The sequence below is a fragment of the Triticum aestivum genome, chromosome 1A, assembly GCF_018294505.1.
Source record: "Triticum aestivum cultivar Chinese Spring chromosome 1A, IWGSC CS RefSeq v2.1, whole genome shotgun sequence".
In the NCBI taxonomy this organism is placed as follows: Eukaryota; Viridiplantae; Streptophyta; class Magnoliopsida; order Poales; family Poaceae; genus Triticum; species Triticum aestivum.
The window spans coordinates 184,187,143-184,331,321 of NC_057794.1; the positions used below are offsets into that span (position 1 = coordinate 184,187,143).

The 144,179-nt window shown below is 46.5% G+C and overlaps 1 protein-coding gene and 2 non-coding genes across 3 annotated transcripts; 2 read left to right on the forward strand and 1 right to left on the reverse strand.

The window, feature by feature from the left end:
* Positions 1-3,731: 3,731 nt before the first annotated feature.
* On the reverse strand, positions 3,732-111,666 carry LOC123042769 (probable metal-nicotianamine transporter YSL3). The gene is made up of 6 exons (XM_044465159.1): positions 111,217-111,666; positions 79,460-79,626; positions 46,498-46,595; positions 46,281-46,415; positions 6,820-7,006; positions 3,732-5,280 (listed from the first exon to the last, which is right to left on the reverse strand). Exons 1-6 carry the CDS (start codon positions 111,551-111,553, stop codon positions 4,150-4,152), a joined length of 2,055 nt encoding a protein of 684 aa, XP_044321094.1. The 5' UTR covers positions 111,554-111,666; the 3' UTR covers positions 3,732-4,149.
* TRNAC-GCA (transfer RNA cysteine (anticodon GCA)) lies at positions 65,153-65,223 on the forward strand. Its single transcript has one exon. It is a non-coding gene; the product is annotated as a tRNA-Cys (tRNA).
* Positions 72,813-72,883, forward strand: TRNAC-GCA (transfer RNA cysteine (anticodon GCA)). The gene has a single exon. It is a non-coding gene; the product is annotated as a tRNA-Cys (tRNA).
* Positions 111,667-144,179: the final 32,513 nt, after the last annotated feature.

Genomic DNA, 144,179 nt, shown 5'->3' on the forward strand with positions numbered 1-144,179 from the left:
GTGCGAGATATATAATAAAAATATTTTGAGTTTTTTCTGTCGTTACTTTCATGTTGCAATTAAAAAAAGGAAATAAATAAAAAGAAAGGAAATAAATGAAAAAGATCATATGCTAATCTTATGGTAGGTGATGACACCACATAAGGAAAAGTATAAGTAGAAAATTTTATTAGAGATTGACAAACATAGCATTAGTCAATGATGCAACTCATGAAAGAATTAATAAGGGAAGAGAAGATTCACATATAAATATACTATCCTAGAAATCTTTTGTGAATATGATCCCTCATGAAAATATTATATGCCAAAATTGTTGACCTTGGACAAGGAAGACAACCTAATGGTTTATGTTTGTTTATATTCACCTAGAAGTCATATTGTCATAGATCCTTTAACATGTGGTGCTTGCCCCCTACCTTTGCTATCCAAAAATTCCGCACTAAGTAGAGATACTACTTGTCTATCCAAAAACCCTTAAACCCAAATCTTATTTTCAAGATTCCACCATACCTACCTAGGGATTGAGAAAGGTCCCTCAAGTAAGTTGTCATCAGTGCAAAAAGGCAATAAAAATTGCGTCTAAAAGTGGGAGATCATTTAGTGTAAGAGAAAATTGACCATTGCACGAACTTGTGATGGTGAAGAATAAAAGCGACAGACTGCATAATAAAGGTTGCTATCACAAGGGGCAATGCCACGTGACGTTCTTTTGCATTAAGGGGTTGAGCATACAAACAAATAAGCGCATGGCAACCTCTGCTTCTCTACGAAGGGCCTATTTTTACTTTTATTTATTTACTTTTATGCATAGAGTCAAAGTTTTCCCTCTATTCCTTTTTATTTATCTCCTTTGGCAAGCATCATGTGGTGAGGAAAAGATCTAGGCATATATCTCCAGCTGAATATAAATAGCATGAGCTATTATTGTTGACATCACCCTTGAGGTGAATACGTTGGGAGGCAAAACTACAAGCCCCTATCTTTCTATGTGTCTGGTTGAAACGTTTTGCTCATGTGTACGCGGTGAGTGTTAGCAATCATGGAAGACTATATGATGTTTGAGTATGTGGATTTGCCTAAAGGATCCAACATGTGACTCTTCCTAAAAAGATGATGAATTGTAGTTGCAAAGTCGACTTCGAACATAGATTGTTGGTTTCTAATAGAGTTTCTACTTTATACTTCAATAATGTGATGATTTATCACTTATTCATGAGAAGTATATGATAAAAGTTCTTTGATAAAAGTCTTATGTTTAAGTTTGTTGCTGTTATAATAATGAACATGATGCTTCTATGTCGTATTTTGTTTTTATCCACACCTCTTTCTCTAAGCATGTGGACATGTTTTTCGATTTTGGTTTTCGCTTGCGGACAAGTGAGGTCTATGCTTTGGGGAGTTGATACGTCCATTTTGCATCATGTTTTCCTACTGTTATTTATGATATTTTTATCCATAATAATGCTTTTTGGAGTAATTCTAATGCCTTTTCTCTCATAATATGCAAGGTATACACAAAGAGGGAGAATTCTGGCAGCTGGAAATCTAGACCTAGAAAAGCTAAGTCAAGCTACCTATTCTGCACAACTCCAAACAAGATGAAACTTCATGGAGAATTTTTATGGAATATATGAAGAATATTGGAGCAAATAAGTACCAGAGGAGGCCCAACACATGGGCACAACCCACCTGGGAGTGCCAGGGAGCCCAGGCGCGCCCTAGTGGGTTGTGCTCACCCAGGCCCACCTCCGGTGCCCATCTGCTGGTATATAAGTCATTTTGACCTATAGAAAGAATAAGGAGAGGACTTTCGGGACAGAGCGCCGCCGTCTAAAGGCGGAACTTGGGCAGGAGCACTTTTGCCCTCTGGCAGAGCGATTCCGCCGGGGGAACATCCCTCCCGAAGGTGGAAACCATCGTCAGCATCATCACCAATAACTCTCCCATCTTGGGGAGGAAATCTCCATCAACATCTTCAACATCACCATCTCATCTCAAACCCTTGTTCATCTCTTGTGTTCAATCTTGTTACCGGAACTATAGATTGGTTCTTGTGGGTGACTAGTAGTGTTGATTACATCTTGTAGTTGATTACTGTATGGTTTATTTGGTGGAATATTATATGTTCAGATCCAATATGCTATTTAATACCCCTCTGATCTTGAGCATGATTATCATTTGTGAGCAGTTACTTTTGTTCTTGAGGTCACGGGAGAAATCATGTTGCAAGTAATCATGTGAACTTGATATGTGTTCGATATTTTGATTGTATGTATGTTGTGATTCCGTTAGTGGTGTCATGTGAACGTGGACTACATGACACTTCACCATATTTGGGACTAAGGGAATGCATTGTGGAGTAGAAATTAGATGATGGGTTGCGAGAGTGACAAAAGCATAAACCCCATTTTATGCGCTATTTCGTAAGGGACCGATTTGATCTAAATGTTTAATGCTATGGTTAGAATTTATTCTTAATACTTTTCTCGTAGTTGCGGATGCTTGCGGGAGGGTTAATCATAAGTAGGAGGTTTTCTTCAAGTAAGAATAACACCTAAGCACCGGCCCACCCACATATCAAATTATCAAAGTACCGAGCACAAATCAAATCAACATGGTGAAAGTGACTATATGAAAATCAAGTGTACCCTCAAGAACGCTTTGCTTATCATAAGAAACCATTTTGGTATGCCATTTGCCTCAAAAGTATTGGGCTACCTTGCTACACTTCTGCTACTATTATCGTTACTCGCTCGTTACAAATTATCTTGCTATCAAACTACTCTGCTACTTACAATTTCAGCACTTGCAGACATTACCTTGCTGAAAACCACTTGTCATTTCCTTCTGCTCCTCGTTGGGTTCGACACTCTTACTTATAGAAAAGAGCTACAATTGATTCCCTATACTTGTGGGTCATCACACACACAAGCAAGGCAAAAAATTTAAACTCTATCGCGGAAAGGGGGTAAAAAACGTTTGTATAGGACGTCTCTGCATTAGTGTATACATGGCAGGTACAAACACAATACGAACATCACAACTTTCAGATAATTCACGAGAAACGTCCTTTGAATAATTTAGCTAAATTGTTGTTCAGATGGTCTCTGTGGCGATGTTTTCTGTTGGTCTCTGTGCCAATAGTGCAATGAGTCATCTATCAAAAGTCATGGCAAAAGAAATCACTGGGCAATGGTCACCGTCAAGGCAAATAAGAATGCAGTATTACGTAAAAAATAATTTAGTATGAGAGTAATCATTTGTTGGTAGTTGAGGAAGACATCCTTTAAAAAATAGTTCACTTAACTTCCGGCCTATAGTTGGTCTCTGCGCTAATTGGTGTCCATTCACAAGAAACGTTCTTCGAATCGTTCATGTATTTTTTGTTTTATTCGTTGCTTTCTTCTTGGGTGAAGTTGGTCTTTCCACCCATGCACATAGTTGGTATCTTCAAATGTGTTCAAATAGTTCATTTAACTTCCATTTTATCTTTCACATAATTCCCTTAACTTCTGGGCTGCAGTTAGTCTCTGCGCCAATTGGCACAATGGGTCATCTAGTATACATAGTTCCCAAAAAGTAGGGATAAAGGCATCTAGAGTCGTTGATATTTAGGACAAACTGTAGTGACCAATGTGCACTATATGTTAGATGTTTCCACATTTCAACAAATAATTGACAATCATATGCATGACACATGTATTTACATAGAGTCAAAAATCAGTTAAGTGTAAACACCTACCCATTGAATAACAATACATTGAGGAATTTGTGCCTACATAGGTTACCACTATGTTTTGACATTATGAAACTACAAAGAGAGTGTAATAGTGTGGGTGTACTTACACACTCTTAGTAAGTAAATAATTATAACATGATATAGAGAAGTACATTAATGTGCATTAAGAGAATGCACCCACTCTTACATTAAAGCTGAATTCCTGGGATCATCACTTTTTGTATAGTTTCTGCAATGCCTACTATTTCAATGCCACAATGTTGATATAGTGTTTGCAGTACATTAATGTTTGCAGTACTATTTGTAATCCTTGATCGACTTGTTGATAGCTACAAAGTATTGCTTGATCCACCCTCAGAGACATATGTCCAAACAAATATTTAGTTACTTTTACCTGTGAAATGCATTCCTCATGGCTTTGTAGGCGCGGAGATAGTTTTTATGAAGGAATCTGCCAAGTCAAGTTGTTTTCCGCTCTGAATGAACTTCATGCACATGGGTGGCTCCACACTGAAAAGGGTGAGCATTGATGATGGTAGTGCAAATAGCCCGTCTCCACACATCAAGCCTGCTGCAACTGCTGATGATAGTAAAATGGCACTTTGGCTATTAATTTTAGTCCATACAAACATCACTATAGTGCCTATGCACATATCAATGGGGCCAGATGATCCAATGAAGAATGGCAATGCAAACACGGTGACATTGGGAATGTAGTTCATTATTTTCCAGCCTTTCCTCTGAGACACAATTGAGAGTGTGTTGACTGCAATGGCAAAGCAAGCTGCAGCAAAGCAAAACTTTAGACAATGGTCAGGGAGCTCCTTGACACCTCCTATGCCAACCACCGCGATGGAACGATAAACCCCAGCGTATGGACATGGGTATTCTGAGTCTGGTGCTCCAATGGGAATGTGTGCCTTGGCCGTGTTTTGGAAGGCACGGAAGATGCATGGGGTAAGAATTGAACCAGTGATTATACCCAAAATTTGCATGATGACCAGGGCTCGTTGTGAGGTTAGTGTCATGTAACCTGTCTTCACGTCTTGTGTTGCTTGCGAGGAAACATGAAGTGCTGACACCACTAGCCCACATGCTACAAGGCTAGCGATAATTGCACCAGGTTTGGCAACCCATGCTGAGACGATGAAGATTGTGAACTTGGCGTAAGTATATGCAACATTCCAGTCCGTGAGCCCAGTTGCATAGGTATTGGTGAGCGCAAGTATCGGTATAATAATGTAAATTGTAAGGACATTAAAGAAAGTTATCTGGTAGAACATCCTTGGGATAATAATTCCACAGATTATTGCACACACCACGTATGCAGTCACTGGTATGGAAAAAGGTATTCTATTTTCAAGGAATACCTCAATCCTTCTACGATCATCATAATTAAGACTCGGGTGTTTTCTCAAGTAGTTCCCCACCACTGAATCTGTTTCTTGTTGTTTTTGTTTGAAGTCAATGAAGGCAGTGACAAGTAGTATAATGAAGTTATAAATACCATCAACAACGATAAGTGTAACTGTAATAAAGACCTGTTAAATAACTTTGAAGAGTTAGACCACATAAAATGCTAAAGGAAAATAAAGAAAAAGTAACTTACTAACATATTTATTAGATTTTATTTATGTTTCAACATCTGCTATTTCCTTGTGCGTCTTTCCTAGCTTTAGTTTTATAAGTGACTTGACCCCCATAGTTTTGAGACGAGGAACCAAATAGTTAGCATTTGTGGTTGTAAGTTTGATTGGAAGTTTGCTTATTTTGCAGACTATTCCATACTTCAAAATTTTAATATTTCAAAGGATCAAGTGAAAATTTGACTGAAACTTCGCCTAATTGTTGGAGACTATTTTGTCCTTCAAAAGTTAACAATTCAAAGAATCAAAAGAAAAGTTGTAAATAGACATGCCAATAAATCCAACAAACAATGAGTTAACACACTATGACTTTGAGTATTATTGTGGAGAAGAACTACATTATGGTTATGAGTGAAACGGTTACTAAAGTGGGAATTCTATTCGTCCAAGTTATTTAGCCAAAATGAAAAAGGTATGAAATATTCTTAGACTACCACAATAAAAAGGTCGGGTATAATCAAATTGTGTTGTTGTCAATGAATATTTTACTTGTATTTTTCACTTTTAGATGTTCCCTAAAAAGGCTAGATTTTGGTAACAATTGACAACTAGAGACAGGGCTTGAATGCTATCGTATATAACACTTGTGGGAAGTATCACGTAGCGCGTATTTTTGTTTATTTTATTTTCGTGAAAACAACTTGCACTCAACTTTTGACTCTACAAAAATAATCTTCCGCCCTTCATGGTAAATGATAATAGATAAGGTAGAGTTGGCCTATAAGGAGGACTACGAAGTGAAATAGATTAATAATTAATATGCTAAGTAAGGTCAGCTAAAGATTGTTATCCGATATCTCAACGCGTAAAATCAGTAATTAATTGTAGGTTTAAACAAATCATTTTATTTTACCCGTTCTTGCAGATGTCTCGCAAAAGAGGGAGAACTTTTCTAATATTTGGGACTACTTGCTAAGAGAAGTTACTTCCAAAATTTAATGTGCCAAGCCGAGTTCATAAAAAATGGTTAGGACAACATTAATAGATTTGTCTTGTATTTTTTATAAAAAAAACTTTAGTAATGTACATGAGTCTATAAAAGGGTGTGGGAGGAAAATAAAACTATCCTAGACAGTTCAGCGAGCTATAACAGTTGTTTGTAAAGTTGAAACTAAGAGATTGCGAGGATATATTTGTCCACACTAGCTCCACCGCCATGTATTTTGGGGATAACCATGATAAATCGATGCTCTTTCATTAAAGATCAAACAAAGTATATTTAGATATTCTACAATAATTGCATCGAATTTTGTGTGATCGGACAGGGAAATGTGATTATAGCCCGCAATATAGAGGTAGTAATGAGACTCCATAGATACAAATAAACTTAGATAGTATTTTATAAAGTGCAATTTTTTTCGTATAGAAGTAGTATCTTGGTAAAAATTAAATTAGATGAAATTCCAACCAACAAGTAAATTCTTTAGTACATACCTTGTATCCATTTGATCCAACTAAACTTGTTGGATTACTAGTGTGATACCATTGCCCACTTTTTGTTTCGAGAAAAGGGAACAAAAAACCCCATGATGTGATGCCTCCGACTAGCAATGTAATATTTACCATAGGTGGGCAAATCATTCCCACACCAATAAATGTTGTAGAAAAGTCAAAGAAGAACCTGTAGGCACATGATTATATCTATCATTATCCCAAGTAGCTCACTTGTGTTTTCTATAAGGGATATACATGGCTATATACAATTGTTGTTTCTTTGAAATTTTTTATTGAGTTTGTATAATATATTTAACCTATTTGAAGTTCCAAATTTACATCTAGTTGTAATCAGAATAAATATGCTTATAGGGTGAATGATTACTGTTATAAGAGTCATACTCGTGCATCTAAAAATGTCACAAAAATCCATCAATATCCAACGTATTAGAACATCTGTAAAGGCAAAAAACATTGGGAAAATGCACAAAGGACTACATCATGGTATTGGAAAACATCAATAATCATGCATGTGTAATTCATATTTTTTCACAATATAAATCATGTGAATGTACATTGATGTATACAATTAGGGAGGGTAACTCTACACATAGTGGGGAGTATTAGGGCATGCTTATTAACATGATTTCATAGGTAAAATTCTCATGTGGCACTATATGTAATAAGAAAAGAGAGACCAATTTTATCTTAATCTAAATAGTTATCTTAGAACCTAATGCAAGACATCTTTTAACTTGTCTCTCACCAAAAGCATTAAGTAATGGTTGTTTGGATACAATACTGAGATATAGTTCACTAGAACTGCTATAGCTAAACATATATTAAAGGAGATTATATACAACTTAAGATATAGTGTGCGGGGACTACCCTCATGCTGCATGCCTTATTTATTCTGTGATATATATAATCATTGTTGCATAGTATCAGAAGTTAATATTTCAGATCGTCTCATTTATTATTTTTCATGAAACACAGTATATCATCATTTATCGTGATACATTATCATTATATGATACATAATCCTCTTTTCTTCATTTAACAGCATGCCACTTGAGCCAAGTTGCCTGGTTTTTTTGTAGATGAGCCAATTGTGCTAGTTGGTACACATGACACCTACTAATACATCCATGGGAAGTATCGTGAAATATGTATTAACAAATGAAATATCAAGATATTGTAAATGGGAAGTTCGTTGTTGAATATAATTAGAGTAATTGTGAATAAATAGGACAATTAGCGCGTGATTCAATTTGAGCTACAATGTTTTCAACTTAGATTATTATTCCTTTGAACAATTCTTGTTCCACGGTGAACTTATATTATCATCCATTGTATCAATTATTTTCCATTTTCACGATCAACTGGATCAAATAGAACTTGGATTTCTTAAACTAGCATGGATGTACAACGTATTAAACATAAGAGCTATCAATCTAGCAGAAGCATAATGTTCATTTAACCTCTATGGGGTGCAGTCAGTTATGTAACTCGCTGTGTGACGAAGCAAAATAGAACTACCAGTGAATAAGACAATATTGTAGAACGTTACATATTGAAATGTTTTCAAATACATTCTCCTTTTGCCACAACAAAAAAAAATCTTGGGACCATCAAAGTGAAATTTATTTACGAAATAAAGCATAAAAATATAATAGCTCAACAATCACCACAATTTTAATGATGTCAAACAATTTGTGAGTCTAGAATATGACATCTCACAAATAAGTCTGTATCTTTCGATAATAAATCTTCCAAGTAACTAATAACATTTAGAGAAGGAGTGCATATTTTTCATTTTGTGTATTAACACCTTTTTCAATCGTAAATCCCCATTCTTTATAGGTATGTTGGAAAACTTGGGCCTCCGGAGGAGCAGCCCACTAGCCCATTGTGGACCCATCAATCATTATAAGTGCAGTCAAAAATCATTAATAAAGAGAACTCTGCCCCTATTCACTTTGTCAATTTTACTTTCTATACAATGGAGTTGATTGACTAATTCATCTACATCTACTTGACTCTTGCTCTGCAACCCTTGGACCAGACTCAGTGGAAGAGGTTGTGGAACATGTTATCAGTACAACATCTCCACCAACTCATCATCAGGCCTACATCCAGCAGTCTTTCATCTATCCCACAGAGATATTAATTCAAATTTGTTTCTCAAAAATGAATCCGCATGTCATTATAACTTTTTCCATGATCCCATAACTTTTTGGATTATTTTACGGAAATGTTAACGCCCACACGTGTGGGCATTAGCCAACTCACCCACACGTCTCCATCACCGTCCAGTAACTTCTGCACGAATCTTGGCACGAATTAGCTGATTTTGTATGCCACGTAGGACAACTCGTGTGTGTGGTGTGTGAGAGAGGTCGCCCACACATCCGTTTTACCATACGGAGTGGCCGGTGTGTGGGCGTTCAGCAGTTCGCGCCACACGCCACTTTGCACGCGCACACAAGGGCTAGTGTGTGGGCATTTGCCATCTCGCCCACACGTCCGTCTCCTCTCCCACACCCAAGCTACTAGTTGCCATGTGTTTTCGCAGCGCACATGGCAACTGCCCCTAGTGTGCTTTATAAGCAGGTGGCAACTCTCTTTTTTACCCGAGTTGCCATGGGTTTTTGCAGGGTACACGGCAACTGCCTAGTGTGCACGTAAGCAGATGGCAACTTTCTTTTACCGAGTTGCCATGTGTTTTTGCATGCTACATGGCAACTGCCCCAACGTGCACGTACATGGCAACTGCCATAACGTGCACGTAAGCAGATGGCAACTCTTCCTTTTTACATGGCAACTGCCCTAGCATGCTTGTGAGCACATGACAACTCTCTCAACTGCCTAGTGTTAGTATGTGGCAACTCCTAAAATTATGAAATCATGGCAACTACATTAGATCAGACCATACATGGCAACTGCAGTTGAGCAACCATGGCAACTGCAGTTGTCCGACATGGCAACCGTAGTTCAGCGACATGGCAACTGCAGTTAAACGAACATGGACGAGGGTCTGGACCATGTCAACTGCGGGCGCACGATGGGCGTCACGCGTGGCGTGCGGGACCAGGAGGGTACGAGGCCTGACATACGGGCGTGTGGGCGTTATCAACTTCGCCCACACACAGGCATGTGAGAGGGTTCGGGAGGGGAAAAAAGAGGTGTGTGGGCCTTAGTTGTTTTGCCCACACGTAGATGTGTGGGGTGGTTGCTGTCCATGCCACACGAGGCGTGTGGCACAACTACCCGATACACCACACGTGTGGCAGTTATCGGGACCCTTATTTTATGTATCACGTAGATTTATGAAGTTACCCGGAGGTATCCATGTTCCAAACCAAGATAGAGGAAATAAGGGTGTATGTAGTGTTCAACTAAAAAGTCACTGTATCAACTTAAACATTCCTATGGAATATGGTATAATCACTGCAGGTATTTCATTCAACAGAAGGGATATACGTATGCATCAGCACCGATCAAACTCATGGCAACTACGGTCGTAATGAATCATGGCGCTGCATGTCCTCTGCGGATGAAGGTGTCCCGGTCTTCCCTCTTTAATGATATAAGACGTGGGACGAGTAGATGATCTCGAGCAAGACCCAGACTCTCGACAACATTGGCCGGTCATGCATGCATGCACTAATATGCTAGGATTGAACGTTAGGACCATCAATTAAGAACAATTAGGAGCCGGCCTGCCAGTGTAGTTGATGGGCGGAAGTACGCCGTAGAGACCGCAGGCTGTATACATGGCGCCAACTATCTTGCTAGAACAACAGTGCCTGTTAGCACTAATCTTGACATGTGTGGTTCCGTCAGCAGCCGAGTCCCGCGGCTGTTACGAGCGGGGCGTCCGGTAGAGTTGCCGAGTCCTGGAGTGCATGGATAAGGTAGTTATCTAGTTGCATGCATGTAGCTAGTGGGTTAGTGGCCCGGTCATGTGGTAGTGGCCGGTGTGGTGCATGCGTGCTGTAGTTAGTGCATGGGGTTAGTGGCCGATCTGGGCGGCTGGGCTGGGCGTAAGTCTGTGTATTAAAAGGGCCCCGGTGCTGCTGTGTAGAGGAGCCACAGAGAGATGATGTAGCCTCTGGGTGTGTATGTGCGCTCACGGTGGGGTGGTGTGTGTGGCAGAGTTCGAGCTCGCCGGAAATACAAGGGGCTGTTCGTGCGGCCGGAGGCGTTTGTGCGCCGGGAAATCTCGTGTCCTCTCTCTCTTGTTTTTTCCTTGTCTCCGGTGATCGCCGTGGTTCAGTGAGTAGGCTAGACAACAACAATTGGTATCAGAGCTTAGTGTCTTGGGCGTGCTTGCCATGCCGGAGGCGTGGGAGCGATGGCGGCGCTCGCAGGAGGCTGCGCGTTGGAGCTCCGGGTTGTGTGTCGGCCTATGGAGGTGGGCGGCGCTGTGGCTGCCATGGCGCGTGGCGGAGGCGGCGGGCGGTGACGTCGTACGTGCGGCGACCGCGGAGGCCGCCGAGGCGCTGCATGGTGGTACGGCGGCGCAGCACGACATGGCGGCATGGAGGCCGCGGCGGTGCAGGGCAATAAGACGCGGCGGCGAGCCGGGCGCGACCGGTGCGTGTTATGGGTGCGCACTGGACGCGTCGGGCGCGTCGGGACCGTAGCAATGGACCACGTCGAGGTGCTGGACCTGGTTGCGCAGATCGCGTACGTGCGCGGCGGGAGCGCGGGCCGGGAGCGCTGGGACGTGGGGAGTGCGCGCGAAGGGCACGGCGGTCGCGGAGACGAGGAGGTCGCGAAGGACCTGCGTGGTGGCGCAGAGGTCGCGACGGCTCGGGGCGACAACCGTGGAAGGTGCGTGACGCGTAGGCGCGGCGTGGTGGCTGCCACGGCGGACGCGGAGGAGGCACGCGGTGAGCGTCTGGTGCTGTCGGGCTCGTCGGGCGTGTCTGATGCGCGAGGGACGTGCGGGATGCACTGGTGCGGTCGGGCTCGCCGGGCGCGCCAGGTGCGCGCGGGATGTGCAGGGCGCAGAGGGACGCCAGGCGTGTTTCGCCGGCGGAGAAGGAGCTCGGCACGTGTCGCCGGAGTCGCGACGGAGCACGGTGCGACCGGCGTCAGTGCACCGGGTCGGGTCCGCGGGCTGGGTCACGGCCGTGACAACGACAACGACGCGAGCTGCATCAACTCCGGTGACAGGCGGGCACACGGCACGTTGCAGCGGGTGCGGAGGCGCGTGATGACGTCAAGCTCAGGCGTTCAAGATGATGGTCGACGGCAAGGCGTGTCAAGATTAAGGGGGGGAATGTTAGCACTAATCTTGACATGTGTGGTTCCGTCAGCAGCCGAGTCCCGCGGCTGTTACGAGCGGGGCGTCCGGTAGAGTTGCCGAGTCCTAGAGTGCATGGATAAGGTAGTTATCTAGTTGCATGCATGTAGCTAGTGGGTTAGTGGCCCGGTCATGTGGCAGTGGCCGGTGTGGTGCATGCGTGCTGTAGTTAGTGCATGGGGTTAGTGGCCGATCTGGGCGGCTGGGCTGGGCGTAAGTCTGTGTATTAAAAGGGCCCCGGTGCTGCTGTGTAGAGGAGCCACAGAGAGATAATGTAGCCTCTGGGAGTGTATGTGCGCTCACGGTGGGGTGGTGTGTGTGTGGCAGAATTCGAGCTCGCCGGAAATACAAGGGGCTGTTCGTGCGGCCGGAGGCGTTTGTGCGCCGGGAAATCTCGTGTCCTCTTTCTCTTGTTTTTTCCTTGTCTCCCGTGATCGCCGTGGTTCAGTGAGTAGGCTAGACAACAACAGTGCCCTGTGTTTTGAAAATTGGCCAAAAAAACGGATTTCGGCCGAATTTCGGCCATCTGGGCCTGGGGCGAAATCTATCTTTCGCCGAAATTGATCAAACTTGGCAATTTTTTTTGTCAAATTTCAGACAAATTTTTTGAAAATGGCCGAAATTCGGCCATCTCAGCCAGGGGCGAAAAAAATCTCAAACCGAAAATCAAAACGCCAGCGGCTCCTCTGCTCGCTGTCCATCTTCCACTGCGACAGTGTTCCACTTCCATCACAGTCTATGTCGACCTGATTACTTCCATGCTCCGCGCCAATATCGTGCGTGCGTGTGCTAATATGCTGGGTGGAAGTATGCTGCAGGGACCGCAGAGCACCTAGACGGCAGTCGCCGCCTTGCCAGTGCAGCAGCGGCTACTCTTCTTGCCGTTCATCTTAGACAGCGACCGTGCTTTCCCATGGTCTATGTCTACCTCCTTATGGTCTGACCGCTCAGCATGAGAAACACTCAGGTATATGTGTGTTTGCACACTCATATGTTATATATGTTCATTCCATTGCCTAAATATTGGGTGCCTACCGGACTGCTACAATTTTCAACCTGCCTGCACGTTGCGTTTTGTTCTTTATTCATTAACTAGATGCACAATTTTGTAGCAGACTGGATTCTTTGGCTAGCAGCAATTTTGAAGAGGTGAGGGAGAGGAGAAAGGGTTTTAGCTGAGGGCGAGGTTTTTTATTGGATGTCCCCGAAGGGCCAGAGCTAGGTTTTTTGGTGGCTAAGAGTGAGGTGTGCGTGCGAGAGAACATGTGTTACACCTCTGCATGAGCGCGTTGGCATAAATCCCAGCTAATTATTCCTACAGAAAAACTTCTTTTCAGAAATAAAAGAGTCATTTGGATTAAAAAATAAGTAAATAAATAATGAGCTATGGTTATGACGTGTGTTTAGCCAAAATTATATGATTTTTCCTTTCTATATGATTATATGGAAAAAGAAACCAATTGTTATTTGGACTGGAATTTGCTGCATATGTTCACCACAAAACAACTGATATATTATGGAAGTGGAAAATATGGACCTAATGAAATTTTGAATAATTGCAAATTTCAGGTGGCATTTGGTGGTATGAAATATCCTGAATGATATATACGGAATCTTCTGGGACAAATAGTGGGTGATTCAGGTATAACATATGATGTCTATCTGAATATCCAATGAGAAAATATAAGAAATCTAAAACAAAACTATATTGGCAACATGCACTAATTTGAAAATGCTAACATATTAGTTTTCATTTTTTTGCATAAACCAAATTACAGTGTTCACATAATAAAAGAAAAAGGTGTTCCCTATGTAACTTTGTGAAGTTCTTGCCCGTGCAAGCTCTCTCTTTCCTCCCGCTCCTCCGCCACTGGTTCAAGCATCAATCTGTTACTACAAATTAGTTTTTAAAGTTTTAAACATTTTTTACAGCGCTGTTCAGTGAGAGGTGTGTCAAGTTCATCGTCTTGGAATTGAACACATTCTGACGTGTTTCGATCAATTAGCTAGATAGCAAGGCAACCATCAGTGAGAATGGGAAGAAGGATAAGCGGCAATATGGGTGGAGTGTCATGTTAAAATAGAGGACATGGACATACTTGAATCTGGCTTATTGGGTTAGGTACATGTGTTTTTCTTTTACCCATTGCAACACACAAACATGTTTGCTAGTTACTATATAATATTGTAATATCAAGTTGTATTCCAAATTATAAGCTCAAATAATGAGGCACTTGTGATTTCACCTTCAAACCTCAAACATTCCCTTTCAAATCTACGATTTCTTCACTTGGAGATGCTCCAGTTACTAAACAATGCACATCCCAACTTTATCGAAACTTTTTAACACAGCCTTTTGAGGTCATATGATCACACCATTCCAAGTCTCATATTTTTCATATTTCATTTATAGTTTTTTCAATAAAATACAAATAACCTCCAACTAAATATTTCTGTTTTCATGCCTTAATGTTTGATGTTCACAAGCGTTTCAGAGATAAGACCTACAAAGCTACTCAATAAATGAAATATGAAAGTTCTATCAGATTTTAGGCATTCTCCTATACTTGTTGTTCTAAATTGAGTTATATCCATTAATAACCAAGAAATCCATTTAATGGTTTAAAATAGCAAGTGCACCATAATAAAATATGGTGCAATATTTTATTTTCAATATACAAAATTGTTGGAGCCTCTTCATTAATAGTTAAAATGCACTTCATATGCTTCCTTAAGTAGCTACCTCAAAAATCCAAATTATTACATAAAAGAGATGGAAATTAAGGTATATTACTGCTCCATCAGTTCCATAATGTAGGTCACATGGATTTTTTGAAAAATCAAACTTCAAAAGCTTTGACCAAGTTTGTGAAGAAAAACATTCACATCTAGAATGACAAATATATATCATCAGATTCACCATAAGATGTAGTTTCATATTTCTATATAAACTTGGTCAAGTTTGTAAAGTTTCATTTTTTAAAGCAATTATATGCACTACATTATGAAATGTAGGGAGTATATAATAGTGAAATATAAGTTTTGGTAAAAATCTAGAGCTCCCTAACCCTAATTATTTTATCCTTTTGCTCAATTTACATCATACGTACTAGTGATGAGCGTGAACACCTACTTGTTACTGGAAGCTACACTTAAATGTGGCAAATTGTGATAACTGGGAAAAATTCACCAAGTACTTAGCTCTCATGGTGCCTCCCTCGACCACTCTCTCGAAAACCATCAGCATTACCTTACACCACTCTATCCCTTCCTCCCACTCCATCACTAGTCGACCAATATGGTGAGATTTGAGTTTAGTGCATGGCCTCGATTTTGACCAATGGTAGTTGAGAAGGACCGAATAATGAATGCTTCACAAAGGGACTAAGGGAGACTACCATGAGATAAATTAACTTCTTTCAAAATAGGTTCGGTTCAGGCGACAAAAAAAGATCAGGACAAGATAGACTGAGCCGATTCGGTGACTTCCATAGTCGCCCTCACTAAACTGACTTGGGTCTGAACTACGATTCAGATCAAGTCTTATCGAAATAGGATTTCCTTTTTGTCTCATATGTCACTTGGACTTTACTTTTTTATGTTTTTACCCTTGCAATGGTCAGGTGTGGTTGTCATAATTCATATCTCCTCTAGCTGCAGCTTCAAACGGCAGCGTTGGTGGGCCCACATGGTGCTTTGGAGTGTCCTACCTCACATAGATCTAATGCGGGGGCGTGCTTGGCCACAACATGATGCAAGGCATTGCCATCGTGCTTGGTGGCATCTTCTGCTAGAGTAGCATCTGCATCAGCCAATGCCAGAACCTGCTCTGGAAATTGTGGGAATCAACTTCCTAGAGTCTAGCCAAAGCATCTATAAGGTAGCTTACTAAATGCAATAGCTTGCGTAGTTGTTTGTTATTTGGTGGATCTAGATTCATATGTTTGATGTTGCTATATGTGTTGAATTTTAGTAATGTTAGTCTTAGTAATGTGAAACCGAAATGCATCTTGTGGTAATTAATGTTAATATATGTTATATACGTTGTGAATGCATACGGTAGTGCATGTTGTTATTGTTGGCACAGATCCCCTATACGTTGCTCGTAGACGAGTGCTTTCCGTCTAGAGCACACTTGTAGTCGTCAGACCGGCTGAGTTACTTTTGCAGAACGCACGTTGACTACGTAGACGTACAAGTAAGCAAGCAAGCAAGCAGCTGGATTGATTCCGGCTAGAACGCACCAGCACAACTCGGCGTAACAGGCACACGAGCACACAGTCGATATGATGGCTAACAGGGCCGTGTCGGTCCTGCGATTTGTATTGCTTTGATCGGGTACATAGGTATTTAAAGAAGCTAAACTAGCCTATCTAAATCCTACTTGGATGATTGCACCAAGTCCATACCGGACTGGACTACCTAGCCGTGGTTGACTCCAACAATCACCCCCCAACCATGATGTCCTCACTTCACAGCTTGGACGCGGATCCTTCCCCACATCTCTATGAACTTCTGTCGCCCCAAAGACTTGGGTCAGAATATCTGCAAGCTGGTCATTGGTGCAAATGTAGTTGACTTCAATCTTGCCTTCTTCCACGCAATCCCATATGTAGTGATACCTTATATCAATGTGCTTACTTCTATCATGATGCATTGGATTCTTACATAGAGCAATCGTGGACTTGTTGTCAACGTAGAGCACCACTCCTTCCGGTTCCTTGTCAGTGAGGTCATCGAGTAGCCTTTCTAGCCACACACCTTGTCCTGCCGCGGTTGCAGCTGCAATATACTCCGCTTCACAGGATGATAATGCGACCACCTTCTACTTTTGTGATAGCCAACTCACTATGCTTCTTCCCAAGAAATATGCCACGCCTGAGGTATTTTTACGGTCGTCAATATCTCCTGCCAAATCGCTATCACTGTTGCCAAGTTGCTCCACCATCTCATTCCGCTTCTCTCTCAAATAGACACAACCGAAGTTAGTTGTCCCTTTGATGTACCTGAGTATTTGTTTCACAGCTGCCCAATGTTCTTTCATGGGTGCTTCCATGAAGCGACTCACTACGCCAACGGAATAGGCCAAGTCCGGTCATGTATTCACAAGATACCTTAGGCTTCTGACCACACTTCTATACTCCGTTGCATCAACCGCGGGTTCTTGGCTCGTCTTGCTAAGTTTAAGTCGAGGCTCCATTGGAACATGACTTGGATTGCAGTCCTCCATGCTACAACTTTCAAGAATCTTCTTTGCATATGCCTCCTGGCATAGTGTGATTCCCTCCGGCTTTTTATGTACCTTGATCCCGAGATAATAAGTCAAGAGCCCTAGATCACTCATCTTGAAAAGCTCCTTCATTTGTAGCTTGAATCTAGCAATCTCCTCCTCATCTGCTCCAGTTATCGAGAGATCATCAACATAGATGCCCACTAGCAGACGATCCTTGCCTTTACCTCGCTTGTACATAGCATGCTCCAGTGGACGTTTCTCAAAACCAAGAGAAACTAGTGTACGATCAAGCTTGATGTTCCACGCGCGAGGAGCTCGGCATAGCCCGTACAATGCCTTGTGTAGTTTCAACACCTTGTGCTCCTCTCCTTTTTTGATGTAACCCAGTGGTTGTATATTAGTTGTAGCTCGGCAGGAGCGCTAGAAAGCAACAACGCTCGGCTAGAGGGAGGCGTCTCAGAAACCACGCAAGCAAGGCCAGCAGTTCTAGCTGCCACGGCTCAAGGAAGCAGCAAAGATTCTGTGACAGCCTAGGTTTTGCCCTTTCTTATTTGCTTGATTTTTCATCTGATTTTTTTTAAACTTGGAGTTTTTCAATCTTTTCATATGGACTTAAACACTTGGGCATCCTTGGCTTTCACCCAAGTGCTTCACTTCCCTCCTAAATCATCATTTCACTTCTGACCAATCCAAAAATAATCTTTGGAATATTTTTCTTAAAAGAAAAATATTCATTTTCTTTCAAAAACCCTAAGCCAGATCAGTTTGCTTCAAAGCAACCCCAATTTTTATGGCTCAGAAAAATCTGAGAAAATTCACAAATATTCTGTGAACCCTAGTGCACCTTCCTGAGCAAAAATATTTGAGCACTTTTTGGAATATTTTTGGTACAGAAAATCTTTTCTGTTCTGGACAGAAATGGTGGTTTCTACAGCAACTACCATTTTACTTGCTCCACTTGACCTGAACTTTCTTATGCATCTTTACCTTAGTAACTTATCACTAGCCTCCAAAGCACAACTTCAAACTCCAAGGCATTTGACCACAGTAACATCACAAAGTTACTGACCAGAAACTTACTTGGTGTGTGAAAACTTCTCTACTGCACCTGGATCCAAACCAAATCGTGGTAACACCCAAAACTACCACGAACAACATGCCAGACATTGAGTTCATGCTTAGATCGACCTGATGTCATAGTTCACGTGGTGACCGTGTTCGTCCAGGCGTGCTGGCATGCAGCCGACGCGCTCTACGACGCGCCCGAGCCTCTGTTGCTCGCTTCCCCGCCTACCCAACCATGCCAAACCTCGCCACCATCATCGTCTCAATATTCTTAACTCCTCCCTGGCGCTCGCCGACACCGGTGCTCGCCGCAGCGAGCACGGGCAAGGTCCGGCCAGCCCAATAGTGCCGAGCGCACTGTACTCGTCGCCATCCTCTTGATCCTGTGCTCGTCTCCGCCCGCCCACAGTGGCCGCGTGACCTCCATCGCCTTCTCCCCGTCTCAGTAACGCCGCTCGTCGCCGGGCGCTGTGGACAGGTGTCCACCGGCGGAGCCCGAAGGACCCTCGCCGCTCGCCTATATATAGAGCCCTCCCCAGCCTCCTCGAGCACCATCCAGCACTCACACACACCCCACGATCGAGTAGGAAGCCGGAGCCTGGCCTGGCAGGCCTCGGGCCGCCGTCCCCGAGCTCGAGTTCGCCGGCGGTCCCCTCTGGTCGCTGCAGTAGCTCCAGCCCCTCCCAGGCCTGGGCGACCCCTCCAGGGCCTCCGCCTCTCTCCGGTGAAGCCGTCTTGCCCGCTTGGAGCCCTTGGAGTGCCTTTGCTCACCATCTTCCTCAACTCCGGCGACCTCCACGTTCTGCCTCCGCTTGCGAGGTTGATTCCGACGCCGTCCGACCGCCCCTAGCTACGCTACGGGTACGGGCAGGTGCGCCTCAACCCCCTCTTGCCATCCCTCCCACTCGTTTGGGCCAAGGAGCCCTCGTCGCCAGCGAGAGCTCCGGCGAAGCCGCGACCCCCTCTGTTTCCTTCTCCCTCTTCCCCCACCTGACTAGCGAGGCCCGCTAGTCAGCCACTCTGTACGCGTGCCAAGCGGTACGAGTGGTGGCGCCCCTGGGCTTTACGCCTTCGACGTCACCCCCCAGTGTATTTCTTTTATTCAAATTCATTTGAATTTACAGAACACTTCAAACAGCTATAACTCTTCAACCATAAGTCCAAATGAATTGATTCTTTTTGCATTGTGTTCTTTCATAAGAAATCTAGCATCTCACCAAAGATGATATTTTTCTGAGCTGTCTAGAATTTCTGGTGATTTTCATAAGTGTTCTTGATATTTTCTTTTTGTGTTTAAAATTATTTTCAGAAGGTGAGGCTTGTCTTAAGGATCACCAGGAGGCTTGTGAACCTCATCTGCACTAAGGCAAGCCACAACAATATTTTCATGATGCCATTTCAATATTTGTGATTTTCTTACTTGAATGAAATGATTAATCCATGCATTTAAATAATTATTGGGTTATTTATATTCTATTAAATATTGGTTAGTTGTTATGCTTGATTTACAGAATGGTTGAAACTAGTTTAGTGGATAAAGCAAGTTAAGATTTATTTGAGGTGATGTTAGAAATAATTTTGTTATGCATATTAACAATTATTTAAAGCTATGTTTTTGCCCTCTTAGATTGATAAAAAATTGTTAGAAAATGTTCTGTTAAATACTTGTTTAATCATATTACTTGTCTTGCAGAATGTTTGAACCCAACTTAGTGATAAAGAAAGTAAGAGTTGTTGATAGTGAAATCTTTTTGACAAGCATACGAGAAATTTATCGGAGTTACTTTCTTGCGTAAGAAATCAATAAAACTTGTTGCAAAATATTTTGGTTAAGTTGTGAGTCATTTGAGCAAGTAGAGTATTTGAGTTGTTGACGTTATGCTTGGTGTGTATAAGGATGACATCGGTCATTTTTATCATTATATGATGCATGTGTTGTTTTGCATTCCATGGCATGCTATGACACCGGTCATTTTTAGTTTAAAGTTAAACCTGAATATAACTCAACTTGAATATACCGTTGACTAGGTCATGGTGCCGCTGAATCGAGTTTCTTTCCAGTGCAACCACATTTGCCTTTATGGGAAGGCCTTGATTCGGTCCATTGACACGACCTCTGGTCGGTGCCTCCATCTAGGGAAGGTTAGGTCATGCTTGCCCTGGCCCGGTAAGCAGACATGATCTTGTGTGCTCATTGATGAGATTATGGTACCGAGTCCCCGAGTGGGAGTGTTTTGACCATGACGGTGGTCGGGGAGTCTTTGGTAGACACGGGGCCACCCAGGACCAGCCCATTGGGGATTTGGGTCGGAGTGACCGGGAGAGTGCTGTGGCAATGGAGGGGTTTTGTCGGAATGCCGTTGGTTCACCCGAATGGGAGTACGAGGCCATGGGTTCCGTGGTGTGGGTATAGTGTGCTACCTGTACAGAGTGTGTAATCTGTCGATAGCCGAGTCCACGGTCACGGACACCTCGTAGTAGGTCCCACCATGAGTCAATGTTTATTAAAAATTGCACACTAAGCTATGAACTTTGCATTGTTGATGTATGGCAGAAAGGCCATCGAGGCATTTGGGACCAAATGATGGTCGTGATTGTGATCGTCGTAAGGATCACGAGTTGTTGTTGAGAAAGACCACTTTGGTGGTGTGTTTGTGATCTAGAGATGATCAAAGTTGGTAAGCTGTCCCGAGGGACGTTCGAGCATGATCACATCATGTTGACATATAGTGTTGCGTTATTAATAATTGGTTAAATATCATGATATTGTTTGACATTATGATTGTGCCTGTTGTGAGCTTGCAAGTACATTCAATGTACTGACCTAGCGTGTCATGCCAGATTTCAGGAAAGTACCGTTGGAAAGGAGCGCGGTTCGAGTCTAGATCGTGTCCACATCGGTGTCCCTGTGATATGGAGCTTCCGCCACAATGTTATTCCGCTACCACGTAGTTGTTTGGATCGAGGCCCCTTTATGTTCACTAAATAATGTATATATTGTTCAGCCACACCGAGTGTGCCGCTTGGCCTCGACAGCTGTTGTAATGTGACTCTGTTCCGCTAGCGTTAATAAAGCGGTTGTTTTTCTGTACCAAAGATGTTGTGTGTTGCCAGAAGACATGGTCTCTGGGCTGGCAATGCATGGTAAATCGGTCGCTCTAAGCCGGGGTGCCACAGATTCACATGTTGCATGGTCATGTGCTACCACCCATGGGCCAGAAGAATGGATTACAGCACCACGTTGTGGTCCAGCAAGGAGAGAAATGGTGCAATGCGCACGTGATGGGCTAGAAAAGAGCCCAGCCAAAGGAGGCAGTTTTGGAGCGTTAGAATCATTAGAAACAAAAACTTTGGCAAGTTCAGAAGCAAGTGTTTCTTCTTCAATAGCGTACGGACGATGCGTGTTGAATCTCTCTCCAAAGGAAGCGCTTCAAATGAACTCGATGAAGTTGAAGAGTAAAGGGCAACAATGTTTGCACATCGAGGAACCGGAAATTTTTGAAGACGCAAATACGGAGGAGTGTTGGCGTCATGCTATGGAAGAGGAGTTGGAATTGATCCATGACAACAATGCATGGGAGCCTGTGGATCTTCCCAACAATGAAAAAGCTATAAAACTCAAGTGGGAATTTAAGGTCAAGAAAGATGTTGAAGGGTGCATGAAGCACAAAGCAAGGTTTGTGGCCAAAGAGTATGTGCAAGGGGAAAGTATGGACTTCGGAGAAGTATTCATTTCCATTGCAAAGATGGAGTCAGTGAGATTACTCATCGCTCTCGCGGCTCAGAAATCATGGAAAGTGCATCACATGGATGTAAAACCTGCATTTTTGAACGGTGAGTTAGAAAGAGATGTGTATGTGAATCAGTCACCGGGCTTCATCAAAGAGGGAGAAGAGCACAAGGTACTGAAGTTGTACAAAATCTTGTATTGGCTATGGCAAGGACCTCGGGAATGGAACATTAAACATGATCGGACATTGATTTCTCTTAGATTTGAGAAAGCCCCACTAGAGCATGCAACGTACAAGAGAGGTGAAGGAATGGATCGTCTACTAGTTGGCGTCTATGTCGATGACCTATTAAATACGGGAACAGATGAAGAGGTGATTGCAAAGTTCAAGGTACAGATGAAAGAGCTTTTCAAGATGGACGATCTCGGTCTTTTGAGCTACTACCCCGGGATAGAGGTACATCAAAAGCCAGAAAGGTTCACACCATTCCAGAATGCATACACAAGGAAGATACTTGAAAGTTGTGGCATGAAATATTGCAAGCTAATTGACGCTCCAATGAAACCTCATCTTGAGCTAAGCAGGAATAGTAAAGCACCTGCAGTTGATGCAATAGAGTATATTGCAGTGGCCATTGCAGCATGTCAAGGTGTGTGGCTAGGAAGGCTACACGGTGATCTCATGGGTCGAGATCCAGAAAAAGTGGTGCTCAATGTTGATAGCAAGTCTGAAAGTTTTATACGCGAGGATCCAGTGCTGCGTGATAGGGGCAAGCACATTGATACGGTGTATGACTACATAAAAAACTGCGTGGAAGAAGGTAAGATAAAGGTCAACGACGTTTGCACCGGCGATCAGATGGCAAACATCCTAACTAAGGCTTTGGATCGAGAAAAGTTCTTGGAGATACGGAGAAGGATCGGTGTCGATGTAGTGACGTGACGACGTCTTGTTTAGGGGGGTGAATGTTAGAGTTAAACACGGCTAGCAGTACTAGTCCGAGTAGGCTTAGAATTTATGGCCGTATCCTACTTAGTTTGGTGCTAGCAGCGTCTATAAATATACATGTACCCCTAGGCTTTGTAACCGAACCACGGAGATCAATACAAAGCAACCAGGCATGTTATGTGCCTGTGGCAATCAATCTAATGTGTGTGCGTGCTTCTGTTATTGTTTCCGGCCGGATCGATCGGATCCTGGTTGTTGTGTACGTGCGTATTGAGAGGCCAGCTTTGTACCTGTGGATCGAGCCGCTTGGGGCAGGAACCAAGACAGCTAGTGTCGCGTCGTTCGTCGTCGGTTATCGCCTGCCGTCGGAAAGTACTTGGTGTCGGAACTGAGCCAACAGTTATGTGATAAATATTGTTATATGTTTGGGATGTTCTATATATTTACTAATTAAAATAAGCAATGCACTAACCAATATCTTGTTATTAGTACAATGTGAAATGTTACACTTAGATACTACTCCCTCCATCCCATAATATAGGAGCGTTTTACACTAGTGTATAATGAGAAATGCTCTTATATTATGGGACGGCGGGAGTATTAACCAATGGAATATGTGTTGGATGTTTCTATATGGTACAATTTTAGGATCCAATATTGTATGTTTCATTTTTATGTTCGCTATCATCTAAGAAGTCAAGATCAATAATTTGTCCCTCTTACCTTTTCGCCTCTCACGTCCATTTATATTACTATTAGTGGATAATTTATACATAATGGTGGAAGTTGGAGAAGTCTTATTTTTTAAGTTAAAATCATATTAGTAACCTATAAGATTAAACCTGAACTAATTGTTTTACTATTCTATTGTAAATAGGGAGATTAGAGAGGAACATGTACCACATGTGATCACTATTATGATGTTTTGGTGTGCCGTCTAAAATATTAAGAAATGCTCTGTATAGCATCAACAAAATGTGACAAGCCTGACAATATTATAATTTTGTAATACTGAACAAAAAAGTGTCGACAGTTTAGGTGTTAAAAGTTCTAAGTTTGATATGGAGATAGATGTTGATGTCCGATTGTCTAGATCAAGGATTAGGGAGATCCTGCTTTTAGTTGTTTAGTCAGAGGCTAAAACAATCATTGATTTTCGAGCTTCCTAAGAACTAAGGTCATCTCCAACCATGACCCACAAACTAGAAACTGCATTTGTCCGCGAACTAGGGCCCAGTCCGTAGACATTGCGAGAGTTGGCCATCAAAAGTTATATGCATACATTTCAAGCCAGGTTTTAACTAACCAGACGGATTACATGCAAACTAGATGATTTTCATATAAATGGACGACAACATTTACTTTTAGGACATATTTTAACTAAACTATACGAACTAGGCTACATCTAGTCCAATGCCGGCCATGGCAGATCTGGATTGCCACCCCACGTCTTCCCTATGTCCAGTATCCCGCTCATTAGATTGCTGTTAGCCCTGGATGGATATGATTTAGCATGAGGGGAACAGTATCCTCCCACCACTACCACAAAGGACAGATGAGTGTTGGTTTTTGGGATGGGGAACATGGTCATCATGGCTTACGCCTCCGCAAAATGGGCATGTCTCTAATTATGCAAACCGGCGAGCCGGTGGAGGTGGCCTTCAGGGGACCCAAGTGGCGGCCTCCTCCCATGTTCTACTTTTCTTCGTTATCAGCGGTGGCCGCTGACATGCCACCTTCATCATCATGGCTCCAGGGCATGGCCGATGCATTGTTAGCGATGTCGTTGTCACTGCCACAGTCAAATCTATTCACCGTTGCATCAACGTCTATGAATATGGCTTCTTTCTCCGCCTTTCAGACACGTTGTCGTCATTGCTCGTGGTAGTTTTCCGAGAGATGGTGTTAGCCAGGCTGGACGGGCAAGGGTGGACTGACGATGCTGGTCGTTGTGAAACCTGCTCCGGAGGGCTTGCTGGCAAGCCAGCTTGTATCTGACTAGCTTGCTAGGCAACCAAGGCAGCTGCAATATCAGAGAGCTCCTTCTGCTCGCTGGAGAGACTATCCCAGAAGACTTTGGAGTTGGAAGCGATGACGGGTGTGGTACAAGGAGTAGATGGAGAGCGGAGGTGTGGTGTTGTTCTTTACCAATGGATGGCCATGTTTAAGTAGCGGGTGGATGTGGGATGCTAAACGGAGAGGTGTTTAATGCCGGACAACACATGGAAGGACACAAACAATTACCTAGGTTCAGCCCACGTGTAGGTGTAATACCCTACTCATGCTTTATGTGTGTTTCATGGGTGATGGAATAATGATCTACAATATCAAGTTTAGTGCTTGCAGCCAACTTGGGCGATGTTTAGGTCGGTTACTAGCTAACCCAAGCACCCTTCTCACCTTTTGCTCTGTAGTTATTTTCTAAGGGTTTTATCGATTGCTTCTTGGTTCCACTCTTCTAATGGCCATGGTCCTCCCCTTATACGCAGTCAGGGGGCTTTCCACATCTGTCTATTATGTAAAATATAAAAGCTACTTTGATCTTCGTATCCCATGTGCCTGACTCAGGATCGCTAGGAGAGGCAGTCAAATGATCATTGCCTGAATTGTAAGAACCTCTAGGAGGGATGCTCTTGTCATGATAGTCTTACCGTCCCCACATGGAAGCCTTTGGTAGTTTGTGGAAGCTGTAGGGCTTTCAGGACGTTAGTGAAAAAGTGGCCATGTGTAGCCTGATCATCTTGATACGCTATCCCCCTTATCGCATGGTCAGTTGCATTATGGCCCTTCAAAAACGTCATCATTAATTACATAACATGCGGTGGGCTGCCAGAGATAACCTGGTTAGCATTTAATGACCAGAGGGCCATGCTCCAGTGCCACATTAAATGCTTTGTGAGAAGGTTTGTCATGCCCGACAAGGTCGCTTGTTCGTGAGAAACCATGCCTAGAGTTTTCACTTTGCGTGGGATCCTGGTGGTGCTCGCAAGTGCACCAACATGCAACTACTCCATGGCTGCATGAAGTGTTGTTCTCGGAGCATGAGCCCTCCTGGTGCATGGGAACCAACTACCTTATGATGTTTCTATGTCATGGATGATTATGATTTGCTTGATTGGCTCGTAGTAATATTGAATGATACTGAGCTTCTTCAACATAGGCTACAACTTATGCTTTTCAATTGTGTAAAAAAATATTTCTGGAGGCCCATTCGAGTGTGCTCGACAGTAACTTGGTTTCGATTGTACCAAGATAGGCAAACCTTCCTCCACACAGGAAGAGAGATGGAAGGGTCAGGATATCCTACATTTATTGAATGCAAGTCCTCCTCGCATGCACTTGACAACTTCTTGAAGAAGATGCAGCTACTGGAGGTTACCATTCAAACACTTCTCATTGAGGTTAATATAGCTAGAAACTACTCTTGGAAATGGTTTAGAATATATGAATATATTAGTGGATGTTGTTGGACATGGAAGAAACATTTATCGTTGGAATCTAAAAAGGTAACTACACTAGTGAATGTTTTTGAACATTAAAGAAACAGCGACCAGTCGACAGCTGCATAGGACTACACTGGTAGATGGTGTTGGACATACAAGACACAATGATCATCATTTAGATGCATCTCCTTGAGGTTAATGAGATGCACATGCATTGTGATATGACTGGAATGTGTATGTGTATATATAATGGATTTGATAAATGACTATAGTGAGTACTATGTTGAACTCAATTGCAATTCAACTTATGTAAAGTTGTGTTGGGTTTCATGTAGTGCTTAATTGAGTTCTGTAATGTTGGTAGTATGAAGTGTATTTTAATTCCTAAAAAGATAATGCCATGATCAAAACAAAGTGTGTATCAATGTTACATGAAATACCAATACCAATTGAAGTAGGCTACTCGTTCAATGATGATCAATACATGTTCTCACCAGTGGTAGTCGCACACCACTAATGAGCACATGCGGCTCATCACTGGTGACCACGTACCAGTTGCATGAAATGATGTTCGCCTCGCTCATCAGCGAAGTAGAAGAGCACCTCGTTGCTAGTAAACCTTCCTACAATAGTGTTTGTTTTTCCTCGTCACCATAGCCACTACTAATACCACGCTGCATTAGCCTATTCTTCATCTCCTTTCTGCACTAGCCTCCTGAACCCCCTAGACACGTTATCGTGTCCCAATTTTGCCGATGAACCTTGCTAGAAAGAAATAGGAGAATCACCTTCATGGCCAAGCTTCTAGAGATGATGGCCTCCCCATCGACCTCACCCCTTCCATCGGACCATAGAAGCTACATCACTGTGGAGGCCGGAAGATAATGTAGGGTTAGAACACAGTCAATGTGCCTCGAATATCTAGAGCCACCTCTGCCTCAGGGCAGTGCACACACGGGACATGCCGCCTCAACCTAGCAAGTGTCCCCTGCGCATTTGCATTTCTCTTGTCCTTTGCCTAGAGAAAACCTCGGTCCGGTAGTGTCCTAAGACAATGAAGGCATACACATTCCCTTGCCAATTCCATATCAATATTTTTCATTTATTTTCAATTCAAGGTGGTGTTATCAAGACTTTTTTTGTATTCCCATGTACTAAGGAATATTTCCTCAAGTGTGCTTCTGACACCACCCAGATTCTAGTTGTAATGTTGTATTACAGGCGCTTGTTGGTTAGGGCGAGAATTGAAGCCCCCCTTTCACTTTGAAATTGAAAGGAATGAACATACATAACTTGAACTATATTCTGATCCACTGTAACCACTTCCTTAGTTTTTCCAAATTATAAATTTGCCACTTATTTTATTTTTTCATATTTACACTTTTTCGAAGAAGGGATATTCTGATGATTCCTATTTGTGAGAGAATAACACCTTTTCCCAAGACCATTCCATCTAAATAGGCCAACTAACAAGTGTTTATCGATTTTCTTGAATGTTCGTGGCTTGGCTATGTTATTTTGTGCTATTTATGCATGTGATTGTGTTTGTGGTTTGTGTGTACTATGGGTGCTACGTGCAGAGTCCTAAGATTCAACTAACCTAATGATAGAACTTGTGAACAAATAAACATGCTAAAGTAAGAACTGCAATGAATGAAAGAAAAGTCCAAGTGACCCTAAACACATGATTTAGTTTACATCACTTTTACATTTATTTACTCCCTGCACCCCTTCTTCGTCCAACACAATGTATTGTTGTTTCTCTCCCCTACCCTCTGACGTCTTGCATAGAATATGGTTCCCCATAGTTGATGACTTTTCTACCACAATTTTATAGGGTAGATATACTTTATTAAAACACCTTTGTTGGTTGGCTACATTAATTTGTGCCCCAAACCAACGGGGTTTGATTTTAACACCCGGGTTTGTATGGACCGATTCCTTTACCATTGAGCCCCATAAATGTAACCTAAGCCTTTGGTAGTTATTTAACTCCTAGGTTGGAATCCTACTTCTTTTACTTTCTTGTAATGCAGCTAAGCCCGACAACCGGTGTATATCTTCACCGTTTTATACACCCCACCTTTTATTTTATTGAATATACTAGAATTATTATCCTCGTTATGCACTTATGACAGTTATGTTATGCTAAGATGGACTTTGGATACTATTCCATTACCTTGATGAACCTTTTATCTTAAATTATTAACGTGAGAATATGTTGGATCAAATATCATTTGGTACAATGATAACGAATGCAGGTTAAACATAGTAACCTCATTCATTAGCTAGATCAAATCATATTGCCATCAAACATAACTAGATAACGTGCAACCACACTTTGTCTTAATGGGGAGGTCATAACTCAGTAAATTAATATGCCTGATATTGTAATCATCTCCATGGGTGAGACAAGTAGATTGTGCTATCTCGGTTAGGTCGACGGAGTCTAACTTGTGAGGGTATGGATATTTGGCTTATTGACGTAAAAGTACGAATCCTGATGAGGATAAGTGGAGTTATAGAGCCAGCAGGATCCAGTATCTCTCTTCCAATGCATTGCCCAGGACTATCAGTGGTGTAATGAAGGTGACATATTGGCAGAAAATATATTTTGGAGTAACTATGGTCCACCCATGATTGGCAATGTGCCAAGAAAAGGGAAGAAGGGAATGCTCCATAATGTGTGTAAAGTATGCAGTGTTTGTAGAGTCCAAACCTATTCAAATAGCCATGTCATCCGTCATGGAAAAAATCTGTTCTATGTCACGCTATTTGGCCGATGTGGATTCAGGATGCATAAAACTCCCTAATAATACTGCTGATAGTTAAACTTGGAAAGATTACATTTGTCATGTTTTCATCATGAAATAGGATATTGTGTGAAGTTATGAACTTCGGATCCTAGCCAGGAAGTGGCCACGAGAGTGTTGGTTTTTGAAGACCATGAAAACCTGTAGATGAACCTGATTTTTTCATGAGAATGAATAGAAAATGATATATATTTATATGCTTTATCTTCGGCATAGCATAGTTAATCTAGTAAGCTATCTTTCTACATATATTTTTATATGCCATGATTTATAGACTTGCTTGGATAGTTGTTGTGTTATTATATGATTTTCGTAGGTTTTGATTGCATCTCTAGGGATATGTGTTCATTAGTTATGTTGTGTTTACATTCAAATTATTCACCAAAAATTTTCATGACACATCCAATAGAGGATTTGTCCTCCACTAGCGTGAAGTAGAAGTGTCTGTGTGCTTGGTGAGTAACCCAGGCTTAGCCATGTGGTGCGGAGCTCCTAATCCATGCTACCCCTAGTAACTATTTTCCCATTGCCCCTACCACATAGGGCACTTTTCCAATGTTATCATGGACCCTTCCTCCTTCTTATGTGTCTCTCCCATTCTCTCTATAATCCTATGCACACAGCCCTAGCCTGACCTTGTTGAGCCTTGCCTCCATCAAGTCATTTGGTTAGATGGATTACTCCACCTCCATCCAGGAACCTCCACTAGTCATCTCTAGAAGCAGTCGCTTGGCCCTTTCTCTCAATAGGTCAACTTTGTTGGCCATAGGTCGATGTCAGGGTACACAACAACTAGTTTTCCACCGCATGCATGAGTCATAGATATCACAATAGTGTGTGGGTATACAACATGGTGCCACATAAACCGTGCAACTAGAAATGGTTCACAAAGCCATTTGTGGCTTTATTAGTATCGTAACTTTTTGTTTAGTTTGGAAGTCAAATGAGAAAATAATTTTACATATTACATTATTTATATTGTGTTTTTGGGTGGTCATAAAAAACACATTATGTAACATTACGAACCTAAAAATATAGTATAAAATAACGTAATATGCAATTTTTGTGGTCTTAAGACACAAGTTTTGGTTTTCTTATGCGAGATATTGCATAGTGAATTAATGTGAATTTCACTATTTCTATAAGAAACATACATTCTTAGCGAAATGGCGTAAGAAAACCTCGGGTGCAAAAAACCTTATTCTGCACACTGACTGATGAATATCATTACTATATGTCGTCTCTTCTATAAACAAGTTCTGAACCTTCGTCAGGGAGATATAGAACTTCCATGTCAACAGAAAAATTGTATACATTTTTTGTGGTTTTATCATATAGAACACTGTTTGAAATTCCTTAGTCTGAGAGTGTTTTGAAAATGGTACGGTACCTATCAGGTGGCATACACAGCATTTTTTGCAAAAAATTTGAAATTATTTGTTGCAACAATGCGGATGATATGCTGTAGGAAAGATATTGACAAGGCCAATTTTTTCGTGTAAAACAATCTTCCTAATTCCCTACCGATTAAGATCAATTTTGAAATACGAAAATGCCGACAAGGTATTTTGCCGGAATTGAAAATAGACAAGTGGAGTGCATTCAATAGGCAACCAAACTGCAATGTCAAAAGAGAGAACTAAATGAAGTTTTTTGATAAAATTTTGCCAACAATTTACGAACTATAAATTGGACGAGGCGTTTGATGTACCATTGGAAAGTTATGGTTTGAGTGAACTTTATTGTGTGGAACACTTTTCAACTTTATTACAGTTTTAAAGTATTTTCTAAAATAGCATGACACCCATCGAGTAGCATAGAGCGTTCTTTCATCAAAATTTTGAAACTGCTGGTTGGAATGAGTCAAAATGATAGTTCACCGTAAAGATATTGTCAAAGCGAAACTTTGCATATCGAGTTGAATTTCCCAATAAAAAAATGCTAGACCCAATAAGCAGAACAACATCAGATGACCTATTACGAGGTGAGAGTTGTTCACATGGGGGTGAACTCCAAAAAAATTGAAGTGAATGGCATAGTTGTTTTGATCTTTGGTTGCCAAAGGATCATTAATCAGACAGAGGTGCAAAGGTGATAACAGTAAATTACAAGTATTGTTTTCCAAGTGAACTACATCAGCAAAAAACAAAGTGAACATCTTAATTACCTTTTTTGTAGTTCTCTACCACACAGTTTTAGAAGCACATCAACAAGAGTGTATAATGCAACACAAATGTCGTGTATTGCTTGAATTTACCTCCGGGTTTTCCTAAAAACGTAAGTAACATACCACGAGGCCTATTACAAATGAACTACATCATTTTTCATAATTTACAAATGAAGTCCCTAACAATTGCAAAATAACCCTCAACGAAAAATGTTAACGGATCCATTTTCTTCACACAGTGAACCACAAACAATATATTTAGTGACGATAATGGTGTCATAATCATTGAACAGTTGGACTACGTCATGCAGGAACAGAGGATTGTAGACAACGATGATGTACCAGACCCAAATATGTACCGCACTTCACTGGACATTTGTCATCAAAAATCAATGAACATCGAGGAACAGACAAACATTTAGTAGACATCATGGTCAGCAACATGCATCGTAAAGAGGCCCCGAGTTGCACACCAAGCTATATTCAGGTGGCGATGAGGACTGCACTACATGGAGAGTAGGAAGAAAGGTAGTTTGCTTGGTCTTGGGGGATACAACAGCTTGGTGTTGCTACTCTTTTTTTGGGCTAGGTAGCTGCTGTCGCGGGAGTCCGGTCTTCGCCCATGTTGGAGCAGCGTAGCCGTCACGTATGCCCACGGGTGCCGTGAGCTCTAAAGAGCGTCATATACTTGTGATGGCGATCGATCTTGACGGAAGAGGGTGCTAAAGGAAGGACGACGATGATGGACCCGGACCTCGTGGGGGGGAGAAAATCGAGGATGGGCAAGGCCAATCTAGGTCGGAGGGGAGCACTCCGCATTTGGCCACTGTAGGGGGTGTGTCTCACAAGGATGGCACCACGTCTGGTGTGTATGTCTATGGAGGCGTAAGATAGTGTGCCCCCTGGTTTATCGATTGCTAGATGAGGGACAGGGGTGGCGTGAATGGAGAGTTGTCACCTTAGTCCTTGCTACTGGCAGCACCTTGCGCCATGCTCGATCTACTGGGTGGACAATGAGCTCAAGTAGAGGGACGCCTCCATGGTGTTTGGAGGCATGCTATTATGCCGTCACACCTCAGGAATTTGTTGAAGATCCTTACTCCGGGGGCAGGGGAAGCTGACATGGGGTGTTGAAACATGAAATACCGAGAGGAAGCGAGGTGGGTGTGGAGGTGTAGTAGTGTCGAAGATAGATGGTGGCGAGGAGGGACCCGTGCGCTGGCTTCAGAAAAGGTCGAGAAAAGCGGTTTAGGGTATTTGCATTGTGTGGGGATTGGGGTGAGTCATGCGTTTTGGGGTGGGTGCAGTTGTGCGGTGTAGATGCAAGTGGATGGGTGGGGGAAGGGTATGTTTTCAAAGTTTGGTGGAGTTCAGTTCGGTTTGGGATGGATATGCGGCGCTGTTGATATATAGAATAAAAGATTTGACGTATAGAATAAGGTCGTAACGGCGCTTGTGGAGATGGGTCAGTTCCACTAACAACTTTAAGACCTTATTCTATTAACAAACCACCTAATTTTACTAAGACGATGAAGCAGAAAAACCAAAAACCAAAATAGAAATAAAAAACACACCTCTACCCTGCAACCCACCACTCCCCCGTCAGCTCCACGCCACCACAAGCATCCCTCCTTATGCGGCTACGGCGCCCCATACCACTACCAGCAGCCCCACCCCCACTGTCCACCACCACCAGCCCGGCAGCCGGCGACCACAAGACAACCGCGACCACAGTAGCACTTCACACCATCACCTCCTCTCACTCTCGACCGGCGCACCTCCCTCCACCACCCCACGATGTCGCGCTGCCACTACCCCACCCAAGCTTAATGGCCACCATGCCTTCTCTTACTCGCAGCCAACATGCCTCCCCTCCCCAGCCGCATCGTATGGCCACTCCCCCACCCCACCTAAATTTCCACCTCATGGCACACGATCTCCCTGGATAGTCGGAATGGGCCACCCAGGGACCTTGACCCTGCACCTATTGAATCTAGCCCCCACATGCCCATGGGCACAGGAGACCATGGCATCAAGGTCGACGAGTATGGATCATGTCGCATCTAAGCACCCCTTCCATGGATCCCATGTTGGCAGTGGTTTTGCAAACAGACACGATGGTGGTTCCCTGCTCCTCTGCCACCCTTCCTCGCATACCTAATGGCGTGCACACGCACGCCCCATCCGGCGACTCCAAAAAATACTCATCCAAATAGGCTAGGATTCCGCCCTTCCCCCCTCTGCACGCCTACTACCCAGACTCCACCATGTGTGCTGCAGTGACGTAGCGGGCGAGCTGCCTCCTCCCCGGCGTGGTCACGCTCCATGGTAGGGCCAATATCTTTGTGCAAGTTAACCTACCACCACCTTGACTCTATCAGCCTCCTCTACTAGCAAAGCTCATGGGCATGGCTCCCATGCAGTTCAGCAAGCACTCCAATGCATTTCAATTATTCAACCACCTGTCTCTTGTGGGTCACTTGTGAGCACAGAGAAGGAGGACGGAAACAAGCACTTTAGTGGGAGAAACAGGGGATTCTTATTGGAGCTTCTCCCTTTGGATGTCGCAATCATGAAGTTTGGCTACGCCCCTATTGCAGTTTCTTATTACTTTTCTTGTAGATAGGTGCTTCACTGTAGTGATGGAGTCAAATCCAGGGGATCTTGAGTAGGGGGTCAACTCTTGTTAGCCTTGGTGCAGTGGTAACTGAGACACAACTTTTACCCAGGTTCGGGCTCTCTCGAAGAGATATTACCCTATGGCCCACTTTGATTGTATTGATCGAGGGGGTATAGAGTACAGGTTGATCTACCACGAGATCATGTGTGTATGAGAGTTGTCGTCTATGGTCTAACCCCTCGTCTTATATAGAAAATGGGGAACCTAGGGTTTAACTAGGTCGGTTACATCTAGGGATAAGCATTCTAAGATGACCTCTAATTCTTGGAGTATGTGAAGTCTTCGAGATATATCCACCTTGGCGCTCCTTGGCCCTTCAAGGCTCACTAGTTAATTAACTCAGCGTGTCCTCAGCGCGGCTCATATGGCCGAAAGCTAGTGTGGCAAGCACCCCCTAGTCTAGGACACCATAAGTAGCCGCTAAACCAATCTAAAAGTAATGGATGTTCCTCGGTCCTTGCAAGCTAGTTCAACTAGTCTTCACCTTTTACCAACAAGTTTTCATACCACCGGCATCCGAGATGCCCCTTAATATGATCTTGTTTGCTTCCTATAGAAAGATTATTAACACATCATTGGAGGATGTCAAACCCATGGTCCCTTTCCCACATAAGGCTTTCTTGATGACGCAACTTTCACACACTCCGCGTTTGGGTGATGACTCAGTCCTCCTCTGATAGCCTTAACTGACCTTAATTTCACCATGCACTGCAAAGTCGTGTTGTCACTTCATATCCATGATAATGTGCTAGCGTGGCTTGAGGCCACTACTATAGGTACATCTAATGAATAAAGAGATTGTGCTTTGGATTTGTAGTGGCCTCATTAACAGACCCCTCAATCTACGCGTGCTCTTGACGCACGTCGTATGGCGAACTCACAAAATAACTGCCAAGCAGTGCATTCAATCTGCATTTTCACTTGCCCGTAAAAGGCTAAAGGCAAGATGAATAAAGCTTTATGTTCCTAATGCCAATCTTGCCTTTGTCATCCTCGAGCTCCATCGCCTAGAAAAAAGTTTCATCTCCTACCCTTCACCTTTGAGAGATGTCCATGGAGGGTTCCCACATGGTAGTGAGGCCCTCAAAGGGCAGGCAAAAGGCCACCGCGAGAGAGTGTGAAGGCGGCCGGAGAAAGCCAGAAGTCCGTGAGTACCAGGGGCCATGGCACCCCTCCATCGTCACCAAAGATGACATAGTTGCATGCTGGGACACTCGATACATCCCATCGTTTGAGGTCGCCCAAAGCCGTCTCCACTTGTCAAATGGCCGACGGGTCACTCTTCCATAAGGTCCCCGAGCCCCCCGGCCAGCGAGGGCGTCATATTCATCTCCCTTATCCTCCAAGGTTTGGGATTTCCTATCCATCCCTTCCTCCGAGGACCTCTTTAGTTTTATGGTCTTCGGTTCCACCACCTCGTCCCCAACTCCATCCTCCATATCACATGTTATGTCACTTTCTATGAGTCAATCGTCTACATCGAGCCCATTTTGGACTATGGCTGAAGCTTTTCTGCATCAAGATGCACCCGAGCGACAACAAACCCAGAGAGTGCATGGTGAGGATGATCATTAAGATCCCGAGCACCAAGTAGTTGCTGGGAAAATTCATCGAAACAGTGAAGAATTGGTAGGGCAAATGGTTTTATATGACCGAGATGCCAATGGGGAACCAAGAAAGTATCACCTCCGCCTTCTTGGTCTCCAAACTGGAGAGGATCTTCTCTTGGAACCCCAGGGAAATCACTTGGTGGGAGGATGAGGTACAGACAAGGCTCATGGGGAGGGTGGATTATTTCATCCAGAAGGCGTCACTTCAAACAACGTCATGCTCCCTGGTGGTATCATGCCCCTCCGAGCCAAGCCCACCTTATGTCAAAGTCCATCAAGGAGAACGATGAGACCTGGACCATCTGGGGTTTCTACACAGGGAAAACTATTGTAGGGATGCATGCCCTCCATTTGACCACCAAGGACCAAACCTATAGGGTCGAGGGGCCGATGTCAGCTACTAGGAAAAACTCCATCCCAACAAGGTCTGACGCCCTGTCCATCCCCATCATGAGGTGATTTTAATTTGTGATGTGATGTGGAGCATCCTACGGACATCACCATGTACACCTTCATAGCACATCAAGCTCCAAGTGGACCTACCGGACTTAAGGTGAACCCGCTCCTCTTCAAGATTTACATGAATCCATAGGACTTGGTTGCTACCTCACCGTGGATCGGTGTGCATCATTAGGTATGAGGGTGACCGCCACCAAGCAGCTAGGAAGCTTCCCAAAGGCCAAGGACAAGGACCCCAAGCCCAAATGGAGGAAGGAGGAACCCAACAGGAGCTGGACATGAAGTCCCAGGCGACCCCGTGCGCACGGGCCCCCGAGACCCTGTGTCCACGGGCTACACAGGGAGCTGGTGCTGGAGCACCCCGTGCGCATGGGCTTGTATCGTGCCCACGGGAGCCCCGTGCGCACGGGCCCATCAGGATGGATGGCTATGAGCTGCTGTTGGGCCTCCTCTTCGTCCCCTCCATCCACCTACCTATATATTCCGTACCTAGACCATTTGTTTGGGATAGCAAAGTATATGAGATGATTATGTGAGCCCCCCTTGTACCGACTCCTCTAGGAGATCATGTCCTCCTAAGGGAGAAGATCCACTTATGGATACCAAGAGCCCATCTAGGGAAGGATCCCCATCATAGGATCATCAATACCTCTCTCCTCATAGGATTGGGATGAACTAGTATCGTGTATCTTTCCTTTGCTATTCTTGAATCATTGCGATCTCTTGTATGATTGGATCTAGCATATGTGTGATTGGATCTAGTCAATTGAGTGTTTCCTCTTGTTTCCTCTCTTGTGTTCTTCTTGTTCTGGGGGATTCCCCCTCCAATTCGTGAAAGATCTCCACTTAGGGTTCCGCCCTACAACATCTTGGTAGTAGAGCCATGCTTTCTGACGAAATTGGAGCCCCCTTCTTAGTTTTTAGCCTAATTTTGCTTGTTCTTGCCCAATTTCGAAAATCCCCACAAAAAGAGCCATACAATTTTTTTTGTGATTTGAGTCTCCTAAGGTGTTTTGGCTACTTAGGGATGGTTACATCTTCATTCACCACCAGACAATTGTATCAGTCCATCGACTACATCCACCACGAGCTTCCACATCGACGACCACCATCCATCCCCAAAATCTCTCAAATTTTGCCCAAGAAATCTCCAATTTCCGCCACAAAATCGTGAAATTTCCACCTACCCCGTGCCCACGGGCCCCCGCGCAGTCCCAGGTGACCCCGTGCCCTCGGTACGTGTACCGTGCGCACGGGGCCCGTGTCCACGGGCCTTGGACCCCGTGCGCACGGCCCTCCCAGTATCAGCCACGTCCACTTTACGTTTTCACCCATAACTTCCACTCCCGAACTCTGATTTGGGTGTTCTTTGGCTCGTTGAAAATCTAGCAACGTGCCCGATCTGCTCATCTTGGTTTTACCACCATTTGACTCCATCAAATTTTGTCCATTTTGGCATCTTTGCCTAGGCCCTCCACCATATCATCCGCAAAACCACCATAGCCTTCCGCAACCTAACCCTTTTTGCTCCATATAACATTTGTGGTTGTTTGAGTGGTGACTTGAGTCTCCTAAGGTGTTTCGGCTACTTAGGGACGGTTTCTTCTTCATCAACCACCACCACCATTTCCGCATTGCCATCTCCACTTCCACCATTTGAAATTTTCCGTATGATATTTTGAGTTTGCTGTTTTTACCGTTTCCTAAGGTGTTTCGGCTACTTAGGGACGGGTCTACATCATCTTGGTATCTACATCAAGAACACCACCACTCATCATCGCCTCAAGGTCGTCATCGACATTGACCTCTTCACCATTTTGACACCCTAACCGTAAGCAAGAACGGTAACCTCTATATCATCTTGGTATCGTGGTATCCCATCATTTTACATTCTTGCCATTACATTGTTAACCCCTTAGCCCATTTTGCATAACTTGCCTATCGAGACTAGCCATTTGAGTATTGTCGGCATCGTTACTTGTGCACATTAGTGATCTGTACCTTCCATTGCATAAATACCATATCATATTGGTATCGTCTTGGTATCATATCATCTCTTGTGTCACAAGATTGTTCCTGCATATACAAAATCGCTATCTTGGTTTGTGCATTTCGCATTTGAGCTAGCACACTGCCTTCAAGATAAGTGTAATTAAATCTGGAGGTGGACATAGTCAACATGCCTGGAGGGATCTCGGTAGGCATGGGTAATACTGCAGGCCATTATCCGAAGTAGGAGCTCGATCCACTTGTCCTTTTGACAACAATGGAAAGGAAGTCTAGCCCGATGTCTTCTTCGAGAAGGTGATGCCAGCTGCCCAAATATCCTAGAAAGATTGTAAACTCAAGGCATCCTAGAAAACCTATGAAGGGCACTTTTTATCCTTGGTATGCTAAGCCACGTTTATATAAATATTATGAAGTTCGACAAGCTACTTGTTTAATATTGCTTTTTTGTACAGGAGAATTTAAATTTTCCCATCCTATGTGTCATACTTTATTTTGGCTTGATCTTAACATTATAATGCGCAGTTGGCCCATCTTCGGCTTCTCCCTCTAAGTTAATTTATTAGAAACACCAGGCAACCTGACCTATAGGGCTTAAACATACACTTGTTAGACAACATGTATGTAATGGAAAGTAAATAGGCCCTGGTTCGATCCATGTACTTGGAACTGTCGATCACAGATTTAGCCATTTCAACTTTTTTAAGAAAAGCTAGCGCTTTACAAAAACAAACCTTGTGTTTGTAAATTTACTACTTCTCCCACTTGAGGTACTTTACCGGTTCAACCAGAAGTAACAATCATAGACGTGCTCCCAGTATGCCCTTAGCCAAGCAAGCGGAAATGTAAGGGTTAAATATAGTAACTAGGCAACCCAGCTATATACCCAAGACACAAGTCAAAATCAATGCATATAATGGCAAAGGTCTGAGGAAGTCATCGATGGCTTCACAGGGCACCTCGATGTGTTGAAGATTGGGTTGTCTTTTGCAGCCCCCACGAACCTGTTGTGGCGCCTGATGGCGTCCAATAAAGTAATCAACCCGAGTGTAGTGAAGTAAAGGCATTGATCAAAATTGAATGAGACCAAGAGTGTATTCGTAACCCAAACATTGGGTCTCTCTTTATTCAATATCAGAACAAGGGTGAGCCTAATGATTGACCTAAGCATGAAATAAAGATACATGCTAAACATATTAAAGGTTGTTGGGGCAAAGGTAGCGTTCCAAGATATGAGCTTGTGGCATCATGTCCAATGGCATTGTGTCATTCTGCATGACCATTTTTTCCCATCCCTTGTCCAGGAAAGGGTGGCAATGTCTGATTTTCATCAGCATAGGACTGCCCTTTATTCCCCACCTAAACTGAGGAGTGCTCCTTGTATCAACTTTAAAGATTTTCGTTGTGCTTAGTGTACCACCTGGAACTATGCCGATATGATGCAGGTCATAGGAAACCAAGCTTCGAGCCAACCCCTGATTTCACACCTCATCTGACGAATCTTCACCTTGGTATTGTGCCACTGCTTCATGCATAGCTTTTAAGGATATGGTCCTTGTTATCTTACCTGACATTGGGCGTATTGCCTTGTATCATCATGCTGCACCAGCCTCCACATAATTTTTACTAGAAATTTGTGATCCTCAGGAGTGCACTGGGGTAGATAGAGCGTGTATCCCTATTTATGATCTTGTTCGGCAGGCTCCGAGGTGGCATTCATCTAGTCCTTGGGTGGTGTCTAATTTATGCCGGAGTCATCATCGGATGCACCATGAGTTGACCATTAACATTTAGTGGGATGAGGGCTACCTAATCTAGCCTTTGCCCATGATGCCTCTTTGCTTCTTGCACCTCGGGTGCAAAATTCGCAATCTGCTCTTCAGTTCCAAGTGATCACTCTATGTTGCCATTTACCGTGATGACACCTTTGGGTCCCAGCATAGGCTTTAGATAAGTGTAGTGCGGGATGGCGTAGAAGAGGGAGAAGCTAGTTCTACCTAGGATTGTAGGATACCCACTGATAAAGGGAACAATATCGAAGATCAAGTCTTCGAGGCAGTAGTTGCTGGGTGTGCCGAACACTACATCCAGGGTTACCCTGCGAGAGCATTGTGACTATATGCCTAGTAGTATACCCTTGAACTTGGTAGTACTAGGTTGGATCTGTGCTGGGTTGATATGCATCTTCTTAATGGTGTCAACATATATATGGTTCAGGCTACTACCTACATCCCTAAGGACTCGAGCAAAATGAAAGCCATCAATAATGGGATCGAGGACCATGACTACTGTTCCTCCATGGCAGACACTGGTCGGGTGGTCACACTAATCGAATGTTATTGGTAATTCCGACCACTAGTTATACTTGGGTTTTGCGGGCTCTACATCATACATACCATGGAGCGCACGGTTCCTCTCCGTTTTGGTGACTTGCATAGCATACATCATGTTAACGTATGTTGCCTCTAGAGGGAAATGTTCTGGCCAGTATTGCTCGGCTGGGGTTGGTCTCTATCCCCGTTGTGGTTGTTGCCGCAGGGTTGGCTCTTAGCCTGGTTCTTGATCGTGACCTTCCTAGCTTGCTTCATAAACCAGCAATTCCAATTAGTGTGGGTGGCCAGCATCTTGGGTTTTCTATGGATGGCGCATGGTTGATCTGAGATCCTACCGAAGTGTGAGCCACCCCCTCCATGGAAAGATTTCCTTTTGCCATCATTTTCGTGCTGGTTGCTGAATCCGGCGTTAACTTCACCGTCCTTGGCACTACTATCACTTCTACTGCGACGGTTGTTCAATGAGGTTTGCTATTCCTGTCACGTACCACGGATGTGTCAGGACCGTCATTCCGATGTTGCTTTATAGCAAGCCAGTCCTTGCTAGTGCAAAATTAAGTCATCAGCCGGGTGATGTCTGCCATAGTCCTTGGTTTGACATGCCCAAGTTCTCTAGCTAGCCATTAATTGGTGATATTATGCTAGAAGGATGCGATGGCCTCTACGTCGGGACAGTCCATGATGTGGTTCATCTTTGTTAAGAATCGATTTCGGAACATTCACACTGAATCACTAGGCTTCCATACAATATTGGCCAAGTCATCGGCATTAGGCGACTTCACATAGGTGCCCTCAAATTTGGACTGAAAATCATATTCGATGTCATCCCATTCATCATTCGAGTCTAGTAGGATAGTACTCAACTTTAATGGCAAGTATTTAAGAGCATGGACATTGTGTCCACCCGTGATTTGGACAGCGAGGAGGAAATCCTCATTCCATACCAAGGGATTTGTGGTACCATTGTTGTGATCAATTTTTATGAGTTCAAACCCGTTCGAGAACTGATGCTCCATGACCTCACCCATGATACATTGGGAGCGAGCAGCTCCTCAGACACGTGAAGTGGCATGATGCACGTATGACATGGATAGAATTTGGTTTTTAGTGTAATCATGTACATCAGTATGTTTGGCCAGCCAGGCTAGGTAGCATGTGTGTCCAGTAGCTGGGCATTGCTTGGATTGGTAAATAGACGGAGGTGGGTTCACGGGCCTTAATGGACTTTTGCCCCTAGAATCCAGCCTGTAATCATCACGTTCAGGATTCTGATCTATGCGCCCTATAGCATCGGGAGCATGCTTATCAGTGCCGTCTTGACATTCCGTGACGTGTGGGTCGATTTTTAGTAGCCAATTGGGATCATCGGCCAACTTCTGCCTTGATATGATGCCGTCATTGGCTGCTGCATCCCTGTAATCCATGAGGTTCCTCCATTGGTATAAAGGCTGAATGTTGGATTCTATCCGTGCTAGCCAGGTTTTAAGCACGTCTTTGGCTTGGAAGAGATTGTTTCACTGATCGTTAAGGTGGTCCTCTAAGTCTCAAAGAAGTCAAGATTTCTTCTTTATTCTCTTGGCTATACTCACTTGTCTTATGTGCAATGTGTCATAGTTGGTATTGCCCAGAGATTCTTTGAGGATGTCTTCATCCTTAGAGCCGATGCTTCTTTCGAGGTCTTCATTGGGATTTTAATCCACCTCCTCTTTGGGATTGTAGCCTCCATCATCATTGTCGCCTCCTTGCCCCATATCGCTGTCTTTACATCGTTATTGTTGATGTCCCCTCCCTTACGAGGAACGACATTTCCCTTTCCACCATCATTCTTTTAAAGGTTGTCTCCTCATTCTTGGGGGTGTCTACCATGTAGACGTTGTAGTGGTTGTTGCACTCCACTAGCCTTTGTCCTGATGACCAATGGAGAATTGCCCGAGGACTCTCCTACGCCATCATCCATGTGGGTTGCCTCGTCGGATGCGCTTGCAAGGATGTTGGCTAAATCTTCAACGTTGGTGATTACATGGGTGGTGGGTGGGTCGAAAATTCTGACCTCCCCCAGTTTCTCGCCAGATCCGATTGTAAATCTAGTTTTCAACGTCCTAGATCACAAGCCGCTGAAGCAAATCTAATATCTCATTCAGAAGTGCCTTTGTTTCATTCATGGCCCGATCAAGCATCGGGACAAGAGAGAGCTTCTCCGAGGTCCAATCTGACATGGACCTAGGTTCTTCACTAGGAACCAAGCTAGATGCCTAGGCATTAGGGGTGGTGCTCTTCCGGCACCTGGATTGACTCCAAGGTTTGGGTCGGTGAGTTGTCATGCTTCTTGATGTGGTGTGACACCCAGTTGAAGAAAGCCAGCTCACTGTGATAGTCCATGACATACTCTAGGTTGCCAAATATAATGGTCTGAGCTGCAGCAAAGTTCTCGACCTAGCCTAGGTGGCCGGTCGGATCTGTGAAGAGGGTGACGCTACCGAAGACAAAGATCTGCCTTGGTAGAAAGTCATACTGCTACTGACTTGACCGTTGAACTAGAGCCGTGCTATCGAACTGCTTCGACTACTCAGAGGGACCAGCATGGGCCACCAATGATGGAGTCAAATCCAACAGATCTTGTGGAGGGTGTCTAGAGCGAGTAGCCTTGGTTCGATGGTAACAGAGACACATATATTGATCTACCATGAGATTGCATGTGTACAAAACTTGTCGTCTTTGGTCTAACCTCTCGGCTTATATAGATACCGGGGTAGATAGGGTCTACATAGGTCAGTAGCATTGAAGGATAAATGTGTCGAAGACGACCTCTAAGTCTTGGAGTATGCGCCAAGTCTTCGGGAGATATCCACCTTGGCGCTCCTAGGCCCTTCAAGTGTGGCCCACCGGTTATTTTTCACAGGTGGTCCTCACCCCGACACATATGGCTGGGAGCTAATGTGGCAAGCATCCCCTAGTCCAGGACACAGTCATGCAGTTGGCCTCGATCGACTACATAGTTCGGCTGGTTTGTATATGCTCGTTTGGGTGTATCTTGTGTGTACTACTTGTGTTAAAGAATAATATGTGTAAATTTGAAAGGACATGTTTTCTGAAAAAATACTATTACCCCATATGTAGTTCATTGTAAAATCCTCTATTGCTCATTTGGTAAACCAATAAAAATAAAAAAATCATGAGAAGTTCACTTCTTTTAAAATGTAGTTTGCCTAGTCTATGCCATGATTTTATACACAAAAAAAGTTATCTTAGAAATAATAATTTTAGTTCACGCACCTCATTCTCTCACTCCAGACTCATTAAAAATGTTGATAAAAGACCAAACTTTTCATGTAGTTCAACTCAATTCACACCAACTACAATTTTCCCTGTGGATTTTTTTTGTAGTTCGGTGTTCATTCAAAGAAAGTTCTTTGTCGGTTTAGTGAACTGCGTTTAGCTGAATACTATTAGCGGCCACAGTTCAGTTATCCATTAGATGTCACTCACTATTGATGGGGTTTGTCAAAGAAATGACATCCGCTTTTCACTATTTTAAAATTGCATCTAAGCCATAATGAACTAGAAAGAATGTTCAACATGAAAAGGTTGTGTCTTGTCGATATCTTCTCAAGGTGTGTCATTTGCATCATTTCTACCAACCAGTCAAACATTTCATGTAAATACGTCCACCTCCACTCAAGGGCGCCACACCATATTCAAAATTCATTTAAAACCCTACGGGAACTAAAACAGTGTCTGGCATGAAAAAGTTTTGCCTATTCTATAGCTTTCCAACGCCGTATCACATGCCTCGTTTTGATGAATGATTAAAAACTCGTAACAAAAAATAGAACTGAAAAATGGGATCATGTTATGGCTTATAGATTGACTATTCATCACCCAGGGTGCGGAATAATATATTCTTCACCTGAGGTAATCTTATGATCGTTTCATAAATAAATAGATTAGGAATACAAATAGTTATATTTATATTGATACACTACAGAAAATTTGGCATAGGAAAACAAATATATAGATCATAAGACCAGAAGATTTGAATTTTATGTATATTTTTACATTATGTTTTTGCATTTGTAACTTTTTGTAACATTAAAAAAATACGGTGATTTTTTTGCGGTATCTTTTTATGTCTGAATAAGACAAAATTTATGGAACATAAAATTACAAGAATTGATGTTAAAATAGAGGGGGCGAAGAATAACTATTCCTCCCCCAGTGTGACGAATAGTCAATCCCTATATTGGGGGCAGTTGATGGGCTGGGTTGGGCTTTGTGGTGTTTTTTCTAAATATCCTCTAGAAAGGCTTTGCACTTGTAGAGTGTTAATACCCATCATTTGGCCAATGTAGATGGTTTTCTAAGAAGTTGTCTAGGATGTTGATTTCATTGAAGATCGCCTAGGACACTTATATTTTTAACCTTGTTATCTAATATTTGGGTTATGTGCTTTACATGTGTATGCTATTTCAAAATTTTGTATAGAGAAATAAGGGAATATTCATTTATAAATTCTGAAGACATGTTGAATTTAAAGCTGATACACCCTTTGGAGTAAAAGTATAACTACTAAAATCAACAATATGTGTTATCATATTTTGGGAAATATCATTATTTATGTATTTATGATACTATTCTCTAAATGGTTGTCATTTACATTTCTATCTATAATATGAAATATGAAGTTGGACAAGACCTAACATGCTCACTAAAGAAGGATCTGGAAATTCACTTGCATCATTATCATTTTGAGGCCTGGTGATTGTGCTAGTCATGGTTTCGTCCCTGTTGTTGGGGTGCAAATTTGGGCATGGACATGGAAGTGACTCAATGGCGATGGAGGCACAACATTGCTCTACACTAGTGGCGCTCCAATAGGAGGATGAATCAGGCTATCCCAATATGAGGTGATGCAGTCCTAGCCATCTCTAGTTATTTCAAAATTTTCATGATCTTTCTTCAACACCCCTCCCTTTCCGAACATCAGGTATTAAAGGGTGTGGTCGTAGTGAATAGATGTGGGGTGGCGAGGTCCTCCACCTACTTTCAGTGTTTTGTCACTTACATGGGTGGGCCTTTGTTTCTATCAAAACTCCGGCTAGCAAGAAGGCTCCAACCAGCAGAGAGGTTGTTCTAAAAATTGTTTCGACAAGAAGTCTACACCCATGATCTTTCCTTTCTGCTATATCAACCAATGTCGACATGCTTGTGTTGTGCCCTTGGTGAAGGTGTTGGCCTGAAACTCTGCTTTGGGAATGACATCCGAAGTTTGACATTTGGTTGGACCCATCAACATGTGAGCCTCATTTCTTCTTGAAGACATAGCATGCTTTTCATTGGGCCTCGTGTTCTTTTATTTGGTGATTTGTCCCTAGCAATAGATTGTGGTAGATATCAGAGAAGATGATTGTGGTGAGCTAGTTATAGAAGTTAGGTTCGGGTTATTTTCCTTTTTCTTTCTATTAGAATATTTGTTCGGCATCTGTGTTTGGCTTTAACTAGCTTTGTTCAATCGTTAATATTTCGTTGTGACATTAATTAATATAGAGGCTAGGGGTTATCCTCATTTTTGATAAAATGAAACTTAATTAATATTTAATCATGGAGATAGTATGAACATATAACATCTTGTGACTAAATATTTGTAAACATATTTCTTACCTCTTCTTATACATTTCTAGTCCAAACAAGGGAAAGCTTGAAAATCCACAACCTTTTCCTGAAGCGTATAACCATGCGAACGAAGTCCAAGAAAAGCTACCGATGAAAAGTTTAAATATGGTCGCAACTTGCATCCTGGATAAACTATAAAGTTAGTTTCAACAATCCAGAAATAGCAAATTAATTTTGCAGCAAGCAAAGAAACTACTTGACATACTTTGCTACAATAGCTCCCTGAGGGGTGTGAAAACTGTTAATAAGGTGAGCTTGAGCTGTTCCTGTCGGGAATAGTAATCTGTAGTCAAGAATCATCACCTATAACAAAACGACACCAATTATATATGAGTCATAATTCTTAGAAAAAAGAAGTTTATTTTGGTAAAGGGCATGTTTGTCAAATAATATATCGAGGTGATACAAAGGTACTGAGCGACTGCATGGCCTTTGCATAACACGATGCACACAGCCAACACGTCCAATAAAACTGAAAATAATAAAATGTTTTACAACAACAATAAACATTCTAACATAAAATAGGGTAGAAAAAGAAGTAAATATAGTCTTTTCATATTTCTTGTACTTAGAAAGAAAAATCACATCCTCTAATGAACTTCATTTTTCTTCTTTCTCCAACTCACAACCTCGTCTACCGCCATGGCCCCTGGAAAGAAGGAGAAGAAGACCGCCACCGAGCCGCAGCAGGGGCCTTGTAATGCCCCGGATAAAAGTTTCCATATTTGTAACTCTGACTCTTGCCTTTTCTGGAGATGTGATATGATTTTTCCTTCGTGGTTGGGTTTTGTCTTTCATTTTGTTTTTTGTTCATGTCATGCATTTCATATCATGTCATCATGTGCATCGCATTTGCATTCGTGTTCGTCTCATGCATCCGAGCATTTTCCCCGTTGTCCGTTTCGCAATCCGACACTCCCACATGCACCCGGCGCACCCCTCTTGTCTCTTTTCGTGAGCGGGTATTAAACGTTCTCGGAATGGTCTGAGATTTGTCAAATGGCCTTGGTACACCATCGTTAGACCCCATGTCAAATTTCGTTCCATTTGGAGGCCGTTTGATGCCCCAACGGTTAACCGAGTAACCGCAAAAGCCTCTTGTGTATTGCAGCCCAACACCCCTCCAAACCAGCCCAATAACCCATCTAAACAATCTCCATGTCCTCCGTCATCGGATCACGATCGTGTGGGCGAAAACTACACCTCATTTGGACACTACAAACTCCCTCTACCTATATAAAGGCCTTCCCCGTCCAAAATCGCAGGCCAAACCCTAGCTTCTGCCTCCCTCCGCGCCATCGGACATGTCCGCCCGCCGGCGGACACGTACACCACCATCCTCCATGCGTTTCGGTCAATCAGAGGCCGACACGTCCCCACAACCGCTGCCGACCACTCCCGTCGCGCCACGTCAGCTCGCCCGAGTCTCCTCTCTCAACCGCACCCGCCGAGGCCCGGGTCGGGCCCTCTCGGTCCAACCGTCCACCGCCGCCGGATCTCGCACGCCACCGTGGCTCCGTGCGCTGCCCCGCTGCCCGTTCTCTTGCGCCGCCTCTACCCCGTGCTCCACCGCCTAGATCTCCACCGCGCCGCCGCCATCGCGCCCTCTGCCTCGGCCTCGCCGGCGGAGCCGCCCGCCGCTGCCGTGTGCCACCGCACCGCCGCCCGCCTCGCCGGCCTCGCCGCCTCGCGCCCAGCGCCACTTCGTTGTCTCCTCCACAGCGCCGCCCCATCGCTCGCCGGAGTTCCACTCCCGCCAGATCTTGTCCGCGTGGATGAGATCCACCAGGACACCAATCCAATCGGCGCACCGCACCGGCTCATCTTGCACCCTTCATCCACTTCCTCCCCGAGGTCCAAAATTCTATAGTCTTTTCCTGTCGTCATATTTTTTTGCCCCCTTTGGCATGCCATAAATCCAGGACCGTGACTCCAAATGATGCATATGATATGTCGTATTGTTTGTCTCGCTGAGCTCTCCACGATAGAAGCATTTACATGCATATTCATGTTCATTATGATGCCATTATCATTTATGCAAGAGTGCTATAAAATGTTAACTGCTGGTACTTATCAATTTATGGTGATTTGTCATTTTTGTTGCATTTGATGTGTGCATCATATGGGCATGAGGTCTACATGTGTTTTGAGATACAACATGCCATCTTTACAAGGGTGCTTGTCTTGTATTTTTGTGATCTATGTGGTGACTAGCACAAGCATGCAAACTAGGCTTCACAATGTTGTTGTTTACAGGGACTTAGGATTTTGCTGTCTTTTTCCTGCTGTTATTTTGATGCCATGTAAACTTGATGCTACATACTGATCCATGCTTATTTTGGGATACTTCAGTGAGGATGTTTTGAACATGTGGTTATTATCTATCCATTCATTTCCCTGGATACGATTGTGGAGTGCTCTAGCATGTCACTTTCTTGCTCTACTTTTCCTATAAAATGTTCCTGGCATAGTGTTAACATGTTGATCAATATTGCCATGGTTGTTTCTAGTGATCCATGCATCCTATTAACTATCTCTTGCCATGGTTAGCTTCATGAACATGTCGTACTGCTATTGGTATGCTTATTTTGTCATGAAATGCTTTGTGGTGAGTGGCATGAGCTCGCGAAGATGCCTTCATAAAACTGCTAATAAATCTTCCTATGTTTACATGGGTGCCATCATATCTTCTGTGCCTTTTTGGATCATAATCAGTAAGGGACTTTTGATCTATGCTTTTAGTATATTCATGCCATGCCTTTGTTTGCTATGATATGTTCCTGTAGCATGTTGTTTGCTTACTCTAAACATTGCTTCCTGATGCTGTTTATGCCATGTTAGTATTTTCACTAAGTCTGTGAAGCTGGTATCTTTTGCAATTTTGCAATGCTTGTTTGAACATGTTCTGGTGTGATTTAGCCATAGCTAAGTGTTCATGTTTTGTCAAACATCTCTTGTACATCACTTCCATATGCTTCGTTGCTATGTTGAAGTGTCGTGGCTTAGTTTCTTGTTTCATTCTAAGTGGCATCGTGCTATTAATCAAAGTTTTGCACCATTCTTGTTTTGCTTGCCATTTGCAAACCGTGCATCCGTTTCCGGTGATCTTTATATCAATTTCGACCAAAATAATCTCATCTTTCCAGCGGCATACTTGGTTTTCCAAGTTGATGCCTCGATCATTCTTTCCTTTCCAGAGCACGCATATGCATTGCATATCATGCCACGTATTGCATCATGTTGCTTGTGCATTGCACTGTGATTGATTGATGTTCCATTGCTTGTGTTCTTGCCTTGGGTAGAGCCGGGAGACAAGTACATGACCAAGGAACCTGTTGAGTATGCTAACGAGGATCAAGCTTTGAACAACTCTGAGAATTTTGCAGGCAAGATGACCATACCCTCGAAATCACTTCTATCTTTGCTTGCTAGTTGTTCGTTCTATCACTATGTTGCGCTACCTACCACATGCTATATCATGCCTCCCATATTGCCATGTCAAGCCTCTAACCCACCTTCCTAGCAAACCGTTGTCCGGCAATTTTACCGCTTTTGCTCAGCCCCTCTTATAGCGTTGTTAGTTGCAGGTGAAGACGAAGTTTGTTCCATTTTGGAACATGGATATGTTGGGATATCACATTATTTATTATTTAATTAATGCATCTATATACTTGGTAAAGGGTGGAAGGCTCGTCCTTATGCCTGGTGTTTTGTTCCACTCTTGTCGCCCTAGTTTCCATCATACCGATGTTATGTTCCTTGATTTTGCGTTCCTTACGCAGTTGGGTGTTATGGGAACCCCTTGACATTTCGCTTTGAATAAAACTCCTCCAGCAAGGCCCAACCTTGATTTTACCATTTTCCTCACCACCACCTATACTTTTCGCTTGGGAGTCACGCTCTCGAGGGTCATCTTTATTTTAACCCCCCCCCCCCCCCCCCGGGCCAGTGCTTCTCAAAGTGTTGGTCCGAACTAGAGCCACTTGCAGTGCCACCTCGGAGAAACTTGACGGCTGGTTTGAGCTATACGTAGTGTTCATCCGGTGTTTCCCTGAGAAAGAGATATGTGCACCTCCTATCGGGATGTCGGCACATCGGGCGGTCTTCCTGGTCTTGTTTTACCATTGTCGAAATGTCTTGTAACCGGGATTCCAAGTCTGATCAGGTCTTCCTGGGAGAAGGAATATCCTTTCGTTGATCGTGAGAGATTGTCATGGGCTAAGTTGGGACACCCCTATAGGGTTTAAACTTTCAAAAGTTGTGCCCGTGGCTATGTGGCAGATGGGAATTTGTTAATATCCAGTTGTAGAGAACTTGACACTTAACTTAATTAAAATGAAATAACCGCGTGTGTAGCCGTGATGGTCTATTTTCGGCGGAATCCGGGAAGAGATCACAGTCTCGTGTTATGCTTGAACGTAAGTAGTTTTCAGGATAACTTCTTGATCACTTCTAGCTTCTCGACCATTGCGTTGCTTCTCTTCTCGCTCTCATTTGCGTATGTTAGCCACCATCTTTGCTTAGTGCTTGTTGCAGCTCCACCTCATTACCCTATCCTACCCATAAGCTTAAATAGTCTTGATCTCGCAGGTGTGAGATTGCTAAGTCCTCGTGACACACAGATACTTCCAAACAGTCACAGGTGCCGATGATGATAGTGCAGGTGACACAACCGAGCTCAAGTGGGAGCTTGATGAAGATCTTTTCGTTGTTGTGTTTCGTTTCCTATTGTTCAGTAGTGGAGCCTAGTTGGGACGGTCGGGGATCTTTGTCTTCTTTTATTTTGGTTCCGTAGTCGGACCTTGATTGTATTCTGGATGATGTATGGTTAACTTGTTATATGTGTGAAGTGGCGATTGTAAGCCAACTCTTTATCCCTTTCTTATTCAGTACATGGGATTATGTGAAGATTATCCCTCTTGCGACAAACCTACCATGCGGCTATGCCTCTAAGTCATGCCCCGACACGTGGAAGATATAGCCGCATTGTGGGTATTATAGGCATGCGCTGCTAAAGCCCCTGATTCTCAACGAGGAGGGCCCAGGAAAGGTGCGGCCGACGATGTCAGGCATCCACAATAGGAACGGTGCGAGCCAGGGTACTCTGGTTCCCAATGGGCTGTAAGTAGCCCCGGGGCCCATGGCGTCATGCCCTGCGGCTCAGCGAGGGGGCACGACCTTTCCGTTCTTCCTCCATTCCGTCTTCACCGGGTTGGTGACTCCCTTCTCCGATTTATTCGATGTTATGCTCAGGCATTATCTGGTTCATGGGCCGCACCTGCACCCGAGCTCTGTCCTGCTACTCTCCGTGTCCGCCTACCTCCGCGAGGCATTTCTAGGGGTGATGTCATTCGTGCCTTTCCTCCGGAAATTTTTCCTCCTCCGGCCGACCGCGGCCAACCAGTGCTCGGGCTGCGTGTCATTCTAGGTGGTCGCGGGCATGGGGGCGCACATCATGGACATGCGGATTCCTGAGGAGGTGGAAGGCTTCAGGGAGCACTGGGTCTACATAGACACGCGCCAGTACAACCCCTTTCTCAAAATCCCGGCGGGGCCAGCGGTGGAGAGCTCCGGGTGGGAGCACGCTGAGTTGACGGACACCGCGTTGGAGCAAGTCATGGTGGGGATGCGGGTGATGGAAGCTCGCGGGCTCACAGCGAGCATGGTCATCACAGAGTTCGTGCATAAGCGCATTGCTCCCCTCTAGAGGCGCGCTTGCTCAGCATGGAGCCACTCGAGCCTGGATGACTGATGCGGAGCATCTGTCCATCATCCCCTAGGACTATACTATAACTCATCAAGCAACACGTGTTAAGTGATCAAACCATGCTATGTGTCATTAGGTATGAAGACGAATACCACCTAGCAGCTAAGGGACATCCCATGGGCATAGGAGAAGGACCACAAGACCACAAGGAAGAACAAGGCATCCAACAGGAGCAAAATAGCACCTCCCAGGCAAACCCCATGCGCACGGGTCCTCTAGACCCCGTGCCCACAGGCCACCCATAAGGCTTCTATAACCGAGACGCGCACCCCCGTGTGTGCAGCCTCCAGACCCCGTGCACACAGGCCCATGCTGCTGTAGCACCCCATGCGCATGGGCGTCTACCATGCACGTGGGACCCCTCTGCGCACAGGCCTCACTTACCCCGTGTGCACCAACCTCCCACGCTTTGGCAGTGGATGCCCTGTCTTGCCTCCCAAGTCATCTCCTTCCTCCCTTTGGCTATATATTTTGGGTCTAGGACATTTGTTAGGGTTAGCAAAGTATATGTGAGACATTGATAGAGATTTTCTCCTTCTACCACTCCTCTTGGAGATCAAGACCTCTTAGGAGATGATCCAAAGTGGATATCAAGATCTCTTCTTGAAGAAGACTATCATCAAGACCTCACCTCCTTAGGAGTGGGAAGAACATTAGCTTTGTGCTTGTTTCCTTGGATTGTTCTTGTATTCTTGTGGATCTCAACTATGCTATTCTAGTGGATGTGTGATTGGGTTTTGTTTGAGTGAATTGCCTTTTTGTGTTCTTGTGTTCATCCCTTCCCCCCTCCAAGTGTGAAAAGATCTCCACTTAGGGTTCCACCCTCAACATCTTGGTATCATGAGCCGTGGTTGATTCACATCTTGGAGTCCCTACCCCCCCCCCATATTCTAGCCTAATTTTGTTGCTTTTTGACCCAATTCAAAAATCCACACGAAAATAGCCCCAGATTTTTCTTGCAATTTGTTGGATCTTGTCAGGTTTTGTTGATTTGGTCCACGAATTTCATGCTTGACAAGTGGATCTACCCCTTACCCCCATCCCCCATCCATCCCACCACCGATTTTGGCCGAATTTTGGTGATTCTCCACGAATCTGGTCGTGTTCTTTTGCAGCCAGAGCACCCTGTGCGCATGGGTCATCGGGGCCCCATGCACACGGGCATAACATACCCCGTGCGCTCGGACCCTTCAGTATAGTTTGGCCACAACCCCTTTTCCCTCTTTTTGCCATCTTACCACCACCATTTACCATTCGCATTACATCCAGTTGGTTTTTGAGATTTTGGGTGGCGGTTCACCGTGTCCTAAGGTGTTTCGGCTACGTAGGGATGGTTCGACTACAACATCACCGCCAATCATCATTGCCCCGGTCTCGACATCGACAACGGCCAGTTCATCTTCATACTAACCGTAAGCAAGGATAGTAAACTCGACGACATCTTGTATTGATACATTGCCATTACATTTGATATCCTCGAGCCATTTTGCATCACTTAATAATCGAGACTAGCGAGTTGAGTATTGTCGATCCACACTATTTGAGCACCATTAGTGATATGTCTCTCCCGTGCATATCATACTTGTTGTCTCATATTCCCAGCTCGAATATCAAGCATTGTGGCATATTCAAGAAAAAAGGAGAAGCTTTTATGCAAAAGAAGAGAGACAAAGAGCTTGTAAGCAATAGCATTGAGCCATTTTGCATAGTTCCATCATCTTGGTCAATACATACATAAGCATGCTTGGGATTGTAGATGGCCCATATCTCTAAAGGTTGGTGCACAAGCGTATCTTGCCCATTTGAGCAATCGAGCTAGATTCTTTCTAGTATCCGTACAATAAGAGCATCTTCTGTGGTTCCACATTTTGAGCTCACTCCTTGGTTGTGCGGATCCTGTTTATCTTCCGTGTGTGTGTTCCTAGTGATATCCTTGGGTTTGATCTATTTGTCTTACTTGCAATTTGTGCATCTCTTCAACATTATCAATATCTTGGCTAACAATTGCTTGAATTTTGTGCCACTCATCCTAACATAGCTACTCCATAAGCCTTTACTTGTAGGTGTGAGAAAACAAGACCCGGTACCAATTCTCCTATTATATCATTCCGTTGAGTGATACTCGATACATCCTCAATCGTCTGAAAAGGTAACTTTGGTATTGTCCTCTTATTTTCCTACTCACTGCCACTTGGTTATGATGGATAGACCAAGCGCTTCGGCGAACCCACTCTTCAAGGATCAAGATGACGAACGTGACTACGTCACCAAAAATCACTTCTTCATCACCCAATGAGTCCTCCATCAAGAAAGTGAAGCTTTGGGTGACCGCATAAAGCAACTCGCCACCGACCTACGCCAATCGGAAGCAAGAAACCGGGACTACCTCAACTCCAAGCTCACCACACAAATGAAAAAATTCCCCAACATGATCATGAGCCGCGCGTCTTCCACCACCTCTTCGTCAAGACGACGCCTCTCAAGTCGCCACTCTTCGGGCTACTCTTCTTCTGATGCAAGTCCCCTCCATCTCGTTCTCCTTGATGCACCGACACTCAAGATCACCAATCTGAAGAAACTCCATTCCATGGCAACGGTTTGCAAGACCGAGTCAGAGCATGTGAAAGATTGAGACGCCAAGAACAAGACGTCGTCGACCAAGAGCAACCTCCACAACCGCAATGTCAAGCACCTGAAGACGGAAACGTGATTCGACAAGAACAAAAATGTCGTGATGAACAAGCCCTTGGAGCAAAACACGCACTCCGCGAAGCCACTAGAGACGTCGTTAAACGCAACAGCCAAGTGCGTGAACAAGAAGAAGCACTTCGCCAAGAACGACAAGATGATGCCGCTCTACATGAGGAGCAACAAGAAAGAATGAACCAGGAACACATGCCTTGTCCTAATCGGCAAGTCCATCAAGAAAGAATGAACCAGGAACACATGCCTTGTCCTAATCTTCTTCCACGCCAAGTCCGACATCACCATCGTCCACATGATGAAGAACAACACTATGGCAAGCTCAACTTCACCATGCCAAAATTCTTCGGAAGCAACCACCCCAAGGAGTATCTCTCATGGGCATTGAAGTATGACGAGATATTCCTTCTTCACAATTACGAAGAGGTGAAGAAAATCGCCAAGGCCTCCCTCGAGTTTCAAGACTACATCCTCATTTAGTGGTTAGAAGTGATCGAGCGGCACCAAGAGAGAGGCGAACAACCCATCATGACTTGGACACACATGAAGGACGTCATGAGTTCTTGCTTCGTGCCTCCACACTACACCCGCGATCTTTCCAAGATGTTGCAACTCCTCAAGCAAGGCATGAAGACGGTGGAAGGATACTACCAAGAAATGGAGACTGCCATGATACGGGCCAATGTCAAGTAAGATAACGAGCAAACTACGGCACACTTCTTGAACAGCCTAAATCACCCAATAAAGAACATTGCCGACTTACAACCTTACACCAACCTCCTCATGCTAGTTCACCAAGCGACAAAGGCCATGCGACAAGTACAAGATGATTTGAAACATGCCAAGTACTCTTCCAAGACATACGGCTCTTACACCCAAGCTTCCACAACTACGACACCTCCTACCTCGACTAGAGCATCTCCAAGCAATGGCCACAGGTCAAGTTACAAGAAAACTTTGACATCTCCAAGTCCTCCTCCAACTACAAGCAATTTCAAGCTGAGAGCTTCATCATCATCTACTGCAACGGATGAGACCGTCAACACAAGTTCCAGCAAATGCTTCACATGTCAAGGCCAAGGCCACAAGACATTTGAGTGCCCCACTCAACACACCATGATCGCCAACGATGATGGCACCTAGCACTCAATGAGCAAGGAAGAAATGGAAGCCCTTGAGCATGTGTGCATGCACCAGTGCGTGAATGAAGATGAAGATGACCGAGTCATTTGTGACAATGATTCAAGCCCCGCTCTCGTTGTCTCCAAGGTCTTGACAGTTCAACACCAACAAGACAACGATCAACGCTACCACATCTACCACACCAAAGTGGGCATCAATGGACATTTCATGAAGGTCATCATCGATGGATGAAGTTGCCACAATTTGGCAAGTGAAGAGCTATGTTCCAAGCTACAATTGGTCAAGATGAAGCATCCTCTCCCCTACAAGGTCCAATGGCTTAGCAACTCAAGCACCATTCAAGTGGAGCACACCGTGCAAGTTTACTTCAAGATCGGTGCATACAAAGACGCCTTGGAGTGTGATGTGGTTCCTATGTCTGTGTGCCATCTCCTCTTAGGAAGACCTTGGAAATTCAACCGCAGCTTCATCCACAATGGGAGAACCAACCACTATAGCTTCAACATGAAGGGCAAGGAGTACATGCTATGACCTATGTCGCCAAGTCGAGTGATCACCGACAAACATGCATCCACCGATCATGGATAGAATAGTGATAGTGTGAACCACCAAAGCTAGAGTGAGTGCCACAATCCACAAATGAGTGCCTCCATGATGAGTGACAAGAAAAACTTAGTGCTTTTAGCTACCAAAAGAGACATGAGAGAAGTGTGTGAGAACCCATCTAGTGTCGTACACTATATCCTAGTGTGCAAAGATGAAGCAGCAAAGACTAACACCTCTAATCATCTACCTCTAGTGTTGTCTAATCTTTTGTAGGAATTCACGAATGTATTTCCCGATGAGCTACAATCGGGTCTTCCTCCTCTACGTGGCATCGATCACTGCATCGAACTCATCCCCGGCACACCCCTACCAAACAAGGCTCCATACCACGTCAACCTCGAAGAAACTAATGAGACACAAAGGCAAGTACATCACCTCATTGACAATGGAAATGTACGTGAAAGCTTGAGCCCTTGTGTCATTTTGGTTATTCTTGTGCCTAAGAAAGATGGTAGTTTTCGCATGTGTTCCAATTTCTGTCCCATAAATGCTATCACCGTTCTCTATAGGCATCCCATTCCACGCCTTGACGATATTCTAGATGAGCTTATCGACGCCACCATGTTCTCAAAATTTGATCTTAAAAGTGGCTATTACCAAATTCGCATTCAACAAGGTGATGAGTGGAAAACGGCTTTTAAAACTAAATTTAGCTTGTACGAGTGGTTTGTTATGCCTATGGGTTTATCGGAAGCACCCGGCACTTTCATATGTGTGATGTGCTATGTTCTTCGAAAATACATTGGCATATGTGTTGTGGTCTACTTTGATGATATCCTTGTGTTTAGTGAATCATTAGAAGATCATGTCACCCATCTTAGGGATGTGTTGCAAGTTCTTAGAAACAACCGTGTTTATACTAACATGGAGAAATGCATTTTTGCTATTGATAAGCTTGTTTTCTTGGGCTTTATTGTGTATTCTAAGGGTGTTCATGTTAACGCGTCTAAAATTGAAGCAATTAAAAGTTGGCCAGAACCATAAATTTGCAACAAGTGTGTAGTATCCTTGGTCTCGATGGCTTCTATCATCGCTTTGTTAAGGACTTTGGCACCATTGCATGCCTTGAGTAAGAAGAATGCACCCTTTGTTTGCGGACCCTCTTAAACCTTTGCTTATACATGCTCCAATTCTTGCATTGCCTAATTTTGACAAAACTTTTGAGGTCCATTGTGATGCTAGTGGAAATGGTATTGGTGGAGTTTTGATGCAAGAAAACTGACCCATTGCATATTTTAGCGAAAAAAATTCTGGTGCCCAACTTGGCTATCTTATATATGACAAAGAATTATATGCTTTAGTGCGAGTATTGCATGTTTGGGAGGAATATCTTCGCCCACCTAAATTTGTCATACATACCGATCATCAGACGCTTCAATACCTTAAGGGTAAAACAAAGTTGAACAAAAGACATGCTAAATGGTGTGAATTTATTGAATCTTTTCCCTATGTGATCAAGTTTATTAAGGATAAAGAGAATATTTTCGAGGATGCTCTTTCCCGCAAGTGCATTTTAGTTCCTCAACTAAATTGAATGTTATCGGCTTTGAGCATGTTAAAGATCTACATGCACATGATCCTTTGTTTGCAATTCCTTATGCCAAATGTCTTGCTAACATTTGTAGGGTGCACTATTACCTTATGGACGGTTATCTTATGCGCGCTAACAAACTTTGTGTACTCGAGTCTTCTCTTCATATGTTACTTTTTCATGAGGCTCATGGCGGCGGACTTATGGGACATTTCAGACGTGACAAGACCTTTGCCACACTCTCCTTCAAGTACTTTTTGCCAAAGATGTTCCGCGATGTTGCACACTTCACCAATCGGTACTCCACACGTCGTGAAGGTAAGTCACAAGATCAATCTCATGGTTTACATATGCTCCTTCCTATTCTAGATCAACCATGGGAAGATATTAGTATGGGTTTTGTGCTTCGATTACCTAGGACTCAAAACGGCAAGGATTTGGTATTTGTTGTTGTGGACCGATTCTCTAAAATGGCACATTTCATGCCATGCAATAAGATAGACGATGCTTCACATGCTGCATATCTCTTTTATAGGTAAATCTTGAGGTTACACAAAGTGCCAAGGAAAATTGTGTCGGATGGCGACTTCCAAGTTCCTAAGCTACTTTTGGAAGACACTATGCGCCAAACTCGGCATCAATCTATTATTCTCGACGGCCTATCATCCCCAAAGTGATGGTCAAACGGAAGTCACCAACCGGACGCTATCTACTCAACTACGCATGTTGATCAAGACAAACATCAACAAGTGGGAGGAGTACTTACCCATCGCCGAGTACGCCTACAATCGCGCAGGACACTCTACTACCAACAAGTCCCCCGTTGAGGTCATCTATGGCTTCAACCCTTTTTCACCCTTGGACATCCTTCCTTTACCACTCCAAGAATGTGCAAACATGGATGCAAGTGCAAGAGAAAGTTATCTCAAGAAGATGCATGAAGATACAAGGTCTACGATCGAGCGTCAAGTACATTGCCTCACCACCAAACTCAACATCAACAAGACCCCCATGGTATTCAAACCGGGCGATCTAGTATGGCTACACCTCCGCAAGGACCGCTTCACGAACGAGCACAATTACAAGCTACTACCGCAAGCCGATGAACCTTTCAAAGTGCTAGTCCGTTACAATGACAATGCCTACAAGATCGACATCCCATGGGACAAGTACAATGTAAGCGACATCTTCAATGTCAAGGACTTGGCACCCTGCCATGGTGATGAAGAACACGATCCGAGGATGGATCTCTCCTAAGGGGCTGGGGAGATGATGTAGAGCATCCCTTCATCATCCCCATGGACTCTAATACAACTCATCAAGCACCACATGGACCTAAGACAAGAGGTCGAGCACGCGCCATCCAACCCGAGGTCAACTCGCTCCTACTTGAGATCGATATGGATATGAATGGATCTTGGATGCTACCTCAGCAAAACATGATATGTGTCATTAGGAACAAAGACAAACACCACCTAGCAGCTATGGGACATCCCATGGGCATAGGAGAAGGACCCCAAGACCACAAGGAAGAAGAAGACATTCAGCATGAGCCAAACAACACCATCCAGCTGACCCCATGCGCATGGGCCCTCCAGACCATGTGCCCACGTGCCACCCAGAAGGCTTCTATAACTGAGACACGCACCCCCATGCACATGGCTTCCAGATCACGTGCACACAGGCCCTTGTCGCTATAGCACCCGATGCACACGGGCATGTACCGTTCCCACGGGACCCTATGCGCACAAGCCTCACTTACCCCGTGCGCACGGGCCTCCCAGGCTTTGGCCGTGGATGCCCTGTCTTGCCTCCCAGGTCGTCCCTTCCTATCTTTGGTTATATATTTTGAGTCTAAGACATTTGTTAGGGTTAACAAAGTATATGTGCGACATTGATAGAGCTTTGCTCGTTCTACCATTCCTCTTGGAGATCAAGACCTCTTAGGAGAGGATCCCTAGTGGATATCAAGACCCCCTATTGCAGATGATTATCATCGAGATCTCACCTCCTTAGGAGTGGGAAGAACCTTACATTTTGTGCTTGTTTTCTTGGATTGTTCTTGCATTCTTGTGGATGTCGACTATGCTATTCTAGTGGATGTGTGACTGGGTATTGTTTGAGTGAATTGCCTCTTTGTGTTCTTGTGCTCATCCCTTTCCCCCCGTCCAAGTGTGAGAAGATCTCCACTTAGGGTTCCACCCGACAACAGCCACCCCATGAGGCTGAGCATCGATCATCCTTCCCCAAAGGTAGTGGAGGGGCTAGCGAGAGGCTGCCTCGGTCTTCTGCTTCAGTAACCGGGAGGACACGTGAGCCATCATGCCGCTGTTTGATCAGTGGGGCTGGTGCCCATGGGTCATGAGGGACCCCGCGACAATCATTCAAGTGATGCTGCTTCCCAGCGGCAATGACGTCACAGGGGCAGTGGCCACAGCTTAGGGTGGACACGGTCCGTCCGGTCCGGTCCCTGACCGAGCCACCGTTTGGACCGGCCGGCGGCGGTCCGGAATGGACCGGACCGACCAGTCTTACGGTCCTGTTTCTTGGGACCGGGTCGGTAGAGGCAAAGCCCGGGCTAGCCTGAGCGGACCGGACAACCGCCATCGGTAACGAGGTGCGCGGGAGCAGCGGCGAGGTAAGCGACGTGCAGGAGTGCTCTGGCGAGGTGGAAAACATCGCGAGTGCCGCTCGAGGTGGGCGACGTGCGCGGGCGGCGCGGCTGTTACTCATGAACGTGGATTCATTACCAGTTTTTGTGTTGCATGCAAGTAATATATCGCATGCATGAACCCATGATTTGCAGTGCGCGGGCCTTGCCATGATTAGCGGCTCAAATCGGACGTGTAGATAATCGTCAGATGGTACCGTAATTTTTGGAACCAACCTTGTTTCTCTCGTACTTGCTGTTTTCAGTTCGACTGAAAAAACTGCAAAAGAAACAACAGCATGGATGGCGCGTGATTATAGGAAGCGCCCGGTATAAAATCTAGCTCCTTCCAAGAAAGCACTTGCCTCATTTGTTGGATGAGAAAATTACTAAGGAGCATTCCTCTGCGTGCGTGCTGTGCTGAAACGGCTCCCAGTGATCCGGAAATCATGGCCGGGCATTTATCCCACAGTCCAAAAAATAGTATTTGCCGTGCCATGGCACTGAAATCCGTAGCCATGGCATGAATTGGTCTGACGGTTCGGGTCGACGGCATGGTCTAGAACTCGCGAACTGCGGCGGTGCACGCAGGGCAGCGATGGCGAGCGACGGCAAGAGGCCACAGGGCACGGGGAGGAGAGGAAGGAAGGTGTGGGCAACCTCAGGGACACGGTGGTTCAGCCCAGTTCTGCCGGTGGCTGCGACGACGAGGAAGGGCAACAGCGATGGCTATGTTTTCTCGGTCCGCTCGGTTGGACCTGTTAAAGACCGGACCGAACCGAGAATTTTTCGGGCCTGATATGGCAGACCGGACCGGCCATTTTATGTAGCGAGCTAGGACCGAGCGGGCCAAGACCGAACGGGTCACGAGCAGGCCGAAAAGCCCGCTTGGTATGTCCAGCCTGAGCCACAGCCGATGCCCAGAGCGAGGTGACAAAACCCTTGCCGATGGCAAGGGCCTACAACGGCGGTGGTAGTTATGCTGGCGGGTACCATTTCGAGCCCCTGCGGCCCGCCCCTCCAGTGGAAGAGGAGGTGCTTGGCGTGGGAAGCCCCCCGCCTAGCAGGGTGATCCCGCCTGCTAAAGCCTCGGGAGGGTGCCTAGGCAGGCCTCCTGGAGGGGACTCAGAGGAGGCCCCAGCGAGCCATGAGGAAGTAGCAGCAGCCGTCTCAAAGGAAAGCTAAGGAAGAGGCGGTGGGTCCCTAGAGACGAGTAAGGATCCTTGCCCTGCGCGCTCTTTGTGTCCACAACTTCGTCTTGCTTGGCTTGGCCTGACCCCTAGTTATGTAGGAGGGGCTCTGGACCGAAGAAGAAGGAGGGAACCTAGGACAAGGATGCCGCAGGGCCGACCGGGGCCTAATAAGCGCCGGGGGCAGTGGATACACCAACGCCCCCGCCGAGCCCCGTGGAGCATGGCAGAGTCACCGAGGAGGAACCTATTGAATTCTCCTAGCCGCCCGAGGAACTCCTTCCTCCTGCTAGAGGAGGGGTACCTTTCAAAGGGGTCTGCATAGAGGGTAGGTAGGCACTAGTGCGGCGGCCACCATAGGCTCTGAATGATCGCCAGAGCGCCATGAGGGGAAGGCGGCCGCGCCCAGCCCTCCCCGCTTGGCCGAACCATTGGCAGGTGTGGAAGTTGAGGCGGAGCTTGAGGTGGATCCTGGCCGCCCATAGGGGAACGAGCCCCCCTCAGGTGGAGACCTGGACAGGTCTGATGATGTTGCAGCCCCCGGGTCCTCGGAGCCAACGAGCGAAAATATATAATAGAACACCTGCACCCAGGCCTTTCCCATCTAGCCATCCATTCTGCGCTTCACGATTCGTGCAAACACATTTCTCTTTTTTGTTTCACTCGCATAAAACATGTTTTGAAGTTCAAACCTTTGCAGCGTGGCAAAGCATTCTATCTAGAATCTAGGATAAATCTTTCAGATTTTTTGGTCAAAAATAAAATCTGAAAGATTTATCCTAGATTCTAGATAGAAAGCTTTGCCACGCTGCAAAGGTTTGAACTTCAAAACATGTTTTATGCGAGAGAAACAAAAAATAGAAAATTTCAGATAAAAAGTTAGTTGTGTTGCACAGATCTTAAAGCAATATTGGAAAGCTAGGATAGCAAGGCCCGGGTGCAGATGTTCTAAAAATCCATGTCTAGCCAACAAGGGCGGAGGTGGAAGGACCGGACGTGCCCTGGGCCTTGTTCCTGGTGAGCTACAGGTCCTACTGTGAAGCGGGAATCTGCGCCATGCCCAGTCAGCCTCCGCTTCCTAGAGGCCGACCTCAAGGCCGAGGAAGAGAGCCTCCGCCTGGAGCAGGAGCGCCTCGCAGAAGGCTGGCGGCAACTAGACATGGCCGTCAAACTGAGCCGCCGCCAAGCCGACGCAGCAAGGAGGGAAAGTGAGGAGGTCGCTCGTAAGACCCGAGAGCTTCTTGGCAGGGCGATCCGTGATGCGGAAGAGGCTGCCTGATGCCTGGAGGAGGTGTCAGCGGAGGAGGACTTCACAGAACGCGTTGCGGCTCGGAGGCTCGACCCTCTTCCCACAAGGGGCGGTCGCCTGATGCGAGAGCAAGGCGGCGGTCCTCGAGTTCGACATGGAGGTCTGGGAGAATCAACTTCTGTGGACAACCATCGAGCAGGAGAGGGAGTGAGAGCAGTTGGTTGGAGAACATGTACGACACCATGGCGGCTCGAAGAGAACGCTGCGAAGTACAAAGTGGAGATTGACAAGCAGGCCAAGGATGAGATCACGCGAAAGGCCAAGGCCCTCGTCGACACCTATTCCAAGAACATGCAGAAGCAGGAGGACCGCCTCACGAAGAGCCATGGGGAGCTCAACACCGAAATTGCAAAGCTCAAGCAAGAGCTCGCGGCATCAGAGACGGAGAGGCGGAGGGTGAGGGGCTCCATGCCACAACCTGCCTCAGGAGTTGAAAGACCTCCAGACTCAAGTGGGTGAGGTTAGTGACGAGGCACAGAGGGTCCGCGACGAGACTACTCGGAGGCGCGGGGAGGAACTCCAAAGCTCCAAGATGTTCCGCGAGCTCAGCGAGCGTGCCTGCAACATCGTGGCCTCTTTTTTGGTTGAGGGGTCGGAGAACCCTTTGGAAACCGATGACGCCAAATACATAGACTTCCTCACAAGGCTAGTGGAGCGGTTGGAGGTGAGCTTCGCCCGGTGGGACGAGATCCGCAACGCTCAGTGCCGCGACTTTCTGTGCCACGCATCGACCCCCATCTTCAGCAATCTGTTGTGCATCGATGGGGACTTGGACTTCGACCAGGTGCTATCTCTCATCCGCGAGGAGCTTCGATTTGAGGCGAGCTCGCAAGGGCATTGGAGGACCATGTGGCAAGTCGGCTGGAGCGGTTCGCACCTATCAGCAAAGGGTCGGGCGAAGACAACAACACCATCGCCGATGACACTGACAGTGGCTCTGCTGCTTGAGCCCCCTTGCTCTCCTTCCTGTAATAGAGTAGATGCGGCCCCATGGGGGCATGAAGGGATTTGCACGACACTTTTGCTCTAAGTAGTCGATGCTTAATGTGTGTTTTAATTTTCCTCCCAAGGCCTTTACCTCCCTTTTTACATCCCTTGTGCCCTATGTCACTAGGACCCAGCCCCTGAGGCGGGCAACAACTATCGCTGGTGTGCCTGCAGCGTGCGCTCAGCAAGGCTAGAGGGTGTAGAGGTCTTACGACTAGTAGGAGTCCCTGAGGCGTGATGCTGAGGGTACACCCTTGATGCGCAGGTGGATCGTGCCAGGGAAGCCGGGATGGCACAAGAGAGAAATGAGCGGGAGAGAACCCGAGGGGTGCTTTAGACTTAGCTCCTTTGAGGCGTGCAGCTTGGAGCGAATCCCTTGCATGGCGCGGCTCATGAGGTGCATCCCCTCGTGAAAGTTTCTTCCCATAGGGTGGCGCCCGCGAGGCCTCCAGAATGGGGCTCCAGAGGCCTTTGATATCTTACACCAGGGGAATTATAAAGTTTTCGCAAGTAGTCCAGCGAGGCACGCTCACGAGGTCGCATGTGGGTGCTACACAAGGAGACAGAAGCACCAACGACTTGCTGAGGTGAATTACACGTGAGCAGGTCCACGAGCCAGAGCTCTGTCGCTTAGATTTTGTAGTGCTACTAGGACTAACCCAAGCACAAACGCCGTCCCCAGCCCCCGCTCGCATGACAGACATGCGGGAGATTACGAGTGCGCTAATACTCCCTAACCCCAGGGGAAGTCGAATCCCCGCTGCCTCCTTGAAAGAGAGATGCCCTGAACTAGTAGACGATAGGGGCATCACTAGACGATAGGGCCATATATAGCCGCTCGTGATTATACTATAATCATAGTATGAGCAGTTTTTTGGAATTGCCAATATACTCGAAAAGTATAAATAGATCCAAAGCAAAGAGTTTTTCCAACTTTTTTGTTTCTGTTTTCTAGATTTTTGATCGGATTTTTCGGCGGCATGGCCAAGTGGTAAGGCACGGGACCGCAAATCCTTTATCCCCAGTTCAAATCTGGGTGCCGCCTAATTAATAAAATACTTAGGTTTTTTATAGTGCAGATCGAATTCGATAAATTTTTACTTCGCATAAGTTCGGGCAAGAGAGTAACTGGGCCTGCCGATACTGGGTTTAGAGAAACCATACCATAGTTCTATCCTACCTAGGCACACTCAGCTGCAAGCACATAGGACTTTGAAGGAAATAGGCTTTACTAATGTAGGAAGGAGGTCATAACATAACAGAAAGATACATGTTGTCGTGTTCGACATGGGTCAGCTTGAGGATCTAATGGATGTGGGGCCCTTGGGTAAGTAGGCCGCCAGCGCTAAGCATGGGGCACCCACCAGCACTGAGCATGGGGCATCCACCAGCATTGAGCATGGGGCATCCACCAGCGCTGAGCATGGGGCATCCACCAGCACTGAGCATGGGGCTTCCACGAGAGTGAGAAGGAGCTCCCGCGTGCCGATGGAAGCACTGGTAGAGTCAGCCCCGAAGCACGTACAACTCCATATCGCTCGTATCTAAGGGGACATGGACAGAACTTACGGTGATGGTGGGTGTTCCATGTGTTATGTACTAGAACACTGTCCTCTATCACAAGTGGGGCCACGGTGGGTCGGGGAGTGGGTGTTAACCACTATGATGCAGGGCTCCAGGCTCATGCGCATCAGCCTTGCGAAGGTCGTTGCGGCACCCTCCAGGCCGGGAGGCATCCGCATGAGTCGGGACGAGCCCGCGATCTGGTTGATCCACGAAGGAGGGAAGGGACTTGCGGGGCGAGCCTGGTTGAGGACGACAAAGTTGATGCACATGCGACCGCTGCTGCGCAGCTTGGTGACAGGGGTGGGGCTGACGATCCACTTAGTGTGCTTTGCTTGTTGACCTCCTGGGTGACGATTTCCTGCTTCTCGGGCACCTGATACCTTTCCTTGTGCTTGACGGGCCATGCGCTTTGGCATACGACTAAGTGGTGCTCGACCACCTCCCTCGGTAGACCAGGCATGCCTGATGTTGTCCAAGCCAACGCATGAGGGCTTGCCCAGAGGAAGGTGACGAGCAAGCCTTTCTATTTGGGGGACGGCCCTCCACGGATGGCGAGGGAGGGGGCTGCTTCGCCTCCATGTAGCGACGCCTTCTCGGACTTGGCCCGCTCTTGACAGAGCAGGGGCTTCTTCTTCGTGGTCGCCTCCTTGGCAGGCCCGGGTACGTCCTCATCGGCTGGGTACATAGTGGAGGCAGCCATGTAGGCATGCTCGAGGGTGTGCATCGCATCCTTCTCGTCGCAGTGGACCGTGAGTGTACCGCTGGAGCTGGGCATCTTGACGAGGCCGTAGGCATGGTGGGTCACGACCATCAATTTCGAGAGCGCCGGGTAGCCAAGATGGAACTCTAGGGCAGGCTGATGTGAGCCACATCGAAGATGATGAACTCCATATAGTAATTCTTGCGGGTGCCGAAGGTGATGCGAAGGCGCACCTGCCCGAGGGGGACAATGGAGTCATCAGGGACACTCGAGAAGGGCCTCGTGCGCAGCAGGCACTCGTAGGGCACTTGTAGCATCTCGGAGGTCTCCACAGAGAGTGCATTGAGTCCTCAACCACCATCAATGAGCATGTTGGTGATGGCCACATTGCTGATGGTAGGCGTACACAATAGGGGAACGGGACCCATGGCCTTCGTGGACATGGGGTGGTTGCTGGCATCAAAATTGATGGGGAACTCACACCATTTGAGGCGGCTAGCGGACTTGAGTGCCGGGAGGGCCGCGTTCACTTCCCTGAGAGAAGTTCTTGAAGTGGCGGTTGGATGGGAGGAGCTGGGGCCCGCCAAGAATGTAGGCGACCTTGCGGGGCTCTTGATAGCCCCCAGCATTCTCAGCGGGAGGGGAGTCATTGGCGCGGGGTGGGGTGGCATTGGCTTGCATGTCAGCTTGCCGCGGCTGGTTCTGCCAGCCCTGGCGGTTGTTGTCGCCGATGCCATTGTTGTTGTCGCCCCAGCGACCACCTCCGTTGTCGCCACCGTGGTCGTTGCCATGCTCCCTGCGGTTGCCGCAGTGCTTGGTGCGGCCCTCGCGAGGTAGCTTGAGCTCGTGGCAGTCTTTAGTGCTATGGGAGTTCATGTTGTGGTAGGTGTAGAAAGGACGGTCGTCCTTCTTGGTCTCGCCGCGGATGAAGCTGTGCTTGTATTCTGGCTCTGCCGTGAGGACGGTGGGGCCCTTGCACATGGCATCCTTGCCCTTGCCCTTCGTCACGCCAGGCTTAGCGCCAGGGTCACCGTAGAGGAAAAGGCGTTCTTTTTTGGTCTTTGCGCAACGATCAAAAAGGACGAACAGCTCTGCTGCGGAGTCGAGCTTGTCCCAGACGGAGAGCTTCTCGCATACCTTCACAGCCGTGAAGCCATTGGTGAAGGCTAAGACTATCACGGCATCGGTAGCCTTCGGGAACCTATTGCACACCTGATTGAAGTGCTGGACGAACTTGCGCAGGGGTTCACCAGGGCGCTGGCGCACGGCCCGCATGACGTTGTTGGCTACGAACTACTTGCACAAGTCCTCCCACGAAGAGATGGATGCCTCGGGGAGGTTCATGATCCACGTGCGTGCGACATCCTTGAGGGCCATGGGAAACCAATTCCCCATAACCCGGTCGTCCCACTTCGCGGCCTAGGCGCTAATGTTGTAAAGCAGGAGGAACTCTGTGGGTTGGTGCTGCTATCGTAGCGATCAGGGAGCTCCGGCTTGAACTTGTCAGGCCACACCAAACAGTGCAACCCGAGGGCGAGGGTCAGGTATCCCCCCGGGGGTGACGACGCCTCCGTCAAGGGCCGCGCGGTTCTAGCGCCCAGCCATGGCAACTTCATGGAGGATGTGGTCCTGACGGTTGAGCGCCTTCTCAAGGATCACATGCGTGTGCGGGGGCGTGTGGCGAATGATCTAGCAGCTATCACCATCGCCGGCCGACGCAGACGACCCGTGAGAGAGCTCCGGAGGGCGCGCCGCAAGACGCTTCTCGGACACGTTGCAGGGCAGGGAAGGAGGAGGAGGAACGTCTTGCCCAGCCCAGTCGTTGTAGGTTTGGCAGAGCAGGCAGGGAGCGGGAGGGCGCCTGGCCATCATGCACGGCGTCGACGAGCTCGGTGAGGTCCCCGAGCCAGGCCTCGTAGTTGTCCTCGGTGGGGCGATAGCGCAGCAGCTCCTATGTCATGAGCAGCGCGGCCTGCGGAGCGAGAGGGTTGCGACGCGCGAGCAAGGAGGCGGTGGAGGAGCGGCCACGCGCCTGCTCATTCGCCGACGAGTGGACGGTGAAGGCAACTCGCTCCTCAATGGGCCCAGTGGCGGTGCGAGGGCGCCTCCCAGGGGCACCTCGGGCAACTGGCGGCGCATGGACCCAACCTTGTTTCTCTCGTACTTGCTGTTTTTAGTTCGACTGAAAAAACTGCAAAAGAAACGGCACCATGGATGGCGCGTGATTATAGGAAGCGCCCGGTATAAAATCTAGCTCCTTCCAAGAAAGCACTTGCCTCATTGTTGGACGAGAAAATTACGAAGGAGCATTCCTCTGCATGCGTGCTGTGCTGAAACGGCTCCCAGTGATCCGGAAATCATGGCCGGGCATTTATCCCACAATCCAAAAAATAGTATTTGCCGTGCCATGGTACTGAATTCCGCATTCATGGCATGAATTGGTCTGACGGTTGGGGTCGACGGCATGGTCTAGAACTCGCGAACTGCGGCAGTGCACGCAGGGCAGCGACGGCGAGCGACGGCAAGAGGCCACAGGGCATGGGGAGGAGAAGAAGGAAGGTGTGGGCAACCTTAGGGACACGGTGGTTCAGCCCAGTTCTGCCGGTGGCCGCGACGACGAGGAAGGGCAACAACGATGGCTATGTTTTCTCGGTCCGCTCGGTTGGACCTGTTAAAGACCGGACCAGACCGATAATTTTTCCGGCCTGAGGTGGTAGACCGGACCGGCCATTTTATGTAGCGAGCTAGGACCGAGCGGGCCAAGACCGAATGGGTCACGAGCAGGCCGAAAAGCCCGCTCGGTATGTCCAGCCTGAGCCACAGCCGACGCCCAGAGCGAGGTGACAAAACCCTTGCCGATGGCAAGGGCCTACAACGGCGGTGGTAGTTATGCTGGGGGGTTCCATGTCGAGCCCCTGCGGCCCGCGCCTCCAGTGGAAGAGGAGGTGCTTGGCGTGGGAAGCCCCCCGCCTAGCAGGGTGATCCCGCCTGCTAAAGCCTCGGGAGGGTGCCTAGGCAGGCCTCCTGGAGGGGACTCAGAGGAGGCCCCAGCGAGCCATGAGGAAGTAGCAGCAGCCGTCTCGAAGGAAAGCTAAGGAAGAGGCGGTGGGTCCCTAGAGACGAGTAAGGCTCCTTGCCCTGCATGCTCTTTGTGTCCACAACTTCGTCTTGCTTGGCTTGGCCTGACCCCTAGTTATGTAGGAGGGGCTCTGCACCGAAGAAGAAGGAGGGAACCTGGGACAAGGATGCCGCAGGGCCGACCGGGGACTAATAGGCGCCGGGGGCGGTGGATACACCAACGCCCCCGCCGAGCCCCGTGGAGCGTGGTAGAGTCACCGAGGAGGAACCTGTTGAATTCTCCTAGCCGCCCGAGGAACTCCTTCCTCCTGCTGGAGGAGGGGTACCTTTGAAAGGGGTCTGCACAGAGGGTAGGTAGGCACTAGTGCGGCAGCCACCATAGGCTCTGAATGATCACCAGAGCGCCATGAGCTGGAGGCGGCCGCGCCCAGCCCTCCCCTCTTGGCCGAACCATTGGCAGGTGCAGAAGTTGAGGCGGAGCTCGAGGTGGATCCTGGCCTCCCATAGGGGAACGAGCCCCCCTCGGGTGGAGACCTGGACAGGTCTAATGATGTTGCAGCCCCCGGGTCCTCGTAGCCAACGAGCGAAAATATATAATAGAACACCTGCACCCAGGCCTTTCCTATCTAGCCATCCATTCTGCGCTTCGCGATTCGTGCAAACACATTTCTCTTTTTAGTTTCTGTCGCATAAAACATGTTTTGAAGTTCAAACCTTTGCAGCGTGGCAAAGCATTCTATCTAGAATCTAGGATAAATCTTTCAGATTTTTTGGTCAAAAATAAAATCTGAAAGATTTATCCTAGATTCTAGATAGAAAGCTTTGCCACGCTGCAAAGGTTTGAACTTCAAAACATGTTTTATGCGAGAGAAATAAAAAAGAGAAAATTTCAGATAAAAAGTTAGTTGTGTTGCACAGATCTTAAAGCAATATTGGACAGCTAGGATACCAAGGCCCGGGTGCAGATGTTCTAAAAATCCATGTCCAGCCAACAAGGGCGGAGGTGGAAGGACCGGACGTGCCCTGGGCCTTGTTCCTGGTGAGCTACAGGTCCTACTGTGAAGCGGGACTCTGCGCCATGCCCAGTCAGCCTCCGCTTCCTAGAGGCCGACCTCAAGGCCGAGGAAGAGAGCCTCCGCCTGGAGCGGGAGCGCCTCGCAGAAGGCTGGCGGCAACTAGACGTGGCCGTCAAACTGAGCCGCCGCCAAGCCGATGCAGCAAGGAGGGAAAGTGAGGAGGTCGCTGGTAAGACCCGAGAGCTTCTTGGCAGGGCGATCCGTGATGCGGAAGAGGCTGCCTGATGCCTGGAGGAGGTGTCAGCGGAGGAGGACTTCACAGAACGCGCTGTGGCTCGGAGGCTCGACCCTCTTCCCACAAGGGGCGGTCGCCTGATGCGGGAGCAAGGCGGCGGTCCTCGAGTTCGACATGGAGGTCCGGGAGCATGAACTTCTGCGGACAACCATCGAGCAGGAGAGGGAGTGAGAGCAGTTGGTTGGAGAACATGTACGACACCATGGCGGCTCGAAGAGAACGCTGCGAAGTACAAAGTGGAGATCGACAAGCAGGCCAAGGATGAGATCACGCGAAAGGCCAAGGCCCTCGTCGACACCTATTCCAAGAACATGCAGAAGCAGGAGGACCGCTTCACGAAGAGCCATGGGGAGCTCAACACCGAAATTGCAAAGCTCAAGCAAGAGCTCGCGGCATCGGAGACCGAGAGGCGGAGGGTGAGGGGCTCCATGCCACAACCCGCCAGGAGTTGAAAGACCTCCAGACTCAAGTGGGTGAGGTTAGTGACGAGGCACAGAGGGTCCGTGACGAGACTACTCGGAGGCGCGGGGAGGAACTCCAATGCTCCAAGATGTTCCACGAGCTCAGCGAGCGCGCCTGCAACATCGTGGCCTCTTTTTCGGTTGAGGGGGCGGAGAACCCTTTGGAAACCGATGACGCCAACTACATAGACTTCCTCACAAGGCTAGTGGAGCGGTTGGAGGCGAGCTTCGCCCGGTGGGACGAGATCCGCAACGCTCAGTGCCGCGACTTTCCGCGCCACGCGTCGACCCCCATCTTCAGCAATCTGTTGTGCATCGATGGGGACTTGGACTTCAACCGGGTGCTATCTCTCATCCACGAGGAGCTTTGATTCGAGGCGAGCTCGCAAGGGCATTGGAGGACCATGTGGCAAGTCGGCTGGAGCGGTTCGCACCTATCAGCGAAGGGTCGGGCGAAGACGATAACACCGTCGCCCATGACGCTGACAGTGGCTCTGCTGCTTGAGCCCCCTTGCTCTCCTTCCTGTAATAGAGTAGATGCGGCCCCATGGGGGCATGAAGGGATTTGCACGACACTTTTGCTCTAAGTAGTCGATGCTTAATGTGTGTTTTAATTTTCCTCCCAAGGCCTTTACCTCCCTTTTTACATCCCTTGTGCCCTATGTCACTAGGACCCAGCCCCTGAGGCGGGCAACAACTATCGCTGATGTGCCTGGAGCGTGTGCTCAGCAAGGCTAGAGGGTGTAGGGGTCTTACGACTAGTAGGAGTCCCTGAGGCGTGATGCTGAGGGTACACCCTTGACGCGCAGGTGGCTCGTGCCAGGGAAGTCGGGATGGCACAAGAGAGAAATGAGCGGGAGAGAACCCGAGGGGTGCTTTAGACTTAGCTCCTTTGAGGCGTGCAGCTTGGAGCGAATCCCTTGCATGGCGCGGCTCATGAGGTGCATCCCCTCGTGAAACTGTCTTCCCATAGGGTGCCGCTCGCGAGGCCTCCAGAATGGGGCTCCAGAGGCCTTTGATATCTTGCACCAGGGGAATTGCAAAGTGTTCGCAAGTAGTGCAGCGGGGCACGCTCGTGAGGTCGTATGTGGGTGTTACGCGAGGAGACAGAAGCACCAACGACTTGCTGAGGTGAATTATACGTGAGCAGGTCCACGAGCCAGAGCTCTGTCGCTTAGATTTTGTAGTGCTACTAGGACTAACCCAAGCACAAACACCGTCCCCAGCCTCCGCTCGCATGACAGACATGCGGGAGATTACGAGTGCCCTAATACTCCCTAACCCCAGGGGAAGTCAAATCCCCGCTGCCTCCTTGAAAGAGAGATGCCCTGAACCAGTAGACGATAGGGGCATCACTAGACGATAGGGCCATATATAGCCGCTCGTGATTATACTATAATCATAGTATGAGCAGTTTTTTGGAATTGTCAATATACTCGAAAAGTATAAATAGATCCAAAGCAAAGAGTTTTTCCAACTTTTTTGTTTCTGTTTTCTAGATTTTTGATCGGATTTTTTGGTGGCATGGCCAAGCGGTAAGGCAGGGGACTGCAAATCCTTTATTCCCAGTTCAAATCTGGGTGCCGCCTAATTAATAAAATACTTAGGTTTTTTTATAGTGTTGATCGAATTCGATAAATTTTTACTTCGCATAAGTTCGAGCAAGAGAGTAACTGGGCCTGCCGATACTGGGTTTAGAGAAACCATACCATAGTTCTATCCTACCTAGGCACACTCAGCTGCAAGCACATAGGACTTTGAAGGAAATAGGCTTTACTAATGCAGGAAGGAGGTCATAACATAACAGAAAGATACATGTTGTCGTGTTCGACATGGGTCAGCTTGAGGATCTATCGAATGTGGGGCCCTCGAGTAAGTAGGCCGCCAGTGCTGAGCATGGGGCACCCGCCAGCACTGAGCATGGGGCATCCACCAGCGTTGAGCATGGGGCATCCACCAGCGCTGAGCATGGGGCTTCCACGAGAGTGAGAAGGAGCTCCCGCTTGCCGATGGAAGCACTAGTAGAGTGAGCCCCGAAGTGCGTACAACTCCATATCGCACGTATCTAAGGGGACATGGACAAAACTTACGGTGATGGTGGGTGTTCCATGTGTTATGTACTAGAACACTGTCCTCTATCACAAGTGGGGCCACGGTGGGTCGGGGAGTGGGTGTTAACCACTATGATGCAGGGCTCCAGGCTCATGCGGATCAGCCTTGCGAAGGTGGTTGCGGCACCCTCCGGGCCGGGAGGCATCCGCATGAGTCGGGACGAGCCCACGATCTGGTTGATCCACGGAGGAGGGAAGGGACTCGCGGGGCGAGCCTGGTTGAGGACGACAAAGTTGACGCACATGCGCCCGCTGCTGCGCGGCTTGGTGACGGGGGTGGGGCTGACGATCCACTTAGTGTGCTTTGCTTGTTGACCTCCTGGGTGACGATTTCCTGCTTCTCGGGCACCTGATACCTTTCCTTGTGCTTGACGAGCCATGCGCTTTGGCATACGACTAAGTGGTGCTCGACCACCTCCCTCGGTAGACCAGGCATGCCTGATGTTGTCCAAGCCAACGCATGAGGGCTTGCCCGGAGGAAGGTGATGAGCAAGCCTTTCTATTTGGGAGAAGGCCCTCCACGGATGGCGAGGGAGGGGGCTGCTTCGCCTCCATGTAGCGACGCCTTCTCGGACTTGGCCCGCTCTTGACAGAGCAGGGGCTTCTTCTTCGTGGTCGCCTCCTTGGCAGGCCCGGGTACGTCCTCATCGGCTGGGTACATAGTGGAGGCAGCCATGTAGGCATGCTCGAGGGTGTGCATCGCATCCTTCTCGTCGCAGTGGACCATGAGTGTACCGCTGGAGTTGGGCATCTTGACGAGGCCGTAGGCATGGTGGGTCACGACCATCAATTTCGAGAGTGCCAAGTAGCCTAGATGGAAATCTAGGGCAGGCTGATGTGAGCCACATCGAAGATGATGAACTCCATACACTAATTCTTGCGGGTGCCGAAGGTGATGGGAAGGCGCACCTGCCCGAGGGGGACAATGGAGTCATCGGGGACACTCGAGGAGGGCCTCGTGCGCAGCAGGCACTCGTAGGGCACTTGTAGCGTCTCAGAGGTCTCCACAGAGAGTGCATTGAGTCCTCAACCACCATCAATGAGCATGTTGGTGACGGCCACATTGCTGATGGTAGGCGTACACAACAGGGGATCGGGACCCATGGCCTTCGTGGACATGGGGTGGTTGCTGGCGTCAAAGGTGATGGGGAACTCACACCATTTGAGGCGGCTAGCGGACTTGAGTGCCGGGAGGGCTGCGTTCACTTCCCGAGAGAAGTTCTTGAAGTGGCGGTTGGATGGGAGGGGCTGGGCCCCGCCGAGAATGCAGGCGACCTTGCGGGGCTCTTGGTAGCCCCCAGCATTCTCAGCGGGAGGGGAGTCATTGGCGAGGGGTGGGGTGGCATTGTCTTGCATGTCAGCTTGCCGCGGCTAGTTCTGCCAGCCCTAGTGGTTGTTGTCGCCGGTGCCATTGTTGTTGTCGCCCCAGCGACCACCTCCGTTGTCGCCACCGTGGTCGTTGCCATGCTCCATGCGGTTGCCGCAGTGCTTGGTGCGGCCCTCGTGAGGCAGCTTGAGCTCGTGGCAGTCTTTAGTGCTATGGGAGTTCATGTTGTGGTAGGTGTAGAAAGGACGGTCGTCCTTCTTGGTCTCGCCGCGGATGAAGCCGTGCTTGTATTCTGGCTCTACCGTGAGGACGGCGGGGCCCTTGCACATGGCATCCTTGCCCTTGGCCTTCGTCACGCCAGGCTTGGCGCCAGGGTCACCGTAGAGGAAAAGGCGTCCTTTTTGGCCTTTGCCCAATGATCGACGAGGACGAACAGCTCTGCTACGGAGTCGAGCTTGTCCCAGACGGAGAGCTTCTCGCATACCTTCACAACCGTGAAGCCATTGGTGAAAGCTAAGACTATCACGGCATCGGAAGACTTCGGGAACCTGTTGCACACCTGATTGAAGTGCTGGACGAACTTGCGGAGGGGTTCACCAGGGCGCTGGCGCACGGCCCGCATGACGTTGTTGGCTACGAACTACTTGCACAAGTCCTCCCACGAAGAGATGGATGCCTCGGGGAGGTTCATGATCCACGTGCGTGCGACATCCTTGAGGGCCATGCAAAACCAATTCCCCATAACCCGGTCGTCCCACTTCACGGCCTAGACGCTAATGTTGTAAAGCAGGAGGAACTCCGTGGGTTGGTGCTGCCGTCGTAGCGATCAGGGAGCTCCGGCCTGAACTTGTCAGGCCACACCAAATATTGCAACCCGAGGGCGAGGGTCAGGTATCCCCCCTGGGGTGATGACGCCTCCGTCAAGGGTCGTGCGGTTCTACCGCCCAGCCATGGCAACTTCATGGAGGATGTGGTCCTGACAATTGCACGCCTTCTCAAGGATCACATGCGTGTGCGGGGGCGTGTGGCGAATGATCTGGCAGCTATCACCATCGCCGGCCAACGCAGACGACCCGTGAGACAACTCCGGAGGGCGCGCCGCAAGACGCTTCTCGGACACGTTGCAGGGCAGGGAAGGAGGAGGAGGAATGTCTTGCCCAGCCCAATCGTTGCAGGTTTGGCGGAGCAGGCAGGGAGCGGGAGGGCGCCTGGGCATCATGCACGGTGTCGACGAGCTCGGTGAGGTCCCCGAGCCAGGCCTCGTAGTTGTCCTCGATGGGGCGATAGCGCAGCAGCTCCTATGCCATGAGCAGCGCGGCCTACAGAGCGAGAGGGTTGCGACGCTCGAGCGAGGAGGCGGTGGAGGAGCGGCCACGCGCCTGCTCATTCGCCGACGAGTGGACGGTGGAGGCAACTCGCTCCTCAACGGGCCTAGTGGTGGTGCGAGGGCGCCTCCCAGGGGCACCTCGGGCAGGTGGCGGCGCATGGACCCTGGTGGCAGCTCGGTGCGTGACGCGCTCCCGGCGAGCGGCTACTTCGTCCATGTGGGCGTTGACATCGAGGTCGAAGGCTCGAAGACGACAACGTCCCCTACCTGGCGCGCCAAATATCGGAGTCATAGTGCTAGCGTAATACCCTACTCCTACATATGTTGAATTTCTCTGTAATGGAGAGCTTGTGCCTCGAGGTACATGAGAGGTGGGGAGAATGGCTCGATCCCTTAACATGGGGGCGGCCCTACCCCCTTTGTAGTGCCTTGATCCTCTTCCCAAAAATATGAGTGGGAAATGGTAGCCATAGGGCGGAAATACAAAGGTGGATAGGAGCCCAGTCTTATCCTGACTAAAGGTGGTTTCTGCCTGATAAAGTAGTCTTCATGACACGCTGGTGGGCTCGGCAATGACCTCTGCCCTAGCATGCCGATCTGCCCTGATCTTCTTTCACCAAAGACGAAATGCTTTGGGACTCTTTTGGGCGAGACACGCGCTGCTGCTCCCTTATCACCAGAATAGAAATTGGGCTTGGTCATGCAACGTCGTCCTTGTCCTGATAGCGGGACGTCATCCACGGGACGGGCGTGGAGCCCCGCGGCTGGCATCATACGACTTGCCTCGTGAGGCAGCCGAGTGCTTCGTGGCCTCTACAGAGCTCTGCCTGTCGGCAAGGGTGCCTCGCGAGGTTGGTCCGTACGGAGAAGTGAAAGCAGGGCCACCTGTCATGGGCCTGCCCAAGTGTCATCCGTTGGGCTAGAGGCAGACGGGTCATGGTACCCTGGTTTCCACTAGGCCGACAACGCCTATTGGTGCCTCATCTCTATTTGCACGAATTTCTCGACCTAGCTAGATGATGGATGATGAGGATTCGATCATGCATATGGTTCACGATTACAACGGCTATGAAAATGACAAGTGGATGATTTCCAACCAGAGGTGGACACCCAGTTGATGCACGCTCGGATGTCGAACGACCAACAATCATAGGTCCAACCATCACAGACCTAGCCAACATAGACCAAACATCACAGGAGAGACCACCTGGAAGGTGATCTTGATGACATGTGGGTAGTGGGTGCAGATCCAAAGAAGAAGAAAAGGAAAAAAATAAAAATGAATGAGGATTAATGTTTGGTTGATGCATGGTTGCCCACAAGAAATGATCTAATCATGGCACAGAGCAAAGGGAACTACCATTCAGAAAATAGTGCATGATTCATTCGATGATCACAAGCACTTTGATCTGTATCAACGATGATGTTCCGTGAGTGTAAGTCAAACTCACCACTAATCAATGGTACACCATTCAAGAGGCCACATGCAACTATTGTGGCTATTACGAATAGTTGCAAGTCCGATGGCTAAGTGGTGCGACATTCCAATAGAACATAAGTTTTTTTGCTCTCTGTGTTAGGTATTTGGTCTGATATGCTCTATGTTTAGTTATTTGGCCAAATATGTAAGTAGTTCATCATGCATTTTCTTTGTATCCTGGTTGTGCACTCACATTGTTCTTAAATGCAGAGAGAAGCACTTCATATTCATGCATTGTTGGATTAAGTTGAATGTGCACCACAAGTGGCTCAATGTCATGGACAAATCCATTAAGACCGCTCCCATGTCCAGTGTAGGTGAGGATAGTGAACCAACAAATGGCCTTTGCTCCAGCCAAAATGATGGCTAGGAACCGAGGGAGAAATTCAGAGTTGTAGAAGGACAAGTGCGATGGTGCAACCGCCAATGTGATATAGAGCTTTGAGGAAATCCTAGCAAAAAATAGGAGTACGTCAAGTGCAATGACATGAAGGGGATAAAGAATGCCGAGAGTGTTTACAAGTTCATAGTGGTGCAACAGAAATTGATCAAGCTCAAAGAAAAAAGGTTGAGCTCCCGAATGATTTGGAGGACACCAAGGTGTTGACTATGAGATATTTGACTTGGATCTCGATGTAGTGAAGATCGTGTGAGCCTACCATGCTAGGATGTTGAAGTGCTTGATGGCCGATTTGGAGGAGTCGGATGGCGAGGAGGAGGCGGGCACACAGTGAAGAATTTGGCACAATAACTAGTTTGGGAGGCAAAATGATTGTGTTTTTTTGCACGGACAGCCGGACTGGCAATTTTTCTGCTCGGCTACATGTACAAAACTTTATGAAATCCAGAATTCAATGTGTTTTAGATGTGATTGCATATCTTTGCACTTCATATAAATTGCTACTAATGTACGTATGCAGGACAAATGGAGGATGCTGGATCGGAGTGGACATTTGAAGTATAGTGTTGGATGACCAGCTTCGCAAGTGCTGAAACTGTCCATACAAGTTTAAGGTGTGTGTTTTGATGTGCGGTGTTGGAGATGCCCTTGGAGTTCTTGTGTGACCCTAACTCATCCTAATATTGGCCAACTATGTAAGGAAACTTGATAGTAGTGGTCGACCTACATGTCGTATTCTGGACGGGCCAGCTAAAGGAATTTACACAAAATATTATTTCTAAGGCCCAATTTTATCCGTACCTACGATTATTTGCAGTTTGTCCATGACTCATTTTTTCTCCTAGTAGGCTCTTCCACTGCTTGACATCATATAAAAAGGACCAAAATTCATGTTCACGAGGACTTAAACTCAGATTTAATGATGAGACAACACATCCAGTCCTATCAAGTGATCAACATAAACAAGAATCTGTTTCATGTTAACTAATACTTGAACTAGAGTTGTTCTTTAAACTACTCTTAATATGACTAGTTTAACGTGCAGACATAGACAATTTTTTGGGAAAGAGTTTTTTTTGAAAACTAACGATCTATGATGGGAAACAACAACAACATACAATACGACAACATGAGTGTAAATATGGTACTCCACATATTTGGTCTATGTAGGGATAAGCTTTTGCAACAATTACACTATTAATATGTAAGGCTTTGTGATACAAAATCACAATAATAAATAAGTACTTTGGAATTATAATTTAATGGCATCCATTATGTGCTGCATAACATACATATTAATAGAGCAGTTGGTGGCCAATAATTTTTCATCAGGGGACCAAATATGTAGAGCAAAATAACAGAGTGGGTACTTAAATTTATTTTTTCATACAAAAAGGCCATATTCTAGACGCAACCATGCGCACATGATGACCATTGGATAGTGTGAATATTGCACACAAAATGCACAATTAATGATTGAGAATAATCATTTAACATGCGTAATATGAAAGAAGCATTACCTGGTTAAAGGGGACACTAATGAAGATAGACATTAGACCAATCAAGAGTAGGAATAACATCCATCGCCCTGTTGGAAAGTTATCAACAATGTCTCTCGGATCTGACTCTTCACCAAGTGACTTTGCCACAACAGAGGTCATTGATACGATGTACAAGGCACATCCACCTAGAAGAGGGAAAATAAAAATGCAAATCGTCACTACAAACCAGAACAAAACATGATTTGTTTCGGGAGTCTTTGAGTGGTTTAGAAGTACTATACATGCTCGAAAATTAATACTCATGTAAACATACAATAGAAAAGCTTAGTTTGGTTACCAAATTTGCAATCCTACCTTGTTATATATCCAAAAAATGCAACCAATGTTTGTCTTGGATATTACATGGGTGTATGAGTTCGGATGACTAGAGTTAGAATACAAGTATGTGCAGATAAATTTACAAATGAAATAAAATAAAATAAAATCTAGTTTGACCCATGTACCAATATTGTAGCATGGCGAGGTTCCGGTAGCCCCCCATGACCCACCCACCAATGTTACCTATTTTGTGCCCCCTTCTAAAACCTATGCCTCCATGTAGTTAGTTAGTGCTTTAGCTACCAAATTAGCAAAGCTTAGCTATAATCCTCTAGCTTCTATGCACTACCTCCAACCTCGTAGCACATACAGTAATATTACCATTAGCTTAGAAATGATTCGTCAAATGAAAGATAGGGTAATGCCCTCCACTAAAGGAGCTGCCATATATTCATAGGCCTTAACTTAATTAAGGTTTTAATCATCATGTACTTTTGCATGCATGAAAACATTCTACAAAATGGCAATATACTTATGGTCAACCAAACGACTACACACAAAGGCATAGTACCTGTTAGTGGTCATAAATAAACCAGTAGCGAGTACCTAACCCCTGAATGGACATACACCCCAGAATCAACCACCTTACACTACTACCTACTTGCAACGATACCCACTAGGGGTCCTTGTCAGCACAAGATCATGAATAGAGGATGTGCATGTACACATTGATGCCATAACATTTGTAAACCTGAGAGAGATGTTGACCTTAAAAAAGTAGCATATGACACAATGGCCATCCTAGACGCGATGAATAAGCACAAACTCAACCTCATCATATGGCCTAGGAGGTTTCCATGGTGTGTCATGCTCCCCTAGCTTTTCCAGGCGGCGATGTGGTGGAGGAGAGTCGGAACTAGGCAAAATTGGGGATTTGGTACGGTTGGAGTGCCTCGATAAGAGGAGTTAGAAGTGGTGGAGAGCTTGGGTTAAAGACACCGAATTTAGTGCTCAATGAGCATGAGGATGTCGGATAATGTTTTAGTTGAATACTTCCATATAGCCCCTCAATAGCACTCTCCTCCATGTAACACTTGTCAATGCATAGTATCGCCGATGATGGTGCTTGCGAAGATTAGATGGAGAAGGGAGGCTTGGTAAAGAGAATAAGTTGCATCGACCATTGGTTAGGAGAAAATGAATGAGGGAAGGGGGCAATGAGTGGAATTATTTCTCAGAGGGCTTTTTATATGGGAGATAGTCTAAGTCTAGTGGGCTTTTCTCTAGTGGGCTAGCTTATTGCCGCTCACATACCAAATTCGCCCTTCACTAGTGTGCATCACCCTAGTAATGAGTAAAATTGGGCCTACCAGTACCAACAAGATGTTAGAGTTTGATATATCACCAGTCACAGACAAGAAATTAGGTCCATTAGTTGTAAGTTTTTGGTGAAAACTCAGTGATGTGTAGAAGTCACCACCGGGGATAGAATTTTCTGCATGTTATGGTTGTTGGTACCATTGATAGGTCATATATTCCAATAACTAAATTAGGGAAGAGTGTTTTTGCTGATGCTGGTGTATTACTTGTAGGAGATGAAAGTAAGAGATAATCTATTCTATAAAAGAATTTCTCTTCTCTATATGAAATAGATTTCATAGGTAAGACCATCTTGTCAACTATCATACAATCACGTATATTAAACTCCATAGTCACCCCAATCATATCATGTACAACGCTACACTAGCAAGGACTACAAAGTCTACACATTCGTCTCCTCTTAATTTGTTCACTTCTAGGCGTATTTTAGGTATAACCTCTTGCCAATGATGTGGTATCCTCCACCAGGCAAACCTCATACCAAAATCTCACAGAAACAACCATTGTTGATCGTCTCATGTCTCCCTTCCTAACACACATATATGTGTCATTTTTATTCGTTGCGTTACACTAGCAACTAGCTCCAACCTATGAATCGATACATATACAAGAGTAGCAAATTATATTTTCCCAAACCTTGATCTAGTTTTTAACTCTAGTAGCCATGATCCTACGACAATACAATTTTCATATATTTGAAAAAAAAATTCTAAGAATGTTAGAAGTGAAAAAGAATTAAGTTGTTTTCAATACCCAACTGCCTACGTGGTTGTGTTAGTCCAGTTTTTTCCACTTCATCCAAAATCATGCTCAATGGACTCTAAATCTAGACATTCTAGTTTGGAAAATATATATTCTTCATGGAGACCATCTCTCCCTGCCACCCTCACTCATATCATTTAATTCTCTACATCGTATTTATAAGCTCACAACTAACATCTTCCCATAGCTCTATGCTAGATTTAGATTCTAGACTATGCTAATAATGCCACAATCATCTCTATGATATTTGGTGGTACTGCTACAACCTTAAGCAAATCCTGGATAACTTTGCCCTTGTGTCTGGACTCATGAAAAAGAATCCAAAGATCCCCCATTTCTTTGGTCGGATGCGAATATGTCTACTTCCACTGTGTCATGGTATAACTTCAACCATAAGGTGTTGATTTCCAAATAAGGTACATTGGCCTATATCTCTTCCTACAAAGGTTGCAAATAATTTTTGTGGAAACAAATTCTACCTGACCATGCATTTTTTCCCACCATAGTTTGAAAGATAAGTCTCGTCATGTCAGTTTTAAGTTCGTACACATTCTATTTCTGTATAACGCTCGAGGTGAATACATAACCTTTTTAATGATTATAATAAAAGAAGTAGATGCTTAATTTGTCATGGTGTCACAACATCTGTAGTGATGAATGCAAGGTCAGTAGGGCCAAAAACCTTGGTGGTATTTTAATCCTCTACCACTCGGAAAAAAATCCTCTACCTTGGGAACTTTTTCCCATCTGATGGTTTGATATGAATGGTCCTTGTCGCGCAAGCCCTGGCTAAGTTTGGAAAATTGTATTGATGAGTCAAATTCTTAGCTCTTCTCGACTTGAGTGCTCATGACTATTTGCGATGGATCAAATCCATTTTTTTCATTCCTCTGATCTAGAAATTTCGAAACATAAAGGCTTTATCCCCTCCCATAGTTTCTACTTTTAAAATTCAAGTTGCAAAAGAAAACAACTAAGGTTGCAAAATAGATCTTGGATGCAACACTTCAAGCCCCGACTCTTTTGGCTGAGCACATTTTGCAACTTGATTCAGCAAAATTAGGATGACACCATTCATATTCTATCAACCCAATGGGTTCATTCTATAGGATCGACCAGCGAGGCATGGTTTTTTCTGCAGCTCTACCATTTGCAAATTCTTTGCTTGCTAGGACCCTCAAAACATCCTTTGTATGGGTAATAAGATAACAATCAGTTGATTGCCCTGCAAACCTTTATGCATATCGAAGATGACTACCAATATAGCTAGCTAAGCTTCTCTTGTCCAAGTGCAAATACCTGAAGCACATCTTAATGGCCATAGTCTTACTGAACAAGAATGGTGACCTCTCTTTTGCCCCTAGCTATGTCTACTCATCGTCACTGAATTAAGAAGCAACTTCACAAGCAACCCTGTAATTTGCTGTGAAGGCCTTCTATCCCTTATGGTTCTCTTCTACTTCAAATTTAGTTTGTTCATTGCATTCTTGCTCATGTCAAATATTAAGGAAGAAGGAAAGGAATGACTCATCAGGGGGCAAAGCAAGTTGCACAAAAAGTTCGCATAGACTATCTCGTTTATGTGATATATACACCACATTACTTCCAACTCCCACATATGGCCTAACTAAGCAAGGGCGCACGCGAGGATCGGTTTGACATTCGAGCTTGGGATTTCCTCCTTAGTTTTTCAACTATTTTCTTCTTTCGGTTCTTGTTGGCCTTTATGTGTGTGTTTCTCCGGTTTTTTATTTTTCTTCTTCCATTTACAATTTTTCTAGTTTGAGAAATATATGAACACTTTTTAAAATGTGAGAGTTTTTTAAGACGAGATTTGTTTAAATACAAAAATATTTTATTTAAAATCTGTAACACTTTAAAAAAAAAGTATATGAACATATTTGAAAATGTGCGAAAAAATTAAACTAAAAAATTAGTTGAAGTGCATGATGAGTAACAATAACACACCAAGAACATTTTTTGAATACACGATAAACAAATGTTAAATACCCAATGATTAGTGGTTTAATGTGTGTGTGTGTGTTTTAATACATGATGAGCAGTTTTCCAAAATATAATGAACATCTTAAAATACAAGATTAATATTTTAATACATGACGAGAATTTTCAATGCATGATCATAATTCTTTGAAATACACAATGAATTGTTCTGCTCTAATCATCATTTTCGGCAAGTCCCTAGTGCTTAATCAGTCTGTCGTCAATCTTATTTTTCCAATAAGAACCTAGTTATTTTCTTAGCTTTTGCATGTACCTGCAGGTTTTATCTCACTTCTTGAAGGCAAAGTATCCCACCCCCCCCCCTCACACACACACGCATGCACACAAATTCTGCAAACACTCCCACAATTTTCTATTTGCATGTCAATTTACATTTTATTTTGGTGTGGCCGTTGCTTTGTGATCCATCATTCAAAGGGGTAAGCATTGATATTTTTCGTTGGAGAATAACCTAGCGATGATTCAATCATGTCTTTATCAATTGCATGATCTTGTCCTAATTGAAAATAACTAGGCAGCATCGTGTGCACCTTTGATATGAATTCTCTCCTTTTACTGTGTTTATAGTTGCATTTCTCCTTTTTCTGAATATAATATGTTCTACTAGTTGCCTCTTGGGAATTTGACCCGTATGCTTGGACATATATTGTGCGTTTGTTATCGGGTGCCTAGTTTTCTTTACTCGTGAGAATAGGAGGTGCTATCTTCTTACTACTAGATATAATTAGTTCACTTATGAGATTATTATGATTTGTTGAGATAATTTGTTTGGCTAGTATGTCGTTGTCGATACTATGTATTAATTTTATTTTCTTCTTTTCCCACCAAGGATTCAACCTTGATAGCAGTGCTAAAATGTGGTGTTTAGTTTAAGACTTTAATGCTCAACTGAAATACCGTTACTCTGTTCGGTGTTTCCCTCCCCCTCTTTTCTCCTCATGTCACATAGCCAAGTTAGGTTGTGTGCTATCCTTTTGATCTTGGCATACTATTCTTATACCCAATTGCATATATGGAACATGAATCACATAATTATTTGTGGTACTATAGTGATACCTAACACACTAATCTTTGTTTCTTCCTGCTCCATGTGTATATATCATGTTGATGCTTAGCTTCAGAAGTATTACTAGCAGCCAAGTTGTAATAACGCATATGCCTTTTTATGTTTTTATTCTTTATCATTACCATTCTTTTATCACGAGCAATATAATAGTTTTTCAAATAACCAAAATAGCTGGAATTTTTCTTTCACCAACAATTTGCAATTTAAGGTCTTTTATGTGATTATTCGTATAAATATATATGTTTACCTACATTTATCATCAGTTTCCTCGTTTTATTTGCAGAAAGTGTTTGTCTGTTTTTTCTGGGTTCTCGTGGACTTTTTCCTCCTGTAAACTACGCGGCTTCTACAAAATACTTGTCACTATTGATTTCATCAAAACATTTGTATTATGTTTTCACTCTCTCTTCCATCTCACACTTCATTCTTTATTTGATTTCTTCATTCCACATATGTAGTTACTTTTCATTTTCTTAATACTAAATTTTTCATTGACAAACTTGCACGGCACTTGTATGAGTCCTTGTTGGGCTGGAGGGGTAGATCGGACTATCAGTGGTGGTGTTACTAAATGAAAGGACTTCCCGGAACCTTGTAGTGTCACTAACCAAATGTTAGTGTATCGACCTTATTTTTCTAATCCATCTTGTAGTTCGGACGATGAACAGTTTTTCATGGTATTGGCAGCTTCTATGTATTTCTCTGTTATTGGATGATTGGGTATTTGTATCTTTAAGATTTGGAAGTCCATGTGTTAGTGCACCTAATACCAGGACTGGTAAAGGAGGAAGATGGGAGGGTCTTTCTGAAGAAAAACATCATGAAGGCAGAAGGCAAAATAATGAATATTTACATAATGAACATGCCTCATTCTCTGAATTTGTTCTTTTAGTTGTGTTGCTCCTGTCACCTAGGCTGCATTGTGCAATTTTTATCACCGCTGATGTGTTGGTGTGCAATCCATGCATCATTTTCAGTAGTTGCTTGTGTACATTGAATACCTTTTTCCGATATGGGTGCTTTATTACATAAAAAGTTTAAGTATTACTCCCAGCCTCTCAATAACTAAGATGCACACAACCAAACCAAATCAACTCTTAAAAAGGAAACGACGAAATTCAAGTATTCAGACTATATGACGTCTACTCAATGGGAGGGCCAATCCTAAGATCATGCTACCATCCATGTCAGGTAAAAGTATCCCTCCCCGTGTTCTCCAAGCATGTACACACCTGTATAAATAGGTCCCGATTCTCCACACAATGTAGAGATGACCATAAATGGAGTGTACCGGTCCATTGAATACCTCAACTATTTACACTGGTTTAGAATCTTTGTTGTCAACTACGTTTGTAATTTATAGAAGTTTGACATGAATTTGTCTTTTTTAGCATAAGAAATTTGAAGTTAGCCCCAAACCAGTTTTTTGTCATAACAAACTCGGTTTTTGTCTTTATCTTTGACATATTTTGCATTGGAGATGGGTGGAGGCTCCACAAAACCATAAGATAGGAGTACACACGATGGTCACATTTACTTCCAAGGCTGTCTAGAAGAGGTTGTGCTGAAAAGTTATCTTGAGATGCCATGGATGTTTTATTTTTTTTCCAAAAAGGATGATTACCCAGCTTGTGCATCAAGCGATGCACACAACCATTTATTAGATAGTCTCAAGTCTCAAAGTATGAATAATATCTCACCGCGGATGTGCCGCTTGCTTTCTGGTTTTCACTTCAATGACCTACACAACTACATCAGTATCCATACATATGACCTTCTTTAGTTGGTATTGGTATGTGGGACTATTTTCAATCATATATAAGTCTTTTTTGGTTCAAGAATATATGTTCTTTCAACAATTCATTTTATTTTTCCAGTCTATGTCAACCATGTGTATTTTTCTTGTAATTTACGACCATGATAAGAAGTTAGCATTCTAGTCCACCCATCTATGTGTGAACAAGCCTAAGTGTCGATATTGCTTCCTTTCCAAGGGTGGCAATAACAAAAGTGGGGCTGGAGTCGTCCCCTCGGTTTTTTGTAAAACACAATGTTGATGTATCCTTTGACCATGATCAACTTGGGGGTACAGTTGGGGCAGTCCTTAGGGATGATAAAGGCAAATTCATTGCATGCCTGAATGGGAAGATAGAATGATGCCCATATGTGTTAAAGTTGAAGCTTTGGCACTCAAATTTGAGTTGTCTCTTGTGCAAAGGGTGGGGTGTAATCGTCTTGTCATTAACTCGGATAACCTGAAGGTCATCGACACCTTGAAGAGTAGAGGATATTCTACAGGCACGGCGGTGGCGGTTTTTGATGACTATTATCATTTTGCCTATGATTTTCCTATGTCTAGGTTCGAAGATTGCAATGTAGAAGCTAATAAGGTAGCACATGAACTGGTTAGGTTGGCTAGATTTTCTTCGACTTTAGATTGGCTTGAGGAACCTCTGTATTAAATTGTAACCCTCTCATCCCACTGGCTCTGACTGAAAAGAGTTCGGGCACCCCTTTCTATGATGTCTGCTCCAATCTGCCACACTGGCCCTGGCTCCCAATTCATATCTGGTATTGTGGATGTTCCCCATCTCCTATCCCAGCCGCTGTGGTGCCCATGAGAAAGAAGAATAAATGTTCAGTTAAGAAGTATTCAGCCAGGAGCAGGGCCTCATCTGGCTCCAAGCACTTGATGGCTAGTCTCTACAGTTGGCTTGATGATGACTTGGGAATGACAACAGGGTCTGCTTCTGCTGGGGCAGCGTCTTTTCTCGCGGCGCGTTCGATTCCTCCCTGGTCTCATGTCTCCACTACACGCAATGGCCGCAAGGTCCGAGATAGCGGGGAACTAGTGGCTACGCGTGCAGCTAGGCTAGTGGTGGCCAAGGATCTTCCTCGCCCAGGTACTGCATCCCCCTCCTTGCACTCTCCTGTTCGGTTGGTTCTTCCATCTTTACCTAATAGTCATTTGGTGAGTGTGTTAGCGGATGTTGGGGTATCTTTTGGTCCTCATGTTGGGTCTCCCTGCACCCTCCTTTCTTTCGTGTGTGCTAATCAAGTTGCCCAAGGTGCTATTTCCAAAGCAAAGGAGGTGGCGGCTTGGAAGTGACCATCTCCCTCCTTATAGGGTGTAGGCCCATTGGATGCTGGTAGGGGCCATCCTTCTCCGGCTCTTGCCAAACTGGTGCATCTCAAGCATCCAAAATCATGTGTTGCCCCGTGTAGGTCAAGTCTTCACATTAAGATTCTTTCTTTCAAATGAGGTCTTTGTTCTGCAATATTAGGGATTTCGACGCTAGGGGGCACCGGGATTAGATTCATAATTTGGTTAGGGTGATGAGGTGGATTTGGCATGCCTAATCAAAACGTTTAAAGCTTCATTTTCTAACAATGAATTATCTTCCATAGCTTGGGATGACATATTTTATTGGAAATGGTTTCCAACTTCCGGGCATTCCGGAGGAATCCTTATTGGGGAGAAACAAGATGTTTTTTGATTTTATGGCTTTTGATCAAGGATTTTTTTTGGCCTAGCATGGCGCTGATGCACAAGCATTTGAACATGCTTTGGGAGGTTATTGTCATTTACGGTCTGGATGGTCACTCGATTTCTTCTCTATTTATTGATGAGCTCTCCACTAAGATTGAGTCATGTTCCCTTCAGCTCTTAATTGGAGGCGACTTTAATCTCCTGAGATCACCTACTAATAAGAGCAACAATAACGTCTCATGGCCTCTTGCTGATTCAATTAATGAGTTTATCCTTTATTGTGCTCTTCGTGAGATCTCGTAGGTGGGCGCTCGCTTGACTTGGTCTAATCATCAGCCCTTACCCGTCTATAATTTTTTTATTGTTCCATACTATTATATTATCATTCTTGGATGTTTTACATTCATTTTATAGCAAGTTTATATCAATTATTGGGACTAGCCTATTGACATAGTGCCATGTACAAGTTGTTTTTTTTTGTTTTTACTTCGTACAATATCAGTACCAAACAAAGTCCAAATGCCACGAAACTTTTTGGAGATTTTTTCTATCCAGAAGAAAGCTTGGGAGCCAAGATGTACCTCAGGCAAGGCCCGTGTGGCCCACAACCCACAAGCGAGTGCGTCCTAATGGGTGGTGGTGCCCACGGGACTCCTTTCCACCGCCTCTCAGCTCTATAAATACTCAAATATTCCAGAAACCCTAGGGGATTTGATGATAGAAAATTCTAGCTGCGGCAATTTCTAGAGCCATGAGATCCAATCTAGAGCCCTATTTTGGCACCCTCTCGGAGGGTAACACGATCATGGAGGGTTTCATCATCCTCATTGGTGCTCCTCTGATGATGCATGAGTAGTTCACCATAGACCTACGGGTCCATAGGCAGTTGCTAGATGGCTTTTTGATTCTCAATATAGTGTTTTCCTCGATGTTCTTGGAGATCTATTTGATGTAATGACTTTTTTGCGATGTGTTTGTTGGGATCCACTGAATTGCGAGTTTATGATCAGATCTTTCTATGAATACTATATGAGTCTTCTTTGATCTCTTATATGCATGATTGTTATAGCCTCGTATTTCTTCTCTGAAACTTTGGTTTGGTATGGCCAACTAGATTGCTTTTTCTTGCAATGGGAAGAGGTGCTTTGTGTTGGGTTCAATCTTGTTGTGTCCTCACCCAGTGACAGAAGGGGTAGCGAGGCACACATGTATCGTTGCTATTAAGGATAAAAAGATGGGTTCTATTCCTACATGAATAGATCTTGTCTACATCATGTCATCGTTCATACTGCATTACCCCGTTTCTCCATGAACTTAATACAGTAGATTCATGTTGGATAGTGGATGATGTGTGGAGTAGATGCAGGCAGGAGTCAGTCTACTAATCTTGGATGTGATGCCTATATACATGATCATGACCTTGGATATCGTCATAATTATTTGCTATTCTATCAATTGCCCAACAGCAATTTGTTTACCCACCGTATGCTATTTTCTCGAGAGAAGCCACTAGTGAAATCTACAACCCTCGGGTCTATCTTTTATCATATAGTTTTCAGATCTATTATTCCAAAAATAACTTTCTGCACTTTTATTTATTTATTTATTTATTTTGTGTTTTTGCAAGATCTATTTATCAAATCTAATAAAATTTTATCTATCTCAATACTGAGGAGGGATTGACAACCCCTCTTATGCGTTGGGTTGCAAGTATTTGTTCTTTGTGCGTAGGTGTTGTTTACATAGTGTTAATTGGTTCTCTGTTGGTGGGAACGACACCTATGGGGCACTGGGATCCCTTCTACGGTAGGCGAGTGCGGGGTTGTGAGAAGAGCGGGTCTGACAGGAAGCACACGGATCGTTTACCCAGGTTTGGGCCGCGAAGATGCATAATACCCTAGTTCTGCTTTGGTGGATGTATTTGAGTGTGTTCTTGTGTTCTTGAGCTAGCTCCGAGGTGCAAGTTGCCCAAAAGAGCCAAATCCCTCCCCTGGTCGCCTCAGGCCTCCTTTTATAGGCAAAATGGGGTCGCCACAGTGGCACACAGGAGGTGGAAAGGTCTACTGTCCATGAGCCTATCCTCTGGGATAGTCGGACAAATGCATTAAATGTGCTGCCGACATGCCCCCCTTGCTTTATTGGGGACGCCAGGGAAGGAAGTCCCAGCTATCGTCGCCTCGTCTGGCCTTGACACGCGTCCGAGCTGACAGGGTGTCGTGGCGCCACGTTGGCTGGCTGCTGGGCTGGCACGGTGGTGGAGCCTTCAGGAAGACTTGCATGCAACCACGCAGGAGCTTGTTGGGTTGGTGTAGAGGCCGCATGTCGCCACGCAGGTGCTTGCTCAACTGGTTGAGCTAGCAGCTGCACAGGGACGGCGGTGGAGTCTTGGCTAGCGCAGGCCTAGCAGTGGCCCTGCTGATGCCCTCAACAAGGGTCTTGTCGGGGGCCCGGCAAGGGTCTTACCGTGGCGTGGCTGTCATCCCCTGCAAGAGTCTTGCCGGGGGTCTTGCGTATTTCCTCGGCTAGGATCCTCCCGAGGGTCGCCGTGTTCTGGTCCTCATCTAAACTCATATGTCTATGATCTTGACGAAGATTTGCATGCCACCACAGAGGCGCCTCCTGAGCCCTGGCTCCAATTTACTTGATTGGGTTGGAGCCTGTGGGCTCAAGGGTGGCTCGCTCTGCTGGTGTTGGGCAAGTTGCCCCGACAAGGGCCTTGCCGGGGCTGCGGAGGCTGCCTTGGCAAGGATCTTGCCGAGGGAGTCCACCTCGCCCTCTTGCCCTCCCACGCTTCTGGTCCTGGAGTCGCCTTGGTTGTCTTGTGCTTCGGCTTCTCTTCGGCTTCCCTCCTCTGCCCTGCTAAGTGTGGCCGCAACGCGTGGCTCTGACTACTTGTGCACAAGTAAAGGGGTCAAAAGGAGCCCCTACTTTTGTACACCGACAGGAGCCCCCGAGCCTAGGCCACGCATAAGCGCGATGCATTGTTGGGCTCGGCCCAGAACGGTGCGCGGGCAGGTGGGGCGGATTTTACCACAGTAACTTCTCGTCCGCTGCGCTTCCCCATGACCCGCATTGAACGCGTGACGTGGAGGGTCTTGCATGACGTGGGGGTCATGTGTGGGGCGGTTCTCGCACGCAGGCGTCACATCTTGGTTAATGGGAGAGGATTCGGCTCGCGCCTTCCCCATAAAAGGAGGAATAACCGCGGGCGCGCTGCTCACTTTACCCCCCGCCTGTGCCTTTTCCAATCTCAGAACCGCCGTCCCTTTCTCCTTCCTTCTCATGCTTCTGCCCCTTCTTGCCGCTGCTGCATCTTTGCTTTCCTCTGCCCCTCGCCTCTCGCAGCCGCCATGGCCCCCAAAACCAACAAGGGAAAAGGATGGCCAAGGACACCCGAGCGACGGAGCCAGCGGAGAGTGAGTTGGCGGCGCGGCGGACATAGCTCGCCTACTTCCCCTCGACGGTCGATGTTTTCGAGCTCCAGGACAACTTCAAGCCCCTGTGGGGGTGCAAGACGGGGGGGACGACAGGGCTTCCACACACGTGCATCGCCCCTCCAACTGCGCTGAGGCCGCCCCGAATCGGTACCCGTTTTTCGTCGACTACTTCTCTTGCAGCCTCTGCCCCGTTTCTCCGATTTCTTCAATGATGTCACGCACACATTTGGCTTCCACCTTCTGGATTCTACTCCAAATGATGTGTCGTGCATTGCTCTTTTTGCCCACCTCTGTGAGGGCTTCGCCAGAGTCGTCCCCAACACGGCACTCTTCCACCATTAATTTTACCCTCCCGTCCAAGGGGAGGCACCATCTCTGGTTGCGTCACCTGGATCCCGAGGTCCAAAGGGACGTACCCAGAGGGTGCCCAGAAGGAGAGGTGGGAAGAATGGCGGGGTTTGTGGTGCTGGATCAAGGAGGACGACCCACATGAGTGCTACCAGGTTCGCCTGGCGCCGCCAGTTCGCAAGCCTGACTGGGCGACGTCAACGCCCAGGACGACAAGCTCAAGATCGCCATCACCCAGATTCTTTGCCTCACCGAGGCCGGGCTCACCCTTCAGATGATCGGGGTGGATTTCATCCGCCGAATCGCTCCGCTGCATAACAAGGGGAGGTCGGCCTGGCTCTTCACGAATGCGGCCGATATCATGAGGCTTCGCCCTGGCCTCGGCCACAACTTCATGGTGCTGGCGCATGCTCACTTCTGCCAGCGGCTCTTCCAACTTGACGTGGGTCGCGACGGCAAGCCCGAGAGGTCCGGCAAGGCTGCGAAGGCCGGCAAGGTCGCCAAGGGGCCCTTGTTTGGGTTGCCGGTGGGGGTGGTCCCGCTGAGTAATAACTCGCGCCGGAACGACATCATCGCCATGATGCCGGACTGCAATGCGCCCGACTCCATCCCAAATTGGGCCGAGCTGCCTTAGGAGCAGGCGCAGGAGTTCTTCGACAGTCTGGAGGAGAAGTACGTCCGTGACGAGCCACGGCTCGTCTAGGACACCACCCAGGCAGAGCTGGACTACATCGCCGCTAGGGCGGCGGAGGCGGAGCTCGCCAAGGAGGCCGGCAGTGTTGGCGGTGTGGAGGACAAGGCCGCGGCGGCCGCAGAAGAGAAGGAACTCGCCCAGTGGGTGGAGTCCAAAGGGGAGGCCAGCAGCGCCCGCTCGAGGCCCCTCCTGTCGAGGACGACGACGACGAGTCGTCTGAGGAGGAAGCCGAAGCCGTCAAGCTCCCAGCCGTGGGGAAAGGGCGAGTCCTGCGACGGGCCAGCTCCGGCGAGCCGGTTTGGCTTGGCAGGGCCGCACAACCCCGAAATTCATAGGAGACGTTCGCGTGCCAAACAAGGGCCGCGGTGGCGAAGAAGTTGGTGAAGGCCGCGGCGGTGAAGAAGAAAACATCTGCCTCTTCTTCGTCCAAGTGTTCCCCAACTCCGCCTGCTTCCCCTCCTCCACCTGCTTCCCCTCCTCCCGCAGGCGATGACACGGAGGTCTTCTTTGACCTCGGGTCTCTCAGTCCGAGGAGGAACAGAAAGGCAGCTGAAGAGGAGGTGGAGGACGAGTAAGTGTTGTTTCCTTTTGTCATCTCCGGCTCCTCTAACTGTGCTTCTTATCTTGACTTGTTTTCATCTCGGTAGGGATGCGGAGATGCTGGCTGAGAGGGTGAAGAGGGCCAGGTCCTCGGCGGGCGGCCATCCCTCGGCGGGCACCTCAAGGGCGGCAATGGTGGTGGTGAGCAGCCCGGATAGCAGCCCCCGGAGCAGCCCCCAGCGTAAGTTCGCCACTCACCCCTCGTCGACGTGTGCCGAGGGTATGGTCCATTGGCGCTGACCTTGCGGAGATCGCAAGAGGAGGACAACAGCAGGAGCAGCCACTGAGGGCCACCCCTGATGCGCCGCCTCCATCGACCACGCCGCCCCAAGGGGCGTCCCCAGCAAGGGCGCCAAGCAACGAGCCGATGCACACGGAGGCGGAGGAGGCAAGCTTGGGCATTGGTGGCCACACCTCGGCGCCTGATATTGGCGGGCAGGGGGGCTCTTTTTCCCAGCCCGGCACGGGTAAGCCATTCGCCCTCCATCATTTTTCTTCTTCTTGAATCTTTGTCTTGGCTTCACTTCACCCACCTTTCGATATCCAGATCCTCTCCCGAAGGACCGGGACACCATCATCGAGGATGTCGCCAAGGACGCCGCGGCGGAGGCCGAGAAGATCGCCGCCGAGGGCGCCACCAAGGGGCCTGTCGGGGAGCCCAGCAAGGCTACTGCTGAGGAGGCCGGCAAGGGACCTGCCAGGGAGGCCGGCGAGCCCGTTGCTGAGGAGGAGGTGGCTGATGACCAGCCTTCCTCCTCCACTGCCTCTGGCTTCGGCAGGTATCTGAGGGTGAGCGACGACCTTTTCGTCCACCTCCCAGTGGCGTCAAACTCCAGGGCGCCCATCGAGGGAGAGGTGTTCAATGAGGAGGTGCTTGCCGCCGCCGGGCTCGAGGTCGTCGACGAGCCAAACACCGGAGGTGACGGTTCTCAGGAGGAGCGGGTTCTCTAGGCCATGGGCGCCAGCTTTCGGAAGCTCAAGGCGCTCCACTACGCCGGCCTGGACAAGGCCAAGTCCAGGATGGCAATGGTGGACAAGGCGGAGGCGGACCTCAATGGACGCGCCACCGAGGCGCAAACTTGGTTTCGCCAAGCTTGCGAGGAGCTAAAGGCCGCCCAGGGCGAGCTGGCCAGGCACAAGGTGGAACTCACCATGGAGTGGGTCGACGTCGAGAAGGCCCAGGAGACGGCGAAGAACCTGGCCGCCGAAGCCGAGGCCGCTCAAGCCCAACATCAGGCCACGCTGAACTCCTAGAAGGAGGATCTTGCCGCGCGCGAGGAGAAGCTTGCCGCACCACTCCGCGGCAAGGACGAGGAGGTGGAGAAACTTGTCGTGCAGCGGACCCAGGAGCTAGAGCAAAGGCACAAGGAGGCGCTCGATGCACAAGCTCTGGTTCATGCCGACAAGGTGAAGGAGCTGGAGGTGGAGCAGGACGAGCTGAAGGATCTGTTCCTGAAGCTGTCCAAGGAGAAGGACACGCTCAATGGTGCCCTGGTTGAGGCGCATGTTGCAGTCCTCAACAAGGCCGGGTAGCTCTCTGAAGCCAACAACTCCATCGAAGACCTCAAGCTAAAGCTGGAGGGTCTCGAGGGGATGTTGTCGGAGGGCAAGGCCCGGGAAGCAGCCGCGGAAGAATGAAGCCGCCAACCACAAGGATTCTGTGGAAGGCGACAACCGCTGGACCAGGCATCTCGAATGCGTCGCCGGCAGGATCACCACGCAGCTGGCTACCATGGGGATGCCAAAATGTGAGGTATACCCCGGAGCGCAACGCGAGCCCCAATGCAAAGCTGACCATCTTCTTCGAGGGCATCCTCGGGGCCATGGAGCAGCTCCACTCCAACCGGGCGGCCACCCTGGCCGATGAGTACCGGAGGCTTTGCCGGGGTGCCATGACCAAGGTTCTCACCAAGGTGGCGCACTGGAACCCCAACCTCGACTTTGATGCTGCGCTGGAGAGCTTGTCGAAGGATGCATACCTCACGACGCTCAAGGAGCATATCAAGCCCATCATCAGCCTCATCGGTGGAATCGAGAGGGTGGAGGGCCAGCGCCGGGATTAGGCACCCTGTTTCTTGTTGCCCCTGCAGGTTCATGTCCAAGACAATTTATATCTTTAGTTAGAACCGCAGCAACAATTGATGTAATATAACTCTGCAGTAGTTTTGATACAACGCATGTTATTCTCCTATCTGATCTTCCCTTGCATGTCCGCCCTATGTTAACCGGGTAGGCTCGTCGGTGCGTAAACCCAGTGTGGCACCTTGGGTACAGATCCCCAATAGCCTGTCGGGTGTTCTTGTTGCCCGGCGAACCACCTTACCGCTCTCAACTCGGCCAATTGTGGAAGGCTACCCCGCCACTCTCGACGTGGCCGCTTGAGCTGTTGAGCGGACTCGAAACAGAACAAGGGCGTTACCAATCGCGGAAGGGCCCCTTTGCGTGTAGGTTTTCCATACACAGGGCAGGACCTTCGAGGATAATAACCATATATATAAAAAGATATTGCTTAAAGTTACGCACAACTTAGCTTTTCTATCGTTGCATGAACATCCACCACATCCGCAGATGGAGCTGCCAAGCTTTGTCATCTTCTTCCTTGGAACGACGGCCACGACGAAGCTGCTGCCCCGATCAGACCAGATTTTCACACCGCTCCCCCTACCTGGCGCGCCAGAGATGTCGATGGGAACGACACCTATGGGGTCACTGGGATCCCTTCTACGGTAGGCAGGCACGGGGTTGTGAGAACAGCGGGTTTGACAGGAAGCACACAGATCGTTTACCCAGGTTCGGGCCGCGAAGATGCGTAATACCCTAGTGCTGCTTTGGTGGATGTATTCGAGTGTGTTCTTGTGTTCTCAAGCTAGCTACAGGGTGCAATTTTCCCAAAAGAGCCGAATCCCTCCCCTGGTCACCTCGGTCCTCCTTTTATAGACAAAAGGGGTTTCCACAGTGGCACATAGGAGGTGGAAAGGTCTACAGTCCATGAGCCTATCCTCTAGGACTGTCGGATAAACGCATTAAACGCGCTGCCGACATGCCCCCTTGCTTTATCAGGGACGCCAGGGAAGCATGTTCCAGCTTTCACTGCCTCGTCTGGCCTTGACACGTGTCCGAGCTGATGGGGCGTCGTGGCGCCAGGTTGGCTAGCTGCTGGGCTGGCGCGGTGCTGGAGCCTTCAGAAAGACTTGCATGCCACAACGCGGGAGCTTGCTGGGTTGGTGTAGAGGGCGCACGTCGCCACGCAAGCGCCTGCTCAACTGGTTGAGCTGGCAGCTACACGGGGATGGCGGTGGAGTCTTGGCTGGTGCAGGCCTGGCAGTGGCCCTGCTGATGCCCTCAGCAAGGGTCTTGCCAGGTGCCCAGCAAGGGTCTTGCCGTGGCGTTGCTGTCATCCTCGACAAGAGTCTTGCCGGGGGTCTTGCGGATTTCCTCGTCTAGGATCCTGCCGAGGGTCGCCGTCTTCTGGTCCTCATCTGAACTCATATGTTTATGATCTTGACAAAGATTTGCATGCCACCATAGAGGCACCTCCCGAGCCTTGGCTCTAATGTAGTTGATTGGGTTGGAGCCTGTGGGCTCAAGGGTGGCTCGCTCTGCGGGTGTTGGGCAAGTTGCCCCGGCAAGGCCCTTGCCGGGCCTGCGGAGGCTGCCTCAGCAAGGATCCTGCCGACGGAGTCCACCTCGCCCTCTTGCCTTCCTAGGCTTCTGGTTCTGGCGTCGCCTTGGTTGTCTTGTGCTTTGGGTTCTCTCCGGCTTCCCTCCTCTGCCCTGCTAAGTGTGGCCGCGGCACGTGGCTCTGACTGCCCGGGCACAGGTAAAGGGGTCAAAAGGAGAGCCCCTACTTTTGTACACAGACATTCTCCTATAGGATTCATAACTTTGGTTTCGTAACTAAGGGAAATACTTACCGTTGATGTGCTGCATCATCCTCTCCTCTTTGCGGAAATACCAACGCGGATACAAGCAATCAGGAAGAATTTCTAGCGCCGTTGCTGGGGAGACATCATTAACATCTATCAGGTTCCTAATCACAAATACCATCTGCTTGCAATTGACATTATTTTCCATTTGCCTCTCATTTTCATCTCCCCACTTCTAAATCTTTTTTGCGAAAAGCACACAAATATTTGCCTTCTTTTTGTTTGCCTTTTTCTTGTTCATTCTTTTGTTTACTCGAATCTGTCATCATGAGTGAATTTGTTATGGTAGAGACAAATGATGGTAGAACTCCTAAAATTGGAGGTTCTGGTAATCTGGATGCTAAAACTTTTGTTTTGGGACAAGGGAACGTTCTAGGAAAAGAAACCATCCAATAATTATTTAATTGTGTTGAAACTTTGACTTGTGGTGACACACCTATTCTTAAAAGGACTAAAACTTATGCAGAGGCTATTTCAGCACTAGTTCTAAAACTTGAAAATAGATTTATTCGTTCTCATCCTACCTTGCAAAGATTGTTTTATGAGATACACATTATAAAGGATCGTAAAGCTAAAAAGACAACCACCCTTGTTCTTATGAATGAATTTGATCACATAGTGCGGGAGGCTAGGGAAACTTTTGGTTTTTTACAGTATGAACTATGAAAAATTAGTAACAGATGAGATGCTTTACAATAGTGATTATGTACGAAGACATTTTCTTGGTAATAACAATTTTTTGATGAGAATCTTAAAAAGGAAATTCCCATTTTGAATATTATTCAACAAGTTTTTAATGATGTTAATCAACAATATTCTTGGATTGGAGCCGGGAATCAAAGGGGATACAAAGGTGAACAACTTGATAAAGCTAAAATTTCTATGGACAATGTGTTTCAAGTTATATTTGAGAAACCACCTAAAAGAAACACACCTACAGAAAATATGAAGAAAGATGACAATACTTGAATCTATGCATTATGGCTAGCTAGTGGCATAAAACGATAGCGCTTGTTGGGAGGCAACCCAATGAATAAAATTTATTTTTGCCTTTTTCTTTCTATTTTTTGTGTTCAAACAATTATGCTACTGTTATGATTGTGTTTTTATATTTTAATTAGTGTTTGTGCCAAGTAAAGCCTTTGGGATCATGTTTGCTTAGTTGATTTGATCTTGTTGAAAAACAGAAACTTTTGTGCGCAGTAACAGAATTGTTAAAAATCACATAAGTGTGATAAAATTCTGAATTTTTTACACAAGATTGATATACCTACATTGTCCTAATTTTTCAGAATATTTGGAGTTACAGAAGTATGATCAAAGTCCATATCTTTTGATGAATCTATGGATTGTATAGGGTGGTATAAGCCATGGTAAATTTAAAATATAGTAGGTATAATGCAATAATAAAATACGAATGGGTTTGCAACAGTACTTAGAGTGGTGATTTGCTATGTTATACTAACAGATCTCATGAAGGTTTTGTTAAGTTTTGTGTAATTGAAGTTTTCAAGTTTTGGGTGAGGTCACGATGGATGAAGAAATAAGGAATTAAAATAACCTAAGATTGCGGTTGCCCATGGCATCCCAAGTTAATATTCAAGGAGAACCAAGCAACTAAGCTTGGGGATGCCTTGGAAGGCATCTCCTCTTTCTTCTAACAACCATCAGCAATTTTACTTCGAGCTATATTTTTATTCGTGACATATCATGAGTTTTTCTTGGAGCATCTTGTATTATATGAGTATTTTCTTGTTTTGATTTTTGTTTGTCATAATCATCATAGCTGGAGACACCTATTTGAGAAAGCCATAATGATACTATGATTTGTTAGAATTGCTCTATGTGCTTCACTTAAAAAAATTCAGCTATGGAAGTGCTCTAGTGCTTCACTTATATCTTTTTGAGCGCAGTGGTGCTTTAATTTTTGATGAATTAATCTCATGCTTCACTTAGATTAATTTGAGAGTTAGTAAATTTTTGAACAAATTCTCTCATGCTTCACTTATATTTTTTTGAGATATGATGAAAACTATTTGTGCTCATGTTCTTCACTTAAATTTGTTTGAGAGCTTGATATAAGCAACGATAATATATGAAATTAGTCCCAAAGTGATAGATATCTAAGAGGGATATAATAAAAACTGTCATGAAGATCATTGGACAATATAAACTTGACTCCTTGTAATAGTTTTGAGATATCATGATAGTGATATGTGAGTCATGTTGGTGAGTAACTATGCTTTAGTAAGAATATTGGTGTTAAGGTTTGTGATTCCCTATGAAAGCATGAAAGTCAATAGTTATGCATTGAAATTAAATCCTACTTGTGGTGCATTATTCAGTGTTTGTTATGCTAAATGCTCGTTTATAGGAATTTTTTGTTTCTTGGTTGGTAGCTTCTTAATCTTTTGCTAGCCTTTCCTTGTACTAAGTGGGAATACTACTTGTGCATCCAAAATCCTTAAACCCAGTTATGACATATGAGTCCACCATACCTACCTATATGCGGTATTTCCATGCCGTTCTAAGTAAATTTGTATGTGCCAACTCTAAATTTCAAAATGAATTTCCTTTTTGTGTGCCCGTACTGCTCAAGAAGTGGGAGAGGGTGGCCAATATTTTTCCATGCTAGATGTGTTATTCTCAAGATGCGTGTTTATTTACTTGTCATTGCACAAGAGTGTGGCAGTAATAGGGATGCCTAGTCCCGAAATGAAAAAGAAATTTACTTTATGTTGTAAAATAATAAATTCCTTGGAAAGTGTTGGTATGGAAGGCACCCGTGGATATGGATAGTGATGCATTATGAAAGAATGGTGGAAAATACACTTTATTTTATGTTTGGGAACCGCCTCTCAAAATATTGTTATCTCTCAATTTAAGTTTGGAGCTCTGGCACCTCTACAAATCTCTGCTTCCCTCTACGAAGGGCCAATCTAGTTACTTTATGCAATTTTTTTTATTTGAGTCTACAGCTTCTCTTATAAAGAACCAACTAGGGAGCACTATGATCATACTTGTGCATTGGATGTAGCTAATATTCGAGGTTGTTTCATTAATGGATCAAGGATTGAGCATGATGGGTGAGTGATAACTTTCTTTAGTGTTGATATTTTGAAAGACATGGTTGCTTGTTGATATGCTTGAGTATTGAAGCCCTCATGTCAAATATAGACTATTGCTTTGAATCATCTAAAAATCCAAATGTCCATGCTACAAAAGAAAAGAATATGTGATGAACATGTTAGACAAGATTGCACATAAAAAATTCTGTATTTCTCATTTACCTACTCGAGGACGAACATGAATTAAGCTTGGGGATGCTGATATGTCTCCAGCATATCTATAATTTTTTATTGTTCAATGCTGTTACATTATCATTCTTGGATGTTTTACATTCATTTCATAGTAACTTTATATCATTTGCTGGGACTAACCTATTGACATAGTGCCCAGTGCCAGTTGCTGTTTTTTGCTAGTTTTTTACTTGCAAAATATTAATACCAAACGAAGCCCAAATGCCATGAAATTTTTTGGAGTTTTTTTTCCAGAAGAAAGCTTGGGAGCCAAGGAAGTACATGAGGGGAGGCCCGTGGTGCCCAGAACCCAAAAGGGCGCGCCAGAGGCCCCTGGCATAACTTGATGGGTGGTGGGGCCCATGGGAGTCCTTTCCACCGCCTCTTAGCTCTATAAATACCCAAATATTCTAGAAACCCTATGGGAGTCGACGAAACACAATTACAGTCGCCACAAGTTCTAGAACTACAAGATCCAATCTAGAGCCCTATTCCGGCACCATGCCGAAGGGGACACGATCACAAAGGGGTTCATCATCCTCATTGGTGCTCCTCATATGATGCATGAGTAGTTCACCATAGACCTACGGGTCTGTAGGCAGTAGCTAGATGATTTATTCCCTTTTTTTGATTCTCAATACAATGTTCTCCTCGATGTTCTTGCAGATCTATTTGATGTAATGACTTTTTGTGGTGTGTTGTTGGGATCCGATGAATTGCGAGTTTATGATCGGATCTACCTATGAATATTATTTGAGTCTTCTTTGATATCTTATATGCATGATTGTTATAGCTTCATATTTCTTCTCCAAAACTTTGATATGGTTTGGCCAACTAGATTGGTTTTTCTTGCAATGGGAAGAGGTGCTTTTTGATGGGTTCAATCTTGTGGTGTCCTCACCCAGTGACAGAAGGGTTAGCGAGCCACGCATGTATCATTGCCATTAAGGATAAAAATATGGGTTCTATTCCTACATGAATAAATCTTGTCTACATCATGTCATCGTTGTTATTGCATTACTCCATTTCTCCGTGAACTTAATGCACTAGATGCATGCTGGATAGCGGTCGATGTGTGGAGTAATAGTAGTAGATGCCTGCAGGAGTCGGTCTACTCATCTTGGTCATGATGCCTATATACATGACCATTTCCTTGGATATCTTCATAATTATTTGCTCTTCTATGAATTGCCTAGCAGTAATGTGTTTACCCACCATATGCTATTTTCTCGAGAGAAACCACTAGTGAAATCTATGACCATCGGGTCTATCTTTTATCATATTGTTTTTAGATCTATTATTCCAAAAACCCAAAAATACCTTGCTACACTTTTTATTTATTTATTTATTTATTTTATTTGGTGTTTTTGCAAGATCTATTTATCTAATATATTACAGTTTATCTATCTCAATACCAAGGAGGGATTGACAATCCCTCTTGTGCGTTGGGTTGCAAGTATTTGTTCTTTTGTGTGCACGTACCATTTACATAGTGTTGCTTGGTTCTCCTACTAGACTGATTACTTTGGTTTCATAACTGAGGGAAATACTTACCGTTGCTATGCTGCATCATCCTCTCCTCTTCGGGGAAATACCAACGCAGATACAAGCAATCACCAATTCATGCATCCAGGCTGCTTGTTAAGGGTTTACACCTTATGCTTTCTGACAAGATTAGTTCTATGTTTACCGCAAGTAGGAGCTGCTTTGTCCCTATGGATGATTGGCATTTCTTCTCATATAACCTTAGCAAGTTTTTGAGGGCTTGGGACCGTAATAGGGCTGCTCAGGCCCAGAGGCAGAAATCGGTTCTGTTGGATCAGATTTCGCCTCTGGATTTGTTGGCTGATGGACCTAGTCTCTCTTGGGATGAGTGGCAACTAAGATATAGCTTGGAAGACTTGCTGATGCAGTTGCATCACCAAGCAAAGGTCTATTAGTGTCAGAGGGGAACTTTGAATTGGCCACTGAAGAGGGACTCTTTGATGACCTATTTTTTGCTATCGCTAATGGGAGGAGACGTCAATGATCTATGGATAAGTTGGTTGTGGATGGTGTTATGATTGCCGATCAACATCCTATTTTAGCACATGTTTACAATTTTTTGCACCTCTTCTCATTTCTAAACTTGCGTCTAGGTCTATCACTTCCTTTTCTTTCCTGGTCGCAATGGTGGAGGGTGTCTAGTGAGGAAAATGAGGCCCTTATGTTGCCTCTCTTCAAGGAGGGGATTGAATGTGACATTAAGTCTACTAATGCTAATTCGGCCTCGGGCCCTCATGGCTTCTCTATCCCTTTCTTTAGAAAATTTTGACCCGTCTTGCATCCCTTGGTGTGTGTGGTTATACATGGGTTCTGTTTGGGGACAGTGGACATCCAGTGGTTCAACTATGTTGTCATTTTCCTCATTCCTAAAGTTAAAGGGGCTGATCTGATCTCTCAATTTCGGGATATTGCTCTGATGAATAATTTTGCTAAGTTCCATGCCAAGGACTTTTCTACTCATCTATCCCCCGTGGCCCACCAGGTGCTTCGTCCATACCAATTGGCTTTTCTGAAGGGCATGTTTATTTTGGATGAGATTCTTAGTCTTCATGAGATTGTCCATGACCTTAGGGTGAGGAATTCTAAGGCGGTCATTCTTAAGCTTGAATTTGAGAAGGCGTGTGACTCGGTTAGTTGGGATTTCTTACGCCAGGTTCTGCTGGACAAAGGTTTTGATAATGCCTATGTGCACCGGATTATGTAGATTGTTTCTGGGAGCTACACTGTTGTGTTTCTCAATAGACAGGCCAGCAATTTTTTTGCCAGTGATAGGGGCCTACGGCAAGGGGATCCCATCTCCCCCCTGTTGTTCAATTTTATAGCCGATACTCTTTCTTGCATACTCTCCCGGGTTGTTGTGGCTGGTCACATATCTCTAGTAGTTTCCCACCTCATTCCGAAAGGGGTCTCTCATCTCCAGTATGTAGATGATATGATCATTATGGTGGAGTTGAACGACTCTTGCATTGCACATTTCAATTTTCTGCTTCTTTGCTTTGAGGCCCTATTGGGGCTTAAGATCAACTTCTCCAAGAACAAGTTTGTCACCACGGGTGTTTCTAAGGAGAAAGCTATTAGGGTTTCTCAGCATCTGAATTACTCCTTGGGGTCCTTCCCCTTTACATATCTGGGTCTGCCATTTCGCTAGCCAGGATGTGTGCTAAGGAGATTGCTCCTATAGTGACCAAGGTTGGGAACCGCTCATGCCTTGGTGGGGCAGGTACAACACCAATGCGGGCCCATTAAAGTGTGTCTTTCCTCTCTCCCTATGTTCACCATGGGCTTTTACCATCTATCTGATGGGACCCATGAGTGTTTCAACAAGCATAGGGGTGCTTTCTACTGGAACACAATGGACAATAAGCACAAAAATAGATTGTTGAAATGGAAGCTTATGTGTATACCGAACGACCTTCGGGGGGTTGGGCATCTTGAATACATCGGTGATGAACACATGTCTTATTATTAAGTGGTGGTGGAAGATTATGACCATTGGGGATGGATGTCTCTGGCACTCTCTTCTGAAAGCCAAGTATTTTCCTCATGGCAGCCCGATGTTGCCTTAGCCTCTAGCTGCATCAAATTCTGGAAAGACATGGTGAAAGTCAAGAATGTTTTTAAAGAACACATCAAGTTTGTGGTGGGTAATGGCCAGTGCACTCGATTTTGGCTAGATTGGTGTTGTGGTGAGTCTCCGTTAGATGTTTCTTTTCATGTCCTTTTCTCCAACTGCTCGGACTAGGAGATCTCTGTGACGCCCCGAGACCGTTGCGCCAGGTGTCTTCAAGTTATTCGCCGTCATTGCCATGTCTTTTGCTTGCGTGTTGCATTTCATCATGTCATCATATGCATGGCATCATCATGTTTTCAAAACTTGCATCCGTCCGGGTTTCCCCAGTTCTCTCTGTTGTCCGTTCCAAGTCCAGACACTTGCACGCGCCCGCGGCATGTCCGAAATAGTATTTTATAAGTGGACGGAATATGTTCTCGGAATGGGATGAGAGTTGACGTGTGGTCTAATTATAGTGTAGATAGACCGCCTGTCAAGTTTCATCGCATTCAGAGTTTGTTTGATAGCCCAACCGTTAAACTATAGCGGCAGTATAGCCGGTCTTTTCGTCGGATGTTTTTGGTCTCCGGAAACCCTGCCGGGCTGCATCTCTCCCCTCTTCTCTCAGACAAACCCTCTCTTCACAATCCGCCAGACCCAACCTAACCTCTCTTGTTAGCCCGCGGCCCTCCTCGCGCGCGCCTCCGAAAGTTGTCCCGAACCCGACCCGGACTGTCGCCACCGTTGTGTCCGGATCATCCCCAAACGTCTACAAAACATCTCCTTTTCCTATTTGGACTTCCTAACTATTTATTTCTCGATCGCCCGATTACGATCGGAGGGATCCAATAGCCCCAACTTAATCCACCTGCCATATAAATACACAAGGTCCAACCCTAAAAATCCTCCCCTTATCCCATCCGCCGCCGCCACCCACTCACCATTCCCCTCGGGATCTTCCCAGATCCACCTCGTAGCCAGCCCGAGCTCCACCTAGTTTTCCCCACCGGACCAACCCCATCAATCCATCCCTTCAACCAGAGATCCCCATGGCCCTCCTCGTCCAGCAGCAACCAGGATCTCGAGCTCCTTCCCCACGCCCGCGTGCCCGAGGAAACGCACGAGGCTGTGCCTCCTCGTCCCCGCGCCTCTGCCTCGCCGGTGGTCGCCGGCCACCCAAGCAGCAGCGCTAGAGAACCCCCGCAGGTTCCCGTCGCCATGGACGAACTCCTCGCCGCGCGTCCCATGCCTCCGCCGCCGCCAAGCTCCTTCAAGAAGGCCACCCCGCGCGCGAGACGACCGCCCGTGACTGCCTTCCTCGCCCTCACTGCTTGCCCACGGGCCACGCGGCCTGATGCCGACGACCAGCGCCGCCATGGACGTCCCCTCGCCCGTCCTTCGTCGTGCGCCTTCAGTCCAACCTCGACCCCGCAACCACGTCCTCACCGCCGGCCAGTTCCGCACTCGCGCGGCCGCTCTGCTTCCCGGCGAGATGAAGCCCGCTCGTAGCGCCGCCATCCTCTGTGTCAGAGGGACGCTCGAACCTCTCCTGCTCCGTTCGTCGCCGTCTCTGCTAGATCCGGCGAGCGCCTGCACCCCGGCCTCATCCCTGGCTCCAGGTCACCGCGCCGCCCCACCGGAGACCGCCAAGTCCATCACCGGTGCCTGCTGTTGCCGTCGCCTTCCTCCAGCGTCGCCGACCTCACCTATTGTTGCTCTGAACCTTGCGCCCCGCTACTATTTCTGTTTCCAGAGACGAGGGCAGCAATGCTCGCCCGCGCGTACGCGTTGACCAAGCCCAGCGAGCGTAGGCCCAGCTCCCTTCGCCCGCGTGGGCCTCCCAGCCGCCAGGCAGCTGCGTTGCCGGGCCCAGTCACTGCTCTGAGCTGGCCCAAGTACCATTGTGTGAACCCCAGACCATCCAGTTTCGGCCAGTGTAGTTTTTTTCCAGATCTACTTTTTTTCCTATATCCTGAGACAACAGTTTTGCGGTTTAGCCCCTAAACTTCATGCATATAATAACTCTCCAACCATGCATCATATGTAAAAACTTTATGTATGAAACTTGCTTAGATTTTCATCTAGTTTAATAATATACAACTTTCATCTATGTTTAAGATGTTTAAAATGATGTTTGTTTAAATTTGCTCCTATGCCATGTTAAAATGACTTAACTCATAACTAAATAACTGTAGCTCAGATTTAAATAATCTTTATATGTAAATGGGGTAGAAAAATGCCTAGTTTAACTTGGTGCACTCATCTTGCATGTTTAACAACTCTAAAATAATGTTTAGGGCAGAACAGTACCAAATCTATAATATGCTCATGAGGAGTTTCCGGAATTGTTGTTCGTTGTTTCCGGCCTCATTTAAACTTGACTAGATAGGTAGTTTTACTTTGCTTCACCCTCTTGCCATGTTTAACAACATTTAATATTGTTGGGTACATAAACAAGATCGAACTAAATACGTTATGAGGTGTTTTGGCAATATGCAACTCCGTTGCATATTGAGCTCCACTTAATTTGTAGTATTGTTTGTGCACTTTGCCATGCCATGCTTCATTAAACCGGACATGCATCATACTTGTTTGCGCATCGTGCCATGTTGTTGTAGTGGTTTTTTACTTTGTTGTTTGCTTTCTTTCCGATGTACTTCGTCTCGGTAATCCGGTAACGTCGTGTTGTGAGGATTCGTTCGTCTAGGTCTGTTTGTCTTCTTCATGGACGGGTTCTTCTTCCTTGCGGGATTTTAGGCAAGATGACCATACCCTTGAAATCACTTCTATCTTTGCTTGCTAGATGCTCGCTCTTTTGCTATGCCTATGCTGCGATACCTACCACTTGCTTATCATGCCTCCCATATTGTTGAACCAAGCCTCTAACTCACCTTGTCCTAGCAAACCGTTGTTTGGCTATGTTACCACTTTGCTCAGCCCCTCTTATAGTGTTGTTAGTTGCAGGTGAAGATTGAAGTTTGTTCCTTGTTGGAACATGGAGATGTTGTTCCTTGTTGGAACATGTTTACTTGTTGGGATATCACAATATCTCTTATTTAATTAATGCATCTATATACTTGGTAAAGGGAGGAAGGCTCGGCCTTATGCCTGGTGTTTTGTTCCACTCTTGCCGCCCTAGTTTCCGTCATATCAGTGTTATGTTCCCGGATTTTGCGTTCCTTATGCGGTTGGGTGATAATGGGAACCCCTTGACAGTTCGCCTTGAATAAAACTCCTCCAGCAATGCCCAACATTGGTTTTACCATTCGCCACCTAGCCTCTTTTCCCTTGGGTTTCGCGGACTCAAGGGTCATCTTTATTTTAAACCCCCCCGGGCCAGTGCTCCTCTGAGTGTTGGTCCGAAACGGGCAGCCTGCGGGGCCACCTCGGGGAAACTCGAGGGCTGGTTTTACTCGTAGCTTGACCTATCTGAGTGTGCCCTGAGAACGAGATATGTGCAGCTCCTATTGGGATTTGTCGGCACATTCGGGCGGTGTTGCTGGACTTGTTTTACCATTGTCGAGGACGTCTTGTAACCGAGATTCCGAGTCTGATCGGGTCTTCCCGCTAGAAGGAATATCCTTCGTTGACCGTGGGAGCTTGTGATGGGCTAAGTTGGGACACCCCTGCAGAGATTTGAACTTTCGAAAGTCGTGCCCGCGGTTATGGGCAGATGGGAATTTGTTAATGTCCGTTTGTAGAAAACCTGAAGTTGACCTTAATTAAAATACATCAACCGCGTGTGTAACCGTGATGGTCTCTTTCCGGTGGAGTCCGGGAAGTGAACACGGTGTTGGAGTTATGCTTGACGTAGGTTGTACTACGATCACTTCTTGATCATAGTTTCTCGATCGTGCTTTGCCTTCTCTTCTCGCTCTCATTTGCGTATGTTAGCCACCATATATGCTAGTCGCTTGCTGCAGCTCCACCTCATACCTTTACCTTACCCATAAGCTTAAATAGTCTTGATCGCGAGGGTGCAAGATTGCTGAGTCCCCGTGACTCACAGATACTTCCAAAACCAGTTTGTAGGTGCCGATGAGTCCGTGCAGATGACGCAACCAAGCTCAAGGAGGAGCTCGATGAAGATCTTGTCCTTTGTGTTGTTTCGTTCTAGTTGATCAGTAGTGGAGCCCAGTTGGGGTCGATCGGGGGACCTTGTCGCTTTTGGGGTTCTTCTTTTATTTTGGTTCCGTAGTCGGACCTTGATTGTATTTGGATGTTGTAATGCTTTATTCATGTATTTGTGTGAAGTGGCGATTGTAAGCCAACTATGTATCTCTTCCCCTTATGTATTACATGGGCTGTGTGAAGATTACCTCACTTGCGACATTGCTTTCAATGCGGTTATGCCTCTAAGTCGTGCTCCGACACGTGGGAGATATAGCCGCATCGAGGGAGTTTCAATCTCCATCTTAGAGCTCTTAGCCAACAATTGGGACCTGGCTTTATGATTTCTCTCTCTCCTCTAGAATAGGATTACTAGCAGTGTCTTATTGCCTTCATCCCGGTGATATCGAAGGTAGAGGAGTTTATTACCTGGCCCAACTCCCCTTTGGCAAATTTACTTTCAAGTCCTTGTATTCCAGGCTGATTTTGGGCAATCCTACCTCTAAGTATAAGCCTATTCGGCATGCTAGGATTCCTCCTAAGATCAAAATCTTCTTCTGGCAAGCCATTAGGGGACCTCCCCCTATGGCGGCTCAGATCTGTAAACGTAATGGGTCTGGCTCGAACCAGTGTGTGCTTTGTTCTACTCTGGATGATTCGAATCATATCTTCTTTGGTTGTATCTTCGCCAAGGTGACCTGTGTTGCATCAGATCTTGGTTGGGGGTGTCCTAGGATCCCTCTTTGTTTCTCAAGTTGTGCCTGCTTTCAACTGGCCTTGTGGGCATTAACAACCACTTGTTCTACTTGGGGTTTTATTGGTCTGTGTTGGTCCCTATGGATGACTAGGAACAAGTTTACCATCGAATATGTGGTTCCTAACAAACCTGTTGATTGCATGTTTAAAATGTGCTTGTCTATGCAGCAGTGGAGGTTATTGATTGAAGTTGTGGATCATGATGCCCTGGGTGTGCTGATTGCGAAAGTTCGTGCTTCGGTTGTGTCCCTTGCTCTACAAAATTGTGACGGCCAAGCTTAGTCTTAGTAGATCATCTTCTTTTGGTAGTAGATTGTTGGCCAGTGTGCCAGTTTCTTCTCGTCTAGTCTGGCCTGTGTGTCGTGAACTATATTGGCCTGTGTGCTTTCCCCCACTCTCTATTTGATTGGTGTTTGGTTTTGCATTGCTCTATTGTACTTTCTATGGTGGCTTTATTTATAAAGTTGGGTGTATGCCTTTTCTCTAAAATAATGTATCTATTATTTCTATTGAATAAAATTTTGGGGTTTTATTTCAAAAAGCCAAAGTGTCGATCATTTATTTTTCTGGAAGTGTAATTTTGTTTTTAAATACTTCCTCTACATATTAATTAAAAAAATTGCAGCTTAAATTGAAGTTAGATATAGAGAGAATCTAAGAAATGACCCATAATTCTGTCTATGTTCTGAGACATTTTCAGCGCGTTGTGTAATTATGTTTTTTTCTCTGATGGCACGTAGTGAGGTTATTGGGTGTTTCCAATTCGGCACTTAAGCGCCGATTGGCTAACGAGCGCCTAAAGGCGCTTCAATTTGGGCTCGGCCCATCTTGCTATTTTTCTGTTTTCTAAAAAGAAAAGTCGAGCTGCGCTGCGATGGATTAGAACCTCCGACCACCTGCTCGAGGGGAGGCTGCACTAACCACCAGAGAGATGCTACCTCATGTGCTTAGTTTCACATTCTTCAGCATTTCCTTCTATGTCTTTTTCTCTTTTCTTTTTTTTGTTTTTCTTTCTATTTTGGAGTAATTTTGTTCGGCACTTTTTTTCCTAAATTGAATGAACTTTTTTTTCAATAAAACAATAATTTTTTTATATTCGATGAATTTTTGTCAAATCTGATGAACTGTTTTCAAAACTGATGAACTTTTTTGAATTCAATGAACTTTTTTCAAAATCGATGAACTTTTTTGAATCTGATGAACCCTTTTTTGAATTCAATGATTTTTTTTGAAAAACGATGAACTTTTCTCAAAATTGATGAACTTTTTTGAATTTGACGAACTTTTTTTTGAACTCGATGAACTTTTTTTTTTTGAAAAATGATGACTTTTTTCAGCATCGATGAACCTTTTTTAATTTACTAAACATCTATTAAATTTTGATGAACTTGTTTTGTAATTTACATTTTGTTTTTTCAGATAATTTATTTTGGGTGAACGTTAACGTTTTCCTACATGAAAAGGTTAGCTACAAATGTTTTGTAGTGGTGGACAATAAAATTAGTTCGTTCTAGCGGTTAGTGCGGTGCGCTCACAGCAATGTGATCGTGAGTTCGAGTCCCAGCGATCCCTAATATTTATGTCATTTTTTCTTCAATAGCGAATAGTGTTGAGCGAGCAAGCACGCGTTGGGCCGGCCCAAGTCGCGGCTGCGTGAGCGCCCTTCCGCGAAAGGGCGCATGCAACGCTGCATAGGAGCTCCCAAGTAATTGTGCAGGGTTGAGACAAACAACAGGGACAGAGAATAAATGGCAGCATTTTACATTGGTGCCTTGCCTCGCGGGCCCGTACAACAAATTCAAATCAGAAAAGACATACTCCACAAGAAAACTACAGACAACATCCAGGACAACAGTCATTGGTCGGGTCTTGAAGAAACCGGAAATAACTATGACCCGGCACTGTGATCTTGAGAATGACAGGGAATCAAATCTCAGCAACAGAAGAAGCAATTGAAGTTATATATGCTTACCAGTGATGGCCAAGTTGATGACTGTAACGACGGTGGTCAGCACCAACAAGTTCTCCTGGCGCGTGAACGGCGATGTCGGGAGGCCGCACGTCCGAACCAGGCTGATGAACCACTTGAGTAAGGCGAAGCTGAGGACGCTGACTGCCATGTTCATACCAGGTACCACGCCGGTCGACATGTGGATCTTCAGGATCACAAAGGAGAAGACGATTGAGAGCACCACCGAGACGATCACTGCCCGCGGTGTCACCTGCTCCCATAACCCGGGCAATGGCTGCTTCTCGAACGCCCTCTCCACAGACGCCGCCAACAACGGGTCGCCGATCGTCGCGTCCATTGCGAGTCACCGACTATGTACGGCGCCAACTCCAGGTCTCCACCGAGCGAGCGAGTTTGGTGGGATTTCTAAAGTTTCCTAGTGGAAGAAGGGGTCCCATTCTTGGGTTCCTAGTTCTGTAGGAGCCATGCGTTTGATTGCAAATGGTGAGAGGTGCGGAGGAAGTGTAGCCTGGGTTGAGCAAAAATAGCATGCATGAACACATATTTTTTACTAGAACATGGACTTCTATTTCAATCAAAAAGTTCAACGACATTACATAAATCTCACGCAATCTGCCTAGCCAATGTTAGCATTGCACTGCCTTCTAGAGAGCATGGCCAGCTGCCTGACAAGAGGGCCCGCGTGCTGTCGACCAGATACGACCCAAGCGAGTGGTGTGTGTGAGGGTTATATAACTAGTGGCCATTCTCTGTGGAAGGTAGTGAATTGGTATACGACTGGGCCGTCGGCTTGTAATGTTCTCCGTCTTTGTTACCTCCTCTGCAAGATGAACAGGGCAGACGAGTTGAATTCGAGATGCCACCATGCTTGAATTCCTGATGCCTAGCTCGTACTTCACAATTTGTACTCAGAGCCTGTAGCGACCTGACCCAAATGGATCAAGTCTCTATGCTTAAGTGTCATCCTTGAATCGGTATGCTGATACACACAGTACTTGAGGATTTATAACAGAGTGCAATCACATGTAAAAAGTAACGTAAATACTATTACCTCAGTCCGTATAGCAGAAGTAACAACAAAGTTGTGGAGTCCCAACAACACCAACGACAAAGTTGAGTGTAGACATCGTAACCCTAACGTATCACTTACTCGTCGTATGATTCCTGCTACATGAGATGTGCAGCCGTGTAGGTTAGTACATTGAATGTATTCGAAATTTTACACCATAGAATAATAATGTAAATATCTATCTCTATATGCATATTTGGTTGGTGGAGGCTCTATGTTTAATTTTGCATAAAGCTAATTTTTCCCTACAACAAAGGAATAAATTTTATTTTACTACCAAGTTTATGCCAATATTGGGAAGGTTCCTCCAACTCAATCCCAAAATTCCCAAATTATTAATAACCCAATACATTAATTAAATAAAGTGATGAGATCAACCAATAATTCACTTCCAGATACTCAAGTTGTCCATAACCGGGGACACAACTAATAATGATTATTTTGTACATTCTGCAGAGGTTTGCGCACTTTTCCCCACAAGACTCGATCTCCTTCGTTGAATTCCTCGCACTTACTGATGTTTGAGAACCGGATGATCGAGACATAGTCTTTCCGAAGAGGTCTCCTTAACCGATAGATAGGCTGGTACACCTACAATCCCCTACATCTGCTATTCGATCATGGAAAGGTTTCCCGCAACTTACTCAACTATGCCAGAGCCCATATTAGCTTGTGGATGCACACGGAAGCGTCTAGGCATGAAATATCGTATGATCCCTTTGAGTCTGGGTGGCATTCCATAAGGTGATCACACGGGTACTCCAGGATCCCCTTGGGCAAGCATTGGTTTCTCCGGGTTCCCGAGCAAGCCACTGGTTTCTCCAGGGTGCCCCAACCATTCCACCTAGAGGCCTAGATGTGTGTTGATGTTGCCACCTTAAGTTACCCTTAATTATTATTTCTCTCATAACTTGCATAAATCTCACATACCAATCCCCGTCTACAAGCATGGCTAAGCAATATATAACATAATGAATAATCCCGGGGTGTTTCAAGAATCATAGGTTCCTACCTCAAGAACTACATAGCAAAGCCCAATTCCCAACCCTACTCATGCAAATTTGTAAGAGTGAACTAATGCATAGTAAAACTGGGTATAGAAATGATGCGGAGCATCCTATGGACATCACCATGTGAACAGTTCATTCGGCAAGTGACACATGCGACATCTACTTCACAAACATAAAAGGTGAATCCTCTCCTTTACACGTGCTCACTTGACCCCTTCGAGGATGGTATACTACTTGACCCTCCATCGTGCATGCATAGGTATTTTCGGAGCTTCACGGATGACGAGGAGGAGTGCAAGCGCCAAGGATCACCTACACCATCCGCGAGGGAAGCATGGAAGAGAAGGAAGAAGAAGCCTGGACAAGCTTCAGCAAAGCCCGGAACTTCCGGCCGCTGCCCGGAACTTCTGGCCACCGGAACCGCCGGCCATCCCGGAGCTTCCAGCCCTGCTGCACCGAAGCCGTCCGAGGGTGTGCCAACTCTCTGGATAGCCCGGACCTTTGCCCGGAACCTCCGGCGCCCGGACCTTCCGGCCGTCCCCGGAACATCCGGCCCTGCCTGCACGCAGACACTCGGGCCGAAGCCCATGTACCCTTTCACCCCTCACTTACCCCTTCGTGGACCTAGACTATATATACTCCTCCACCTCCTCCTTTATAGGGTCAGCATTGTGATAGCTCATTTGAGAGATAGAGCTACGCTCATCCATATCGGATCTCCTCCTTGCGAGAGACCTCAGTCTCTTCGAAGAAGATCCCTTTGCATTCAAGCCCCCTTTCTAAGGGAAGATTCCCCCCGTGGATTCAAGACCTCCTCACGGAGAAGACCGGCTACCTATGTATCGTCCCTAGTTGATTGTGGATCCTGTATCTTCTCTTATGTATTTGAGGATCTAGCACATGTGTGACTATTTCTTGTTGGTTGAGTGATTCTCTCGTGTTTCCCCTCGTGATTTCCCTCGTTTTCCCTCTCGTGTTCTTCGCGGGATCCGCTCCTTTCGTGAAAGATCGGGCCACTAGGGTTCTACCCTACATCATCTTGGTATCTAGAGCCACGTTGATCACGATTTTGGAGCCTCCCCTCTTCGTTTTCTAGCCTAATTTTCTTGTGTTCTTCCCCAATTTTGAAAATCCCCACCAAAAATAGCCCCAATTTTTTTTTGTGATTTGTTGGTTTGACGATGTTTTATTGATTTTGATCCATGGATTCGTTGTGTCTCAAGTGGATCTAGCATTCCCCATCTTTTCCCCCATTTCTATCCATGAAATCTTCCCAATTTTGACCGTGAAAATCGAGTTTTTCCGCCCCCATTCTCAGATCTGGAATTTATGGTTCGTCCCGGAAGAAATTCCACAACCCCCGGAACTTCCGGACTTCCCCTGAACTTCGGTCCCCCGGAACTTCCGTCCCAGCCCTGGAACTTCCGGGCTAAGCAGAAAGTTTACCCCAAAAATCCCCAGACTCCCTGCAGTTTTTTCGCGACCCCCGGAACTTCCGGCCACCCCCCTGAACTTCCGGAGCTCGGAACTTCTGGCCCTAGGCCCGGAACTTCCGGCCTAACCCGAAACATTACACAGAATTTCAGCATCAGCCTTCTTGACCGTTTTCATCACAACTTTTCACTCCGAACTCCGATCTGAGTGTTCTTTGGCTCGTTTTGAAGCTATCGACGTGACCGAGGACCTCACCTTGGTTTCACCACCTTTTGACACAATCAAATTTTGTGAATTTTGGCATCTTTGCCTGGGGCTTCCACCACATCATCTGCTACACCACCGTAGACTTCCGCAACCAAACCAATTTTGTTCCCCATCGCATATGTGGTTGCTTGAGGAGTGATTTGAGTCTCCTAAGGTGTCTAGGCTACTTAGGGACGGTTGCTTCTTCATCAACCACCACCACCACCATAACTTCCGCATAGGCTTAACAACCATACAATTCTTACACCCCAACCTAACCCAATTTTGTTTGTGTTGTGCGTTGTGTCTCCTAACGTGTTGCGGCTACTTAGGGACTGTGCTTCCAACTCCGACTCACATAACCCAATAACCCTCCACTTCCGCATTGCCTACTCGCATAACCCATCATTGCATTGCCGCGATCCCATTGAGCTTCCGCAACACCACCACCGCATCCCGCTACCACCATTTGACATTTGAGATTTTGAGTTCGCGGTTTTTCCGTTTCCTAAGGTGTTTCGGCTACTTAGGGATGAGTCTCCATCATCTTGGTATCTCCATCAAGATCACCGCCACTCATCATCGACACGGACGGTAACCTCCATATCATCTTGGTATCGTGGTATCCCTCCATTGTATATTCCCTTGCCATTGCATTGATAACCCCTAGCCCATTTTGCGTCACTTGCCTATCGAGACTAGCCATTTGAGTATTGCCGGCAACGTTACTTGTGCACATTAGTGATTTACACCATACATTGCATACATACCATACCATATCGGTATCATCTTGGTGTCATATCATCCTTCGTGCCTCAATTTTGTTCCCGCATATACACAATAACTATCTTGGTTTGTGCATTGTGCAAAAGTGGCCATACAAAAAAAGAATAAAGCTTTTAAGCAAAGAAAAAGAGTGAACAAAGAGCTTGTAAGCAAGTGCCATAGCATCATACCACATTGTCATATAAGATCATCTTGGATCATAACACCGGGAACCATATATACATAGCACACTTGGGATAGAAGTCGTTGCATTTTTGTCTCCTATAGGTTGTGCACAAGTGTCATATCCGCCTATTGAGCAATCGTGCTAGCGTCTCTCTAGAGTTGTGCAACAAGAGCATTTTCCGTGGATTCCACATTTGAGCTCATTCCTTGGTTGCACGACCCCATTTATCTATCCGTGTGTGTTTCCGTGTGCCACATATTGCTATTGGTCTACTTGTTTCACTTGCGAATTTGTGAATCTCTTTCAACATTATTGACTCTTGCTAACATTTTGCATAAAAAAATTTGTGCCACTATCCTCACCGAGCTCCACCATAAGCCTTATTTGTGTAGGTGTGAGAAACCGACAAGAATTGGTACCAATTGTGCTATTTCCTTGTCCACATTGGAGTGATCATTGATCCACTTTCAACTTCGGTCAAGGTACATTTGGTATTCGTTCTTCTCTTTCTAGCACTCACATTTTTCTCTTAGAGTGATGGATAGGCAAGGCATTTCATCTTCGGTCTACAACAACAATGACGAGTTCGATGCCACTAACAACCCCAACGATGCCAAGATGCAAGCTCAAATGGAGGAGATCAAAGCCCTCATCAAGTTCTACAAGAGATCTTCCTCATCTTCGAGAAGACGCTCAAGTACACACGCTTCCGAGCTACCATCTCCGGCAAGGTCACATCGGCATTGACACCATCACCACCACGAATGTGAAGGTCAAGAGCTCAACACCAACAACCGCTCAATGACTTCACGATCTCCCTTGGCATCTTTGCCAAGCGACTTCAATGCATCTTCACCTATGGACATACGGCATCTTCGCCCACAAGCACCTCAAGAGAAGCTCCCCAAGCTCAAGTCCGCGTATTCCATGAGCTACTATGACCTCGACGTCGACCATGCAATTCATTTTTATGGAACTCAAGAACCTGAGGAGTATCTCGAGTGGGAGCGTTTGATGGATGACTACCTCAAGCTACATCAAGTTCCTCCGAAAGATCAAGTGAAGTGCACCACAAGGAACTTCCACGACTACGCGTCCACATGGTGGCTTCACGCACCTTCAGAGACCTACGACATGAGTTGGCCCAAGACAAAGAGAGCTTTGCGGCGAGAGTTTGTGCCTCCAACCTACACGGAACAACTTCAACGCCAATTAGAGAACACCATCCAAGGAACCAAGTCCATCGACGAGTACTTCAAGGAGATGAAGATTGCCTTGCGACGATCTGGCGTGGACGACCCCATTTCGATGAAGTTCCACTTCATGATGGGATTGCACAACAACTTCTCCAAGACGATATTACTCGAGAACTACAAGTCCCTCGACGACAACTACATTGGTGTCCTCAAGGCGGAACAAGAACTCATGAAGGCCAAAGCTTCGGCGCCCCAAGCTCACTTCGCGATGACCAAGCTCCATGAGAACGAGCATGAGGCTAGTACCACCATGATGTCCAAGCCCGACGAGCTCGAAGACGATGCTCCCAAGTTCGACTTCACCGCCATCCCACTTTGTGGCATTGATGGTGCCGAGTCTACTTCGACTCTTTTTCAAGATGGTACGGCGACGACTACGACTACGAAGACCATCAAGGACCAAGCTTTGGAGGCGAGCGACATGGTGACGAGCAAGGATGATGCTTGCATCTTAGGAGGCGAGAATGATGATGTGCCATCTTCGTCCTTCATCCACGACGACAACAACGAGATGGTTGAGCATGGGATTTTCCCTTCGACCACGGCGACATGTGATGACTTGAGTGTCTTTAGCCACCATATTGAGAGTGAGAGTGATTTCACCACTAGCCCCATATATGATGTGTTTCCACAATTCCCATGTGAGGAGAGCCACAACCCCCACCACTTGAGTGAGATGAGTGACTCCACCATATGTGAGTTTGAGTGCACCTATTTTGAGGGAGTGAGTGAACCAGCACATAGAGAGAGTGAGATAGTTGATAGGTCATGTGAGGATACTTTCAACACTAACGACTTGACCTCTACCTCTATTGTGTCTTCTCATTTGGTGCTAGGTCCCTTATATGATGACGCGCCGATTCTCGACGACATTGTCCTACCTTTGGACTAGACGATGGCTATGGTGGAATATGATGCACCCCCCACATGGTTTCATCAAGATGAAGATGACCACCATTTGGTCTTTCCCACCTCACCTACACCATTTGAGTGGAATGAGAATGGTAACATAGGTGACGGTGATGCTCTAGTCCCACTTGTGGACATTCTTGACAATGATTGCTTGCATGATGATGATCCACCTAGTACCATGATTCGTGCTAATGCGACTTCCTCATGTGATGATTTCTTGCCCATTTATGATGAGTATGATGATTGCCATGTGGAGTCTATTAGTTGTGATGCCATGTTGCATAGGATTTCTTGTGATAATTCTCTCGGTCACATCATGTTTGCCAATCCGCTTGACTTGTCATATGCTATGCATGAGATCAATCATATGTCATATTTGCAATCTCTTCATAGTGACTATGCATATGCCATTAAGATTAACCCAATTTGCACTTATGGCATAGATGACAAGCCTATGGTTATTGGCATTTGTTTCTCTAGTGATGATATTGAAATGCTACCTTTGCATCATTTATCTCATATGCCATGCCATAACCACCTAGCTTTGGATATGCATTGTTTTGGATGTTGTCCACTTTATCCATATGATGTTTCCAATATTGCTCATGAGGAGACCCCCATAGTTTCCTCATACATGTTAGGAGATTTTTATTCATCCCATTCATTGCATGATCCCAATACTTATGTGCACAATATGCTTCCCATGAATAAACATGCTATTGATGTGCCATATACTTGTATGCTCAATTTGCATCCCCATCATGTTATACACAATAAATATTCTTTCATGATGGGTGACATGTTCTTATACCATGCATCAAATTTCTTTGACCGATGCTTATCTTGTGATAACTCACACGTGTACATACACATCATGATGGATGATGTGTACATTTACCACGCACACAATTTCTTTGGTTTGTGTCTCTTTTGTGTAGGTACCCATGAATTCTTGTCAACCTCGCAATCCCACGAGTTGACAAAACAAGCTCTAGAGAGCAATGATGACTTGGGATCCCATGGATTGCATTTCCCGCTGCTCTCTTCACGCAAAGACTTCGCGCATTTCTTCTACATGGCTCTCACATGGTTATGGGTTATTGTCCATTACATACTCTATGCCCATCTTGCCATGTTCACTTTGCATGATATGATCATTCCTATGCCTTTGACATGCATTTGTGACCCATGCTTTGCATTACACATGATGATTGATTCCAATACTTGTATGTGTATTTGCAAGCTTGGTGGAGATATCACTTGTTATTGCCATGTTTACTTTGTGCCCAATGCTTATGATCATGCTTTGAGCTTGCTTTGTGTTCGTGCTTGCGATATGTCCTGTGCATTGCCTATGCCCATTAATTGCTCACATGACATGATTGCCATGATTTCCTCTAGTGTGGTGCATCTTCGCTCCACTAGTTTGCATGACTTGATTACTATGATTTCTTACCTTGTTGCATCACCGATGACTCATACTTGCTCACTTCATGCGGTTGATGACAACCATCTACATTCTTTGCACATGATTGTTATTGCTTCTTGTCATATCTCTCCATATGTTGCCTCCCTCATGCTAAATGATTTGCCATGTATTGAGCGCAACTATGCCTTTAGTCTTGATAATGAGTTTGCCCCCATAGCATTCTCACATATATTTGGCGATTTTGACATAGTTCTTGTGAAGCATGCTTGTCTTCCTTCTTTGCACCATATACCTAGTGTCATGAATATAGCCATTGTTGCATCTTATTATTCATGCACTTGTGCTTCTAATGGTTATGTGCAAGAGAAGAGAACCATCATGATGGATGATGTGTTTATCTACCATGCGCATACATTCTTTGCTTTCTTTTGTACATGTCTAGGATACTTGGACCTTGTGTCGACTTCCTCTTCACATGAGTTGACCATTCGAGCTCTTGAGAGCAAGCCTCATACATTCGACCACGACTCGCTTCTACAACACCTTTCCTACCACTTCGGCATTGTGAAGAATGCACAAGGACACGCCTTCCATGTGACATTTTTCTTGAGCATGGATATTGCGGATCATACTACTTGTGTTGCTTGCACCATGAGACTTATTGTTCATCTTGGACCACTTGATTGCACACATGTTAGAGATCTTGCTTCAACTTGTCATTTTCACCATTCCATGCATCATGATATATATGCCTTGTGTGTTGCATCCAATTCTTGGATTACTTGCTCCTCCCATATGTTTGGTTGCAACAATGTCATCACTTCACATATGCCATGTCCCATGGATTGCTACATGCTTGCCTTGATTGCCGCACACATGATGAACAATTGCTCTTTCTATTGTGTTGAGTGCCACACTATCTTCACTACACCCTATGCACGTTATGCTTGGATTGTCTTCCACTTGACCCATGTGTTTAGACACTTCATTTTACTTGGTGTTGTGAGTGATTCATATGCCTACCATCGACCTTACATTGAGCAATTTGTGAATTCTTTCTATGAACTTGAGGTAGATGCTTCTTCTCTTGTTACACATATTTGCATCACTACCTCACATTTACATGCTTGTTTCCATGATGTCCTTCTTTATGCTCAATTTATGTGCTTACATGCCATGTCACAATCCTTTGTCACACTATATGCTATGCTTGATGACAACACTTGTTGGGTGAATCACCTCTTGAATGCGTGGTTTTGCACTAACGCTAACCGCATTTGTTTTTCCAAGTGTTTCTTCTCCTTGATCCTTTTGAAGGAATCACGAGACGGTGCGACATTGGACAGTGCCCATTTCAAGCTTCAAGATGACGAGAACTTGGTGATCGACCACTACTACACGGCGACACCATCTCTTTCCCATGGTGATTTGGATTTCGATCCGAGGTCGGATCTTTCCCAAGGGGGAGGGCATGATGCGGAGCATCCTATGGACATCACCATGTGAAGAGTTCATTCGGCAAGTGACATGTGCGACATCTACTTCACAAACATAAAAATGAATCCTCTCCTTTACACGTGCTCATTTGACCCCTTCGAGGATGGTATACTACTTGACCCTCCATCGTGCATGCATAGGTATTGTCGGAGCTTCACGGATGACGAGGAGGAGTGCAAGTGCCAAGGATCACCTACACCATCTGCGAGGGAAGCATGGAAGAGAAGGAAGAAGAAGCCTGGACAAGCTTTAGGAAAGCCCGGAACTTCCGGCCGCTGCCCGGAACTTCTGGCCACCGGAACCTCCGGCCATCCCGGAGCTTCCAGCCCTGCTGCACCGAAGCCGTCCGAGAGTGTGCCAACTCTCTGGATAGCCCGGACCTTCGCCTGGAACCTCCGGCACCTGGACCTTCTGGCCGTCCCCGGAACATCCGGCCCTGCCTGCACGCAGACACTCGGGTCGAAGCCCATGTACCCTTTCGCCCCTCACTTACCCCTTAGTGGACCTAGACTATATATACTCCTCCACCTCCTCCTTTCTAGGGTCAGCGTTGTGATAGCTCATTTGAGAGATAGAGCTACGCTCATCCATATCGGATCTCCTCCTTGCGAGAAACCGCGGCCTCTTCGGAGAAGATCCCTTTGGATTCAAGAACCCTTTCTAAGGGAAGATCCCCCCCGTGGATTCAAGACCTCCTTACGGAGAAGACCGGCTACCTATGTATCGTCCCTAGTTGATTGTGGATCGTGTATCTTCTCTTATGTATTCGAGGATCTAGCACATGTGTGACTATTTCTTGTTGGTTGAGTGATTCTCTCGTGTCTCCCCTCATGATTTCCCTTGTTTTCCCTCTCGTGTTCATCGTGTTCTTCGTGGGATCCGCTCCTTTCGTGAAAGATCGGGCCACTAGGGTTCTACCCTACATCAAGAAAAGTACGATCAAGATGTGCAGTTGCCTTGTACTGTTGATGAAGATTCTGCGCACTCATAAATTCTGGTAGTTCTATACGTCACACTCTGATCAATCTATCGTAAGCAAGCAATTTTATCCACACATAAGCGTCACTAAAAGACCAAAAAAATGCAAACGAAGATTGCAAAAACTCCAAAAGAACCAAATCAAATTATTATGGAAGATCAGATCCTAATTTCGGTGCAAAAGTGTGGTGATGGCTCAAGATGTTAGATTACGACTAAAGATTCAATTGCAAAAGGAATCAATTGAAAATGTGCTACAATTTACAAGATATAATCAAATGAAAGTTCAAATAGTTTGAAAGGTTCAAAAGCTAAAACTAATGATGTTGTACGGATTCAATAGGAACATGTAGGAAGAAGAATTACTAGTTTGGAAATAGCAGATCCAAAGATACAAGTAATTCAACATAGCATTGAATCTGCTTAGAATTTTGTGTGATAACTCTTGGTGGACTAGCAGAGTAATCTGACTATGATCAAAATTATATGTTGAAAAGATAATACTAATTTTACGAACGAAAAGATTTCTTCGATACGAATCCAACGCAATTGGATTCATCACAAACGGAGTTACGCATAAAAAAGATATGATCAAAAGAAGTTTGAATATGAATTTGAACAAATATTCAAAATTTGAAAATTTCAAAAATTTGATGGGATAGATTCACTGGATAGGTGGAATCAAGACGAAAATAGGCGTTGCTTTTATTTAGTTTGGATGAACGAGTAAAAAGTTATGGCTATTTGAAAAAACTAGAACTAAGCTGTTTTACGGAACAAAAAAAAAAGCTACGCCTAAAAGACTTCTAGGTCTAAAGTGTAAATACAGAGACTAATCGATAATCCAATTATTTTATCGTACTAATCTAGAAATAATAAGCTACGGGAGTATATATAAAAGATACGAAGAAAGATACCTTTATAAGGTAGACGAAAGACGACTTCCAGAATCACCGCAAGAGAGGGGAAATATATTTTTCTTTAGTGAATCTAGTCAAATCAAAATATTGATTTAACCCGAATCGGATGATTTTTGGAGACTATATGGGTCTATATTTATAGGTGGTAAAGAGGTTTAGGTGTCAAAGGATAGACAATGTGGGACTAAACATAGACGAACAAATAAAACAAAGGGAATCGCATGGGCTAAAAAGCACCACGAGCGGGCCGCACGCATGCTGTAGTTTTTTTATTCGACCAAAGGAAAAAAGAAAAAAACTGAGAAGGAAATTGCTGGCTGGGCCTGACGCATGTAGGAGAGAAGAAAAAATGATGGGGCGCACGATGCCACTATGCTGCGCACGTGGGCGACAAATAATTACGAGCTGCATGTAGAGTGTTTTTTAAATAGAAACAGAAAGGAAAACTGATCAATGAAAATTAAATTAAATTTTATATAGGCGTATTATATATCAAAATTTTCAGAAAAAGATTTCCTAAAACGTGAACATATTTTTAGTGGCAAATAAATTCTGCCAAAATTTAAATAAATCAAACAATACTACTGGTTCATTTAAAAATGAAATAAAATATTTTAAAATATCAAAATGATTTCAAACTCATTTTCTCCACTTTTCTACTATAGGGAATCACTTTACCCTATTTTCCATATATTTTATTTTGGAGAAAAATAATTTGAATAAAAATCAAATAACTCCAAATTGAAAGTGGGTTTCAAAATAACTACCAAATGACTTTCAATTAGATTTAAAAAAAATTCCAAATCTATTCGTTAGCATTTGAAGAAGTCATTTTATTTTCTCTCATGAAAATCATTGAGTTGCATAAAGTTTTTGAATTTTAAATATTTACAAGTGGAATTCAAATCTTTTCAAAACCCTTTTCATTTATTTAAATGGAAGAAGTCATATCATCTTCACTCTAGGGTTTTGTGATGAAATGAATTTGAATTCATGGATATCATAAATGCAAGGTGAAAATCTGGGGAAAGTCATTTCATTCCCTCTCATTTAACTTTGAAAAAGTTTCAAATTTCACTCAATTTCACACAAGAAACCACACCACAATCAAACAAACAATCAAAACTATTTATTTAATATAATATTCCAAAATTTAGAATAAAAAAATGGATCATACGATATTTCACCATGGATGGAAGGAAAGCACCACGTGAACGGAAATATTCCCTTTTTAGCCCATGTGAACGGAAAGATTTCCATCGGTTAAGGGGACCTTTCAATGTGAACGGAAAACACCACCCAGGCTCAAAGGGATCGTATGATATTTCATGCCTAGACGCTTCCGTGTGCAGCCGCAAGCTAATATGGGCTCTGACGTAGTTGAGTAAGTTGTGGGAAACCTTTCCAAGATAGGCTAGCAGATGTAGGGGATTGTAGGTGTACTGGCCTATCTATCGGTTAAGGGGACGTCTTCGGAAAGACTATGTCCCGATCATCCGGTTCTCAAACATCAGGCAATGCGAGGAATTCAACGGAGGAGATCGAGTCTTATGGGGAAAAGTGTGCAAACCTCTACAGAGTGTACAATCTAATCATGATTAGCCGTGTCCCTGGTTATGGACAACTTGAGTATTTGGAAGTGAATTATTGGTTGATCTCATTACTTTATTTCATTAATGTATTGGGTTATTAAAAATTTGGGAATTTTTGGATTGAGTTGGAGGAACCTTCTCAATATTGGCATAAACTTGGTAGTAAAATAAAATTTATTCCTTTGTTGTAGGGAAAAAATTAGCTTTATGCAAAATTAAACTTAGAGCCTCCACTAGCCAAATATGCTTATAGAGATATATATTTTCATTATTATTCTATGGTGTGAAATTGCGAGTACATCCAATGTACTGACCTATACGGCCGCAACATCTCATGTTGCAGGAATCATACGACGAGTAAGTGATACATTAGGGTTACGATGTCTACACTCAACTTTGCCATTGGTGTTGTTGGGACTCCACAACTTTGTTGTTACTTCCGCTATATGGACCGAGGTAACAGTATTTACGTTACTTTTTACATGTGATTGCACTCTGTTATAAATACTCGAGTGTTGTGTGTGTGTCAGCATACCGATCCAGGGATGACACTTAACCACAAAGACTTGATCCATTTCAGTCAGGTCACTACAGAGCCGGAGGATTTTTGCCACCCACGCTAGATCACCCACACGACATATGCTTAGCAGCCGCGGCGATGCGCCAGCGACAGGAACTCATGGCGAGTCTCAATCTAGAGGGTTGTGTGATCTACGAGATGCTCTAGAAAGTAGGCGAGGCGGCTCATCTCTGGCACCAGAGGAAGCTCGACATGCTCATCATGGCAGCGGTGGGGAACATGGTATAACGCCCCAGACACACCCGCCGGTGGTCGTTACTCCTGGCGGGACCTAGATTGGCCACACAGATCAATACTAGTCCTTTCTGCGAACTTTGTCCTCACTCGTGCGCACCCGGGAGCAACTTCTCGGTCGATCACCCATCCTGACACTACTACAAGCTAAGCACGCTTAACTTTGGAGTTCTGTCCGAATGGGCTCCCAAAAAGAAGGAATTCCTTATTGATGAGTAGTCTATCATCTCTAATAAGCCAGGCCATCACATACACCCCCACTCAGAGGAACCGACATCCTCGTCCGGCCACAGGAACATTCCCTCTTGGCACATACGTCTGTGCATCTAGTCCGATACATGTACCATGCCGTGTGCCATGACGGGTCACAAACGTCATGAACAACATGACCGCGCACCTGTCCGCAAACATCCATGTAACCATGAGGGTCGGCTCTGATACCAACTTGTAACGCCCCGGACACACCCGCCGGTGGTCGTTACTCCTGCCGGGATCTAGACTGGCCCCACAGATCAATACTAGTCTTTTCTGCGCACTTTGTCCTCACTCGTGCGCACCCGAGAGCAACTTTCTGGTCGGTCACCCATCCTGACACGAATCCAAGCTGAGCATGCTTAACTTTGGAGTTTTGTCCGAATGGGCTCCCGAAAAAGAAGGAATTCCTTATTGATATGAGTAGTGTATCATCCCTAATAAGCCAGGCCATCACACATGGTCAATGCGGTGGTCTCGTGCTCGGTCGGGTCTGCCGTGGAGAAGCCGGTCAGTGCGGCGATCGGTATGGTCATCAATGATCAAGCAGATCTAAGAGCTTGGGCATACTATTCTTTCCTTCCCAACACTAGTGATGTGGAGCAGGACACCAGTGCACCGCGGGGCAGTCTAGAGCTTGGGGCTGAAGGCCTTCGCGCGTCCATGGCGAACAAGAGAACTGGGTGCAACAACTGGGCCTTACATCCCTCCGCCCGCCCGAGGTAATACCGATGTGCCAAGACCAAATTCATCCATTTCTTGTCTGCTGCAATGAGAGAAGCGCAGTGCCTCATATTCTTCACTGAGCCATGGCAAGCCACCGTAAGTGGATTTCCCTCATTTTGATGGTGAGAACCCAAAGCTGTGGCAAACAAGATGTGTGGATTACTTTGAAATGTTTAACATTGATAGAGGCTAAGGTGTCCCGTCTTTCGACCAGATGGTGGCTATCGTTTTTGATGGAGTAGACTTTGACAATTCGACTACGAATGTGCGAGGACGTAGCGCCTTAGCAATTGCTAAACCAACTCCAAGAGGTTATTGACCACGCCAGAGCATGATCAACCTAACCACGAAGGACTATTTCCTACAAGAAAACAAAGAACAGGCAAGAAACTGAAATTTCAATCTGGATATTGCGAATAAAAGAGGAAAACTTTATTCATCAAGTGGGGTTCTGTCACGTCCTGGTCTGGTCGTTGAACACAAATGAAGTAGGCGAAGTTGCAGCTATGGCGAACTTTTAATCTAAACAAAAACCAAAGTCTAAATGATGCCCTAAGGGCTGTATATATGGAGGAAGATGGGGGAATTTCGTGGCCCTTGGAGGAGGGGTTTGAAACCACCCCTAGCTCATGTTTCCCCACACATACGGACTCTAAAAACAGCCTATAATCAAGTATTTCGAAATTAAATGGGCCTGGCCCAATAATAAGGTGATGCAACACCTAGAATAGCCTCTGGATGAAATTTATGATGTGGCATCTTGTATATTTCGTCCAAGGCTTCATGCACTCATTATGGTGGCTTTGAAGTCTTGGAATCATCACTTGTAACTCTGCTCTTGTTCCCCTTGCGCATGCCATCATCTTCATGCTTGAACTTGCTCCAAGGTTCATCTTTCTTGTCCAAGCTAGGACCTTCATTTGTAAGCAAAACAAATGTATCCAATTTAGGCAGCATCATATTCTCATGAACATTAGAATCGTTACCAAGAAAGGAAAGTACCTGGTAATTCAATTGGCGTGCGCGAGCTCTAGCAATTGTTCTAGTATTATTACAACAGGTGCTGTGGGTGTAACAATGGTATTGATGTCTTCATCATCCTCCCCTTCTTGAAATGAAGTCGTCCTCGACGGAAGCTCATCTTCCTCACCCAAATAAGGCTTAAAATCTGCAGTGTTAAAAGGACCATCATCACATGGCATTAGCTTTGATTTGCACAAATTAGGAAATCTATCCTTACGCAAATGTAACCAAACAAGATCTCCAGGTGCAAACACAACAGGTTTTATACCTTTATCTCCATCAAGTATATATTTAGCATTCATACGCTCAATGTTTTCCTTAGTTAACTCATGCATTTTAAAGATTAATTCAGCACGTAGTTTAGCATCAAAATTAACCTTCTTCAAAGATGGAAGAGGTAGCAAATCAATAGGTGCATGAGGTAGGAAACCTTACACAATTTCAAAAGGGCACATCTTAGTAGTAGAATGCAGCGAACGATTATAAGCATTGCTTTCTCCATAATATATACAAGCTCCTATGACTATGAGATTATGCAACTCCCGAATACCGGAGGAACACTTAGTGTGCTATCAAACGTCACAACGTAAATGGGTGATTATAAGGATGCTCTACAGATGTCTCCGATGGTGTTTGTTGAGTTGGCATAGATCGAGATTAGGATTTGTCACTTCGATAGTCGGAGAGGTATCTCTGGGTCCTCTCAGTATTGCACATCACTATAAGCCTTGCAAGCAATGTGACTAACGAGTTAGTTATGGGATGTTGCATTACGGAACGAGTAAAGAGACTTGTCGGTAATGAGATTGAACTAGGTATGATGATACCGACGATCAAATCTCAAACAAGTAACATACCAATGGCAAAGGGCACAACGTATGTTGTTATGCAGTTTGACCGATAAAGATCTTCGTAGAATATGTAGGAACCAATATGAGCATCCAGGTTCCGCTATTGGTTATGGACCGGAGATGAGTCTTGGTCATGTCTACATAGATCTCGAACCCGTATGGTCCGCATGCTTAACGTTTGATGACGATTGGTATGGGTGAGAAGACGCATACCAAAACACCCGTTAATGTTCTTCGGTATATGCCAATCATACCAAGACTTCAACGTCTTTTCATGGTCAAAGAGACGGCCATACAGATGACATGGCAGAAAATGGGCAAACAAAGCGAACTAGATGCAGATGGGAATGTGATGATGGTGCACACATCGGATGGTGAAGCGTGGAAGCGCTTCGATGCATTACATAAGGAAAAAATGGCAGATTCAATGCATCCTCAAGTCGCCATCAGCACAGATGGGTTTAGTGTGTTTGGTCAGATGGCAACCGTATACAACTGTTGGCCCGTGTTTGTCATTCCACTCAATATCCCCCCCAGGCAGATTATGCAAAGAAAGAACATTTTCCTGATGTTGATAATTCCAGGGCCCAACTATCCAGGGAAGAATATGAATGTGTACATGCAGCCGCTTAAGGACGAATTGCAAGAAACTTGGAATAATGGGTTCAAGACATACAATGCCTTTAGCAAAGAGAGCTTCATATTGCGTGCCTGGTACATGTACTCGACGCATGACTTGCCGGCGTATGCGCTATTCGTTGGCTGGTGTGTGCATCGAAGGTTACCGTGCCCCACATGCAAGGGAGCTCTTGAGTTTCGTTGGCTGACGGCAGGGTGCAAGTATAGTTGCTTCGACTTGCATAGACCGTTTGTACATCCTGGCCATAAGTTCAGGAAAGACATGAAGAACTTCATCAAAGGTAGAGTTGTCAAACACTCTGCACCCCCTGTGTTGACAGGCCAACAAACTCTAGATCAGTTAAACACTCTCGAGCCAGATCCAGAGCATCCAGGGTATTTCAAGGGGTATAATAAGGAACATGCTTGGACTCACAAGACATGCTTCTGGGATCTTCCTTACTTCAAAGACCTCTTTTGCCCACACAACATCGACGTGATGCACACTGAAAAGAATATCGCCGACGCCATTTTTGGTACATTGTTCGGCATAGAGGGGAAATCAAAGGATAATACTAAGGCTAGAGTCGATCAAGAGGAGCTATGTGATAGACCGTTACAAAACATGAAAGAACCGAAAGGAAAGGGGAACTGGACGAAGCGAAAGGCATGGTTCAATCTTGGAAGGCCAGCTATGAAGGAAATTATTTTGTTGGTGAAAATGCAGTTGATGTTCCTCGATGGGTATGCAGCAAATCTAAAGAGGGGAGCGAGTCTTCAAAAATTGAAAATATTTGGTCTAAAAAGTCATGATTGGCACATATGGATTGAGAGGATAATGCCGGTGATGTTGTGTGGTTTCATCCCTGAGGATGAATGGCTAGTACTGGCAGAGCTAAGATATTTCTTCTGTGTTCTTTATGTGAAAGAACTATCGCCTGACCTCCTAGAAGAAATGGAACAGTTGGCACCGGAGTTGATCTGCATGTTAGAGATGATCTTTCCGCCAAGATTCTTTAATCCAATGCAACACTTGATTTTGCATCTCCCGACCGATGCACGATTGGGGGGGGGGGGCGTGCAAAATCGTTGGCGCTACTCAATTGAGAGGATACAGAAGACGCTTCGAGCAAAATGTAAAAATAAACATAGAATAGAAGCATCGATGGCGAAGGCATTCATCACTGAGGAGGCGGCAAACTTCGTGACAGCACACTACGAAGCCAAAAAACGTCATTTGCATAATCCGAAGCCTCGGTACAATGCTGACGAACCTTAAAAGGGTCAATCCAACCTCAGCCTATTCAAAGGGAATCTCGCACCAGCTAGTGGTTGGAAACCAATAAGGTTGGATGTTGAAGAATGGCAGACCATTTCGCTGTATCTCTTCAACAACCTAACAGAAGTGCGGCCGTACATCGAGTAAGATCGCGGACTTCTAATTCCTTTGAACTTCTCTTATTCCTGGATATTTGATATAGTCGATACATTGCCATATTCGCGAATGGAGCGGTGATCCAAAAGGATTCAGTCGAAGAGTATGAGCTTCTGGCAAAACAACGAGCCAAATATCCCAGTTTCATCTCTTCGTTAAAAAAACAGTAATTTCCATTTGACCCTTTCATTTCTTTGCCTAATTTGCGACTAATGCAACAATCCTTTCATATTAAACTTGTAGGATAATTCAGAGATTATGGATGCCGAATTGAGACAAGTAGCTAATGGTTTTGACTAAAAGGTCCGTTCATTTGACAAATACGACATCAATGGGTATCGCTTTCATACCTATGGCAAAGAGCTATCTATGCGTGACTGAAAGTCTACAAATTGTTGTGTCTCTGCTATCGGCGAAGGAGGTATCGAGTATTATGGAAGAGTTGAAGCAATTTATGAACTTGAATTCTATGGTGAAAACCCACCAAATGTCATAGTCTTCAGATGTTATTTGTTCCAGCCGAGGGAGACTAGAAGGACTCATGAACATATAGAGCTAGTCGAACTCAAACAAAGCACCCATTTGGATGTTCCCGATGTCTATATTACGGCTCAACAGGCAACCCAAGTTTTCTATCTACCGTGGGCCTGTCAAAGTGATCCAAATCTCAGTGGTTGGGACATCTTTTATGAAGTGCCGCCACGTGTTAGACCACCTCCCCCAATGAAAAGGATTGTGAACCTGACATTAACCAAGACACATATGACAAAGGAGAATTCTTCCAAGAAACACGTCTTTCCAAAAAACGTTTCAAGAACCGCTCTACACCACCCCAGAACATTGAAGTATACAACGATAGTGAATCCGACTTCACCCCTGGGCTGGAAGAAGAAGTTACTGCTGCAAGTGACCTGTTAATGCTTGAACGATTACGTAAAGGTGGCCTTCCACATGATGATGCATTTATTAATGATGATGATGAGCATGTCCTTACCGATAGTGATGATGATGATGCTTTTATTAATGATGATGATGAACACGTCATTCCCGATAGTGATTATTAGGTATTCAAATTTTTATGTTGTACTTGATTTATATAGTTATTTGTATGATTGTATGATTTATATAGTTGGTATTTATAATTCTCTTACTTTGTATGATTGTTTCTTATACATAGTGCCATGGTCCTGATGTCCGTCCCCGTCGGCCCTCGCCCGCTTTATGATTCGGATGTGGTAAATTCTCTTTCATAACTATTTGTGCATTTCGCATTGATGAAAATTATGGCCATCAAGTTGACATAGAGATATTTTAATCTAGGAGGTATGTGAACCGGAATTTGAAATGGACCCTCTTGTCGAGAAGTTAAATTTAGTTGAAAAAATGAGTATTTGAAAGAAAAAATTAAAAGAATTGAAGATGAGAAGATGACATTGGAGTTGTATGTTGCCGATGTAATCGATGATCACAAGATGAAGATGAATGCAATGCGCCCGAAGCTTAAGAAGATTAAAAAATATGCCATTGATAATGATGCTTGGTATCATTTGCCATTGGATCAATTGTTACCTTAGTTGCGATCTTCATCACATTTGTTGTGATTAGGGTAAGTTTTCTCTAGTGTTTTGCTTTACAAATGGATACTTAGCTTATTTTCCTCCTAAATGGCATAATTACCTAAGTTAGTTAAAAAATGAGCTATACTTAGCTTATTCGGTTCATTTATGACATACTTAGGTAAAAATGGCGTGATAATCTTTGTTAGCTCCAACATGATATAGATTTAGCCTATTTGATTTGATGTACCGAAGGTTGTTCAGAACCCAGGATGAGATCACGGACATGACGAGGAGTCTAGAAATGGTTGAGATGTAAAGATAGATATACTGGAAAGCTATATTCAGACATCGGAAAGGTTCCGAGCGATTCGGGTATTTTTCGGAGTACCGGGGAGTTACGGGAATTCATTGGGAGAACTAACGGGCCTTATTGGGCTTTAGTGGAGAGAGGGGAGAAGCGCCAAGAGGTGGCGCGCTCCTCCCCCCTACCCAAACCAAATTGTACAAGGGGTGGGGGCGCAGCCCCCTTTCCTTCTCCCTCTCCCTCTCTTTCCTTCTCTCCTACTCCGAATAGGAAAGAGGAGGGAATCCTACTTGGACTGGGGAGTCCTAGTAGGATTCCCAACACCTGGCGCGCCCCCTTAGGGCCGGGCACCTCTTCCCTCCCCTCCTTTATATACGTGGCCAGGGGCACCCCATAGACACACAAGTTGACTATTGTCTTAGCGGTTTGCGGTGCCCCCCTCCACCATAATCCACCTCGGTCATATCGTTGTAGTGCTTAGGCGAAGCCCTGTTTCGGTAGCTTCATCATTATGTCATCACATTGTCGTGCTGACGAAGCTCTCCCTCAACACTCAGCTGGATCAAGAGTTCGTGTGCAGATCACGGAGGTGCCGTACTTTCGGTGCTAGGATCGGTCGAATCGTGAAGACGTTCGACTACATCAACCGCGTTGTCATAACACTTCCGCTTATAGTCTACGAGGGTACATGGACAATACTCTTCACCTCTCGTTGCTATGCATCACCATGATAGATCTTATGTGTGCGTAGGATTTTTTTGAAATTACTGCGTTCCCCAGCAGTTACATTATACCACTAGATTTGTGGATGGTTTGAAACCTTGTGTTCGCATGATTGTTGCGGTTGAGTGACCTACTAATCTAGACTCAGCCTATCCATTGCCACTGTTCAGGAAGAAACGGGAGAAATGGACCAGGATTTCGGCAATAGAGCTCGTAAGTTTGGTCTTGGTTCCAGTTACCGTCAGAGAAATGGACCAGCAGATCCCCTGATGATCTCAAGATACCTGAAGGGGCCAAAGGAAACACTACACCTGAGAATATGTTGGCGAGACTAAAAGCATATCTATAAGCCAAAGGGCTCTGTTTTATGTGTGGCGGGCATTGGAGCAGAGAGGACATGTGCAACACTACTATCCAATTGCATGCAATGCAAAGAGATGCTTGAATTTTGTGCCTTGGATCAGCTTGAGTCTGAAGATAGTGTTGTGGATTTGATGCTATTATCAGAAGATACTCAATCTCCCACCGCAGGCTCCAGTTTCATTTGTTTGGACAGTCAGATAGGGGAACACTCTGTAGTACTACTGCTTGACTCCGTTAGTTCCTATTTCTTTGTCAGTGAATGATTAGCTGCTCACTTATTAGGGGTTGAGTCCTTCTACAAACAACAGCGGGTCAGAGTTCCTGGTGGAGGCCATCTTCTCTGTACTCAAGTGATTCCTGGTTGCAAATGGCGAGCTGGTGACGGAGAGTTTCAGAGTGATTTTAAGTTCCTTCCTCTACAACATTATGATGGGATAATTGGAATGGATTGGTTGTCAACAAAAGGGACTATGCAAGTGAATTGGCGAGAGCAATGGTTAGCATTTGATTACCATGGGCTTCCTGTCTTTTTGCAAGATCCCCTAGAAAAATTTAGTTGCACTATGGTGGAATTGCATTTGTTGCATGAACATTTAGATACCAAGTCTATTGTACTCTTCGGACACCTATGCAAGAGATACTGGAACTGTTTTCTTCACTATTTGTACCACCTATTGGCCTTCCTCCTCAACAGGCGTGTTACCACCATATACCTCTCATGGAAGGAGCTTCACTCGTTAATGTTTGGCTGTACTGCTATTCTCTAGAGTTAAAAATAGAGATTGCAAAGCAGATAGCTGATATGTTGAAAGCTGGCATTATTGAGCCTAGTACTAGCCCCTTTTCTTCTGCTATTATCATGGTAAAAGAAAAAGATGGACAATGCCGATTATGTGTTGATTACGAGCGTATGAACTTGTTAATGTTGAAGACTAAGTTTCCTTTACCTGTTATAGGGGAATTATTGGAGGAACTGGTTGGTGCTTCCTGGTAGACCAAGCACGATCTCCGAGCCGGATATCATCATACTCGACTGGCCCCTAGAGACGAATACAAGACTGCTTTCTACACAAATAACGGGCAATACCAGTTTAATGTGTTAGCCTTTGGATTGACACATGGCCCGCCCACATTTCAGTCAGCCATGAATGTCACTCTAGCGCCAATTTTGCAAGTCTGTGCAGTGGTTTTCTTTGATGATATTCTGGATTTTAGTAAAACCCTTTAGATCATATACAACAACTATGACGGGTTTTACAGTTGCTAGATCAACACCAATGGAAGGTTAAGGGCTCAAAGTGTTCATTTCCTTAGTGGAGTGTTTCCTATTTAGGTTAGGTTATCTCTGAACAAGGTGTATCAGCTAACCTACGAAGATTTCTGTTGTGAACAGTTGTCCTGAACCTCAAAATGTGAAGGAACTCTGTGGCTTCTTTGCTTTGTTTGGCTATTATCGGAAATTTGTTCATCAATATGGGGTCAATAGTCAGCCTTTAACTCATTTGTTGCACAAGAATGTTCCATTTGTCTGGTCCTCTAAAACTCAAAAAGCTTTCGATCACCTGATAAAAGTACTCACAATTGTTTTAGTTTTGGCACTTGCAGATTTTAGTAAGGAATTTGTAGTTCACACGGATGCTAGTATGTCGGTGCAACAAACCTTCATATATGTTTCCCAGACTGTACACAGGCACAACAGTAGGGGTACAACAGCAACAAGCTCCCAAGACAAAGCCAAGCCAGAGAGATAGCTCTTTGAGGAATCAATGTGCAGATCAAGAGGACCAAGACAAGCCAAGGAAACAAGATGTCACTAAGGAAAAACCTCCCTTACCGGGCAGGCGAGCTTGGTCAGGTCAAGACCTCACCAAGACCAAGTCCTGACATTTCCTCGACAGGCTTGCCAGGGCCTCTAAGGGTGAGTCGCCCCGCCAAGACTCCACCGCTCCACCTCACGACGACGCAAGTCACTCTTCAGTGTGGTGTCGAGCCCCCATGTGATTAAGTGGCTGTCATTTGGCACGTAGCAGCCATTTGGAAGAAATACTCCCCCTAAATGACACCCGTCCAGAGGCGTGTCATGTAGGCAGATAGAAGATGGTTAAGCGGCTCGGCAGGCTTGTCGGGCTGCATCCACAGCATGACACCTAGCAGTGCATTTAATGCACTTTGTCCTAACTGCCAAAGTTACGTATGATAGCACTGTTAGCTATCTAATCAGTATCAATGATTGATTTTCCACTATGGTAACCCCTTAGCCCATAAAAGGAGGACCATGGTAACCTAAAAAAGGATTCGGACCCTTGTACACCCACACGCACGTAGCTGCTTTCTCCAAGGCAACCTTGTCGGGCTTGAGCGTTGCGTGTCCATTGCTGTCCTTCCTTCAATCCACCAAAGAAGGAGTAGGGATTTACGCTTCACAGTGGCCCGAACATGGGTAAAAATCACTAGTGTCACCCCAGTCGTGTTGTCCCATGGCTTCCGCTCTTTGTGCAATGTGCCCTCCCCCCTTGCGAAACCACAAGGGGCTGTTGGCCCCATAGGTGATCGTGTTCCACCGTGACATCTTTGGCGCGCCAGGTAGGGGGGAGCACTTGCGCCAACCTGAGGTTGTGAACGGCGCATCAATCTTCATCATCATCTTCTTTGTCACTAGCTTCACCATCCATGGCGCCCAAGAAAAAGTCTTGCACAACAGCTCACCCTTCCACCTCGAAGGCTCCCTCACATGCGGCCATTAGTACTATGGATGCGGTGGGACATTGCGGGACGCAGGCGCCGTAGGGAACGTGACCGGTGCAGGCAGCACGGTTATCATTCCCGCCGTGACCAAAGTGGGGGCGGGAGACGTCGGATAAGGGAGGCATCAATAGCATCCCGACGGCCGTTTTCCACAAGGTGCGGGGGGAGAATGTTTAGTCTCCGCCTGCTCACCGCGCTGGAGGGCACAGCCGTATCGACAACGCCCGCTGTTGTGCGAGTCGCGACACCCTATTGTCCCTGTTACGGGTGCAGCTATAGTGTGCGCGCCTTCCCCAGGGCAGGGTAATCAGGACAATGCACCAAACGGGGTCGTCAACCGTACCGCTATGGCGACTCGCACGCGGGGGCGAGAGCAAGGCGCTGCAACTACCTGCACCATGAGGAGTCGAGCGACGTCGCGTGCAGTCCGCTTCGTCGTCTATGCCAAGCACCACTTCAGAATCATGGCACGAGCCCAACTCTGTCGGATTCAAGGCTCGACAGACCCAAGAAAAGTTCCAACTCTGGGCGTGTGCGAAGAACTCAACCTATGCAGCCAACAAGCCCCTTGCCCCACGGCCTAGCTCGATTCGCGTGAGCTAGGAAGAAGATGAACACAACAGTTTACCCAGGTTCGGGCCACCTTGTGGTGTAATACCCTACTCCTTTGTGGTGGATTTGCCTCACAAGGGGCCGAGGATGAACTAGTACAAGGGATGAACAACCTCGCAAGGTCTATGGGTGAGGGTGGAAAAGATCCGATCCCCCTCCATAGTGGTGGCTAACCTATATGTATAATGGCCTCAATCCTCTTCCCCCAACATGTAGCCGGGATGGGATCCCATAGTGGCCAATTTGAAAGGGGACAAGTAGTACATCTTATCCCGACTAAAGGTTGTCTTCGCCTGAAAAGCTTCTGGTCGTGATTCATCGGTGGGCTCGGTAAAGACACCCGTCCTGCCGCGTTGGCGGTCTTGGTCTCATTGCACCGGAATGGAAACCTTTTCCTGATTCCTCAGGAAACCACGCTTGTCGTTGCTTCCTTAGCACCAAAGAGGAAACTGTTTTCTCTGCGGCTGCTGGCACCCACCTGCCTCGGTCATCATGGCTTGCGTCATGGTAGCCTCATCAGGATGGGTACTAGCATAGAAATCTCCGCTCCTCGGGAGGTCGTCTAGGGAGGCCGCTCCCTTGCCAGGTCTTGATGTTGTCCGCCCAGCGAGGCTTGGCCCATCGTGAGGGTCTTGTCTTGGTGGCCTTCTAGATGGGCCGTACCATGCCGTAGATGGAGCCATGCCGCGGGCCGCAGGCAGGCAAGTCTAGGTACCCTGGTTCTGAAAATGCCGACAGTAGCCCCCGGGCACAAGGCGCGCTCGGACTTGGCTTCGAGGCAAAGCCAAGGGGCAAGGGCGATGCGCCATGGGCTCCAATCGCATGTGGGCCAAGCTGACGCGTGGCGCTTGACGGGACGTGGGCGTCTCCGCTTCCCCATGCTATGTCGACAACTGATCGGGCTGACTCCAGATCCTCTTTCTCCCAGCAGAGAACATCTCCAGATCCAATCGAGCTCGACCCCTCGTCCTTCTACAACTCCGACATCGGTGACCTCGTCGATGGCTCCCAAGAAGCCACAGCCCATGGCCCACACCACAAGCTCTTCCTCCTCTCTTGCACCCATGCTCAACGCGTCCTCCATCACCGAGGAGGGGTACCTTGCCCTCAGCCTCCCGTATACGGTGAGCGAGGAGAACGACTGGAAGGAGACCATACTCTAGGCCGGCTGCACCAAGCGGCGGACCATGGCACAGACAGTTTACACCTTCTTCCTCCATGGCATCTTCACGGGGCTCATGCCCCCTCTCTTTGAGTTCTTCACTGACGTCCTTGATCACTACTAGGTTCAGGCCCTGCACTTCCAACCTGTTTCCATCCTCCTACTGTCCATCTTCGCCTTCTATTGTGATGCCTTCGTGGGTGTGAGGCCCTCCGTGCCCCTCCTCCGGCACTTCATCTCTCTATGCATGCATGATCCGACCCAGTGTTCCGGCCGCATGTCCTTCGTCGTGGTCTACAAGAACAGTGTGCTCATGAGGTCTGGGAAGAAGGTGGAGAACTTCCGGCATCGCTGGGTCTTCATGGAGACCTGAGGCCTCAACGAGCGGTTGGAGCTGCCGACCATGCTGCCCACATGACTCGAGAGGTGGAGCCACGAGAAGTTCTCTGACCACCAGGCGGTGCCTGTCGAGAGGAAGATGATCTCGGACGTGGATGCCAGGGCGGAGACAGGGGGCATGCTTGTGAAGGAGTTCCTGAGGCAATGGTTGGCTCCGCTCCAGTCGCACACGTGCCCTATGTGGGAGCTCCAGGACGCGGAGGATGACATCAAGCTGCGTCCGGGAAGCCTAACAGGCGAGGAGCTGTACAAGGCCATGAGCATCCTGCTCGAGGGTGAGCCAGGGGACCTCCCAGAGGCCTACGCCCCATTGTACCGCCTTGCCGATAGGGAGGCGTTGGTCGGCGCCATGCCCGTCTTCAATGAACTAGGGCTTGTGTCACTCGACCCCCCCAACTCCTGGTTGCTGGTGTCCTCTGGCGACGGCGCCAGCGAAGAGGGCAAGGGGGACTTGGAGGCGACCGAGGATGACGTGGTGGAGATCTCTCCCACCATCACAAAGTGAGCTTCTCCGTGGCTTCTTCGCCGCCGACGATGCCGACAAGCCCCCGATCGTGGAAAGCACGTGCTCCATCGGGGTCCTTACGAGGTCATGGGCTCCTCCTTAGGCCCGACAGAGGTCAGGCCAGGCGATCCTGAAGAAGAATGGGGTGGCACCCCCTCAGGGCGACGCCTCTGCCTCGTGAGGCGATGATGCTACCATGAGGACGGCCACAGAGCGCCCCGCTCACCCCCTAGGCGCGACGGAGACTGTGCCCTAGAAGAGTAGGGGTGCCCCAGCCTTGGTTCAGAAGAGGGCGTACATCGACCCTGAAGAGTAAGTACCATACCTTGTTTCTGTCCAGCACATGTTCACATCATGCTCGCAGTGCTCCCGCCCTGATGACCAGGGTGCGAGTAGTGTTTAAGAAGAGGAAGGAGGGTGAACCGACTCCGAAGGCGCCACCTCTCGTTGCATCCATGGCGGCTCCAGCGCAGGTGGGGAGGCCATCCCCCATATTCTCGCGGTGGATCATGCCCCTCAGGACGCCATGGTGCGGCCTCAGGAGGAGCCGGTCCCTACGGGCCTACAGGTTGCGGAGCTGTCTGCACCCATTGCGCCCGGGCGAGGTTCTGAACCTGCGCCAACCAAGGCCGACCTCACCAGCACCTCCGGAGCTGTGGAGCAACCCACTGCGCTCACGCCGCCTTCTTCTCCAACCCTTGCACTTGCGAACTAGGGACCCTTGGTTAGGCCTGGGGCCCTGAACGAGGCCTACGTTGTGCTTGGCCATCTCCGGGCGGACCTTCAAGATGCCGACACATGCTTTGTGAGGGAGGGCCTAGGGCTCGTCTCGGGGTGGGCCCAGGCCAACTCCGCCATTGAGAAGGCCTGGAGCCGGTCTGAAGCCGCCAATGCTGAGAGCAGGAAGGAGGCCGCCGACGCTAGGGCATCTCGCGGCACGGCGCAGGCTGAGGCTGCATCCATCGCGAAGCGCTGCAGGGAGGCGGAGGAGAGCTTGAAGGCCCTTCATGAGGAGCAAGCCGCGGCTACATCGTGGCTCCGCCAATAGCAGGAGGGCCTCAAGGCCCGTGAGGCAAAGCTCGCCGAACGAGACACCAAGCTGGCCTAGGTGACCACCGACCAGGCGATGGAGGGCGACCGCTTGGTCAAACTAAAGGCGACAGCGGAAGAGGCCTAGGCATCCCACACCCGGTATGTGTCCAAAGCAGCAGCCTAGCTGGAGGCCAGGGAAAAGGCCCTCGTCGCCACCGAGTAGAAAGCGGCCATGGACCGCGAGACCTTCCTTGCCCTCGAGCTTGGGTCCCGCGAGGCATTGTGTTCCATCAGCGGGGAATGATACGAGGATTCGCTAGCGACTGTTGAATATGTCCTTGTAGGGGTCCTCCCCAAGCTTGCCGAGGCGCTCAAGGGTGCCGCCGCTTTAGTGGACTCGTTCCTGGAGGTGGAGTGTCGCTCATATTTCACCGTGCCCGCGACGCGCGTCTTCAGCCATCTCTACCTCTAGGACCCAAGCTTGGACCTCAGCGTGCTAATCCAATCGGTAACTCTTGATTCCCGTGATGCTGCTACAAAGGCCATGAAGGATCACGTGGACTCCCTGCTCAAGAAGTTCCTCTGCATCCCCAACCCTGAGGCTCCAGCAGGGAGGTTGGGGGTGGCGGCGACGATGGTGGCAGCAACATCGACAACAGGCTTCCAGTAGCCAGAGCGAGCGGACATGATGGCCAAGGAGGTGTCAATGCTTCCTTCTGACTTTCTTCCTGCAATCTTTTACCATGCCTCGTGGAGGCATAAACCTTCTTCTTGAATTTGTGAAACACTGTGTGTTTTGTAATAACTACTAGAACTCCGCGGTTCCCTTTTCATGCTTGGTTTCCTTCGTGTTTGCCTTAGCGTTCTGCGTCGACAGGGCCAAGACCCGCGCATACCTCGACCGCTATTCGGGCGTCCAGATCACCAGGACGAGACTAGGGGCAAGGGGCTACGTGACTAGTGAGGCCCTTGAGTCACGATGCGTAGGGGTCCCCCTACATGTCCGAACAAGCTCAATGTTCTATGTCGGCAGGGACCAGCCCCACGCATACCTCGACCATCGTTGGGGCGTCCGTATCAACTGGATGAGACCAAGGGGCGATGGGCTATATGACTAGTGATGCCCCTGACTTGCGATGCTCAGGGGCACCCCTTTACATACAAACGACCCTCATGAAGGCAAAGCGAGCACTCGTCCAAGCTAAATAGGAGTCCTCCATACCTTTGCTCACCAGCTTCCACCTGGGGGGGACACGAAAAAACAGGTGTATGTAGTTGGTAGGGTGGGGTATGCCAGGCGTGGCCTGAGCACAACCCCCGTGTCCAGCCCCCTCGCGCGATCCTCCCGAGGGGAAAGTTGTGGGGTGTTACCACACGAAAAGCCGAGAGGCTTTCCTAAGGTTGGCGTGGCCACAAAGGTGCCCCTAGTTGTTTATTCACCAGCGCGGAGCATTGTGCTTCCACTTTGAAGGGCGCACAGTCGCTCCTCGACTGTTTTGCCCGCCAGTGTGGAGCATGGGGCTTCCAATGGTTTGTGGGCATAGTCGCTCCTTGACTGTGTCGTCCGCCAGCGGGGAGCATGGGGCTTCCACTTGTGAGTGTGTGGGAGTTCCCTCTGGGGGAGACCCCGGGGCGTGTACATCCCCGTTAGTACGAGTGGGTAGCACGGAAAAACTTAAGGAGGTGCATCTGGGCACTCATGAGCCAGTGCGGGACTCACTAGGGCCCTACCTCAAGGCGGGTTGCGCCTAATTTTTTTGGTGCGGGACGTGCGTAAGACACCTATCGGGTAAACCCGGGCAAACGTCGGGCCAGGACGGGTTTTGGGCCGGGCATGCAAAAGCCCGACCTTCATTTTTCAAGCCCGCGCCCGGCCCGAAGCCTGAAATACTCCAGGGTTTCAAGCCCGAGCCCGGTCTGAAGTCAAGCCTAAAGCCCGAAAGCCCCGGCCTGAATGTAGTTTTTTAATACGCGCACGTGCAAGCCCGGCCCGATGCCCCAAATTCAAAAAAATAGAAGCCCGAGCCTGACCCGAACTATCTTTCAGGCTGCAAAACAAAGCCTGAGCCCGACCTGAATGTCAAGCCCGACCCGGCCCGGCCCGGGTTTTTTGGGCTAGGCTCAGTCCTGGCTGCCCATGCCCGGGTTTACTGTCGGGCTATGGGGGGTCCTGCATCGAATGCCCCTCCGGAGGTTATCGCATGATAAGGCCGGACACCAATGACCCTAGGAGGTGACGTATATGGGGCCGGCTAGCCAGCCAGAGCTCAACCATTGTTTTTATCGACGCTCCAGCGACGGACCCGACCACAGACACTGTGCCAAGTCTTCTCATGCAACAGTCCCACGGAAAAACAACAAGCGCATAGCTCCCGCTGCGGCAAAGCGCCGAACCGCGGTTGTACGAACCGGTTCGCGCGCCCTTACTTTCCCACACTCGATTAGCTCATGGGAGAACAAGGCACCAAGGGCCACGGGAGATGATGCACACGAGAGCGAGACAGCGGGACAGGGCTCGATCACTAGGATTTATCAACGCTGCAGAGACGAACTTGAGCACATACGCTGTGCCAGTCCTTAATCATGAGGCGATTGAAGGCGAGTTTGCAACAGCACGGCGACATCATAGTGACGAAGCACCGGACATGCAGTTGAAATACTAAAGGAAATTCATGAAGGCAAAGCTAGTTCTGATACATGCACAAAAATGATACAGCTGCGGGGTCGGGCCCTAGCAGGCTGAGGATGATGCAACTGGAGGGGCGTGGTCAGTTGAACAAACCAAAAAGTCACCTGACACCGTCATTGTAGAAGCATTGGAGTAGCTGAAGACGCGTGTTGCAGAGATGGCCACTCACGAGCTGGTTGACTCCTAAGGCCTGGAAGGCTCTTGAGGCCCGGAGAGCTCCCGAGGGTCCATCGCCTCCTCCGTCAGGACCGCCTGGCGCCTCGCCTCGTGATCCACCAATGCTCCTTGCATGGAGCGCTGGTACGAGGCAGCCATGTTCAGCAGGCCGAACGGCATGTATACGTAGCTATAGGGGTAGCCCCCGCTCCGGCCGAATCGAGACAGCAAGAAGAGGCCCTGCGAAGCAGCCCTATTGAGGCCTAGGATGTTGACGCAGACAGGCAGCTCGCCGCCCATGTCAGGGGCCGCGACTGCACCGGGTGGTGCGGGGCGACGCTCGCCATGCATAGCTCATGCCTCTAGCAGCTCCTCGATGGCCTTGGTGATGAACTCTTGAGTGCCTGGTGCCTCGGTCCTTGCGCCTTTCTCACCGAGGTGCGTGTCGAAGCACGGCCCCAAGTGGTGCCCGAACGGCTCCTTTTGCATGCCAGTCGGGTTAGAGGCCCTCCAGAGGAGAGCCCCCGAGCCCGTCCTGAGGGGGGCACCGGGCGCACATTCCTATGGGAGAGGGAGTGGTGCGCCGGCAGCTGGTGCGGTGCCTGAGGAACGGTTGGTAGGTGCCTCAGCCTCCCGACGGCCCTTGAGGAGGAGTTGCTTCTTCTTCTTGGGGATGGCCTCAGGGGGCATGATGGCACCCTCATTGTCAGAGTTCTCGACCGCCGCAGCCTAATAGGCGCGCTCGAGGGAGCACACCGCATCCTTTTCGCCGCGGGCGACCGTGATGATACCACCTCTTCTTGGCATCTTGAGTACATTGTAGCCGTGGTAAGTTGCTGCCATCAACTTGGCGACGGCTGATGTGGGCGAAGTCAAAGTCGATGAGCTCGGTGTGGTAGTTGTCGCGCTTGCCGAAGGTGACAGGGAGGTGGATTTGCCCTATGGGAACGATGGAGCCATCAGTCACTCCTGAGAATGGCTTGGTAGGCAGAAGCTGGTCGTAGGGTACTTGGACCATCTCAAACGTCTCGACAGAAAGAACGTTGAGCCCCACTCAACCGTCGGTGAGTGTTTTGGTGACGAGGACGTTGGTGATGGTCGGCGTGCATAGCATCAGGAGCGCGCGAGCGGTGGCTGAGCACTTGAGTTGGTCTGTGGAATCAAATGTGATGGCGTGCTTGTACCACATGAGGGAACGCGATGCCTCAAGCTTGGGAAGGGTCGCGTTGACCTCATGAGTGAACTGCTTGAATACGCGATGAGAGGCGGGAGCCTGAGAGCCACCCAGGATCTAGGCGATTGCACGAGGCTCTTGGAAGCCCCTAGCCCATAATATTGGCGGTTGTCGTCATTTCTCCTTGGCAGCGGCGGCGGAAGAGGGAGGCTGACATTGCCCTGAGGACGATCCTCCTGAGGTTGGTCCCGCCAGGGGCCATCACAGGGCAGGCCCTGCCAGCGGTCCTCATGAGGTTGGTCATGCCAGTCCTGGTGGGGGTCGCTGTTGTCCTAGCGACCTCCACGACGCCCCCCTACACGGCCTTAGCCACGGCTGCTGCGCTTAGGATGCGGATTGCCCTGAGCTCCTGGCAGTCATTGGTGTTGTGGCTGTGGAGGTTGTGGAAGACGCGAAACGTGTGTATGCCTCTCGGGGGCTCGTCGTGGTCATGGCCACCCTTCATCTCGGGCTCCGCAGCCAACAT

Coding starts and splice junctions, on each gene's coding strand:
- LOC123042769 (XM_044465159.1), bottom strand. CDS start 111,553: ATGGACGCGACGATCGGCGACCCGTTGTTGGCGGCGTCTGTGGAGAGG. Junction 79,627..111,216: donor CATCAACTTGGCCATCACTG/GTAAGCATATAT, acceptor TCCCTCTTCTAG/GTGGATGTGCCTTGTACATC. Junction 46,416..46,497: donor CAGGGAGCTATTGTAGCAAA/GTATGTCAAGTA, acceptor TAGTTTATCCAG/GATGCAAGTTGCGACCATAT.